The 141,457-nt window shown below is 53.0% G+C and overlaps 4 protein-coding genes across 10 annotated transcripts in view; 3 read left to right on the top strand and 1 right to left on the bottom strand.

Annotated features, from left to right (window-relative positions):
• Window positions 1-6,798: 6,798 nt before the first annotated feature.
• Window positions 6,799-29,402, top strand: ACY3 (aminoacylase 3). Of its 7 annotated transcripts, none has more exons than XM_039517882.1 (8): window positions 6,799-6,868; window positions 11,149-11,261; window positions 11,877-12,128; window positions 14,231-14,426; window positions 14,509-14,602; window positions 27,689-27,796; window positions 28,185-28,294; window positions 29,173-29,402. In XM_039517882.1, exons 3-8 carry the CDS (start codon window positions 11,896-11,898, stop codon window positions 29,362-29,364), a joined length of 933 nt encoding a protein of 310 aa, XP_039373816.1. In that variant the 5' UTR covers window positions 6,799-6,868; window positions 11,149-11,261; window positions 11,877-11,895; the 3' UTR covers window positions 29,365-29,402. The 7 variants fall into 7 exon arrangements, with proteins under 7 accessions (XP_039373816.1, XP_039373815.1, XP_039373814.1 ...); XM_039517881.1 differs by lacking the exon at window positions 6,799-6,868 and adding an exon at window positions 6,989-7,051 and having other exon boundaries at window positions 11,149-11,265; XM_039517880.1 differs by lacking the exon at window positions 6,799-6,868 and adding an exon at window positions 6,995-7,051.
• Window positions 29,403-36,537: 7,135 nt separating this feature from the next.
• LOC120393390 (calcium-binding protein 4-like) lies at window positions 36,538-60,511 on the bottom strand. Its single transcript, XM_039517889.1, has 4 exons — window positions 60,474-60,511; window positions 37,872-38,055; window positions 37,595-37,736; window positions 36,538-36,566 (listed from the first exon to the last, which is right to left on the bottom strand). The coding sequence occupies exons 1-4, from the start codon at window positions 60,509-60,511 to the stop codon at window positions 36,538-36,540; spliced, it is 393 nt and encodes a 130-aa protein (XP_039373823.1).
• A 53,744-nt stretch (window positions 60,512-114,255) lies between these two features.
• LOC120393444 (probable G-protein coupled receptor 152) lies at window positions 114,256-118,096 on the top strand. The gene is made up of 2 exons (XM_039518003.1): window positions 114,256-114,336; window positions 115,384-118,096. Exon 2 carries the CDS (start codon window positions 115,431-115,433, stop codon window positions 116,385-116,387), a length of 957 nt encoding a protein of 318 aa, XP_039373937.1. The 5' UTR covers window positions 114,256-114,336; window positions 115,384-115,430; the 3' UTR covers window positions 116,388-118,096.
• Window positions 118,097-139,723: 21,627 nt separating this feature from the next.
• Window positions 139,724-141,457, top strand: part of LOC120393454 (probable G-protein coupled receptor 152) — a 9,990-nt gene continuing 8,256 nt past the window's right edge. The window contains exon 1 of the mRNA XM_039518022.1: window positions 139,724-139,798. The gene's annotated coding sequence lies outside the window, so the exon portion shown is untranslated. The remainder of the gene's footprint in view (window positions 139,799-141,457) is intronic.

A 141,457-nucleotide genomic window follows, 5' to 3' on the forward strand; every position in this document is an offset into this window, starting at 1 on the left:
GCGTTCTGCACGACTTAGGTTATGAGGCAAGCGATGTTGTTTTTCCACAATTTCTGCCTGTGCACGTCGGCGGAAGCATTCAATGTATAGGTCCAGACTGTCATTTCGACCCTCAGGAGGAGTCCATGTGGAGTTCTTCTTTTTGTGCTGTTGGTGGGAGGGTAACTGTGTATCAGTGCACTGTTCAGTGTTGTCCTGAAAGTATTCTTTGAGTCGGAGACGGCAAAGTAGGCTTCAGATCGCGCAGAACTGTATCATGTTGGTGGGGGTGGCAGGGCAAAAAGAGAGTCCCCGAGATAGGACAGACGTTTCTTCTGGGCTGAGTGTGTGGTTGGATAGATTGACGATATTGCTGGGTGGGTTAGGGGTACCACGGTTGTGGCCCCATGTGGCAGGTAGGAATTTAGACAGCTTACAGTCCTTTTTCCTTTGTAGAGAGGTGAAGTGAGTGATGTAGATCTCCTGTCTTATTTTAGTGAAGTCCGTTTGTATGGAAGTTTGGTTATTGATGAGAGTCTCCAGGTTGGAGAGCTCTTTTTTGATGTTTTCCTGTTTGCTGTATAGGAGGCTGATCAGGTGGTTCCTCAGTTTCTTTGATAGAGTATGGAATAATCTCTCACTGTGGTCTGTAAGCTGTAAGGACTGTAAGGACTGTAAGCTGTCTAAACTCCTACCTGCCACATGGGGCCACAACCGTGGTACCCCTAACCCACCCAGCAATATCGTCAATCTATCCAACCACACACTCTGTGGTCTGTAAGCTGTAAGGACTGTAAGGACTGTAAGCTGTCTAAACTCCTACCTGCCAGATGGGGCCACAACCGTGGTACCCCTAACAGTGCACTGATACACATATATAAACCTGCCCCTGGAAATTTCCACCACTTGCATCCGAAGAAGTGGGTATTCACCCACGAAAGCTCATGCTGCAAAACGTCTGTTAGTCTATAAGGTGCCACAGGATTCTTTGTTGCTTTTACAGATCCAGACTAACACGGCTACCCCTCTGATACTTTAAATTCACAGTGTTCTGTTAGCTTTTTTTAAATGGCTACAAATTGTACAACTGTTTCATCTTCCTTTTGGTCTCTTTTGTGGAACCTATATCTTTCAGCAATTACCAGTGGTTTTGGGGAGAAATGAGACCCCAGGATTTCCACAATGTCACTGTAAGATTTAGTCTCAGGCTTAACAGGGTGTAGTAAGCTGCGTAGCAGAGAGTAGGTTTTAGCCCCTACAACAGTTAAGAATATTGGCACCTTCTTCGCTTCTGTAATGTCATTTGCAATACCAAAAAGCTCAAAACGCTCAGTATACACATGCCACTGCTCTGTATTCTCATCAAAAGGCTCCAGGGGCCTGGTCAGAGTAGCCATGATTTTTAGTTTCACTTTCACAGTCAGTGCAAACTAGCAGCTTTTTTTCTTTGTTTGGTCTTTACCTTGACTTCTACTTCCTTCTGTTACTGGAGCAGCACCAGGATCCCACCCTCGTCGCCAGTGTTATATCCTTGGGGCAGCCGGTTTAGGAAGAAATCACTTGAGGCCAGAGAGCAGACAGCTAACCAAAACCTCCATTTTATTTACAGAGACAGAGAGCTCACTCAGCCAGTTGAAACCGGCTGAGCTATCCCTTAATAGTCTAACTCAGTTGCCATAGTAACAAAACCCATGACAACCAAATACACAACAATAAGATTTTTAAAATGTTTAAGAAGCTTCATTTAAAATTAAATTAAAATGCAGAGCCCCCCGGACCGGCCACATCTGGAGCATTGCGTCCAGTTGTGGGCCCCCCACTACAGAAAACATGTGGACAAATTGGAAAGAATCCAGCTGAGGGCAACGAAAATGAGCAGGGGGCTGGGGCATATGCCTTACAAGGAGAGGCTGAGGGAACTGAGCTTGTTTAGTCTGAAGAAGCAAAGAGTGAGGGGGAATTTGATAGCCTTCAACTACCTCAAGGGGCTAGGCTGTTCTTAGTGGTACCAGATGACAGAACAAGGAGCAATGGTCTCAAGTTGCTGTGTGGGAGGTTTAGGTTGGATCTAGGTTGGAACTATTTCACTAAGAGGGTGGTGAAGCACTGGAATAGGTTACCTCAGGAGTTGGTGGAATCTCCATCCTTAGAGGTTTCTAAGGTCCAGCGTGACAAAGCCCTAGCTGAGATGATTTAGTTGGGGTTGGTCCTGCTTTGAGCAGGTGGTTGGACTAAATGACCTTGTGAGGTCTCTTCCAACCCTAATCTTCTATGATTCTATGCCAGCCTTCATGGACTACAGAGGGAATTAATGAATGTTAGTATGGGTTGCATTGGAAAAGTTCATGATGCCAGGATTTTTCGCTGAGCAGTAATTTATATTCAGAGACAGGCTGGGACACTATTCCCACCAATGGGCTTTGTCATAACTGGACTTACTGGCCCCACAGTTATTCTGGGGGACCCAGTGTACCCTGTTTTGCCTTATGAACAGAGCCGGCTCCAAGCACCAGCACAGCAAGCTGGCGCTTCAGGGGGCCCATGGAAGGGGGCAACACGTCCATGTCTTTGGCGGCAATTCGGCGGTGGGTCTCTCAGTCCCTCTTGGAGGGAAGGACCGGACGTCGAATTGCCGCCGAAGAATGAAGCGGCGTGGGAGAGCAGCCACCAAAGTGCCGCCAGTCACGGCTTTTTTTTTTTTTCTCTTCGCCGCTTGGGGCGGCAAAAAAGCTGGAGCCGGCCCTGCTTATGAACCCTGATATCAGAGGCCCTGGCAGATTACACTCTCAGCTGGTGCAGAATGATTGTTGAATGTGCTTTTGGCGGTGTGAAATCCCTTTGGAGATGTCTACAAACCCCTTGCCAGGTAGGCCCACTGCCATTACCACACTAAACCACCAGTAAGAACACAACATTATCAAAAGAAAAGGTGCATGAACCAGTGCAAACAGTGAAACCATGCACAAGACAGACACTGTCTACCATTGCCTGGCCCCTGCCTCCCCCTGCCCCTTCCTCTTCCCCTTCCTTCCCCATTTGCCATGATCCTGGGTCAGCTTTTCATATGGCTGGCTTTCTTCCCTGGGTCCTCCAGCTGATGAGCTAATTACCTCCTTAGCTCATCAGGCTCCCTACAGTTCTAAGTGATCTTCTACCCTGCCATACCCAATCAAGCCACCCAACTCCCTCCTACTCTAACCACACCTGGTGTCCTGGGTGATCTAAGTGACCAGCCACTGGCCTCCAGGCAGCTCTATTTGTAGCTGCTCACAGCCCCCTGTCCCTGTTGCAGGGCTGACCCTGCAAAACACACTACAGGGGTGGAAGCATAGAAGCATTGGGGATTGGTCCTGCTTTGAGCAGGGGGTGGGACTAGATGACCTCCTGAGGTCCCTTCCAACCCTGATATTCTATGCTTCTATGATTCTAAGCAGATACAATATACACGAATGGAGCCAAACTCGATTAGCTGAACCTCTGCATTATCTGAAGCCCTTCCTAGCCCCCTGGCATGAGTTACATGAGATAGTTCCCTCTGCTGCATGTAGCTCCTGCTGGGGGACAAGGAGAGGACTTGAATAATGGAGCAGAGACCAGCCAGGATTGCAAGGAGGAGGAGCCCTGGGCCATGGAGGAGGCCACCCTGCTGCTGAATGGCTCCTGCCACCTTGATTATCCAAACTCCCGATTATCTGAATAAAATCTGTGTCCGCCCTGCTATTCAGAGAATCGGCAGTGTACTGGAGACAGTACCATGGCCCTCACCCTGTGCTTTTCACCGGTTCATAGAATCATAGAATCATAGAATCTCAGGGTTGGAAGGGACCTCAGGAGGTCATCTAGTCCAACCCCCTGCTCAAAGCAGGACCAAACCCAACTAAATCATCCCAGCCAGGGCTTTGTCAAGCCTCACCTTAAAAACCTCTAAGGAAGGAGATTCCACCACCTCCCTAGGTAACCCATTCCAGTGTTTCACCACCCTACTAGTGAAAAAGTTTTTCCTAATGTCCAACCTAAACCTCCCCCTCTGCAACTTGAGACCATTACTCCTTGTTCTGTCATCTTCTACCACTGAGAACAGTCTAGATCCATCCTCTTTGGAACCCCCTTTCAGGTAGTTAAAAGCAGCTATCAAATCCCCCCTCATTCTTCTCTTCTGCAGTCTAAACAATCCCAGTTCCCTCAGCCTCTCCTCATAAGTCATGTGCTCCAGCCCCCTAATCATTTTTGTTGCCCTTCGTTGGACTCTCTCCAATTTATCCACATCCTTCTTGTAGTGTGGGGCCCAAAACTGGACCCAGTACTCCAAATGAGGCCTCACCAATGTCAAATAGAGGGGAATGATCACCTCCCTCGATCTGCTGGCAATGCCCCTACTTATACAGCCCAAAATGCCGTTAGCCTTCTTGGCAACAAGGGCACACTGTTGAATCATATCCAGCTTCTTGTCCACAGTAACCCCTAGACAGTGATGAGGTGCCAAAATATTAACAACCGGTTCCCTCCTCCTCACCCCATGAGGGGGTCATGCCCCCCCAGGGACTCCTGCCCCATCCAACCCCCCCATGTTCCTTGACAGCCCCCCCCGGACCCGTGCCCTATCCACCCCCCTTCCCTGTCCCCTGACTGCCCCTTGCCACCCCATCCAACCCCTTCTCTCATTCCTGATGGCACCCCGGGACCCCTACACCCCATCCAGCCACCCCTTCTCTCTGTCCCCTGACTGTCCCTGGTATCCCTACCCCTAACTGCCCCCCACCACCCCATCCAACCCCTGCTCCTTCCTGACTGCCCCCGGGACCCTTACCCCCGTTCAATCCCCCTGTTCCCTGCCGTCTGACCGCTGACACTAATCCACCCCCCCAACTCCCCTGCCCTCTTCCAACACCCGCTCCCTCCCCCCTTACCACGCTGCCTGGAGGTGGGGGCCGAGCTGGGCTGGGGCTGGGATCAGAGCCACCCAGCCGACGTTGGTGCCGGACCCAGGGGCCGGGCAGGAGCTGCACCGGACCCGGGGGTCGGACCCAGGGGCTGGGCAGGAGCCGCGCTGCCCTGCCGGACGCGGGGGCTGGACCCGGGGGCCGGGCAGGAGACGCGCCACCCCGCCGACCCGGGGCCGGGCAGGAGATGCGCCGGACCCGGGGGCTGGGCAGGAGCCGCGCTGCCCTGCTGGACGCGGGGGCCAGGCAGGAGCCGCGCCGGACCCGGGGGCCAGACCCAGGGGCTGGGCAGGAGCCGCGCTGCCCTGCTGGACGCGGGGGCCAGGCAGGAGCCGCGCCGGACCCGGGGCCAGACCCAGGGGCTGGGCAGGAGCTGCGCTGCCCTGCCAGACGCGGGGGTCGGACCCGGGGGCCGGGCAGGAGCCGCGCCGCCCGGCCGGACCCGGACCCGGGGGCTGGGCAGGAGCCGTGCCGCCCCGCTGGACCCAGACCCAGGGGCCGGGCAGGAGCTGCGCCGTGCTGCCTGGCGAGGTCGCAGCTGGACCCGGGGGGCAGGAGCCCCGCCGCCCGGCCCCAGGGTCCGGCCGCAACCTCACCGGGTGGCACGGCGCCTGGAGCCCTCCTCCCACTGGCGCCCCCACCCCCTGGCCCCAGCTCACCTGGTGGAAGCCTTCTCAGTCCTCCCAGGCTTCCCGCGCGAACAGCTGATTCGCAGGAAGCTGGGGAGGGGGAGGAGAAGCCGGGGGGAGCTTCCGAAGAGGAGGCAGAGGCGGAGTAAGGTGAGCTGGGGCCGGGGGAAGGGCAGGGAGCTGCTAGAGCTTTAGTTAAATTTAAAAGCCCTTTTGGAACTAGTTGTTCCTCCAGGAACAACCGGTTCTAAAGGGGCTTCTAAATTTAACAACCGGTTCTCGCGAACCGGTGCGAACTGGCTGCAGCTCACCACTGCCCCTAGATCCTTTTCTGCAGAACTGCTTCCTACCCATTTGGTCCCTAGTCTGTAACAGTGAATGGGAAGTCAATGTCAATTTCCACCAGCCGAGGATCTGACCCTTTAAGTCTTTCTGCCACCTTAGCACCAAGGATAGTGGCTGTTTTGTGGCACTGCAGCCTGGGTAAGCTCACTCCCCGTGTGAGAGGAAGACAGCCCCAGTGCAGTCGCCAAAGTGGGTGACTGTGCCTCATCTTCCCAGGGAGCATGGAACAACACAACTCCAGAGGCTGGAATAGAGTGGGGGGGCTGCTCAAAGAAGAGCTGGAGAAAGGGTCCAGTCTACCCAAGGCTGGCTTCATTAGAGAGAACAAGCCCAACTCAGCCCACCTGTAGTGATTAACCACTGAGGTGGCTGGTTGACAGCTCATTGAGTAAGGAGCACCTGGGCCTGCAAAGCTACCAGAGTGCAGTTAAAAGAGAGTGGGCCCAGTGGGAGGGATTCCCCAATCATCCGGCCCGGCCACGATCGTATCCCCTGAGAGGAACCTGCCTGGTTTGTACCAACCCAGCGCCAGGGGCAGGGCTTGTGATTCCTGAAAGAGGGAGATGTGGGCTAACTGAGCCTTTATAGGGACCCTAAGGACAGGGCCGGCTCCAGGCACCAGCCGAGCAAGCTCGTGCTTGGGGCGGCAGATTGCAAGGGGCGGCATTTGCTGCTTCGGCCGCCCCTCAAGTTTTTTTCTTTTTTCTGTTTGGTTCGCTGCTCCGGCCGCCCTGTAGGGGGCAGCAGTGCAGAGGAGAGGCGCGCCCTGCTGGGAGCGGTGCCAGGTCTGTAGCAAGCACGGCAGGGCAGCCCGCCAACCCGAGCGGCGCGGAGCCCTCCTGGCAGGCAGCGTGGCAAGCACCCCGCTGAAGGAAGCCCTGGCTGCTCCCCTTCTCTCTCCCCCCCCCCCCGCTGCCCGGGGAACATCTGCAGGGCTAGGGGTCCCCTTGCACCCGCGCTCCAGCCGCCCTCCAGGTTTGTTAGTCCCCCCCCCCGACTTCACTGCTCCAGCCGCCCCGCAGGTTTGTTTGCCCCCCACACATACTTCGCTGCTCCGGCCGGGCTGCAGGTTTGTTTGTCGTCCCCCCCCACCTTCGCTGCTCCGGCCGCTTGCAGGTTTGTTTGTCGTCCCCCTTCGCTGCTCCGGCCGGGCTGCAGGTTTGTTTTTCCCCCTCCTTCGCTGCTCCGGCCGGCCCGCAGGTTTATATGTCCCCCGCTTCGCTGCTCCGGCCGGCCCGCAGGTTTATATGTCCCCCGCTTCGCTGCTCCGGCTGGCCCGCAGGTTTATATGTCCCCCGCTTCGCTGCTCCGGCCGGCCCACAGATTGTTTTTGCTTGGGGCGGCAAAAATGCCAGAGCTGGCCCTGCCTAAGGAAGAGGGGTTTAGACTCACTCCAATAGCTAATACGTCAGACCTCCCTCTGCTTGAGGTACTCTGCTGTAAGTAACTGATTGGTAGAATGGAGGGAGCTGAAGGCAATGCACCCTCAGGGCCACCAGGGGGCAGGCTGGAGGCCAGCACCGCAACAAGCACCTGACTGGGGAGCCGAGGCCATAGCAGTGGGTCTGGCTCTAGCCAACCCCCAGCTCCCATTAAGCTCCTGGGTGGAGTTTCCCTCTGGCCGTCTCCTGTTTTCCCTCCCCTGTTATAGCTGTACAGCAGCCCCTAAGGTCAGTGCCGTAACAAGGACAAGGCGAGTGAGGCATTTGCCTCCGGCGCACAAAGCCGAGGGGCGCAGAAAGTGGCGGAGGAAAAAAAAAGGCGATATTATAACCCAGTTCATCTCCCTCCGGCCCCACCTGCCGCCCACCCCCCGCACCTCCCCTGAGTGTCCCCCAGCCCCAACTTGCTCCTCCCCGCCTTCCTGGCCTGGAGCAGGGCGTCCCTGTCTCTCCCCTGCAGCTCCATGCTGCCTCCCTGCAGCAACTGCTGCTGCAGGGTCCTAGTGCCCCCCAAACTCGAATGCCAGGGCAGACTGACTCTGGGCCTACCCTTCCACCTCAGACCCTTCCCTTTTCTGGCGGGACCCTCCACCAGCACAGAGGGGCCCCCTGCCTGCAGTCACTGCTCCTGCCCCATGCTGGGCAAGGAGGCAGCCCCATCCCTCACCCCCAGTGAGGCTACAGTCAGGGGCAACAGCAGGAGAGGAGGCGCATGCAGAACCCCCCGGCACCCATCACAGGGGAGGTGAGGGAAATTCCTGTACCTGAGAGGGGCCCTAGGAGCACATGCAGTGACAGTGGTGGGGGTGAGTGTGCTGCTGGGGGGGCAGGAAAGGGGGAGCTCTTCCCCCAGAGCTTGGTGCTGCCAGCAGGGAAAGGGATGGGGGGAGTCCTCCCCTCTTGCCCCTGTCCCGGAGAAGCCTGCCTGCACCCCAAACTCATCCCCAGCCCTGCCCCACCCCAGAGCCCACACCCCAGTCAGAGATTTCACCCCCCCCACTGCACCCTCAACCCTCTGCCCAAGCCCCTCCAGCACCCCAAACACCTTATCCCCAGTCCCAGTCAGAGCCATCACCCCCCACACTCCTACTCTCGCCCTGAGCCCCTCCTACACCCCAAACCTCCCAGCCCTAGACAGAGCCCTCACCCCTACTCTTACCCTGAGCCCCTCCCACACTCCAGACCCCTCATCTGCAGCCACAACCCACAGCCCTCACCCCTGCACCCCATCCCTCTGCGCCCCTCCCATCCCCAAACTCCCTCCTAGAACCTGCACCCCCTCCCATTCCCAAACTCCCTCCCAGAGCCTGCACCTCAATCCCCTTCCCCAGCCTAGGGCCTACACCCCAGACCTCCTTCCTCACCCAACCTCCCTCCCGGAGCCTTTGGCGGGTAGGGGGGAGTGGAGTTTGGGGGGGCAGAGTTTGGGCAGGGGCGCGTTCTGGGCACCACCAAAATTTCTACAAATCTGCCACCCCTGATCCTGCCCTGCAGTCCTGAACTACCAGCATTCTCAGGACACATACTGATCCCTAGTGGCCACTGCTGATATCCCGCACCTCCCTCCTCTCTTAACCTGTGAGTCCCTCTCTGGATTGGAACTGGACTGGAACCAAAGGCCATCTTGGAAGCAACATTACCAGCCCAAGCAGTAAAAAATCATGAGTTAGACCCAAAATCTTAGGCTCTACTGCCGCCGCTTCATTCATCCTTTGGCGGCAATTCGGTAGCAGGCCCTTCCCTCTGAGAGGGACTGAGGGTCCTGCCACTGAATTGTCGCCAAAGAGCCGGCCCTGGGGGAGGGCGCAATTTTATATTCTTACCCCGGGCACAAAAATACCTAGTTACGGCTCTGCTTAAGGTCTTCCATGCCCTCAGGGCCAGAGGCAGCCTTGGGGCCCTTAGACCTGCTGCGTCATGCTTTCTCTGGGCAGCTGTAGCCCAGTTCCTGGCTGGCTTGTCCCCGCCGTCACAACCAGCTTAGTGCCACTCCCACTTTGGAAAGAAATCAGGATGGAGAGGCTATGGGTCAGGATGGTGGGCCTTCAGCAGAGCAGGGGGAGCCCAAGGCTGGGGTAGCAGGGGGGCTGTGAGTCAGGATTGAGGGGCATTGGCACAGCTGCAGGGGGCTGGGCTTGGATAGCGGGGGCGGGGTGGCTGCGGGTCGGGCCTAAGCTGCATTAGAAGAGCTGGTGTGGCGCTCCACCTGGAGTAGTGAGGGACAAGAGCGGATCAGCAAGGGGGCCAGTGGACAGTGGAGGGGCGGGGTAGGAGGCACTAGGGCAAGAATAGCAGGGGGCTGAAATCAAGGTTGCAGGGACTTCCTGTCTATTCTACCAGCTCCCACCACCACCAGCTGATAATTACACACACACACACACACACACACACACACACCCTCTCTCTCCCTGTGTGGGGCAGGCTGGGAGAGAATGTGGGGTGCAAGAGAGGCACTGAGAGATCTGGGCAGGCTTTAGCTAAGCCTCTGGGTGAGAGGGATAGCTCAGTGGTTTGAGCACTGGTCTGCTAACCCCAGGGTTGTGAGTTTAATCCTTGAGGGGGCCACCCAGGGATCTGGGGCAAAAATCAGTAATTAGTCCTGCTAGTGAAGGCAGGGGGCTAGACTCCATGACCTTTCTAAGGTCCCTTCCAGTTCTAGGAAATAGGTATATCTCCTATTATTATGTGGGGCCTGATCCTCAGTGGGTGTAAATGAGCACTGACTCCAGTGGAGCAATACAGATGTACACCTGCTAGGGCCCTGTCCCTTGGACCCTGGGATATAGAGGAATCCAGACAGTGCTCCCCACCCTTCCCAAGGCCTGGGGTTTGCCTTCATTTCCTGGGGACTGTACAGCCAACATCTGGGCCCCTGAGATGCCTGTGATCTGGGGATGGACCTCCCCACCAGCAGCAGAGGTGCAGCAGGTCTCCAGGCTGGAGGCCATGAGGGATGCCTCAGTGCAGAGGTCACTGCAAGCCTTGGGGTATAATTCATCCAAGTCCCAACAGCAGGAGGTAAATATTAAACACTGAGGGGCTCTGTGGCTTGCACCTTGAGCAGATTCTCACACCTGGGAGCCCTGAGGAGAGATTGTTATTGATGGCCCTCAACAGGCTGTGAACAGGATCGGAGCTGAGGGGTCTTTCTTAACATACACCCCCAGCCAGCAGGTGGGCTGGGACCTTTATCGGCTGCCTGAGAGGTGAGTGTTCAGCACTCCCAGGATATGCCTTTGGCTGGACCATTTCTAGCCTGTTTCACTCACTGTCACCTTGCCCCCACCTGGCAAAAAGAAGGGGATGCGCCATGGAATGGAGCCAACTGATCAGAGGAAAAGCCTTTGTACCCCACACCCAATCAGCCTGCACAACTCATTGCCACGAGGTATTGCTGGTGCTTAGCAAGATTTCTAATAAGGGCAGTCTTTTGGGAGGAAAACAAGACCATGCAGAGTTAGGATACATGTTCAAGGAATAAGCTAGGGTTATGTAAGGACTTTAAACCCTCATGCTTCAAGGCACAACCCTGCAGCCTCTAACGAGTAGGGGCTAAAATGACCTTTCTCTGGGGGGCTGGTGATCGCGCAACTGCAGCATTTCTTGCATGTGAAACAGCTGGGGCTGGCTATTATACGAATCAAGATGCTGGGCTAGATGAGGCATGGGTTGGATCCAGTCTGGCAGTTCCTCAGCCCTGTGCCCCCAGGGGAAGAAGGCACAGGAGGGAATGGTGGAGGGCCAGTCTCTGCCCTCAGTGCCTGAAAACTCCTCCCCATCCTTGTGGGCTTTTCTTTTTGGTGACCTTGACAGATTTGGCTTCCTGCCAGTGGCTTTTGTGTTCCTCTTATAACCCACTGGCCCCAGCATCCTGCTGAGGATTCTGTCCCCATCTGGATCGTCCTGAGGTTCTTCCACACCTGCCTGTGAGTAAGTGCGGCTGCCTGGGTATCACAGGGTGACTGGCCCTGGGCAGCAGGGAAGCCATCACAGGTGCCCACCCCACTCCCTCTTAAAGGGCCAATTGCCCTGTGTCATAGGTTCCAGCCTTTGGAGAGCCTGCTGTGGCAAGTGCACCTGCTGAAAGCCAGGAAGGCCGGCCCCAATGCCCCCGCCATGCGCTGTGAAGCCTGGCATGGGCACTTCCCCAGCAGATTCCCAAGAAGAGTAGGGCACCGTCCATTGTCTGAGTGAGGGGAAGCCCATGTAACGCCTACACCGCTGAAAGGAAGCCATTCCCAGAGGCGTGGAGACAGGGGTGGGTTCTGCACTCCTCTGGCTGAGGAAGCCCCAGTAGATACTGATGGGGGGAGATACCAGCAGCGGCTCCAGCTGGAGGGTGACTGTAGCAGGGGGCATCCCAGCTGGCTTCTGGGCATCAGTCCCCTACAGTTGCCCGGGTGGTGATGGGGGGGCAGCAACCCCACCACCACCACCAAAGGCCAGGCCAGTGGAGATGACATCAGAACAGCCACTGGATGGGGAAGATCCCATGTGGGCTCTGACCTGGGCAGCATTCTCTGTTCTTCCCCCTCCAACAGCAGCAGAGCAGCCGCAGAAATGGCAGCCTCTTGTCGTATCAAGCCCTTGAGCCGTGTGGCGGTGTGTGGAGGCACCCACGGTAATGAAATGTCAGGCATCTACCTGGCCAAGCACTGGCTGCGGGATCCCATGGAGCTGCAGCGTGGCAGCTTTACTGTCACGCCCTTCCTGGGCAACCCACGTGCCATTGAGAAGTGTGTGCGTTACGTGGGACGGGACCTGAACCGCACCTTCACCACCGAGTTCCTCAGGTGAGCTGCCCCAGCATGCACCGCTCTGCACTGATCCCCAGGGTGGTGGGAAGAGCTGTCACAGCATGCAGCGCTCTGCACTGGTCCCCAGGGGAGAGCTGTTCCAGGATGCAGCGCTCTGCACTGGTCCCCAGGGTGGTGGTGAGAGCTGTCCCACCATGCAGTGCTCTGCACTGGTCCCCGGGGCGGCGGGGAGAGCTGTCCCAGCATGATGCACTGTTTTGCACTGGTTCTCGGGGAGTGTCTGGGAAACTTATCCCATGATGCATCACTGTGGAGAGGCTTCCAGTGATGGGTAAGGTTTCCCATGATGCATCCTTCTGCATGAGTTCCCAGGGTTGGGATGAGTTATCCCAGCATTCAACACTCTGCACTGCTATCCCAGGGGGTGGTGGGAAGCCAAGGGATCTTCCATGAGCTGGGGCTTCGTAGTGCATGAGAAAGCACGGTGTGAGGTGACTGATCACATGCCCCTCATCAGTGGATAGGCTTCCCCTCACACTGCACCCCCCATGGAACCCCTCTTCACTCACACTACTCCCCCCACCCCCCGGGATCCTGCCCCAGAGGGATCCTCCACCCCTCACACTGACCCCCTGGAACCTTTCCCACACCATGATTGGGGCCAGAGCAGTACTAGGTATTTTTGCGCCCAAGGCAAGAATATAAAATTGCGCCCTCCCCCAGGGCCGGCTCTTCGGCAGCAATTCGGCAGCGGGTCCCTCAGTCCCTCTCAGAGGGAAGGGCCTGCCACTGGATTGCTGCTGAAGAATGAATGAAGCAGCGGCGGTAGAGCCTGTGATTTTGGGGGGTCTAACTCATGACTTTTAACTGCTTGGGCTGGTAATGTTGCTTCCAAGATGATCTTTGGTTCCAGTCCAGTTCCAATCCAGAGAGGGACTCACAGGTTAAGAGAGGAGGGAGGTGCTGGATATCAGCAGTGGCCACTAGGGATCAGCATGTGTCCTGAGAATGCTGGGAGTTCAGGTCTGCAGGGCAGGATCAGGAGTGGCAGGTTTGTAGAAATTTTGGTGGTGCCCAGAACGCGCCCCTGCCCAAACTCCACCCCCCCACCTGCCCAAGGCTCCGGGAGGGAGTTTGGGTGAGAGAGGAGGTCTGGGGTGTAGGCCCTAGGCTGGGGAAGGGGATTGAGGTTCAGGCTCTGGGAGGGGGGGTCAGGGCTCTGTCTGGGACTGGAGATGAGGTGTTTGGGGTGCTGGAGAGGCTCAGGCAGAGGATTGAGGGTGTGGTGGGGGAGTGAAAGCTCTGACTGGGGGTGTGGGCTCTGGGGTGGGGCAGGGCTGGGGATGAGTTTGGGGTGCAGGCAGGCTGCTCCGGAACAGGGGCCAGAGAGGAGGACTCCCCCCATCCCTTTCCCTGCTGGCAGCAGCGAGCACTGTGGGAGAAGCCCCCATTTCCTGCCTCCCAAAAGCACACTCACCCCCACCACTGTCACTGCATGTGCTCCTAGGGCCCCTCTCAGGTCCAGAAATCTCCCTCGCCTCCCCTGTGATGGGTGCCAGGGGGTGCTGTGTGCACTTCCTCTCCTGCTGTTGCCCCTGACTGTAGCCTCACTGGGGGTGAGGGATGGGGCTGCCTCCTTGCCCAGCATGGGGCAGGAGCAGTGACTGCAGGCAGGGGGACCCCCTATGCTGGTGGAGGGTCCCGCCGGAAAAGGGAAGGGTCTGAGGTGGAAGGGCAGGCCCAGAGTCAGTTTGCCCTGGCTGTTGAGATGGGGGCGCTAGGACCCTGCAGCAGCAGTTGCTGCAGGGAGGCAGCATGGAGCTGCAGGGGAGAGACAGGGACGCCCTGCTCCAGGGCCAGGAAGGCGGGGTGGAGCAAGTTGAGGCCGGGGGACACTCGGGGGAGGTGCAGGTGGGGCCGGGGGGTGGGGGGAGATGACTTGGGTTATAAATATCTCCGTTCTGCACTCCTCAGCTTTGTGCGCCTTGCCCTCATTACGGCACTGATTGGGGCCGCCAATGTGAGCTGGAGGGGAGCAGGCTCCCAGTGGCATTGGGGGAGGGTGAGCCCTACTTGGAGCGGTCCCCTGGTTCCAGGGGCCCTGGTGGCTCCATGTGACTCGTCTCTCCCTGTCCCAGCTCCGCAGAGGCAGAGGACGAGCCCTATGAGGTGGTCCTGGCTCGCGAGATCAACCAGACCTACGGCCCCAAGGGCTCGGCCCAGGCCTTTGACTTCATGTTCGACCTGCACAACACCACGGCCAGCATGGGCATCTGCCTTATCGTGGACTCAGAGGAGAGCCTGCTGCCCATGCACATGTGCCACTACATCCAGGTGAGCCAGCCCCCGATCTCTCCACTTGCCCTGCATTTGGCCAGGGTCCCCCATCCTAACCCCTCTCCTCTCTCTCCCCCAGATGCACTACACACGGAGCCCCTGTCCCATCTACCTGTACAAGTTGCCAGGCGAGGAGACTTACTCCATCAACTCGGTGGCCAAAGCCGGGCTAGGTAGGGAGCAGGCGCTGCCAGGGGGCAGGGAGAGCCCTGTGGAGTGAGTGAGTCTGTCCCAGGGCAGGGAATGGCATTGCTTGGCTACCCCCCAGAGCCCACCCTCCCATGCCCCTCTGGCACCAAGCACTGCTGCTCCCCACCACGTCCTTGATTATGTCACCTCCTCACCACCCCATCACCATTCCATCAGCTTCACGCCCCTTCCCTCTGTGCCCCATGTCCAGCACCCACTGCACCCTCAAGCCCCATCTCCCCATCCCCAAGTCCATCCCTCTATACCCAAATTCTGCCCCCACTACTAACCCCTGCCCTTTTCTCCCCAGCCCTCAAGCCCTGCCCCTTAGTTACTAACCCCCAAGCCTTCGCTCCCCCCATTCCCAGTGCCCTCTCTTCCCCTCATTTCCATGGCTCCCCATCTCCTTCTCCTGGGAGACACACCCCCTCCCACTGCTGCTCCCAGCTAAGCCCCACCCTGATCTCCTCCCTCATAGGGCACTGCCTGCCCCAGCTCTGAGACTGGCTCCTTAGGGGCTCCCATGGCGAATGGGGTGAATTGCAGGTGGCTCGACAGAGTGCAGTAATGCTGTGTGGGGCTCTATCACCCTCTAGTGTCCAGAACACAAATACAGGTTTCTGAGGCTGCTGCCTCCTGTAGCTCACACTGTAGTGGCTGTGATGGGTTGGATCACAGAAACTGCCCTGGGAGCTGCCACCCGATGTGCAAAGACTCCCCCTGCTCCTGTTTTCCCTGCCAGCTCAGGACTCCAGCACCCTGTCTTGCTGAGCCAGACACTCCCGTCTGCTCCAACACAGACCCAGGGTCTGAATTACTTGCCCCAAAGCTGCAGGTTTATCTGAAAACAGCTCACAGAAGTGTGCTTGTCTTTAGCACTCAGATGCCCAACTCCCAATGGGGTCTAAACCCAAATAAATCCATTTTACCCTGTATAAAGCTTATACAGGGTAAACTCATCAATTGTTCGCCCTCTATAACACTGATAGAGAGATATGCACAGCTGTTTGCTCCCCCAGCTATTAATACATACTCTGAGTTAATTAATAAGTAAAAAGTGATTTTATTAAATACAGAAAGTAGGATTTAAGTGGTTCCAAGTAGTAACAGACAGAACAAAGTAAGTTATCAAGCAAAATAAAATAAAATGCGCAAATCTATGTCTAATCAAACTAAATACAGATAAGATCATCACCAGTTCCAGAATGCTCCCGTTTACAGGCTAATCTCCTTTTAGCCTGGGTCCAGCAATCACTCCTATCCCTTGCAGTCACTGTCCTTTGTTCCAGTTTCCTTCCAGTATTCTGGGGGGTTGAGAGGCTCCTTCTTTAGCCAGCCAAAGACAAAATGGAGGGGTCTCCCAGGGGTTTAAATAGACTTTCTCTTGTAGGAGGAGACCCCCCTCCTCACCCTGTGTAGAATCCAGTCACAAAATGGAGATTTGGAATCACACGGGCAAGTCACATGCCCATGCATGACTCAGGACTTGCAGGTAGCAGCCATTACTCACATGCTGCCTTGAATGTCCTCGGGTAGACTTCTTATGTGGATTGGAGTCTTCCAAGCTCTTTTGTCTGTTAAGTGCTCCCTGATTGAGCACCTAATTTGCACATTCCTTTCCCAAGAAGTGACCAAATGTTCTAACTAAGTCTACTTAGAAATCAAGCAATTATACAGCCAATGTTCATAACTTTAAACACACAAATGGTGCCTGCATAAAACTAGGATGAACATAACCAGTAGATCATAACCTTTACATAGATATGTTACATGGCATATGTAGCAAAACCCTATACCAGTTATTTCATACATACATTTATGAGCACCCCCCCATAAAGCCTTATGGGGTACACTGTCATAGTGGCTTCTAGCTGTGACTATAGAGGCCAAGGGTTCAATCCCCATGCTGAGGATCATTGCATAGGTGCTCTGTCTGCAGATAGTAGCCATCCTTTCTCCAATCCTGCCTGGTTCATTGAATCCACATTCCTGCTGATGCACACAACCAGCTCACAAACTTACCATGCTCCATCTTAACCTTAATTAGTTATCACACTGCTTTTCTAAGCAAGAACATTTATTCCTAAGGTGAAAGCAGAACAGAGAAAACCTGCTAAAACAAAAGAATCTAAACCACTGCTAATAAGCTTCTCAGCAATCACCCTGACTCCTGCCATGGTTCTGCTCGGTGATCAGTCCTTCAGACTCCACCAATGGGTGTTTTTGTGCTCACCAGTTAATAATAGTGGGGGGCTCAGAACCAGCACCTCCATGAATTCATGTATCCCTCCTTCCTTCAGCTTGGCTCTCTGCTCTTGTCCTCATGTAACCGGTGATCAGCAGACAAAGTTCCCATCATCAGGACGAAGTTTCTGGCATAGCCCAGAGGAGTTACGTGTGCATCCTCCTCCCACTTGAGATTTCCTGGGGAATCACTTCACTTGAAAAGCCCAGTCTTGCCTGGCCCATTGCTCCAAGTAGTCCTTTGAAGTGCCGGCCTCAGTGTTCTCACCTGCCATGTAGGTGGGAAATGTCTTGGGATGGGGAACAGTGCCTTCTGGTGTGGCCAGCACCAAAAAGCAACACCAGCAAGCCACACATAAAATTCACTGACTGCAGAGGGGTGTGGCCAGCACCAGAAGGCACTGTTCCCCATCCCAAGACATTTCCCACCTACATGGCAGGTGAGAACACTGAGGCCTTCTTGAAAAGTTTAAAAGAACCTGCCATGGGTACAGCATCCCTGAAGACCAGTACAAGGACTGGTCAGGAAAGTGAACTTTTGCTGTCTATAACAATTATTCCATCCCCATGCTACTGGGGGAAGACTTGGCCAACCATGTGCAGCTGGCCAAGAGTGGGGGAGTGGTCACCTGCAGCCAGGCCGAACAAGCAGGCACTCCCATCCCTGTTCCTGAGCCATCCACCAGAACCCGGTCTGTGTTACCAAAGACCCAGACAGAGGTGGTGGAACCGGATCTCATGCCAACAACTACAGCAGCCATAGTACATCCAGTCCCAGGACCGGAACTGGAAAAGCAACCAGTGGCAGAACCAGCGCCAGCACTGACGCCAGCGCTTGCAACTCCACCGCCAGGGGGCGCCAACAGGCCTAAACTGGCAGAAGCAGCAGACAACTCTACCCAAGAGGCTCAGCCAGAGCCTCAAATATCACCTTGTGCACTAGCGGAGAGTGGTCCACAGTCAATGGAAACAACCTCATCACCTACATCGCTCCCAGAGGAACTGGTGTCTCCCGCCTCAAGGGAACAGTTCCAGACTGAGCAGGAAGCCGATGACAGCCTTAACAAAGCTTGGGCGGCGGCACGAAGCAACCCACCGCCTCTCAGCTCTTCTACCCAATTCCAGTTTGTTGTAAAACAAGGACTTTTATATAAGGACATTCTTTCTGGTGGACACCAGGAAGGCCAGCATCCTCAAAGACAGTTGGTAGTTCCAACTAAGTACTGGGACAAGCTCTTAAGCTTGGGCCCTGACATCCCAGTGGGCATTCTGGGGTCAACAAACCAAAGACAGGTTGGGGAAGTCCTTCCACTGGGAGGATGGGCAAGGACGTTGCCAAGTATGTCCGGTCAAATGCATACAAAGTGTTCTTCAGTGTCAAATATCTTGTTGTTTACATACTTAGTAGTATATGTAATAGTGCATGTGTTTTGTTTATCTGTTTATTTTACAGTTCTAGGAGGAAATCACCACCAGTAGTTCCCACTGTTGGCGATTTGGGGGGCGTGTCATAAACAGATAGTTAAGGGTTAAGGTCTGTTTTACCTGTAAAGGGTTAACATGCAGTACCTGGTGACCACTTGACCAAAGGACCAATCAGAGACGAGATTTTTTCAAATCTCTGTGGAGGGAAGCCTTTTGTCTGAGTGAGAACTGTTCTTGAATCTAACAGAGGACAGTCATGTCTCCAAGTTCTCCTGGAGTAGTTTCTACTAATTAATAGTGAGTATTAATTAGAAAGGCAAATTAGTCTTATGATTTGATTTCTATATTTGCAATTGTGTGTTTGCTAAAGGAAATGCTTTATTCCTGTTTGCTGATATTGCTTTTACTGAGAAAAGGGGGAGAGGGGATTCTCTCCAGAGATTGATAAGGTTATACCCTATGAGTGTCCAGCTTGGGCTCATAGAGATTCTGTATTTTTCTTTTTATTCTTTAATAAATTCTTTTCTTTTCTTTGGACTTGGTTAATTCCTTCCCTTGGGGAAATTCAGGGGAAGGGGAGGGGGAAGTGGACTGCTTCCCTGTGTGTAGAGATTCAAGGCGTTTGAATCCAGGCATTCTGTCTCCGGAGCAGGCTGGAGAGAGGGGGAGGGGGGAGGTTCCTCCTCTGTGAATTGATCTGTGTTCCCAAGGGGGGAAACAGGGTGTCCTGCCCACGGAATTGACCGGGTGGTGGCAGCCGAAGGGGAGACCTACCCTAGGATTTTGGGGTGGGGGGAAGACATGCGGGTCCTCACTTTGAAACCGCCCAGTTTCAAGTGAGGGTAGACTCTGACATGTCCCCCCCCTCTTGGCCAGCTGCACATGGTTGGCCAAGTCTGCCCCCAGTAGCATGGGGATGGAATAATTGTAATAGACAGCAAAAGTCCTCTTTCCTGACCAGTCCTTGTACTGGTCTTCAGGGATGCTGTACCCATGGCAGGTCCTTTTAACCTTTTTGAAGAAGGCCTTAGTGTCCTCACCTGCCATGTAGGTGGGAAATTTCTTGGGATGGGGAACAGTGCCTTCTGGTGCTGGCCACACCCCTCTGCAGTCAGTGAATTTTATGTGTGGCTTGCTGGTGTTGCTTTTTGGTGCTGGGCACACCCCTGTGCAGTCAGTGAACTAGTTTCCCCAATTCCTAACCCTTTCTATTCCCGAGAGACTGAATAGAAAAGAAACAAAACCTTTTCATTTGCAAATGTGTAGTTGCTGTTTGCTGATATACTGAGAAGACCAAAAAAACTGGTTTGTCCTGTTTCTAGCACTTGCTAAGTACCTCACAGTGGGGGTCCTTTCTAACAAGCCTCCTAGAAAACTTGCACCTCTTTCCTAGCTGTTTTTAAGCAGACAGAAAGAAAAAAAAAAAAAAAGGAGAAAAAAGAAAAGAAGAAGGAAAAAAATCCTTTTCTAACACAGCCTGTTAGAAACCTTATGCCTCAGCTAAACCCAGCTGCAAATCTGTTTCCAAAAAAACAATCTTCCTAATAAGCCCAGCTGACCGGCTGGTGCTACGTAGTACCTGCAGAAAAGTGTAGTAAATCCTCTCAGAGATTTGTATTCCCTGGCTCCAGAGGATTTGAAAAGACACAGGAAAAAAAATCTGGCTGGAGGGTTTCTGTCTCCCCCCCCAAACCTGTTTTCCCTGTTGGATGGGAATGTACTTTGTCGAGCACTTCCCCCCACCTTAGGAATCCTGAGTGATACCTGATATCACAAAGGAAGGACACACCTCTAGGGAAGAGTTTTTTTCCTCAGCATAGCCAGCAGAGAAAACAACTCCTCCTAACCCTGAAAACTGCTTGAAACTTGCCTTTTCCTCAAGCTGCCTGTCCAAGCAACAAGAACGAAAATCTGCTTTCAACAAAGCCTGCTGGAACTAAATTGCCTCCAGCCAACCTGGCTGAAACTGTAAACTGCCTCAGAGTGCCTCTGGTAGAAAAGCCTAGCCTCTCTCTCTGGGTCCGAAACACCACTGCCACCATGTCAGAGTCTACCCTCACTTGAAACTGGGCGGTTTCAAAGTGAGGACCCGCATGTCTTCCCCCCACCCCAAAATCCTAGGGTAGGTCTCCCCTTCGGCTGCCACCACCCGGTCAATTCCGTGGGCTGACACCCTGTTTCCCCTTGGGAACACAGATCAATTCACAGAGGAGGAACCTCCCCCCTCCCCCTCTCTCCAGCCTGCTCCGGAGACAGAATGCCTGGATTCAAACGCCTTGAATCTCTACACACAGGGAAGCAGTCCACTTCCCCCTCCCCTTCCCCTGAATTTCCCCAAGGGAAGGAATTAACCAAGTCCAAAGAAAAGAAAAGAATTTATTAAAGAATAAAAAGAAAAATACAGAATCTCTATGAGCCCAAGCTGGACACTCATAGGGTATAACCTTATCAATCTCTGGAGAGAATCCCCTCTCCCCCTTTTCTCAGTAAAAGCAATATCAGCAAACAGGAATAAAGCATTTCCTTTAGCAAACACACAATTGCAAATATAGAAATCAAATCATAAGACTAATTTGCCTTTCTAATTAATACTCACTATTAATTAGTAGAAACTACTCCAGGAGAACTTGGAGACATGACTGTCCTCTGTTAGATTCAAGAACAGTTCTCACTCAGACAAAAGGCTTCCCTCCACAGAGATTTGAAAAAATCTCGTCTCTGATTGGTCCTTTGGTCAAGTGGTCACCAGGTACTGCATGTTAACCCTTTACAGGTAAAACAGACCTTAACCCTTAACTATCTGTTTATGACACGCCCCCCAAATCGCCAACAGTGGGAACTACTGGTGGTGATTTCCTCCTAGAACTGTAAAATAAACAGATAAACAAAACACATGCACTATTACATATACTACTAAGTATGTAAACAACAAGATATTTGACACTGAAGAACACTTTGTATGCATTTGAGCGGACATACTTGGCAACGTCCTTGCCCATCCCCTCCCAGTGGAAGGAATGTTTTTAACCTGTTTTTGCTTTGTTTACCCCAGAATGCCCACTGGGATGTCAGGGCCCAAGCTTAAGAGCTTGTCCCAGTACTTAGTTGGAACTGCCAACTGTCTTTGAGGATGCTGGCCTCCCTGGTGTTCACCAGAAAGAATGTCCTTATATAAAAGTCCTTGTTTTACAACAAACTGGAATTGGGTAGAAGAGCTGAGAGGCGGTGGGTTGCTTCGTGCCGCCCAAGCTTTCTTAAGGCTGTCATCGGCTTCCTGCTCTGTCTGGAACTGTTCCCTTGAGGCGGGAGACATCAGTTCCTTTGGGAGCGATGTAGGTGATGAGGTTGTTTCCATTGACTGTGGACCGCTCTTCGCTGGTGCACAAGGTGATATTTCAGGCTCTGCCTGAGCCTCTTGGGTAGAGTTGTCTGCTGCTTCTGCCAGTTTAGGCCCGTTGGCGCCCCCTGGCGGTGAAGTTGCAAGCGCTGGCGTCAGTGCTGGCGCTGGTCTTGCCGCTGGTTGCTTTTCCAGTTCCGGTCCTGGGACTGGATGTACTATGGCTGCTGTAGTTGTTGGCATGGGATCCGGTTCCACCACCTCTGTCTGGGTCTCTGGTAACACAGACGGGGTCTTGGTGGATGGCTCAGGAACAGGGATGGGAGTGCCTGCTTGTTTGGCCTGGCCGCGGGTGACCACTCCCCCCCTCTTGGCCAGCTGCACATGGTTGGCCAAGTCTGCCCCCAGTAGCATGGGGATGGAATAATTGTAATAGACAGCAAAAGTCCTCTTTCCTGACCAGTCCTTGTACTGGTCTTCAGGGATGCTGTACCCATGGCAGGTCCTTTTAACCTTTTTGAAGAAGGCCTTAGTGTCCTCACCTGCCATGTAGGTGGGAAATTTCTTGGGATGGGGAACAGTGCCTTCTGGTGCTGGCCACACCCCTCTGCAGTCAGTGAATTTTATGTGTGGCTTGCTGGTGTTGCTTTTTGGTGCTGGGCACACCCCTGTGCAGTCAGTGAACTAGTTTCCCCAATTCCTAACCCTTTCTATTCCCGAGAGACTGAATAGAAAAGAAACAAAACCTTTTCATTTGCAAATGTGTAGTTGCTGTTTGCTGATATACTGAGAAGACCAAAAAAACTGGTTTGTCCTGTTTCTAGCACTTGCTAAGTACCTCACAGTGGGGGTCCTTTCTAACAAGCCTCCTAGAAAACTTGCACCTCTTTCCTAGCTGTTTTTAAGCAGACAGAAAGAAAAAAAAAAAAAAGGAGAAAAAAGAAAAGAAGAAGGAAAAAAATCCTTTTCTAACACAGCCTGTTAGAAACCTTATGCCTCAGCTAAACCCAGCTGCAAATCTGTTTCCAAAAAAACAATCTTCCTAATAAGCCCAGCTGACCGGCTGGTGCTACGTAGTACCTGCAGAAAAGTGTAGTAAATCCTCTCAGAGATTTGTATTCCCTGGCTCCAGAGGATTTGAAAAGACACAGGAAAAAAAATCTGGCTGGAGGGTTTCTGTCTCCCCCCCCAAACCTGTTTTCCCTGTTGGATGGGAATGTACTTTGTCGAGCACTTCCCCCCACCTTAGGAATCCTGAGTGATACCTGATATCACAAAGGAAGGACACACCTCTAGGGAAGAGTTTTTCCTCAGCATAGCCAGCAGAGAAAAAAACTCCTCCTAACCCTGAAAACTGCTTGAAACTTGCCTTTTCCTCAAGCTGCCTGTCCAAGCAACAAGAACGAAAATATGCTTCCAACAAAGCCTGCTGGAAACTAAATTGCCTCCAGCCAACCTGGCTGAAACTGTAAACTGCCTCAGAGTGCCTCTGGTAGAAAAGCCTAGCCTCTCTCTCTGGGTCCGAAACACCACTGCCACCATGTCAGAGTCTACCCTCACTTGAAACTGGGCGGTTTCAAAGTGAGGACCCGCATGTCTTCCCCCCACCCCAAAATCCTAGGGTAGGTCTCCCCTTCGGCTGCCACCACCCGGTCAATTCCGTGGGCCGGGACACCCCTGTTTCCCCCCTTGGGAACACAGATCAATTCACAGAGGAGGAACCTCCCCCCTCCCCCTCTCTCCAGCCTGCTCCGGAGACAGAATGCCTGGATTCAAACGCCTTGAATCTCTACACACAGGGAAGCAGTCCACTTCCCCCTCCCCTTCCCCTGAATTTCCCCAAGGGAAGGAATTAACCAAGTCCAAAGAAAAGAAAAGAATTTATTAAAGAATAAAAAGAAAAATACAGAATCTCTATGAGCCCAAGCTGGACACTCATAGGGTATAACCTTATCAATCTCTGGAGAGAATCCCCTCTCCCCCTTTTCTCAGTAAAAGCAATATCAGCAAACAGGAATAAAGCATTTCCTTTAGCAAACACACAATTGCAAATATAGAAATCAAATCATAAGACTAATTTGCCTTTCTAATTAATACTCACTATTAATTAGTAGAAACTACTCCAGGAGAACTTGGAGACATGACTGTCCTCTGTTAGATTCAAGAACAGTTCTCACTCAGACAAAAGGCTTCCCTCCACAGAGATTTGAAAAAATCTCGTCTCTGATTGGTCCTTTGGTCAAGTGGTCACCAGGTACTGCATGTTAACCCTTTACAGGTAAAACAGACCTTAACCCTTAACTATCTGTTTATGACACGCCCCCCAAATCGCCAACAGTGGGAACTACTGGTGGTGATTTCCTCCTAGAACTGTAAAATAAACAGATAAACAAAACACATGCACTATTACATATACTACTAAGTATGTAAACAACAAGATATTTGACACTGAAGAACACTTTGTATGCATTTGAGCGGACATACTTGGCAACGTCCTTGCCCATCCCCTCCCAGTGGAAGGAATGTTTTTAACCTGTTTTTGCTTTGTTTACCCCAGAATGCCCACTGGGATGTCAGGGCCCAAGCTTAAGAGCTTGTCCCAGTACTTAGTTGGAACTGCCAACTGTCTTTGAGGATGCTGGCCTCCCTGGTGTTCACCAGAAAGAATGTCCTTATATAAAAGTCCTTGTTTTACAACAAACTGGAATTGGGTAGAAGAGCTGAGAGGCGGTGGGTTGCTTCGTGCCGCCGCCCAAGCTTTCTTAAGGCTGTCATCGGCTTCCTGCTCTGTCTGGAACTGTTCCCTTGAGGCGGGAGACATCAGTTCCTTTGGGAGCGATGTAGGTGATGAGGTTGTTTCCATTGACTGTGGACCGCTCTTCGCTGGTGCACAAGGTGATATTTCAGGCTCTGCCTGAGCCTCTTGGGTAGAGTTGTCTGCTGCTTCTGCCAGTTTAGGCCCGTTGGCGCCCCCTGGCGGTGAAGTTGCAAGCGCTGGCGTCAGTGCTGGCGCTGGTCTTGCCGCTGGTTGCTTTTCCAGTTCCGGTCCTGGGACTGGATGTACTATGGCTGCTGTAGTTGTTGGCATGGGATCCGGTTCCACCACCTCTGTCTGGGTCTCTGGTAACACAGACGGGGTCTTGGTGGATGGCTCAGGAACAGGGATGGGAGTGCCTGCTTGTTTGGCCTGGCCGCGGGTGACCACTCCCCCCCTCTTGGCCAGCTGCACATGGTTGGCCAAGTCTGCCCCCAGTAGCATGGGGATGGAATAATTGTAATAGACAGCAAAAGTCCTCTTTCCTGACCAGTCCTTGTACTGGTCTTCAGGGATGCTGTACCCATGGCAGGTCCTTTTAACCTTTTTGAAGAAGGCCTTAGTGTCCTCACCTGCCATGTAGGTGGGAAATTTCTTGGGATGGGGAACAGTGCCTTCTGGTGCTGGCCACACCCCTCTGCAGTCAGTGAATTTTATGTGTGGCTTGCTGGTGTTGCTTTTTGGTGCTGGCCACACCCCTGTGCAGTCAGTGAACTAGTTTCCCCAATTCCTAACCCTTTCTATTCCCGAGAGACTGAATAGAAAAGAAACAAAACCTTTTCATTTGCAAATGTGTAGTTGCTGTTTGCTGATATACTGAGAAGACCAAAAAAACTGGTTTGTCCTGTTTCTAGCACTTGCTAAGTACCTCACAGTGGGGGTCCTTTCTAACAAGCCTCCTAGAAAAACTTGCACCTCTTTCCTAGCTGTTTTTAAGCAGACAGAAAGAAAAAAAAAAGGAGAAAAAAGAAAAGAAGGAGGAAAAAAATCCTTTTCTAACACAGCCTGTTAGAAACCTTATGCCTCAGCTAAACCCAGCTGAAAATCTGTTTCCAAAAAAACAATCTTCCTAATAAGCCCAGCTGACCGGCTGGTGCTACGTAGTACCTGCAGAAAAGTGTAGTAAATCCTCTCAGAGATTTGTATTCCCTGGCTCCAGAGGATTTGAAAAGACACAGGGAAAAAAAATCTGGCTGGAGGGTTTCTGTCTCCCCCCCCAAACCTGTTTTCCCTGTTGGATGGGAATGTACTTTGTCGAGCACTTCCCCCCACCTTAGGAATCCTGAGTGATACCTGATATCACAAAGGAAGGACACACCTCTAGGGAAGAGTTTTTTTCCTCAGCATAGCCAGCAGAGAAAACAACTCCTCCTAACCCTGAAAACTGCTTGAAACTTGCCTTTTCCTCAAGCTGCCTGTCCAAGCAACAAGAACGAAAATATGCTTCCAACAAAGCCTGCTGGAAACTAAATTGCCTCCAGCCAACCTGGCTGAAACTGTAAACTGCCTCAGAGTGCCTCTGGTAGAAAAGCCTAGCCTCTCTCTCTGGGTCCGAAACACCACTGCCACCATGTCAGAGTCTACCCTCACTTGAAACTGGGCGGTTTCAAAGTGAGGACCCGCATGTCTTCCCCCCACCCCAAAATCCTAGGGTAGGTCTCCCCTTCGGCTGCCACCACCCGGTCAATTCCGTGGGCCGGGACACCCCTGTTTCCCCCCTTGGGAACACAGATCAATTCACAGAGGAGGAACCTCCCCCCTCCCCCTCTCTCCAGCCTGCTCCGGAGACAGAATGCCTGGATTCAAACGCCTTGAATCTCTACACACAGGGAAGCAGTCCACTTCCCCCTCCCCTTCCCCTGAATTTCCCCAAGGGAAGGAATTAACCAAGTCCAAAGAAAAGAAAAGAATTTATTAAAGAATAAAAAGAAAAATACAGAATCTCTATGAGCCCAAGCTGGACACTCATAGGGTATAACCTTATCAATCTCTGGAGAGAATCCCCTCTCCCCCTTTTCTCAGTAAAAGCAATATCAGCAAACAGGAATAAAGCATTTCCTTTAGCAAACACACAATTGCAAATATAGAAATCAAATCATAAGACTAATTTGCCTTTCTAATTAATACTCACTATTAATTAGTAGAAACTACTCCAGGAGAACTTGGAGACATGACTGTCCTCTGTTAGATTCAAGAACAGTTCTCACTCAGACAAAAGGCTTCCCTCCACAGAGATTTGAAAAAATCTCGTCTCTGATTGGTCCTTTGGTCAAGTGGTCACCAGGTACTGCATGTTAACCCTTTACAGGTAAAACACACTTTAACCCTTAACTATCTGTTTATGACAATCCTCCTCCCACTTGAGATTTCCTGGGGAATCACTTCACTTGAAAAGCCCAGTCTTGCCTGGCCCATTGCTCCAAGTAGTCCTTTGAAGTGCCTAATGTGTCCCAGGGTTTACATTAGTCCCGCCCTGCCAAGAGACGTTCCGTGCCATCCCCCAATAAAACACAGACATCTGTATTTTCAATACAAGCAACGCCTAAGGTGCTTAAACATATCAAATTAAGTCAAACTTCCTTGAATGAAGTTTTGTCCAGGATATTGTGGGGAATTTGCCCTACACAGACCCTCACCCCACTGGGAGGCTCGTCCGGACCCTCATTGCTCTGATGGGTAGAACCCACCTTTCATTTCCAGCCTGCGTTTATTCATGGCTGGGTGATCCCCCTTCATTCTTGTGCTGACGCTGCCCCTTTAGGTTCTCTAGCTCACCCCCCGCCCTGGTGTTTGACCCCCGAAGTGGTTAAAGTTTTCCTAACCCCTGGGATTGAGCCGGGCGTAGTGCACCGGGCTAACACTCTCCTGTTCAGGTGCCTTCAGAGAGAGATGAGTTCAAGGTCACGCCTGAGGTTGGTGGCAGAGGCAGGGATGGACCCCATGGCTTCTGCATCCCCATCCAGAGCCTTTTTCACTGTCCCATGCATGGGAGTGTCTTGAGAGCAGTGAGGGCCAGGTGTGTGAGGTAGGGGTTGGGGGTGGGTGGGATGAAAGGACAGAGGTGGTATTTCAGCAGGCACCTGGGGCATAGCTGTGATTGAGGGAGGTGGTGGGTGCTGGGCAGGGCCCCAGGGGTAGCAATGGGCATTGGGGCATGTTCGGGGGACTCCTTGCAGCATGCTCTCAGGAGGCGCGCTGGAGAGGGCACAGTAACAGAGCCGTAACCGAGTCCTTGTGGCCTCCCTGCAGCGCTGGAGCTGGGGCCACAGCCCCAGCAGGTGGTGAGAGCTGACCTGTTCACTCAGATGAGAGACCTCATAGCTTGCGCATTGGACTTCATTGAACTCTTTAACAAGGGTGAGTTATCCCAGAGGGGGCATGAGCTATCCCGTCAGGCATCACCCTGGAGATGAATTGAGCTATCCCATCATGCATTGCTCTGCAGTGGCCTCAGGGATAGGTGAGGCTAGGGTGACCAGACAGCAAGTGTGAAAAATCAGGATGGGGGTGGGGGTAAGAGGCTTCTATATAAGAAAAAGCCTCTTATATTGGGACTGTCCCTATAAAATCGGGACATCTGGTCACCCTAGGTGAGGATCTCCTCCCATATCAGTACTTTGAGGGGGTCACCTTCCTCTCTAGCCACAGTGGTGGGAGCCTGTTATTAACTGGGGTGGGGTGGGAAGGACAGGGCAGCTTTCCTATGCAGTGCCCCCCCCCATTCTGAGCCCCCTTTGCCCCATAGGCACAGTGTTCCCTGCCTTTGAGATCGACGCGTACAAGATCACCGGGTGCATGGACTATCCCCGCTACCCAGATGGGGAGATCTCAGCAATGGTGCATCCCAAGCTGCAGGTGGGTGTGGGCTGGGAATAGGGTGGTCCCAGCCCCTGCATTGTTGTTCTCTCTGGGATGCAGAGATCACAGCTGTAGCTCCAGCATGCCCGCAAAGCCAGCCTGGCAATGACAAGGACTGACTCACCGGCCCGGATTCTCCCCCAGCCCTTCTCTGAGCTCAGAGCAGAGCAAGGGGGGGTGGCTTTAAACCACCTCTGTGCCCTGAATTGTGGACTGTGCGCCTGGCCCCTGGTGTGGGTTAAAGCAGCCCAAGGGCTGCTGTGAGCTACCCTCTGCTCTCCATGGTCCCAGGGAGCAGAGAATAGCCAGAGCATAATGCACCCCTTCCCCCATCCCAGTCTATCCCATAGTGGGGGCTGGAAGCAGGGCTCTTACATCAGCTCTAGAGCAGCCGGGATACCTCTGCTCCTGTTTCTTCTACTGAGCGGCACAAAGGGGCCTTAGTGCAACTGAGGCCTGGACCCCAAAGGCTCCGCCATGGCAAGGCAGTGCCAGAGTTAGCCCCCGAGCTCAGCGGGGTGAAGCTGGGTTTACTCTGGGGCACGAGGTGAGTGGAGTTGATTCCATGATCTTGGTTATGCAGCCCTTGGGCTCAAGGGAGCTGTAGACTGTAGCTATACAGCACCAGGCTGGGTGACATTGGACAGCCAGGAGATGAGTTGAGGTGGGCTTAGTTCACAAGGCACTGTGACCTGCATGGGGTCTTGCCACATGTCTAATAAAATGTTTGGTTACCAGAAGGTAATTCCAGGACAGTGAGGATCCTGGCCTCAACCAGCAGGGGGCGCTGTAGGGAGCAGGGCAAGAGCACTGGCTGTGGGGGGAGCTCCCAGCTACTCCAGCCCCAGCCTATCACCAAGCTGTTCCACCCTTAGGATAAGAATTTCCTTCCCTTGAACCCCAGGGACCCAATCTTCCAGACCTTCAGCGGGGAGGAGATCCTCTACGAGGGCAACACCACCATCTACCCGGCCTTCATCAACGAGGCTGCCTACTATGAGAAGAAGGTGGCCTTTGCCATGATGGAGGAGCACACGTTCTCCATCCCTGGCCTGCAGAGAGAATGAGCCTGGGGCCAGGTGGGCCATGGGCTAAGAGGGAATAAACAGACTGAATGGATATGATGGTGTGTGCCATGAGGGACGGGATGGGGGTTACCAGGCGAACATCACCCTTGTGTTGTGATGGAGGGGCTGGGCTGGGTGTTGACTGCACCATCTGGTCGCACCACCTATTATCCAGGTTCCCCGATACTTCCCAGTGCAAGACTCTTTGTTTTTTCTTTCTTATAACTTTGAAAAACTTTAACCGTTCAGGCTGAAACGGCAGGTCTGGTGTCTGCCTCAGGCAGACATTTTTTGGGAATGTTTCATCCATTCGGCCTTTTCCCAAGAACGAGGCTAGGGCAAAAGCCATTGTTTTGCCAAGTTAATTTATACAACAGTTTCTTTGCAATGCTCTAGTGCCTCCAAGCAGCAGGGTGGCTTGGAGGAAGGGATGTGCCTTTTGCTGTCCCCATCGAAATCCACCCACATTTGGCCAAGTTATAAGTCTTTGGAGAATCTGAGTTTGCACATACTCAGTAGAGCCATTTTAATTCCCTGAAGATTCTGCTTCACCCCATCCCAGCTCCTAGAATGGATTAGAGTGCCCATGGGCCTGCCCTACCGGGTGACTGAGCACGCTCCAGCCTGGGGCTGCAGGAGCTGAGCCCAATTTTCACTGCAATTGTTGTTGCTCCTGTCTGCTGTGGTGCCAGGCACCAGCACACAGAGCAGGGCACCTGTCCCTCCTGTGTACTCAGTGACCCCCTCAGGTGGTGTGGGGGAGGTGCGACCTGAGTCGACTGCAGTCGCAGGAGCAATGCAGGAGTGAGAACAGGCGCAGCGTGGGAGAGTGAAGAGGCAGGATCTGTCTGGGAGGAGGCTGTGGGGGAGGAAGTTGGGCAGGATCCAATGAAGTGGGATGGGGGCTGGAGCCAGGGAAGTGATGGGGTGGGGAAACAGGGCTAAAGGTGGGGGTGGGAGGTGTGGTGAGTCCCATCAGGCATGCCATGGCCTGGCTAAGAACTGGGCGATCATGGAGGCCGGTTCCAACCTGCTGAGGGGAAGCAGAAGAGGCTCAGGGTAGCATGGGATGGGTCTGCCACAAGCAGGACTTATCCACCCCCCCACCCACACAGGGGATCCAGTCCATTGTTTTCTTCTTCTCGTGAGGGGCCAGGGCAATAACCAGGATTGTTAACACCCCCAAAAAAATCATGGCCTTGATCCCAAGTGCCCCCTGCTGCCACCAGTGGGCCAGCTCCAGCGGCTCCCCTGCCTTCACGGGGGATTGATTGTTCAGCATGGCTCTGCCACCTGGGGCATAGCCTGGCTTCCTGCGCAGCCCTGAGCCTGAGTGGTGGAGCCCCCTTTAGATGCAGGTTTTTGCCCCCTGCCAGGAGCAGGTGCAGCTGGGGCCGAGAGCAGGGAATGGGGCCCACTTTGGGCTCAGCTGTTCCACACCCAGCCCTGGGGTTTAGCTTTAACCAGCCCCGCAGGATGCATAGAAGCTGCAGGTGGCTTCAGCCAAAGGCCAGAGTTAAACATTAGCCCTGCAGACTGCTCCGGCCTGGGGCTGCCGCGTCTGCCTGCTGGCTCCCCTGGGGAGCATGAGACGAATGGCCCTTGCTCAGTGCTCCAGGGGCGGCGCCAGCCTCTTCCTGGTGTGGGGCTGAGGTGGGCTAGACAGAAAAGCAGGGGCTCTGCCTCCCTCACCATTAGGCCCCACCCCTCTCTGTGGCCCCACCCCCTGCTACTTCACAAAAGGTTTCACCTCCTCTTTCCCCACCCCAGATCCCACTCCCTGGCCAGGTTAGAGGCTGGAAGCCGGAGCCAGGTAGTTTGGGGCGCTGGCTACTCGCAGCCAGTAGGAGCTGCCTGGGCAGGGGGACTCAGCTCTGGGGCCAGCAGAGCCCTCAGGGGGCAGCGACCACAAGGGGTGGGGCCCAGGAGCCCCAACCACAGTGGGTTAGGCCAGGCTGCTGTGGGGAGCTCCGGACTCTCCACCGGCCCTGGGCAGTGTACCCCAGCACACAGGGCCAGGGGCTGCTCTCGGGCACGCCGGCTCCCCTGCACAGGCTTATTCCTGCGCTGCTGCTGGAGCTGGGTGCCCAGCCAGCAGCCACTGCTCTCTCCGCTCTGCCTTCAGAGCTGGGCAGCCAGAGAGCAGCAGCTGCTACAGGGGGCTATGGTGGTGGTGTGCTGTGAGGGGCGGGAATGCAAATTTTGCAGTGACTATAGCTCCAGCAAGTCCCCTCCCCTGCTGCAGACACTGTTGGACACATAAACTTGTGGAGCAGCCACTGGAGGGAGACAGAGACCAGTACAGCAGTAACCTGGAGGATCATAAACTCATCCCCATCATTGCTTTATCTTCCTGGGGCTGGACAGGAGCTGGGGACCTGCAGGAGAAAGGCCCTGGGTCCCATTCCCTGCTCCCCTGAGCCAGACAGTTCCACCCCCTGGGAGCACATTGGATCCAGCACCCCCAAAAGAAGAAAGACACCATAATCCCACTTCCCACCCCCCAGCCAGCCAGCCAGCCCCCTACCCTCCGGGGCTGGGTCAGAACACAAGAACGGCTAGACTCGATCAGAGCCGGTGCAGCTAGCCCAGTGTCCTGCCTCGGACAGTGGCTAACACCAGATGCATGAGTTTAGTAGCCACAGCACTTACCACGATCACTGTCTCTGCAGTCCCAGACACATTCACCTCTCCCTCCCACCTCTCCTAGCTCCTTTATTCATAGGAACGAGATGTCTCCTTCTACTAAACCTCAAAGAAGGGGAGCCATGTGGACTCCTCCCCCCAGCCAGAAGGGGTGCTGCAGGGTTACAGGGATATAGCAAATTGAGACAGAAAAACATTCCATCCCCCTATGAAAAAAATCCTATCTCTGCCTTCCCAGGAATCTGGCCTTGCTTTCTATAAGCAAGAGATAAACGACAAGCATGTGGCAATACCTCCATCCTAGAACCACCCCAGTATGTGAAGAATCTGGCGGGAAACAGGTTTGTTTCTATTTATTCTATTGAGCTGAAGTTTGGATGCAAACTGGCAGCAAATATTTCACCATGATGAAAAAGAGCTGGTCTTCACAAGCTTGAGCCTAATTTATCCATAGCTGCTGTCAAGCCCCATGACTGAGCTGTCCCCTAGTATCTCTGGCCACCCTCTGAGTAGGGGCCTGTATCGTAGGCAACGGCCTCCTGTCTACTGCACACATAACAGGGGCTTTTTCCAGTCTTGCATAGTGTCACAGAGTGTGGGGGAGTCAGAGCTCTGCACCCCCCACTTCCTGTGATTCACCAGGACTCTCAGCCAGCCAGTAAAACAGAAGGTTTATTAGATGACAGGAACACAGTCCCAAGCAGGGCTTGTAGGTACAACCAGGACCCCTCAGCCAGGTCCCTCTTGGGGGCAAGGATCAAGTCTAAGATCCCAGACTTGGGGTTCCCTGCCTCTTCCCAGCCAGCCCAAAATTGAAAACAAAAAAACCCTCCAGCAGGCTCTCTCCCCCTCTCCCTTTGTCCAGTTTCCCGGGCAAAGGTGTTGACTCTCCCCACCCCCGTTCCTGGCTAAGGTTACAGGCTCAGGTACTGTCCCTCACCTAAAGTCATCCCCTGCTCTCCCATCCCCCATGCAGACAGTATAAGCGACAAGCATGTGGCAATACCTCCATCCTAGAACCACCCCAGTATGTGAAGAATCTGGCGGGAAACAGGTTTGTTTCTATTTATTCTATTGAGCTGAAGTTTGGATGCAAACTGGCAGCAAATATTTCACCATGATGAAAAAGAGCTGGTCTTCACAAGCTTGAGCCTAATTTATCCATAGCTGCTGTCAAGCCCCATGACTGAGCTGTCCCCTAGTATCTCTGGCCACCCTCTGAGTAGGGGCCTGTATCGTAGGCAACGGCCTCCTGTCTACTGCACACATAACAGGGGCTTTTTCCAGTCTTGCATAGTGTCACAGAGTGTGGGGGAGTCAGAGCTCTGCACCCCCCACTTCCTGTGATTCACCAGGACTCTCAGCCAGCCAGTAAAACAGAAGGTTTATTAGATGACAGGAACACAGTCCCAAGCAGGGCTTGTAGGTACAACCAGGACCCCTCAGCCAGGTCCCTCTTGGGGGCAAGGATCAAGTCTAAGATCCCAGACTTGGGGTTCCCTGCCTCTTCCCAGCCAGCCCAAAATTGAAAACAAAAAAACCCTCCAGCAGGCTCTCTCCCCCTCTCCCTTTGTCCAGTTTCCCGGGCAAAGGTGTTGACTCTCCCCACCCCCGTTCCTGGCTAAGGTTACAGGCTCAGGTACTGTCCCTCACCTAAAGTCATCCCCTGCTCTCCCATCCCCCATGCAGACAGTCCCAGTAAAACTAAACGAAATTCCCAGGTCAATCCGCCCCGCTCCCTGTTGCGTCACACATAGGAATCACATATTGTGCAGTATTCCTCAATGTTTGCCCTGTTCAGGGTGGGAGAAGCCTGACCCCACCAGCATGGGCGCCAACTTATATGGGCTCCTGGGGCTAAAGCCCCAGGAATATTCAAAGTGAGGGGCTCTGCAGCCAGGATGGCTGACCCATGGAGGAATGTGGGTTCCCTCCCCTCATCTTTCCCTGGAAGAAGACAGGGAGGAGGTAGCAGCTGGACCCAGTTTCAAACCCAAAGGTTCTGGAGTGACCAAAGGGCTGGGGGCCGCATGAAATCTTCCCATGTGCACCCTGCTCATGTCATCAAACAGACCAGCCCGAAGGGAGGACGTGAAACTGCTCTGCCCTGTGCTGTGAAAACTGTACGCTTGGTTAGAAACTGTGCTGTACGCATCTCACAAGCACCAGGTAGAATTGCCACCGTGGAAATGGGCACTATGCTGGGGTGTCTTCGAATAACCATGGTGGACTCGAACCTCCCAGGTCAGTGGATAAAGCAGCCCTGCTCAGTTCGGCCCCCGAGGGAGAAGAGCCGTGACAAAGTGGGAATCTTCTGTAATATTTTTATGAATCTTGTGTGCCTCGGTTTCCCTCTGTACTCTGCATTGGTAGCCAGTTTGGGAGTGGAGAGTTAAATCTGCTCTTGCAGGGCAGTGTGGGGCAAGAGAGGGGGTGTATGTGAGAGACCTTTCTGACTGGGCCCCAATGAATAGGGTCATCAGGGAACTGGTTGAAACTGACCCAGCTCAAGAAAGGGTCCTGAGGGACAATGGGAAGCCCTAAGGACTGGACACTGGACAGCAGGCAGGACTGTGAATTCTGCATGGCCTTGCCTGGAGCCAAAGGATTGGGAGGTGACCAGTGGAGGACCAAGAGTAGGCTTCTGGAAGAATTGGCCCGACTAAGGATGCCAGAGAGAGACAGTGCCTGAGATGGAATCCACTATAGCGAGGCAGGTGGGTTGCTTGGGCTTGGCCAGAGGGATTGTGCTTTAACCTTCCTTTCTCTGGGCTACCCTCAAGACTTGGAAAGCCGTGTGCCAAGGGACTAACCAACCCTTCTGTGGTTGGAAAAGCTGCCCTGTGTCACTGCAGACACCGGCTGGGGTGCATCAGAGTTACACATCCCTAAGAGGACGTCTGGCTCAGTTGGCCTCACTGGCCAGAGCTCACCACATGAGGCAGGAAGACTGGAGCCCAGAGGCAAGTGAGGTTGTGTGGCTGGCCCTGGAGGAAGAGTGGGACCCCCCTGGGGGCCTGGTCCACTGAGCAGAGTCCCCCAAAGCATTGGTTCCCAACGTTTTTCTCTGCCGTGGCACACCTTGATACCATCATGTGACTCCTGTAACGTCAAGTTCATATGACCGTGGTGTAACATTGCATCTATCATAGGCCACTCTTAATTTTGACTCATGAATATTCAGGAACCAATCCAGAACAAGGCTAGTAGGGTTAAAATCAAAACAAACATGGCAGCTAGTGTTAGATCGCGATCTGTTGTTTGTGCCAGAATTAACATTTTCAGACAGTGAAAACTAACATTAAAGCTAAATATAAGAACTCTGGACATAAGCATGCCCAGTGGAGACAGCGACATACCCTTGAGAATAATGTTTGGAGATGACAAGCAATTAATAGTTAAGCATTTCTGCTCATTCCCAAAATAGTCTTCCCAAGTGCGTGTCACTTTCTCCACTGTTTTTAATGCGATATAATTACTTATAATGCTGTTCCAGGTCTGGCTCGTTCCAGCTATTACCCTAAGTCAAATGTAAATTTAAAACTTAGGCTTGAATTTTATGTCTTTTTTTATGTGCATCATCATCAAAGGCTCATTGCAGCACACTGCATTCATCAGGGCACGTCCATCTGTGTTTACTTTTTCTCTCTTAGCCTCACTTTGGGGAATGGAATGTGACCTGTGCATAGTATTTGAAAGAGGCCTCGTCCGGGGAGCAAATGTACAGACTGCCATCCAGCTCCAACGCTCGTTAGAATACAAGGGAAGGTTTTTTGTTCTCACATGTAGTTTTTCAAAAAATTCCACAGCCCAGCTGCCAGCACAGCAGTGTGCCATGGCACACCGGTCAGGAAACACTGCTCCAAGGGATTGTGGAAAAGCCAGGGTGTAACGCCGATCCTGTAGATCCGTGACAGAGGACAAATGGAAACAGCACCACTGTTAATGCTCTGTCACCGCCAGGCATTTTAGCAGAGCCATTCAGTGAACAAGGGGATGGGGTGGAGCTGGAGTAGTGAAGAGTTGGGTGGTCTCCCCCACTCCAATCTAGCCACTGGTGGGGAGGGGGGATTTCCCTGACTTGGGGCAGGAGCAGGAAGGTGGGCACCTAGGGCAGCTCATGGGCTAGGCTGGAGGCGGAGACCAGCACAGCACAGCAGCAAAGGCGAGCTGCGGGGACAGTCTGATTGGGAGTGAGGGGAGATTATCTGGGATCCCAGCTGGGAAGCAGGACCTGGCCTAGTCAGAGCCTTAGCAGCCCCCAATGGGGTTGCCAACTGGGCATTCAGGCCCTGCCCTCTGGCAACGCACTGTGAGGGAGAGGGGCCAGCAGAGGGGCAGGAAGACCCAGAGGGAGGGGTCTTCTTAGAAAGGCCCATAAGGGAGTCACGAGGGAACTTCCTGCTGACGAAGAAGGGGGGTCACCAGCTGTCAAGAAGCGGGGATCCACTTGGAGCTGCTCTGTCGCCCTGGAGGCTGGAACGGCGACAGTGATGGGGGGTGAGGACCCTCCTCCCCCAGGCCTTGTTAGCGGGAGGACAACATCATCACAAACTCTGAGAGAGACATAACGTGGGATCTGGAGTGAGCGAATACCAGTGCCTCCCTCTGCACATCCGGCACAACACAGCCTGACTGCACTGTCCTGTGCTGCCCCCCACTGCATCCCACTTCTCCACCCCCTGGACTGTACCCCCAGCCACGGCTCCCTCTACCAGGCTTCAGGATGCTGCAGCCCACCCCAAGCAAGTGGAGCTTCCGCAGCAGGGGGCAAGGGGCTGCAGGGGGGCTGTGGAGAGCAGGGCGAGGGCTTGGAGCAGCCAAAGGGCAGGAATCATGTCCCCGGGAGGCAGGATGCTGGGGGGAGATTGTCCCCTCCACCCCCCAGCCATCACTGCCCCTCCTCTCATCTGCCCCTCCCCAGTCCTAGCTCTGGCTCCCTCCTCTGCTCCAGCCAATCCCACAGCAGGTAGCTCTGCCCCAGGCACCACCCACCCCACCCCTGTGAAAAAACAGCCCTCCTGGGGCTGCAGAAAGTGGGGCTGAGCCTCACCTTGTTCTGGAGGGGGTGGGGGGGTGGCTCTTTAGCCCAGGGCCCTAGACCCTATAGCTCTGGGTTAAGGGCCCAGCACACAACTAAACACAAGAGGGAGAGCACAGACAGGACTGGGGGCGGGGGGTTGTCATGGGAAGACACTGGCAGGGAGCTGGGCTGGCTCTACCACTTTTGCCACCCCCAGCAAAAAAAAGCTGCTCGGACTGCCGAAGCAAAAAAAAACAAAACAAAAAAAAAAACACCACTCGAACTGTGCCACCTCAAGAATGGACAGAATGCCGCCCCAGGCATGTGCTTCCTCCGCTGGTGCCTTGAGCCAGCCCTGGCAGGGAGAGAAGGGGGGAGGTCTCTGCAAGGATGAGTCCTTGCTGCGGGGGCAGAGGAGGTATCCCCAAGAATCAGTGTGGAGGGAGGTGGGGGGGTCTCTGGCACCAGTGGGTGGGAGGCAGGTTCCCAAAGGCCAGTGCAGTCAGTGGGGGGAGGGGAGTCCCTGGAGTCAATGTGTGGGGGCTGCAGAGCATCTCTCACCGTCAAAGTCCACATGGCCGTCCCCATTGAGGTTAACATCGCGCAGGATCTCCTCCAGCAGCGGGATCTGCTCCCCCAGCAGGGCCAGGAGGGCGTCCTTCAGCTCTGTGCTGCTGATCTCCCCGTCCCCGTTCCTGTCCAACTGGGGGGCAGGGGGGGGGAGGAAGAGAATGGGGTGAGTGTGGAATGGCCCGGCTGGATGGGTGCCAGCCACATCCTCGCCCTGCTCCCCCTCCCCCCTGAGCCCATGTTCCCCCTTCTTCCTACACCCCCATACCTCACGGAAGGCAATCTTGAGCTCACGCACCCCCACCATGTGGGCTGTCTCCTCACGCAGCTTCGGCCCCATCATCTCCACAAAGTCCTCAAAGTCCACATGCCCACCCACTGCGGGAGAGACACGGAGATCAGTGCCCAGCCCCCACAATGGAAGTCGAGTGAGGGGAGGGGGGTCTCTGGTGCTGGAGCAGGTCCCATGGGGGTAGCAGTGTGAGGGGAGGGGGGTGCCCAAGGTGAGTGCCTGGGCTCCCAACCATGCTTCTTTTTCCCCAGAGGTAAACCAGGCTCCCCCCTTTACACTGGGCTTCAGCCCCTCCCTTTGCAGTTTGCACTCGCCGGATGCTGTAGCTTGCACATAATCATGAGTGAGATCGGCTGCTTCTTTGATAGAATCCAGAGGCTTATCCCAAATGGCTTGCCTGATCTCCTCAGAACAACATGCTCAGGAACTGTTCCTGGGTGAAGAGGTCAAACAACTGGTCCTAATTCTCTGCCCCTGTCCCCTTGGCCCATTTTCTCATCAAATCCCACTATTTATACACACATTCCCTATAACTCATCTTGTCATTTGTTCTGAGGCCTCACCATTTCATCTAAATGCTTCAGGAGTAATTCACATCCTTTGCAATGCACCTTTTTAAATTCATCATATTTCAAAGCTTGGTCAATTGGCATCTCATTAAATACATCCAATGCTTTACCGGAGAGCTTAGTAATCAACATTGCGTTGTTCTTCTGCTCTGGACCTTTATGGACTTCACAGAGCCTTTTGAAAGTAGTAAGGAATTCCTTAATACGGTCTACTCCTCTGTATGCAGGGCACAGCTTATCCCAGCTGGGTATCCCTTGGGGAGAGAGAGCACCTGTGGGTTGGGGGAATCTGTCCACGCCTTTCCTGCTCTTTCAGCTCCATTGCTCATTGGTGGGCAGCCGCTTCCAGTTCCAGGGCCCACTGATGTGCTTCTTTGGCTCTTCGCTCCACTTCCCATTTTGGGTATTCACACTTGCTCTCTCATTGTTCAGCTTCCCATTCTGGTGTCCTCGTGCTGCTTGCTCAGCATCTCTTGTCAGAGCTTCTTCCTCCTTTTCCAGGCTAGCCAGCTCTTCTTTGCCGTTGTTTCACTGTCACTCATTTGAAACTTCCTTTGTTCTATTTCCACACCCAAAATAAACAGAAAATAATCAAACTGTAACCATTCTTTGATTTGTACTTGGGCATCACTTACAACTATTTTTCAAAAAAAATGGCCAAACAGACCAATGGTCCATCTAGCCCAGTATCCTGTCTGCCAACAGAGGCCAATGCCAGGTGCCCTGGAGGGAATGAACAGAACAGGGCAATTATCCAGTGAGCCATCCCCTGTCATCCAGTCCCAGCTTTTGGCAGTCAGAGGCTAGGGACACCCAGCGCATTGGGTTGCACCTTTGCCCATCCTGGCTAATAGCCATTGATGGACCTATCCTCCATGAACTTATCTAGTTCTTTTTTGAACCCTAGTATAGTTTGGCCTTCACAACATCCTCTGGCAAAGAGTTCCACAGGTTGATTGTGCATTGTGTGCAGAAATACTTTCTTTTGTTTGTTCTAAACCTGCTGCCTCAGTTTTGGGGTGGAATGACCAGAACTGCACACAGTAGTCAAGATGTGGGCACACCATGGATTTTACCAGTGCTTGAAGTACAAACCCCAGTCAGATAGCAAGCTGTGTGTGTAAATCTTGTTTGACTACACCAGTGTGATGCTTGGGGGTTCAACCCAGATCAGTAAGGGGTTTTGTCACCGCCTGCCCTATAACCCTGTTGTGCAGCTTTGAATAAGAGCCCTAACACCAGCAATGGGTATTACCAGGGCCTCCGGCACATCATCTCCCAGGGCCCTCTTCCCCACAGCACTCTCCCTTATGGAGTTCAGGGGGTGGGGCCCTGGAACAAGGAGGGGGCGGGATTTCTCTTAGGACCCACATCCCCAGACTGGTGATTAATGAGGTGCAGGAGCAGATTTACCATGAAACATGGGGCCACCAGTGACAGGGGGGCTCCCAAAATGCAGGACAAATCTCATCTGACAACCTGCCCCCAAGTCCCAGCCAGCAGCGCAGCAAGGTTCAGGCAGGCAGGCTGCCTGCATGCCACTCCTGGAAGTGGCCAGTTGCTGGCATGTCTCTGCACGCCCCTGGTCGGGGGAGGTGGCTCTGTGCGCTGCCCCTGTGCCAGGCAGCAGATGGAGACCCACTGCCCCCCTCTTCCCAAGAGGCATGCAGAGACATGCCAGTAGCAGGGCTAAGGCAGCTCACTGCCCGCTCTGCCTTCCTCCCTCCCTCCACGCTGCGCCACTCCCAGAAACTGCCGGCATGTCCCTGCGACTCCTGGGGGGGGCGTGTCTTCACACGCTGCCCCCGCCCCAAGTGCCAGCTCCGCAGCTCCCATTGGCCAGGAACTGTGGCCAATGGGAGATGCAGGGGCAGTGCCTGCAGGCAACAGCACGTGGCAACCCCCGGCCCCTTCTTTCTAGGAGTCGCTGCCAGAGGGGTGTGTGTGCTGGTCACTTTGGGAGCCACGCAGCCTGAGGTAAGCGCCATCCCCTTGCCCCCTCCCACACCCCAACCCCCTGCCCCAGCCCAGATCCCCACCCAGCACCCAAACTTCCTCCCAGGGCCTGACCCCTCACTCCTCTTGCATCCAAATCCCCTGCCCCAGCCTAGAGCTCACACTCTTCACCCCCTTCCACACCCTAACTCCCTACCCCAGCCCAGAACCCCACCCAGCACCCAAACTCCCTCCCAGAGCCTGACCCCCAAACCCAACCCTCTACCCCAGCCCAGAGCCCCACCCAGCACCCAAACTCCCTCCCAGAGCCTGACCCCCACATTCCCTACTGAACCCCAACCCCCTGCCCCAATCAAGATACCTCACTTTATTTTCATTTACTTCCCATTACTTATAATTGTGGAAGTAGGGAAAGAATTAACAAGGATTTGAAGGGGATTTTAATGCATGTCAGTCAGTTAGCAAGAGTCAGGCCACACTGTAACCCTAATGACGTGAGACTTGCAGAAGCGAGGATGGTGTGAGGCGAGAGGGAAAGAACTGTGTAAAAAGTTATTACGACCTTGCAACTGATAACCAAATATGCAGACTGGCGTTTCCTAGAAGTGAGAAAAATAAGATAGCAGGATGGCTTATGTATAAACAAAATGCAGCTGTTGCTCATTATTGTCTGTATTATTGCTTGTTATTGTCTGTAACAAAGGTATAAATGCTTGCTGTAATTGTTTACCTGTTGAGAGACCTGTCCGGGACTGGGGCGACCCTGTGTCCTAGGGCACTCTCTCCCTCCATTGTAATTACTGGAGAAATAATAAAGTATTTGATTTTGCTGCACCCAAAGAAAAAGCGAGAACTGAGTTTTTCTCCGACATAATATAGGAGGATGAAGAAAAAAAGAATGAAAAACTGGGGAGGGGGGAGATAAAAGAGAATGTTCTTTTTCTTGGCTTGTTCCTGAGGGGTCCCCCAAAAATGAAGCTGTGCATAAGGCCCCACTAACTCTAAATCCGCCACTGATGAGGTGACACTCAGATGCAGCAAGGATGGGGCTGGGGGTGCTGGAGTACAGTGAGGTTCAGAGATCCTTATATATCCCATTGCTCCCCTCACCCCAGAGGAGACCCCAGAACTTGCCCTCTCCAGGGCCCATCCTCCCCTCTGCCTCGGCTGTCCTAGGAGACCAGCTAGTGGTTGCTGTGGTGGTGAGTTCTCATCCTCCCCTCCAGGGACCACACACCCAAAGCCCTGCACCCTCATGCCCAGGCTTGCTCTGCCCTGGCATCCTGTCCAGACCTCCCTGGGCGATGGGGCCAGCCCTGCAAGAGCCTCTCAGCTAGGGTAACTGTGCCCTTGGGGTTATGGCACTAGACTGGGCCTCAGGAGGCCTGGGTTCAAGCCCAGCTCAGCCAAAAACTCCCTGTGGGACCTTGGGCAGGTTCCTGTATCTCTCTAGGCCTCAGTTCTCCAGGTGCACGGGGGAGCCAGGGTTGCCATGGGTATGGGTAGTAGCACACTAGATCAGTGGTTCTCAAACTATTTACCATGGGGCCCACATATGCAGCTCCCTAGGTGTTATGTGGGCCACTCCCACACAACATATATACTACCTGTATGGCTGTGAGGATGTCACATGGGCTGTGGCTGTGTGCTGATTGGGCCACAAGCAGCCTGCGGGTTAAGAACCACTGCACTAGATACTACTATCAGCCTGGCCCTTCCAGTAGGGTAGGGCTCAGCCCAGCACTGCATATTGCACGTGGGTTCTAGCCAGCCTTGCAGTCTGCTCTGCTCTCATCATGCCCATGGATTCCTGGCTGGAGGCCCCAGAGGATTCTGGATCTGTGCTTATGGAATCCCTTACTCTGCAGATGCCAGATAAGGAGCTGCTTCTGTCACCTTACTATCTCGTGTGGCAGCTACCCTCTCTCCTGAGCTTAGCATATTCCCCTCTGAGCTACAGTGATAAGGGGAAACCACTAACAGATAGGGCCAGGGTGTTGTGGGGCTGCTTCCTCTTGCACATCTGATAAACCCCACTGGCACTTGTTCTAGGTGGCTGATAAGCTGATCACTGCCCCGGTGATCTGGCCTTAACAGATCTTGGCTTTTTCTGTTGAGCTGAATTTTTGACTGGGATAGGAGATGCCAGATAGGCTGGCTAGGGAGGGGGCCCAGGGGAGCCAACTCAGGTCACTCAGTTAGGGTGAACTGCAAAGAATGGTGCAGACAATCCCCAAAGCTGGTGGATATTCCAATACTTAGATTTACCAAACCAGCCCAAAACAGCTTCTATAATCTCACTGGTTACCCAGAAGCCAACAACATAGTTCCCTTAAATTAACCCAGCCTCAGGCCTCCACCTAGATACCCAAGTCAGATATGATGAGGATTTCTGAAAATCTTATACGTCATATAAAAAAAGCTCTACCAATCCCAAAGGATCGGACACATTACCTTCCAGGTTAATGAATATTCCAGATCTTACCCAAATACACACTTACAGCCAATTCTAATTAACTAAACTAAAATTTATTAAAAAAAGAAAAGAGAATGGTTAAAAGATCAGTATACATACAGACATGAGTACAATTCTTGAGATTCTGATTCATAGCAGAGATGACGAGCTTTGTAGCTGCAAAGAGTTTTTTTCAGAATTAGTCCGTAGGTTATAGTCCAATGTTTATAGTCAGGATGGTCCAGTCAGGACTGGGATCTCAGTCCTTGGGATTGGTAGAACTTTTTTACATGATGAATAAGATTTTCAGTAATCATCATCATATTTGACTTAGTTCTGTCTCATTATCTATTTCTTTCTTAACAGTTCCTAACAATCTGTTAGCTTTTTTTGATTACTGCTGAATGGCTTGATGGCTTGGGTGGTGTCAGCATCTACCCAGCCAAGGTCAGAGAAAAGCTGTAACCTTGGGAGTTTAATACAAGCCTGGAGTGGTCAGTGTTAATTTTTTGAATCCTTGCGGGCCCCCACCTTCTGCACTCAGAATGCCAGAGTGGGGAATCAGCCTTGACACCCCTCTTCCTCAGCAACAGTGAGCTTTTCTGGCAATGAGACCATGTGTCAGCGCCCAGACTGTCTGCTCTCCTGGCAAACTCCTCAAGAGGCTGCCAGTCCAAACCTTGCCTTGCTAGTAACAATCAGTCCACCCCAGTTCCTGCGTTCCCCAGGGATGTCTCCCTGCAGCGTCCAGTCCCTCTTGCAGGACACTCACTGAAACCGCTATGTTTTCTGCCTGTAGAGAGACAGAGCACACATCAGCCTCATAGGTTAGCTGGGGACTCACACCTACATTGGTACAACAACCCTGAGATGGTTTATGGGAAAATGAAGATTAAGTTAAAGAGCAGAGGGTTAAGTCAGGGGTTCCCACTCTGTGGGATGTGACACAGTCCTGGGAGGTCTGCCGGCAAGGGTGGATATGGGGAATGAGGCATGTAGGGGCATTGCCCCTCCTCCAAACTACCATGGCCCTTCAGCACAGCTCCAGGGCACACAGCCCTCTCCACCTGCCCTGCCTGACAGAGCCTGCCTGGAGACCATGTGTTGGGGGAGTTTGAGGGGAACGGCCTGGAAGAAAGGGATTTTACAGGGTGGGAAGCTGGGGTCGGGGGAGCAGCAGAGGTGCAGCTGGAAAGTTTCCTCCTCCCTTCCTCAGCATCTGGCTTGCAGGCAGAAGTGCCAGTAAGTGAGCCGCAGGGAGAGAGGGCCCATATCTGCCAATAGAATCATAGAATATCAGAGTTGGAAGGGACCTCAGGAGGTCATCTAGTCCAACCCCCTGCTCAAAGCAGGACCAATCCCCAGACAGATTTTTGCCCCACTCCCTAAATGGCGCCCTCAGGGATTGAACTCACAACCCTGGGTTTAGCAGGCCAATGCTCAAACCACTGAGCTATCCCTCCCCACAGTGGAGGGAAGGGCAGCATGAGGCAGCCAGCTTCAGCAGTGTCATTGAGCATGCTCAGTCCATGTGAGCATGCTCAGTATAAGCCAAGCAGCAAATGTGGTGGGGGGGAACGTGACCCCACATGCCCCCACATGTATCACCTTGCCTATTGCAGTTGTACCAGTGGATGTCAGGGAAATAATTTGGGGAGCCCTGCTTTTAGTGATACTACGCAAGAGAAAAAGACAGGGCATGGGGACCAAAAAAAAAATAAAAACCCCAAACAAACCCGCTTCCTAAGGTCCAAACCTTTGTTTTGGCCAGTCACAATCTTTGTCTAAGCAGTTTTCTTACTCACACCAGGTTGCCAGCATCTGTAGCCCCACAAGCTAATGGCTCCAACTTTCACAGGCTCTGAAGACACTTTACCCTATGCCCTGAAGTGATGGATAACTAGGGGGTCTCTCCCCTTCTTTTTCTAGTCCAGTAAACATTTTACAAGTATTCTTTGGAGGGTTTTCTCCCCTGTGTGTGTGTCTTCCTATGGATTTCCCATCCCCCTGCTGCCTCATATATAATTGGTGTCAAGTATCAGAGGGGTAGCCGTGTTAGTCTGGATCTGTAAAAGCAACAAAGAATCCTGTGGCACCTTATAGACTAACAGACATTCTGCAGCATGAGCTTTCGTGGGTGAATACCCACTTCTTCAGATGCAAGTGGTGGAAATTTCCAGGGGCAGGTTTATATATGCAAGCAAGAAGCAGGCTAGAGATAACGAGGTTAGTTCAATCAGGGAGGATGAGGCCCTGTTCTAGCAGTTGAGGTGTGAAAACCAAGGGAGGAGAAACTGGTTCTGTAATTGGCAAGCCATTCACAGTCTTTGTTTAATCCTGAGCTGATGGTGTCAAATTTGCAGATGAACTGGAGCTCAGCAGTTTCTCTTTGAAGTCTGGTCCTGAAGTTTTTTTGCTGCAGGATGGCCACCTTAAGATCTGCTATTGTGTGGCCAGGGAGGTTGAAGTGTTCTCCTACAGGTTTTTGTATATTGCCATTCCTAATATCTGATTTGTGTCCATTTATCCTTTTCCTTAGAGACTGTCCAGTTTGGCCGATGTACATAGCGGAGGGGCATTGCTGGCATATGATGGCATATATTACATTGGTGGACGTGCAGGTGAATGAACCGGTGATGGTGTGGCTGATCTGGTTAGGTCCTGTGATGGTGTTACTGGTGTAGATATGTGGGCAGAGTTGGCATCGAGGTTTGTTGCATGGGTTGGTTCCTGAGCTAGAGTTACTATGGTGCGGTGTGCAGTTACTGGTGAGAATATGCTTCAGGTTGGCAGGTTGTCTGTGGGCGAGGACTGGCCTGCCACCCAAGGCCTGTGAAAGTGTGGGATCATTCTCCAGGATGGGTTGTAGATCCCTGATGATGCGCTGGAGGGGTTTTAGCTGGGGACTGTATGTGATGGCCAGTGGAGTCCTGTTGGTTTCTTTCTTGGGTTTGTCTTGCAGTAGGAGGCTTCTGGGTACACGTCTGGCTCTGTTGATCTGTCTCCTTATTTCCTCGTGCGGGTACTGTAGTTTTGAGAATGCTTGGTGGAGATTTTGTAGGTGTTGGTCTCGGTCTGTGGGGTTAGAGCAGATGCGGTTGTACCTCAGTGCTTGGCTGTAGACAATGGATCTTGTGGTGTGCCCGGGATGGAAGCTGGAGGCATGAAGGTAGGCCTACCGACCGCTATGCCTCGATGCCAACTCTGCCCACATATCTACACCCATCTTTGTCATGTGGCTTGTGCATCCTTTGCCCCAGACACAAGCTAACTGCATTTAGGAATGGAAAAGTGTTTGCAGTTCCCTGTTCACAGGCATGTCCCCAGGGGCGGCTCTAGGAATTGTCGTGCCCCAAGCAGGGTGGCGTGCCACAGGGGGCGCTCTGGTGGTCGCCGGTCCCGCGGCTCCAGTGGACCTCCCGCAGACGTGCCTGCGGAGGGTCCGCTGGTCCCGTGGCTCCGGTGGACCTCCCGCAGGCACGTCTGCGGGAGGTCCACCGGAGCCGCGGGACCAGTGGACCCTCTGCAGGCATGCAGGCGGGAGGTCCACCGGAGCCGCCTGCCCCCTCCCACGGCACGCTGCCCCAAGCACACGCTTGGCGCACTGGGGTCTGAAGCCAGCCCTGCATGTCCCTACATGTTCTGCTGACTCATAGGCTTGATAGGACATCCAGTGGGCTGGATAGTGCTGATGCTAATCTGTCTGGGAGTGTCACCCAGATACACAGCACAAGTTTGAGATATCACATATTTGCAGTCATGATACAAAGATGATATATATTGTGACAAAGTTCCTCCTCTACCTTGGTGGGTCCTGCGCTTTTTGGCAGATTTGCTCACCTCAGAGATTTACCCTGTGGATCAGGAAACAGGCTAGAGACCTTCCCCTCTGGTAGAAACCACAGTCCAGGTCAATTCCTCCTGTGTTTGAGGTTGGAAGGCACCTGGGCCCACCCTCTACTCCAGGTTCCAGCCCAGGGTCCTGTAGACTGCAGCTGTCTATAGTGCCTCCTGGTACAGTTGTACAACAGCTACAACTCCCTAGGCTACTTCCCTATAGCCTCCTCCCAACACCTTCTTTGTCCTCACCACTGGACCTTCCTCCTGATGTCAGATAACGCTTATACTTCTCAGTCCTCCAGCACTATGCCTACTCACTCTCAGCTTCTCATGCCTCTTACTCCCAGCTCCTCTCACACACACTTCCCCTCCCCTGACTCTGTTTGGCCTGATTGGAGTGAGCCCTTTTATTAGCATGAGAGGGGCCTTAATTAGAGTCAGGTGCTTACCAGCCTCACCTGACTCTTAGAGGGTTAATTGGAGTCAGGTGTTCTCATTAGCCTGGAGCAGCCCCTGCTCTGGTCACTCAGGGAACAGAAACCTCTTTCTCCAGTGGCCAGAAGATCTCACTTTGACTTCTCTGCTGTAGAGGGTAGGAGGGAGAGGGCTGCTGCTGCTGCTGTTCCTGCTGGGTGCTGGGCCCTCACTGCTGCTGCTGCTGCTCCAGCTGCTCCCCTGGCTGGGCTAGACACCACCATTCACCCCCTTTCTCTGCTATCTGCTTGCTGGCTGGCTAGTAGATTCCCCCCACCTCAGTTGCTGCTGTTACTCCACCTATGGCCCTTGGGGGGGGAGCTGCTGGCCTGCTCCCCAGAGGAGGGGAGTGAGGGACCCCAGCTCCAGCCCTTGTTGCTGAGGATGCCACCACCACCATCTTCTGAGCAGGGTCCCTCCTGCCTGGCCACCAGACCACCACCTGGAGCTGCTGTGTTTGCTACTAGGGAGCTGCTGGAGCCCCGAGGAGGAGAAGGACAGTGCTGCCTGCTGCTGGAGGACCACATAGAGACTCTGAAGACTCTGTGGAGAGGGCACTTGAGGACTGAGTATTTTTTGGACTGTGCTCTTGTGGTGGGGGTTTGGACTGTGTCTGTTCGGACACCAGGGGTGTGGCGTGGAGCCTGCCCCCGGTCCATCCGTGTCCCCCTTTGCCCCCACCACCATCGTTACCTTATCCACCACCCCCGCTGGCTGTTTTCTCTCTACCTCAATCTCCTGCCTCTGGGACTGAGCTGCTCACCTGGCTTGCCATGCCCACTTCCACCATTTGGGCCTGCAGCAGCAGCCAGCTACAATTGACTTTTTGCACAAGTGCCCGTGGGCGCACCCCCCACCCCAACCCCCTTGGCCTGGCCCCCTCTCCTTTGCCACATTTGTCTGCCCCGCCCATTTCCCTCTGCGGCCCTGATTGTCCTGCCCCAGCCCTGCAGCTACCCCGTGGTCCCTCTGCCCCATTCCGAGCTCAACTTCTCCCCTCCCGCGATTCCCCAGCCCTGATTAGCCCCTCTCCTCGTGCACCCATGCCCCCTCCCATGTGCTTGTGCCCTTCCCCCATTTGAGTTTGTCCTTGTTCACTGCACCCCCTATGCTGTCAGCCCCTCGGATCCCCTAGTGCAACTAGAGGAGCCGGAATTCCCCTCTGGGTCGGTGACCCCAGGGTCCTTGATTGCTCCCCATGCCCCTTTAGCCTTCCCTTTCTGGCACCCTCCTCCCCTGCCTGCAGCCTAGCGGGGAGGGGTGTTGTGTATTTGGTTGTCATGGTTTTTGTTGCTATGGCAACTGAGTTAGATTATTATGGGTTAGCTCAACCGGTTTCGACCTGGTGTGTCGACACTGTGGCAAAAAGGGACACATTGAGTATGCCTGTAAACAAAAGAAAAAGAGGCCACTGTTTGTGGTGAGAGGTGACTACCCAGCCTTAATGGGTAGGTCTTGGCTTGGGAAGATTCAACTGAACTGGGCAGAAGTGCACCGGATGACTAAAGAAGAAACCAGTCTAACCCCTATTCTAAGGAAACATGCTGCTGTTTTTGGAGATGATTTGGGAAGTATGAAGGGAATCACTGTGACATTGAACATTAAACCTGACAGTCCACCAAAATATCTGAAAGCCCGAACTGTGCCATATGCCATCAGGCCAAAAGTTGAAGCAGACCTGGAGCGCCTAGTCACCAATGGAGTCCTAATACCAGTTACCCATAGCTCATGGGCCACTCCTATCGTTCCAATTGTGAAGAAAGATGGCTCTCTCTGGATTTGCGGTGATTTTAAAGTCACTGTCAACCCAGTGTTGTGTGCAGAGCAATACCCGCTTCCCCGCATCGATGACCTCTTCGCAGCCCTGGCTGGGGGACAAAAGTTCAGTAAGATTGATCTGAGTCAAGCATATTTACAGATGCACGTCGATGAAAAGTCCCAAGAGCTGTTGACTATTGTGACTCATAAGGGGCTTTATCGATACTGTCGCCTACCCTTCGGAATAACATCTGCTCCCGCCCTGTTCCAGAGGGCTATGGACCAGATCTTGTGTGGCTTGTCAGGAGTTCAGTGCTATCTGGATGATATCCTGGTCACTGGAAGAAATGAAGAGGATCACTTAAAGAATTTAGAGGCTACCCTACAAAGACTGGAAGAGTATGGCCTACGAGTTCGCAAAGACAAGTGTGAATTCTTCAAGCCCTCTGTTGAATATTTGGGACACATCATTGATTCTGCAGGTCTTCATAAGGCCCCTGCAAAAGTTAAAGCTATTGTGGAGGCTCCCCCACCTCGAAATGTAAGCCAGCTGCGCTCGTTTCTAGGACTCCTGAACTATTATGGAAAGTTCATCTCACAGTTAGCCACACTGCTAAAACCACTTCATGAGCTCCTTGGGCAGAACAAGGCCTGGAAGTGGACTGAAGCCTGTGATGTTGCGTTTAACAAAGCTAAGGATGCACTGCTAAATTCTGAAGTTCTAACGCACTTTGATCCATCCTTACCACTGCAATTGGCCTGCGATGCCTCCCCTTATGGAGTGGGAGCAGTCGTGTCACATATTATGCCTTCAGGAGAAGAGAGACCTATTGCTTTTGCTTCACGCACTCTAAGCAAAGCAGAAACTAACTACGCCCAAATCGAACGTGAGGCATTAGGAATTGTTTTTGGAATTCGGAAGTTTCATCAGTACCTGTTTGGGCGAAAATTTACTCTTCTCACAGACCATCGACCTTTGACATCAATTTTTGGACCCTACACAGGCATTCCCCCATTAGCTGCTAGTCGTATGCAACGTTGGGCATTGTTACTTTCAGCACACACATATGAAATCAAATATCGGAAATCCACTCTGCATGGCAATGCAGATGGCCTCTCAAGGTTGCCTTTGCCGGTCAAACACCGAGATAGTGCCCAAAAGGAAATCTTCTACTTTGAACAGGTAGAGAATACACCCATCACTGCTACTCAGATAAAGAAGGCAACTCGCGTTGACCCAGTATTGTCCCACGTTATGGACCTGGTGATGCATGGAAAATCTCGACAAACCTCTCCGGTCTCATCCGACCTTGCTCCCTACATGTCCAAGCGGACGGAGTTATCGGTCCAATCTGGTTGTTTGTTGTGGGGGAGACGTGTCATTATTCCACCACCACTGAGATCACAGATGTTAGAACAGTTACATTCCGGTCACTGTGGAATAGTGCGCATGAAGGAAATTGCACGAAGCTATTTTTGGTGGCCTGGACTGGACAGCGCTATTGAAGAGAAGGCAAAAGCTTGTATGTCATGTCAGGGTGTGAGGAATGCACCCCAGTGGGCACCCCTACACCCATGGGACTGGCCTGAAAACCCGTGGCAACGTATTCACGTTGACTTTGCTGGCCCCCTTGAAGGAAGCATGTTCTTGGTGGCAATAGATGCCCATTCTAAATGGCCAGAACTCTCTATAATGCAGTCCACTTCAGCAGAGAGTACTATCCAAAAACTACGAGGACTCTTTAGTCGTTTTGGTCTGCCAGAACAACTTGTGAGCGACAACGGACCGCAGTTCGTTTCTCAGGAGTTTCAAAATTTTATGAAGGCAAATGGGATACACCACATCACGTCAGCACCATATCATCTGTCCACCAACGGATTAGCTGAAAGATTTGTGCAGACAATGAAAAACGCTTTGAAATCAGCAAGGGGACAACACTCCATTCAAAAGCGTCTGGATACCTTTTTACTTTCCTACAGAAACACACCTCATGCTACGACCCACGCATCTCCGGCCTTTCTAATGATGGGATGACAGCTGCGCACTTGCTTTGATCTGCTGAAACCTTCTGAACCCCGACAAATTGTGCAACATCAGCAGCAATATCAAGTCATCAGACGGGCACCCAGAGCAAAAGACCGAACCTTTAGCCCAGGACAGCCAGTTTTGGCTCGGAATTATACTTCCAGAGCTAAATGGGTTCCGGCCACAGTCATCACTCAAACAGGACCTGTTTCCTATACAGTCCGGACTGCAGAGAATCTTACCTGGCGGCGACATGTAGATCAGCTGTTGCCAGGTCATGCCAGTCCTCAGGACCCATCTGCAGGTGAGGGGTCTGACTTCACCTCTTCTGGTGAGGGACCGAATCACGAGTCACCTGTTTCTGACTGTTCTCCTCCATTACTGCCGGCGGCTGAGATACCCCTTTGCCCAGCACGAGCTGATACCACCTCCTCACCTGTTCGTGCTGCGGACCCTGAACCCCTAGTGCTTTCGGGTGCAATAACACCAGAAGTTCGCCGTAATCCACCTAGAGACAGAAGGCCTCCTCATCGGCTGGATCTTTAGCTAGGGCGAACCCACGGTTATGGGGCAAAATAATCCCCAGGGTTTAGCCGGGAATGGAGGCAGTCTACCCTCCTTCTCTAGTCTAGTGTGTGTTTTATTTAGGGGATGTTCTTATTGGGGGGGAGGAATATGTTGTGTATTTGGTTGTCATGGTTTTTGTTGCTATGGCAACTGAGTTAGATTATTATGGGTTAGCTCAACCGGTTTCGACCGGCTGAGTGAGCTCTCTGTGTCTGTAAATAAAATGGAGGTTTTGGTTAGCTGCCTGCTCTCTGGCTTCAAGTGATTGCTTCCTACGCCTCCTCTCCTTCCCCTCTCCTCGCTGTTTGTCACCCTCCCCGCTCTCGTTATGGCGGGGGACGCGGCGGGGGAGACCCCTCACGATGCTCCCACCGCCCCTCCTCCAGAAACCCCCATGTCCATTCCCCAAGCCTCTACCTCGACCGCTGCTGCCGGTCTACCTGCCACTGCCCCCGCTGGGGCACCGGCAACGGCAAGTACCAGGGAGACGTCCGCTGCTGCCACGTCCCTCGCCCCTTCTGATTCGGGGGGAGCCCCCCCAGCCGGTGGGAAAGGTCGGGGTGGGAAGAAGGGTAAGGGCCCCACTAAAAAGACCAAGCCCTCCATGGCGGGGACTACGCCCGCTGCCGCAGCCCCGCTACTGGCCACGGCATCCCTCCCCGCTGTTCCCTCTACCAGCTCCGCAGGTGTCCCTCCCCCAGCCTCCAGGGCGTATGCCCAGGTGGTGGCAGCCCCCCCGCCTGCTGCTGCTCCTCCGACTGCCACTTCCGGTTCCATCTATAGCTGCCGGGGCCCCTTCCCCACCTTGACCCGGAAGCACGGCATCCGTTGCCTCCTGGTGCCCGCCTCGCCCCACGTGGAGACCTATGTGCGGGTGTTGGTGAGGGTAGTGGGGCCCACAGCCATTGTGGCGGCCTCCAAAATGTACGGGAGGGTAGTCTTCTTCCTGGCTTTGGAGGCTGTCGCCCAGGAGGCGGTGGAGACGGGTCTGGCGGTGGGGGGCGTGTTCGTCCCTCTGGAGCCATTGGAAGAGCTGGGGGTCTGCTTGATCCTGACCTCCGTCCCTCCCTTCCTGCCCAATGCCGCCCTGCTGCCCGCCCTTTCCGCCCTGGGGCGCCTTATCTTCGTCATCAGCCCTCTCCCATTGGGCTGCAAGGACCCCGCCCTCCGTCACGTCCTCTTGTTCCGCCGGCAAGTGCAGCTTCAACTGCCGCCGGTGGCGCGTGATGGAGAGGCACTCGAGGGGTCTTTTCTGGTCCCCTACCAGGGAGCCCGCTACCGGGTGCATTACTCGACGGGGGAGGCGCAGTGCTACCTCTGCCGGGCGACAGGGTACGTCCGGAGGGACTGCCCCTTGGCCCAGCACAGAGGAGCGTCCGGGACCCCTGAGCCCCGGCAAGGCACCGGCCTTGTCACCACCAGTGCCCCTGGCTGCCCGGCACCTGAAGCTGCCCCTCCTTCTTCTCGGTCCACCGCTGTGGAGGAGGGTGTGGCAGAGATAACGCTGGGCGTGGGAGAGGGCCCGCCCCAGAGAGCCTCCTCCCTCGTTCCTGTTGCCCCTCCATTGCCTCCCCGAGTCTCTGACCCATCACCCTTGCCCCCAGACCCGACCCCTGTTAGCCAGCCCCCGGATGATGCCATGGAGCGCTGGTCCTTAGTGCAGGGGAAGTGGGGCAAGCGGAAGGTTCGGGACCTGTTACATCTTTCAGATTCAAAGACCCCCCAGAAGAGCAGGAAGGGGGGCACCGATGACAAGCCTTCCGCCTTGCTCCCTGACAACACCCGTTTTGTGGTGCCGGCTGGGGATGCCGTGGCAGCACCGGACGGTGACGCTGCCCCTCCTCTGGGGTCCCTTCCCGAGGAAGCTCCCGAGGGAGCCCCTCTTGCCCCCTTGCCATCCGAAGCCCCCGCGAGCGCTGAGGTGGGCGTCACTTTGGGTGTTGGCGGGGAGGGCCCCGGGGTGGCGGACGGCGATCTCCCCTCCATCTACGAAGAGATCGAGGCCCTGGGTCTGACCCCGGTTACGCAGGGGGAGGAGGACCCTTTGCTAGCGGGCCTCGATCTGAGCGACCTCACCTCAGTCCCCCTGTCCCTGGGTTCCCTTCTCCTGGCTGCTGCTTCTGCTCCCGCCTCTGAGGGTCCCCTGGGGTCTTCCATCAGCCCAGCTGCGGGTGGCACCCCGCTGACGGCCGCCGAGCCCACTGGGGTGACGGCCGGTGCCCCGCTGCCCGGACCCAAATCCCAAGGGGTGTCCCTCTTTGGTGTGGGACAACCGACCTCCTTCCCAGACGGGGACCCCATTGCTGACCTTCCATCTCCGGATGCCGTGGCTGCCGCACCTGCCCTGGTGGCTGAGCCCGGCATAGTTGAGGGTCCCCTTCTCACTCCCACGATCCCTGAGCCTGACCGAGAGGGGCCACCTTCCTGCGACCCGATTACTGGGGCTCAGGATCCTGCTTCTGCCCCTCTCCCCGATTCTCTTCCTGATCCCACCCCTACTCCTGACTCCTGCCCTATCCCTGATGTCGGCCCCGTCCTTGTCTCCTCCACCTCCCATGACGCCATTGCTGCCCCTGGGGTAACCCCCCAGGGAGCGGCCTTAGTTGTTTTTCCCTGCCCTGACCCATCAGGGGCTGCTGTTCTCCTTCCGCCGCCCCCTGTTGAACCGGGGAGCGGGGCGGGCCGCGTGGCGTCAGCCCATCGGACGCCACGTCAAGGGTCTGCCCCCTGCCTGCCCACCTCGGTGGGCCATGGGGCTGTGACGGGGGCCCCGCTGGGGGATGGTCATCGGTCCGTTACCCCGCCCCCCCCATGCACTGAGGGAGGAGCTGCGGGAGTTCCTTGAGGACGCCCGTGGCTCCCGTAACAAGGTCCAACTTGCACTCCAGCGGTGGGGGGATTTCCATCTGATCCTCCGGGCCGCGAGGGCCCTCATGGGGGAGGGTAAGAGGACCGGGAAGCAGGCCACCGCGGCCTACCGGCGGGTCCGCCTCTTCCGTAACTCTCTACTCACCTACGGGGTTGGTCACGGATTGCTGCGCAGCCCGACGGAGGCCGTGGGCATATCTGCCGGCGAGGATCCTCCCCAGCCCTCCTCATGGCGCCGATCATCTTTGCCACTTTAAACACCCGGGGCTGTAGGATGGGTCTCCGCAGGAGCCAGGTGCTCTCCTTCCTTCGGGATGGGAGGTACTCTGTGGTTTTCCTGCAGGAGACCCATATGGATCCGGCCGCTGAAGCTAGCTGGCGGCTGGAGTGGGGGGACAGGGTCTACTTTAGCCACCTCTCGGTTCGCTCAGCTGGAGTGACGACCCTGTTCTCCCCGACCTATGGCCCGAGGTGCTGGGGGTCGCCGAGGCTGTGCCAGGCCGCCTGCTGCACCTCCGGGTCCGCATGGAGGGGTTTGTGGTTAATCTCGTCAACGTCTACACCCCAACATCGGGCCTGGAGAGGTTGCGTTTTTATCAGCAGGCGTCCGCCTTCCTCGGCTCCCTGGATCCTCGTGAGTGCCTGGTCCTGGGCGGGGACTTAAACACCACCCTCGAGGAATGGGACCGCTCAGGGACCGAGCACTGCCCGGCCGCCGCAGACATCCTCCAGGAGATCGTCGAACGCCACTCCCTGGTGGACGTCTGGCGCGACCACCACCCGGACAATGTCTCGACGTTCACCTTCACCCGGGTGGAGGTCCATCGGTCACGCCACTCCCGGCTGGACCGCATTTACCTGTCATGTTTCCACCTTTCCCGAGCCCACTCCTCCAGCGTTCGGCCGGCCCCCTTTTCAGATCACCACCTTGCCACAGCGATGGCCTCTCTCTGCGCGGAGAGGCCGGGGCCGGCCTATTGGCACTTTAATAATAGTTTGCTGGAGGACGCGGGCTTCGTGGCGTCCTTCTGGGAGTTCTGGCTGGCCTGGCGAGGGCAGAGGCACGCCTTTCTCTCGGCGCGGCGGTGGTGGGACCTGGGGAAGGTACACGCCCGGCTCTTCTGCCGTGACTACACCTGGGGCGCCAGCCGACGGAGGGATGCGGCGATAGGGCAGTTGGAAAGGGAGGTCTTGGAGCTGGAGAGGCATCTGGCTGCCAGCCCCGAGGATCCATCCCTCTGCGGAGCGTACCGGGAGAAGCGGGAGGAGCTCCGGGCCCTCGAAGACCATCGAGCCCGGGGTGCCTTTGTTCGATCCCACATTCACCTCCTTCGGGAGATGGATCACGGCTCCCGCTTCTTCTATGCCCTGGAGAAAAGGAGGGGGGCCAAAAAGCACGTCACCTGCCTCCTGGCAGAGGACGGCACCCCCCTCACGGATCCGGCGGAGATGTGCGGGAGGGCCAGGGCCTTCTACGCGACTCTTTTCTCCCCGGATCCAACCGATCCTAACACTTGCAAAGTGCTCTGGGATGGACTCCCGATGGTCAGCGTGGGCGACCGGGACCGGCTAGAGCTGCCTCTCACTCTGGCTGAGTTCTCAGAAGCCCTCCGTCGCATGCCCACCAATAAATCTCCGGGCATGGACGGGCTGACCGTGGAGTTCTACCGCGTGTTCTGGGACGTCCTCGGCCCAGACCTAGTCACCGTCTGGGCCGAGTCTTTGCGGGGCGGAGTCCCCCCTCTCTCATGCAGGCAAGCCGTGCTCGCCTTATTGCCGAAGAGGGGGGACCTCCGCGACTTACGGAATTGGCGTCCCGTCTCGCTCCTCAGCACGGACTACAATATCGTTGCGAAAGCCATCTCGATGCGGCTAGGGTCCGTGCTGGCGGACGTGGTCCACCCGGACCAGAACTACACCGTCCCGGGCCGCACGATCTTTGATAACCTGTATCTGGTCCGGAACCTTCTGGAACTAGGGTGTAGGGATGGTCTGTCATTCGCCCTCTTGTCCCTGGATCAGGAGAAGGCGTCTCCTGATCACTCTGCGAGCCTTTGGCTTCAGACCCCAGTTTGTGGGTTTTCTCCAGGTGCTGTACACTTCCACGGAGTGTCTGGTCAGGCTCAACTGGACCCTGACCGGACCGGTCAGCTTCGGGCGAGGAGTACGGCAGGGGTGTCCCCTCTCGGGTCAGCTGCACGCTCTGGCAATCGAACCCTTCCTCTGTCTCCTCCGTCGGAGGCTGACGGGGTTGGTGCTCTGGGAGCCAGAGCTGCGGCTGGTCCTGTCGGTGTATGCCGACGATGTGCTCCTCGTGGTCCAGGACCCAGGCGACTTGGCGCGGGTGGAGGCTTGCCAGGCTATTTACTCGGTGGCCTCCTCCACCCGGGTCAACTGGGTAAAGAGCTCTGGCCTGGTGGTCAGGGACGGGTGGCAGGCGAGCTCCCTCCCACCCGCGCTTCAGGCCATCCGGTGGAGTGCGGGTCCATTGCTCTATCTCGGCATTTACCTTTCTGCCACGCATCCGTCTCCGCCGGAGAACTGGCATGGTTTAGAGGGCAGGGTGAGGGCGCGGCTCCGGAAATGGACAGGACTACTCCGGTGCCTCTCTCTCCGGGGGAGGGCGCTGGTGCTGAATCAACTAGTCCTGTCCATGCTCTGGTACCAGCTCAACACCCTGGTCCCGGCCCCGGATTTCCTGGCCAACCGCCGGATGGCAGTTCTGGAGTTCTTTTGGCCAGGGATGCACTGGGTCTCTGCAGGGGTCCTTCACCTGCCCCTGGAGGAGCGGGGACAGGGCCTGAAGTGCCTGCGCACTCAGGTCCACGTCTTCCGCCTCCAGGCCCTGCAGAGACTCCTGTATGGTGCTGGTAGTCCGGCATGGAGAGCACTGGCGCACGCCTTCCTCCACCGCTTCCGAGGGCTCCGATATGACCGGCAGCTCTTTTATCTCCATCCGAGAGGTCTTCCGCGAGACGTCTCCGGGCTGCCAGTCTTCTATCAAGACCTCCTCTGGACCTGGAAGCTCTTTTCAACGACCAGGTCCGTGGCGGCCACCGTGGGGGTCGGTCTTCTCGTGGAGCCTCTGCTACACAACCCCCAGCTCCGTGTGCAGGTGGCGGAGTCCCCCGCGGTGCGCCAGAGGCTGGTCTTGGCAGGAGTCACCAGGGTCGGAGACCTCCTGGACTACGACCAGGGAGACTGGCTGGATCCCCTGACGCTTGCTCAGCACATGGGGCTCTCCAGCCCTCATACCCCCCCGGCACGTACTTCAGGAGGTGAAGGCCACTTTACTGCCTGCTGCTCGGGTTTACCTCAACCGGGTCCTGCGAGAGGGCACGCCCCGCCCACCTTCCACCCTGGGCCCCGTAGACCTTTTTATCGGGCCCCTGCCCCGTGGACCCAATCGACCCCCTTGCCCTTTCACGGCGAGCCAGCTGCCCGATCTGCAGCCAGTTCTGTTCCAGACCGCACCAAGAAAACATCTGTACACGCTCGTGCTCCACACTCTTCACTACCTCACCCTTGCGTCCCGCCCCAATACAAAATGGTGGGACCTCCTGCCACCTCTCGAGGGTGAGGCCAGCTTGTATTCTGCCCTGGTCCCAAGGCCCGCCGGGGATGTCAGTTGGTGGCTCCTTCACGGGGCCGTAAGCATGGGCGTGTACTTGGCACGGTTTATCCCTGTCCCCAACACCTACCCCTTTTGTGGCATGAAGGAGACCCTGGCAAACGTTTATTTAGAGTGTGCCAGGTTGCAGCCCCTGTTCCGGCTCCTCTTGGATCTCCTATTGTTTTTGGTTGCACTTTTCCCCTCACCTGTTCATCTATGCACTCCCCATCCGTGGCCCCACAAAGTCGCGGCATCTCCTTATCAACCTCCTCTTGGCCTTGGCCATCTATAAAACCAGGGAGAGGAGGTTGGCCGATGGGATTTCCTGCGACTGTGGGGCCTCCGTCCGTTCACGCATCCGGGCAGAGTTCCTCTGGGCGGCATCCACTGGCTCCCTTGACGCCTTCGAGGAGCAGTGGGCGTTGTCTGGGGTTCTCTGCTTGGTGTCCCCATCAGGTTCCCTTCATTTAGCCCTATGACCTCACTCCCAATCCTGTTTTTTACATTGGTTGTCCCATGTACTTAGTATCCCAGACCTGTGGATCCTCCCCTTAGGCTGGGGGGAGGTCCTTTAGCAGTGGGCAGGCTTCGCCCGCCCACTTCCTGGATACTAATAGGACTCCTCTGCTGTAGAGGGAAGGAGGGAGAGGGCTGCTGCTGCTGTTCCTGCTGGGCACTGGGCCCTTGCTACTGCTGCTGCCCCAGACACCACCACCCACCCCCTTTCTTTGCTACCTGCTTGCTGGCTGGCTGGCTAGTGAACCCCACACACACACACCCTCGGTTGCTGCTGTTACTCCAACTGTAGACCCTTGGGGGGGAGCTGCTGGCCTGCTCCCCAGAGGAGGGGAGTGCAAGACCCCAGCTCCAGCCCTTGTTGTAGAGGATACCACCACCACCACCACCACCTGAGCGGGGTCCCTCCTGCCTGGCCACCAGATTGCCACCTGGAGCTGCTGTGTTTGCTGCTGGGGAGCTGCTGGAGCCCTGAGGAGGTGAAGAAGAGGATCGCCTGCTGCTGGGGGAACGCACAGAGGCTCTGAAGACCACCGTGGAGGGGGCTCTTAAGGACTGAGTATTTTTCGAACTGTGCTCTTGTGGTGGGGGTTTGGACTGTGTTTGTGAGGACACTGGAGGTGTGGTGTGGAGCCTGCCCCCAGTCCATCTGTGTCCCCCTTCGCCCCCACCACCATTGTTGCCCCCTCCATCACCCCCGCTGGCTGTTTTCCATCTGCCTCGACCTCCTGCCTCTGGGACTGAGCTGCTCGCCTGGCTTGCCGCACCCACTTCCACCGTTTGGGCCTGCAGCAGCAGCCAGCCTAACATTGACTTTTTGCACAAGTGTTTGTGGGCGCACCCCCTGGACTGACCCCCTCTTCTTTGCAACAGCCCCCCCCAACTTTATCCCGTGCTACCTCTCCCGTTTGCCCCTGCAGCCTTTGCCCCTCCCCAACCTCAGCTCCGGTTTGTTTGTCTGTCCCACCCATTTCCCTCTGCAGCCCTGACTGTCCTGCCCCAGCCCTGAAGCCAGCTCCTTGGTCCCTCCGCCCCATTCCCAGTTTGATTCTTTTTCTCCTACCCCGTGGTTCCCCCAGCCCTGATCAGCCCCTCCCCTCGTGCACCCATGCCCCCTCCCACGTGCTTGTGCCTCTCCCCTGTTTAAGTTTACCCTTGTTCACTGCACTCCCTTATGCCGTTATTGCCCCCAATCCCCTAGTGCAGCTAGAGGAGCCAGAATTCCCCTCTGAGTCGGTGACTGACACCCTCCCCCCACCAGTCCTTGATAGCTCCCCACGCCCATTTAGCCCTCCCGTTCTGGCGCCCTCCTCCCCTGCCTGCAGCCTAGCGGGGAGGGGTAGTTGCCTCCTCTCCCTCCCCTCCCATCACTGTTTGTCCCCCTCCCCGCTCTCATTATGGCGGGGGACACAGCGGGGGAGACTCCTCACGATGCTCCCACTGTCCCTCCTCCACCTGCCCCCACGTCCATTCCTCAAGCCTCTACATCAACTGCCGCTGCTGGTCCACCTGCTACGGCCCCCGCTGGGGCGCCGGCAGCGGCGAGTACCGGGGAGACCTCCGCTGCTGCCACGTCCCTCGCCCCTTCTGATTCGGGGGGAGGCCCCGTGGCCGGCGGGAAAGGTCAGGGAAGAAAGAAGGGGAAGGGCCCCACTAAAAAATCTGGGCCCTCCATGGCAGGGGCTACATCCACTGCCACAGCCCCACAACCGGCCGCGGCATCCCTCCCTGCTGCTCCCTCCACCAGCTCTGTGGGTGCCCCTCCCCCAGCCCCCAGGGCATATGCCAGGTGGCGTCAGCCCCCCTGCCTGCCGCTACTCCTCCGGTCACCACTTCCACTACCATTTATAGTGGCTGGGGCCCCTTCCCGACCTTGACCAGGAAGCACGGCATCTGTTGCCTCCTGGTACCCTCCTCGCCCCACGTGGAGACCTACATGTGGGCGCTGGCAAGGGTGGTGGGGCCCATGGCCATCGTGGCGGCCTCCAAAATGTACGGAAGGGTAGTCTTCTTCCTAGCATCAGAGGCCATCGCCCAGGAGGCGGTAGAGATGGGCCTGGCAGTGGGGGGCGTGTTCATCCTCCTGGAGCCGTTGGAAGAGCTGGGGGTCCGCTTAATCCTGACCTCCGTACCTCCCTTCCTGCCCAATGCCGCCCTACTGACTGCCCTCTCTACCCTGGGGCGCCCTATCTCTGTACTCAGCCCTCTCCCGTTGGGCTGCAAAGACCCTGCCCTCCGTCACGTTCTCTCGTTCCGCCGGCAAGTGCAGCTTCAACTGCCGCTGGTGGTGCGTGATGGAGAGGCGCTCAAGGGGTCCTTCTTGGTCTCTGTACAAGAGTTCACATGGGCTCGACCCTCTCCGGGGTGGAGGGGAACCACGCCGGCTCACTACACCCTGATGGGTCAGGGGGATTAGTCCGGCCCGCGGTCTCCCTCGGTAGCCCTTGCGGGAGTTGGCTGAAATGTGGTTAGTCTGGGCCTGGCTCCGGCGGGCCAACAACCACTGAGTCAGGAGGCTCAGGCCCTCAGGCAGGGCTGAGCCATAACAAGAGTCACAGGGACCGGCCCTAGGTCAGGGCGGGGCAACAACCACTGAGTCAGAGGTGCTCAGGCCCTCAGGCACGGCTGAGCAGTAATGATAGGCTTTGGCCTCCTCAGTCCAGGGAGAGGGGGAGTCTGCCACCCAGGAGTTGGGTGACAGAGGGGACGCAGGCCCACCCCACTCCACTGCATCCCAGCCCGGGGCCCTAGCAGCGGCTGAAGATCCGCTGCTTAGTCAGTGGGGATCCTGGCTGCAACACACTGTCATAGGCTCTGGTAGTGCTGCAGCCAGATTGGGGTCGGCTGCCCCCAGGCCACTTCCACACTCTCCCTCGGGCCCTACCTGGGTCCTGGCGATGGCCTCTGCGGGTCCAGGAGCATGGGTTCGTCACGGCAGGGGTTGGATTGCAGGTCCGGCTGCTCCCCCGGATAGCGGGCGCAGGGTAGCTCCGGCTGCTCCCTTGGATAGTGGGCGCAGGGTAGCTCCGGTTGCTCCCCCGGATAGCGGGCACAGGGTAGCTCCGGCAGCCCTGGGCGGCCACCTCAGGCCGCAGGAGTTTCCCAGTCTCGGGCTCCCCTAGGGACATCTGCTCTCTCCGGCAGCTGGGCTCCTACTGAGCTCTGAGGGCTGGCCTTTATAGTTCCGGGTCGCCGCCTGACCCTTTGAGGGGCGGGCTCAGATCTCCCTAGCTCCGCCCACTCTGGCCTCCAAGTGGGCTCTTCCTCCTCCGGGGCAGAGGGGAGCCACACCGCCTCACTACACACACATACCCCCTCAAGTCTGGCTCCCGCTTGTCGGGGCCATGCTCTTCCATCCCTCCGAGGCGGGACATGAAGTCTGCGTTCACATGCTCCTTACCAGCCCTATGCTGGATGGTGAACGCATAGGGCTGTAAGGCCAGATACCATCACAATAGTCAATCATTATTATTTTTCATTTTGATCAACCATCGGAGGGGGGCATGGTCCGTGACTAGCATGAACGGAGCCCCAAGGAGGTAGTAGTGTAGGGCGTCACAGGCCCACTTCACGGCCAGTGCCTCTTTCTCAACCACGGCATAGTTCTTCTCCCGGGGAAATAATTTTCAGCTGAGGTATAGAACTGAGTGGTCCGCTCTCTCAACTTCTTGGGACAGGACGGCCCCCAGCCCCACCTCTGAGGCATCCATCTGGAGGATGAACCTCCAGTGGAAGTCCGGGCTGTATAGGACCGGCTTTTGGCAGAGGCACATCTGGAGTATCCGGAAGGCATCTTCACATTCTGGGGACCACCGTACCTGCCGGGGGCTGTTCTTTGTCAACAGTCCTGTTAAGGGCGCTGCAATGGAAGCAAACTGGGGGATGAACCGCCGATAGTACCCGACAAGCCCCAGGAACTGTCGCACGTGGCATTTCGTGGTAGGCGTCGAGCAGGCTGCCAGGGCTTGCACTTTCCCAACGAGGGGCTTCACTCGTCGTCCGCCGATAGTGTACCCTAGATATGTGGTCTCCTGCCATCCGATGCGGCATTTTTTTGGGTTGGCCGTCAGTCCTGCCTGTCGCAGGGACCTCAGGACGGCTGCTACCCATTCCAGGTGGTCTTCCCAGTGGCGGCTATAGACCACGACATCGTCCAGATAAGCTGCCGCATAGTCTCGGTGGGGCCGTAGTAGGCGATCCATTAGCCAATGGAACGTCGCCGCAGCCCCATGGAGGCCGAAAGGCATTTGCATAAACTGGTAGAATCCCGTCAGAGTGGCAAACGCCATCTTTTCCTTAGAGGCGTCATCAAGTGGAATCTGCCAGTACCCTTTACTGAGGTCAAGGGTGGTGATGAACCGGGCCTCCCCGAGGCGGTCCAGTAGCTCGTCCACGCGGGGCATAGGGTAGGCGTCGAACTGGGAGATGGCATTCACTCGCCGGAAGTCTATACAAAACCAGCGGGTGCCATCGGGCTTGGGTACCAAGACCACTGGGCTACGCCACTCACTCTGAGATGGCTCAATGACTCCTAAGGCCAGCATGGCCTGTACCTCTTCCTCCACCTCTTGGTACATCCAGTACGGCAGTGGCCGGGTCGTTTCCCGGATTAGCTTCCCCGGCTCGGTCTGGATAGAGTGATAGACCAGGGTCGTGTAGCCAGGTACGGCCGTGAAGGTTCCCTGGAAAGCCTGCAGGAGACTTTTAGCCTGCTTGCGCTGCTCTTCTGTGAGGGTGTCGCCGAGCAGGGGAGCAGTGAGGTCCTCTGTCTGGGGCGCATGGGGACCCAGTTCAGGCTCTGGCAAGTAAGGGTTAATCAGCAGGCCCTCCCGGTCTCGCCACAGCTTCAACAGATTCACGTGGTATCACTGGGTTTTCTTGCGCCGGTCAGGTTGGTGGAACTCGTAAGTGACGGGCCCAACCTTCCGAGCTACCTCGTAGGGTCCCTGCCAACGGGCCAGTAGCTTCGACTCGCTCGAGGGCAGGAGGAGCAGGACCCGATCCCCGGGTTCAAAGTCAACGCATCTGTGCCTCCTGGTTATAAGTCTGTTCCTGCCTGTCCTGTGCAGCCTTTAAGTTTTCACAAGCCAGGGCCCCAGCCTCAGCAAAGTATTCCTGCAGTTGGAGGACATACTTCAGGAGTCCCTGGGTTGGAGAGGGGGACTGCTCCCAAGTTTCCTGCATTAAGTCCAACAGGCCCCGCGGACAGCGCCCATACAATAGCTCAAATGGGGAAAACTTGGTTGATGACTGGGGTACCTCACAGATGGCTAGCAGCAGGGTAGGGAGCAACTGGTCCCACTGGCGTAGCTCCTCCGGGGGCAACTTCCGCAACATCTCCTTGAGGGTCCGGTTGAACCATTCCACCAGCCCATCCGTCTGTGGGTGGTTGATGGAGGTGCGTAATTGTTTAACCCCCAGGAGCTCGCAGACCTGCCGTAACAACCTGGAGGTGAAATTGGTGCCTTGATCTGTTAAGATTTCTCGGGGCAGGCCCACCCGAACAAAGACCTTCACCAGTTCCCCGGTGATTGTCCGGGCGGTGGTGCTCCGCAATGGGATGGCCTCGGGTAAACGGGTGGCGTAGTCAACGATGACCAGGACATACTGGAACCCGGAAGTGCTTTTTGGGAGCGGGCCCACCAGGTCCATGGCCATTCGTTCAAAAGGCGTCTCTATTATAGGCATGGGGACCAGGAGTGCCTTGGGCACTTGCTGGGGAGCAGCTAACTGGCACTCTGGGCAGGAGCTACAATAGTTCCTCACCTCCTGGTGAATACTGGACCAGAAGAACCGTGTCAAGATCCGGGGCGAGGGTCTTCTCATGGCCCAGATGCCCAGCACCAGGATGTTATGTGCCAGCTTCATCACGGCTTGCCGGTGACACCGCGGTACCAGCAGCTGTGTTTGGGGTTCCTTTGTGCGGGAGTCACAGTCGATCCGGTAAAGACGGTCCCGGCGTTGTTCGAAGTGGGGCCACTGGGTTGCGCACTGGGGGTCGATGATTGTCCCATCGACTGCCGCGAGCTGTTCATAGGCCCAGCTAAGGGTAGTGTCCGCTCTCTGGTCACGGCAAAAATCAGTATGGAGGAGGGGTTCGACTGCGGGCTCCAGCAGGGGATTGTCAGTTTCTTCGGCCCCTGCTTCAGTTCCCGGGGTCCCGCATACCTCTTCCGGTAGGGCCTCCTGGCACTCTCCCTCCAGCGCCGGGGTCGACCGGGGGACCTCCTCAAAGGTGGGCCAGTCCCGCCCCAGGATCACCGGGTACGCCAGTCAAGGGGCTAAGCCGACAACGATCCGTCAGGTGACGTCAGCTACTGTCAATGGGACCCAAGCACTAGGGTAAGACTGGACATCCCCCTGGATACATTGCAGGTGGATTGTTCCCAGGCGGGGGTCTGTCTGGGGTCCCAGAGCCTGGCGAATGAGTGTCTGACCACAGCCAGAGTCGATCAAAGCCTGGGTGGCATGGTCCCCGACAACTACCGGGACCGTGATCTTGGGAGCCTGTGGTAGCCGAGCCCTGGTGTCCCCTGCACAGACCTGCCTGAAGCTGCAGTCCATTTTTGTGCAGTCCCACTGCAAGTGTCCGGACTTCCCACAATGGAAACAGGGTCCGAGTTCGGGGCGACCGCCCCGGGAGGGAACTCCACTCGGACTCCTAGGGGGACTCTGGGGGACCCTCCGGGGGACTCCTAGGGGGACTCCGGGTGACACTCGGCATGGGGGGCGCCGGTCCAGGCCGAGGGGAAGGATCTGGGCATCTGAACCGAGACCCTGGGCAGGCCTCCTGCCCATGGCCAAGGCTCCACGTCCCAGTCGGGGCGTCCCCTTTTCTTTCAGCGTTAGAGCGTTCAGGCCTGGGGTTTTGAGGCCGGAAGGTGGGCCCCATGGGCATTTCGGCCGCGAGAAAGTCCTCCAACAGCGAGACGGCTGCGGCTAATGTTGACGGCCGATGGCGGAGCACCCAGGACCATCCTCGGGCCGGTAGGGTGTGCACAAACTGTTCCAAGATGACCTGTTCCGTGACCTCCTCTGCTGTCCTCGTCTCTGGCTGTAGCCATCACCTACACGCCTTCTTCAGGGCATGGGCCACCAGCCGGAGTCGGATGCCTGAGGGGTACTTCTGGCTCCAGAAACGCTGCCGAAAAGTCTCTGGGCTGACATCTAAGGCATCCAAGATCGCGGCCTTTACTCAGCTATAATCCCTTGCCTCTTCTGTCGCCAGGCCCCGGTATGCCATCTGAGCAGTCCCTGTCAGGTATGGGGCCAAAAAGGTTGCCCACTGGTCCTGGGGCCACCCAGTGACCAGCGCCACTGTGACGGAGCGATTCTGGCGGGACCCAACTGAGAGTGCCAAATCAGGACCAATTGCTCAAACAGGGCAGTTACAGCCCTAGGCTGGGGTTTTTCCACCTCTAAGGCAAACCAAACCAGCCAGACAAAAGGACTTTGGTCTCACCCCACTGGCTAACCACAAGTCACACAAGCAATTTCCTTAGACACTCCAGTCTCCCAGTATCACCACCAGTCCCACTCGTCCTGGGGATGAATGGTTATGAAAACCAACACCCCAATAAAAGAAAAAGGTTCTCTCAATCCCAAAGGACCAAGCCCCAGACCCAGGTCAATATACACATCAGATCTTACCCACAAATCACGCTGTTGCCAATCCTTTAGAATCTAAAATCTAAAGGTTTATTTACAAAGGGAAAAAGGTAGAGAAGAGAGGTAGAATTGGTTAAATGGAATCAATTACATACAGTAATGGCAAAGTTCTTAGTTCAGGCTTGCAGCAAGGCTGGAGTAAACTGCAGGTTTAGATTAAGTCTCTGGAACATCCCCCGCTGGGATGGGTCAACAGTCCTTTGTGTCTAGCTTTAGTTTGTAGCAAATTCCCTCCAGAGGTCAGAAGCAGGATTGAAGACAAGATGGAGATGATGCATCAGCCTTATATATATGACTTGCATCTGAAGAAGTGGGTATTCACCCACGAAAGCTCATGCTGCAGAACGTCTGTTAGTCTATAAGGTGCCACAGGATTCTTTGTTGCTTTTTTTTACAGAGACAGACACAGCCTTATATAGACTTTTCCAGGTGTAAGAATCCCTTTGTCCTCACGGTGGAAACTTACAGCAAAAATATGGAGTCTGGAGTCACATGGGCCAGTCCCTGCATACTTTGCTGAGTCACAAGGCGTGTCTGCCTTCTCTCCATGGGTCAATTGTGTAGCTGATGGCCCTTTAATGGGCCATCAAGCCAGCTATGCCGGGCTAACATCAGCTTTGTCTGGGACACTTCCCAGAGGCAGAGCATAATACAAAATATAGACAGTATAGAGCCAATACTTATACTTAAACTACAAAATGATACACAGACATACAGACCGCATAATCATAACCAGCAACCCAGAACCTGGTCTTAGACACCTTATATGACCCCCTTTACTTAGGATTTGGTGCCACCACAGGACCTTGGTTGCAACCCATGTTCTATATGGTTCCCATTTATATCAATAACGTCACAGCCACCCATTCGAACGTTACCAAGAATGCCTCAGGGTCATCGTCAGGGTGCGGTGACCCAGCCCCGTCCCTTGGCTGCGGGTCTACGGGGTGTGGTAACGCTGTCACCAGCTGTTGCAGCTGGGCTCTGAGCTGCTGAATAAGCTGCTGCTGCTGGAGTTGGGAAGCATCCTGCTGTTGTTGATGTTGGAGCTGGGCAGCTGCCTGCTGCTGCTGTAGCTGGGCGGCCTGCTGCCACTCCTGACTCGCCGTCAGCAGCTTAAATAATCGCTCCATCTCCATGGTTCTTTGGGGGTGGATCCCCCCCTCTGGCTCCTTCTCACAGGGGTCATGGGATCAGAATGCCCCACTTCTGGCACCACGTATACAAGAGTTCACCAGGGCTCGACCCTCTCCGGGGCGGAGGGGAGCCACGCCGGCTCACTACACCCTGATGGGTCAGGGGGATTAGTCCGGCCCGCAGTCTCCCTCGGTAGCCCTTGCGGGAGTTGGCTGAAATGTGGTTAGTCTGGGCCTGGCTCCGGCGGGCCAACAACCACTGAGTCAGGAAGCTCAGGCCCTCAGGCAGGGCTGAGCCATAACAAGAGTCACAGGGACCGGCCCTAGGTCAGGGCGGGGCAACAACCACTGAGTCAGGAGGCTCAGGCCCTCAGGAAGGGCTGAGCAGTAATGATAGGCTTCGGCCTCCTCAGTCCAGGGACAGGGGGAGTCTGCCACCCAGGAGTTGGGTGGCAGTGAGGACGCAGCCCCCCCCCCCCCCACTCCACTGTGTCCCAGCCCGGGGCCTTAGCAGCGGCTGAAGATGCTGGCATTGGCCTCTGCAGGGTCCAGGCATTGGCCTCTGCAGGGTCCAGGAGCATGGGTTCATCGCAGCAGGGGTTGGATGGCAGGTCCGGCTGCTCCCCCGGATAGTGGGTGCAGGGTAGCTTCGGCAACTCCTCCGGATAGTGGGCACAGGGCAGCTCCAGCAACTCCCCCGGGTAGCGGGCGCAAGGCAGCTCTGGCAGCCCTGGGCGGCCACCTCAGGCCGCAGCAGTTTCCCAGTCTCGGGCCCCCCTAGGGACATCTGCTCTCTCCGGCGGCTGGGCTCCTACTGAGCTCTGAGGGCCGGCCTTTATAGTTCCGGGTTGCCGCCTGACCCTTTGAGGGGCGGGCTCAGATCTCCCTAGCTCCGCCCACTCTGGCCTCTGAGTGGGCTCTTCCTCCTCCGGGGTGGAGGGGAGCCACACTGCCTCACTACAGTCCCCTACCAGGGAGCCTGCTACCGGGTGCATTATTCTACACGAGAGGCCCAGTGCTACCTCTGCCGGGTGATGTAGCAGGGGAAGCGGGGCAAGCAGAAGGCTCAGGCCCCGTTCCATCATTCAGAGTCGGAGACCCCCCGGAAGAGCAGGAAGGGGGGCATGGATGCCGAGCCTTCCGCTTTGCCCCCTGACAACGCCCATTCGTTGGTGCCAGCTGGGGACAACGTGGCAGCACCAGAAGGTAATATCGCCCCTCCTCCGGAGTCCCTTCCTATGGAAGCCCCTAATGGAGCCCCTCTCGCCCCCTTACCATCTGATGCCCCTGCGAGCACCGAGGCGAGCATCGCTTCGGGCGCTGGCGGGGAGAACCCTGGGGTGGTGGAAGGTGATCTCCCCTCCATCTATGAGGAGATCGAGGCCTTGGGTCTAACCCCGGTCACCCAGGGGAAGGACGACCCTCTGCCAGCGGGCCTCGATCTGAGTGACCTCACCCCAGTTCCCCATTCCCCGTGTTCCCTTCCCCTAACTGCTGTTTCCGCTCCTGCCTCTGAGGATCCCCTGCAGTCTTCCATCTGCCAGGCCAGAGGTGGCAACCCCCTGATGGCCGCAGAGCCTATTCAGGTGACGGCCGGTGCTATGCTGCCGGGACCCGATTCCCCTGGGGTGTCCCTCTTAGGTGTGGGGCAACCGACCTCCTTCCCGGGTGGGGACCCCACTGACGACCATCCATCTCCAGATGCCGTGGCTGCCACACCAGCCATAGTAGCTGAGCCCGGCATTGTTAAGTGTCCCCTTCCCATTCCCCAGATTCCTGAGCCAGACCGAGAGGGGCCGCCTTCCAATGGCCTACGTACTGGGGCTCGGGATCCTGCCCAATTCTGTTCCTGATCCCTGCCCTGACCCTACTCCTGAACCCTGCCCTGTCTCTGATGCCAGCCCCGTCCTTATCCCCTCCACCTCCCATGATGCCATTGCTGCCCCTGGGGCTGACTCCTTCCCAAAGGATACCCCCATGGGAGCGGCCTTTGTATTTCCCTGTCCCAACCTACCAGGGGCTGCTGTTTTCCCTCTGGCGCCCCCTGTTGAACCAGGGAGCGGGGCAGGCAACGTGGTGTCAGCCCTTCGGACGCCACGTCGGGGGTCTGCCCCCTGCCTCCCCACTTCAGTGGGCAACGGGGCTGTGACGGGGGCCCCGCTGTGGGACAGTTGTGGATCTTTTACCCCGCCCCCTCATATGCTGAGAGAGGAGCTGCGGGAGTTCCCTGAGAACGTCCATGGCTCCCATAACAAGGTCCACCTTACTCTCCAGTGGTGGGGGGATTTCCATCAGATCCTCCGGGCCACGAGGGCCCTCATGGGGGAGGGTAAGAGGACCGGGAAGCAGGCCGCCGCGGCCTACCAGCGGGTCCGCCTCTTCCGTGACTCTCTACTCACCTATGGGGTAGGTCACGGATTGCTGCGCGGCCCGACGGAGGACGTGGGCGTGTCTGCTGGCGAGAATCCTCCCCAGCCCTCCTCATGGCACTGATCATCTTTGCAACATTAAACACCCCGGGCTGTAGGATGGGTCTCCGCAGGAGCCAGGTGCTCTCCTTCCTTCGGGGGGAGGGGGTACTCTGTGGTCTTCCTGCAGGAGACCCATACAGATCCGGCCGCTGAAGCTAGCTGGCGGCTGGAGTGGGGGGACAGGGTCTACTTTAGCCACTTCTCAGTTTGCACGGCTGGAGTGGCAACCCTGTTCTCCCCCGACCTATGGCCCGAGGTGCTGGGGGTCGCTGAGAAGCATGGAGGAGCTTGTGGTCAATCTTGTCAACATTTATGCCCTGACATTGGGCCCGGAGAGTTTGCATTTTTATCAGCAGGTGTCCGCCTTCCTTGGCTCCTTGGATCCTCGCGAGTGCCTGGTCCTGGGTGGGGACTTTAACACCACCCTCTTCCGTTGGGCTGCAAAGACCCCGCCCTCTGTCACGTCCTCTCGTTCCGCCGGCAAGTGCAGCTTCAACTGCCGCCAGCGGTGTGTGACAGAGAGGTGCTCAAGGGATCCTTTTTGGTCCCCTACCAGGGAGCTCGCTACTGGGTGCATTATTCTACGGGGGAAGCCTGATGCTACCGCTGCCGGGCGATGGGGCACGTCCGGAGGGACTGCCCCTTGGCCTGGCATGGAGGAGCATCCGGGACCCCCGAGCCCTGGCAAGGTGCCGGCCCTGTCATCGCCAACGCCCCTGGCTGCCCAGCACCCAAAGCTGCCCCTCCTCCTTCTCGGTCCATCACTGCTCCTGCTCGGGCTCAAGATGTACTCCCCCCAGCGCGCCCAGACGAGCGGGAGAACCCCGCCTCCACTGTCTGCGATCTGGCAGGGCCTGTGGAGGAGGGTGCGGCGAAGATATCACCGGGCGTGGGAGAGGGCCCACCCCAGGGAGACTCCTCCCTCCTTCATGCTGCATCACCATTGCCTCCCCAAGTCCCTGAGCCATCACTCTTCCCCCGACCCGAGCCCTGTTAGCCAGCCCCTAGATGATGCATGCAGGGCTGGTCCTTAGTGCAGGGGAAGTGGGGCAAGCGGAAGGATCAGGCCCCGTTCCATCCTTCAGATTCGGAGACCCCCCGGAAGAGCAGGAAGGGGGGCACCAATGCTGAGCCTTCTGCTTTGCCCCCTGACAACGCCCATTTGTTGGTGCCGGCTGGGGACAACGTGGCAGCACCGGAAGGTAACATCGCCCCTCCTCCGGAGTCCCTTCCTATGGAAGCCCCCAATGGAGCCCCTCTCGCCCCTTACCATCCGAAGTCCCTGCGAGCACCGAGGCGAATGTCGCTTCGGGTGCTGGAGGGGAGAACCCTGGGGTGGTGGAAGGTGATCTCCCCTCCATCTATGAGGAGATCGAGGCCCTGGGTCTGACCCCAGTCACCCAGGGGAAGGACGACCCTCTGCCAGCGGGCCTTGATCTGAGTGACTTCACCCCAGTTCCCCGTTCCCCGTGTTCCCTTCCCCTAACTGCTGCTTCTGCTCCCACCTCTGAGGATCCCTGGAGTCTTCCATCTGCCTGGCCGCAGGTGGCACCCCACTGACAGCGGCCAAGCCTATTCAGGTGACTGCCGGTGCCACGCTGTCAGGACACGATTCTCATGGGGTGTCCCTCTTAGCTGTGGAGCAACCGACCTCCTTCCCAGGCGGGGACCCAACTGACGACCATCCATCTCCAGATGCCATGGCTGCACACCAGCCATAGTGGCTGAGCCCGGAATCATTAAGGGTCCCCTTCCCATTCCTCAGATTCCTGAGCCAGACCGAGAGGGGCCGCCTTACAGCGGCCAACCTACTGGGGCTCGGGATCCTGCCTTTGCCCCACTCCCCAATTCTGTTCCTGATCCCTGCCCTGACCCTTCTCCTGAACCCTGCCCTGTCTCTGATGCCAGCCCCGTCCTTATCCCCTCCACCTTCCATGATGCCATTGCCGCACCTGGGGCTGACTCCTTCCCAAAGGATACCCCCCTGGGAGCGGCCTTTGTATTTCCCTGTCCCGACCCACCAGGGGCCTCTATTTTCTCTCCGCTGCCCCCTGTTGAACCGGGGAGTGGGGCAGGCAACGTGGCATCAGCCCATCGGACGCCATGTCAGGGGTCTGCCCCCTGCCTGCCCACCACGGTGAGCCATGGGGCTGTGACGGGGGCCCCGCTGGGGGAAAGTCGTAGATCAGTAACCCCACCCCCCCATACGCTGAAAGAGGAGTTGCGGGAGTTCCTTGAGGACGTCCGTGGCTCCCGTAATAAGGTCCAGCTTGCGCTCCAGCGGTGGGGGGATTTCCATCAGATCCTCCGGGCCGCGAGGGCCCTCATGGAGGAGGGTAAGAGGACTGGGAAGCAAGCCGCCACGGCCTACCAGCGGGTCCGCCTCTTCCGTGACTCTTTACTCACCTACGGGGTAGGTCATGGATTGCTACGCGGCCCGACGGAGGACGTGGACATGTCTGCTGGTGAGGATCCTCCCCAGCCCTCCTCATGGCACCGATCATCTTTGCAACATTAAACACCCGGGGCTGTAGGATGGGTCTCCGCAGGAGCCAGGTGCTCTCCTTCCTTCAGGAGGGGGGGTACTCTGGGGTCTTCCTGCAGGAGACCCATACGGATCCGGCCACTGAAGCTAGCTGGCGGCTGGAGTGGGGGGACAGGGTCTACTTTAGCCACCTCTTGGTTCACTTGGCTGGAGTGGCGACCCTGTTCTCCCTCGACCTACGGCCCGAGGTGCTGGGGGTCACCGAGGCTGTGCCGGGCCTCCTGCTGCATGTCCGGGTCCGCATGGAGGGGCTTGTGGTCAATCTCGTCAACGTTTATGCCCTGACATCTGGCCCGGAGAGGTTGCGTTTTTATCAGCAGGCATCTGCCTTCCTCAGCAGCTTGGTTCCTCGCAACTGCCTGGTCCTGGGCGGGCACTTTCACACCACCCTTGAGGAACGGGAGCGCTCGGGGATTGAGCAGTGCCCGGCCGCCGCGGACGTCCTCCGGGAGATCGTCGAACGTCACTCCCTGGTGGACGTCTGGCGCGACCACCACCCGGACGACATCTCAATGTTCACCTTCGTCCAGGTGGAGGCCCATCGGTCAGGCCACTCCTGGCTGGACCACATTTACCAGTCACGTCTCCACCTTTCAGGGGCCCACTCCTCCGGCATTCAGACGGCCCCTTTTCCAGATCACCACCTTGCCACCGTGATGGCCTCTCTCTGCGCAGAGAGGCCGGGGCCAGCCTATTGGCATTTTAATAATAGTTTGCTGGAGGATGCGGGCTTCGTGGCGTCCTTCCGGGAGTTCTGGCTGGCCTGGCGAGGGCAGATGGCGGTGGTGGGACCTGGGGAAAGTGTGCACCCGGCTCTTCTGCTGCGTCTGGCCGCCAGCCCCGAAGATCCATCCCTCTGCGGAGCATGCCGGGAGAAGCGGGAGGAGCTCTGGGCCCTCGAGGACCATCGAGCCCAGGGCGCCTTTGTTCGATCCCGCTCGCCTCCTTCAGGAGATGGATCGTGGCTCCCACTTCTTCTATGCCCTGGAGAAAAAGAGAGGGGGCCAAGAAACACGTCACCTGACTCCTGGTGGAGGAAGGCACCCCCCTCACGGATCCGGCGGAGATGTGCGGGAGGGCCAGGGCCTTCTACGTGACTCTTTTCTCTCCAGATCTGACCGATCCTAATGCTTGCAGAGTGCTCTGGGACGGACTCCCGATGATCAGCGTGGGCGAACGGGACCAGCTAGAGCTGCCTCTTACTCTGGCCGAGTTCTCGGAGGCCCTCCGTCGCATGCTCACCAATAAATCTCCGGGCATGGACGGGCTGACCGTGGAGTTCTACCGTGTGTTCTGGGACGCCCTTGGCCCAGACCTAGTCACCATCTGGGCCGAGTCCTTGCAGGGCGGGGTCCTCTATCTTTCGTGCAGATGAGCCGTGCTCGCCTTATTGCCGAAGAAGGGGGACCTCCGCGACTTACGGAATTGGTGTCCCGTCTTACTCCTCAGCATGGACTACAAAGTCATAGCAAAGGCCATCTCGCTGCAGCTAGGGTCCGTGCTGGTGGACGTGGTCCACTCAGACCAGACCTACACCATCCCTGGCTGCACCATCTCTGATAACCTATATCTGTTCTGGGATCTCCTGGAACTAGGGTGTAGGGATGGTCTGTCATTCGCCCTCTTGTCCCTGGATCAGGAGAAGGCGTTCAACAGGGTGGACCATGGGTATCTCCTGATCACTCTGCGAGAATTTGGCCCAGTTTGTGGGTTTTCTCCAGGTGCTGTACGCTTCCGCAGAGCATCTGGTCAGGCTCAACTGGACCCTGACTGAGCCGGGCGAGGAAGGTGTGTCCCCTCTCTGGCCAGCTGTACGCTCTGGTGATCGAGCCCTCGTCTGTCTCCTGTGTCGGAGGCTGATGGGGTTGGTGCTCCGAGTGCCAGAGCTGTGGCTGGTCCTGTCGGTGTACACCGACAATGTGCTCCTCGTGGTCCAGGACCCAGGCGACTTGGTGCGGGTGGAGGCTTGCCAGGCCATTTACTCGGCAGTCTCCTCCACCCGAGTCAACTGGGTCAAGAGCTCTGGCCTGGTGGTCGGGGACGAGTGGCAGGCGAGCTCCCTCCCACCTGCACTTCAGGCCATCCGGTGGAGTGCAAATCCGCTGCTCTATCTCCACATTTGCCTTTCTGCCACGCATCTGTCTCCGCAGGACTACTGGCACGGCTAAGAGGGCAGGGTGATGGAGTAGCTCCTTTATCTCCATCTGAGAGGTCTTCCGCAAAACCTCTCTGGGCTGCCGGTCTTCTACCAAGACCTCCTCCGGACCTGGAAGCTGTTTTCAACAACCAGGTCTGTGGCAGCAGTTGTGGGGGCTGATCTCCTCGCAGAGCCTCTTTGGGCTGCTGGTCTTCTACCAAGACTTCCTCCAGACCTGGAAGCTATTTTCAACAACCAGGTCTGTGGCAGCAGTTGTGGGGGCTGATCTCCTCGCAGAGCCCCTGCTACACATCCCCCAGCTCAGTGTGTAGGTGGCAGAGTCCCCCGCGGTGCACCAGAGGTTGGTCCTAGCAGAAGTCACCAGGGTCAGAGACCTCCTGGACTATGACCGGGGAGACTGGCTGGATCCCCTGATGCTCATTCAGTGCATAGGGCTCTCCAGACCTCGTACTCCCCAGCGCGTACTTCAGTAGGTGAAGGCCGCTTTGTCGCCCGCTGCTCGGGCCTATCTCGACCAGGTCCTGTGAAAGGGCACACCCCACCCACCCTCCACCCCAGGCCCTCCAGACCTTTTCATCAGGCCCCTGCCCCATGGACCCAACCGGCCCCCCCTCCCTTTCACTGTGAGCCCACTGCACAATTTGCAGCCGGTTCGGTTTCAAACCACGCCAAGGAAATATTTGTACACGCTCATGCTCCACACTCTTCACTTCCTCACCCTCGCGTCCCGCCCTGACACAATGTGGCGGGACCTCCTGCCATCTCTCAGGGGTGAGGAGCCCCAGTGGTCCAGCCTATACTCCACCCTGGTTCCGAGGCCAGCCGGGGATATCAGTTGGTGGCTCCTTCATGGGGCCATGAGCACGGGCGTGTACTTGGCGTGGTTTACCCCCGTCCCAGACACCTGCCCCTTCTGCTGCATGAGGGAGACCATGGCACACATTTACCCAGAGTGTGCCAGGTTACAGCCCCTATTCCAGCTCCTCTTAGATATATTATTACATTTTTGGTTGCACTTTTCCCCTCACTTGTTCATCTCTGCACTCCCCATCCGTGGCCCTACTAAGTCACGGGACCTCCTTGTCAACCTCCTCCTAGCTCTGGCCAAAATGTCCATCTACAAAACCAGGGAGAGGAGGTTGGCCGATGGGATTTCCTGCGACTATGGGGCCTATTTCCACTCCTCCATCTGTTCACGCATCCAGGCAGAGTTCCTCTGGGCAGTGTCCGCTGGCTCCCTTGACACCTTCAATGAGCAGTGGGCGCTCTCTAGGATTCTCTGCTTGGTGTCCCCGTCAGGTTCCCTTCGTTTAACCCTGTGACCTCACTCCCATTCCTGTTATTTCATTAGTTGTCCCCTGGAATTATTTGGTATCACAGAACTGTGGATCCTCCCCTTAGGCTAGGGGGAGGTCCTTTAGCAGTGAATGGGCTTTGCCCGCCCACTCCCTGGATACCAACAGGACTACTCTGCTGTTCCCAACTGGTCTGGGTCTGTCACAATATAAACAAGCGTATCATATTTAACAAATTCTACCTTTTCCACTGATCACTTACATCGCCTATCCAGTATAAGATTCATTGCAATTTTGTGATATTGGTATCGATAATATTATAAATGGTCACCCATATTCCATACAGTGTCACACAGACATCTCACAATTATATTAATCACCAGGGTGTCCCTGGCTTCCCTAAAAGACCTTACTCACTACACTTTTATAAGTACAATGATATTGTAGGCAACCAGTTGATTCAATTGCTTATTCTTTGAGGTTTAGATCCCCACTGGGGTGTATCGATCCTGATTGTCACTTATTGTCGTGATAGCTGGAGACAACAGAAGCCACCACCCAAGGCAATCAACCACCAGGCAAAGCCTGAACTGAATTAAGATGTGTGGTTGGAAGGGTTTCCCTGTCTCGATTGACGGCAAATGCAGGGGCTAAGAGATTGCTTGGCAAATTCTGTGAGAGGTTGTTGCCTGATTTAGGAAGTTAATAATATTAATTTGGCTAGTATGGGTTTTCGGCTTGCCAATCTGTTTGATCAGAAAATAATAAGGTTCCTGTCCTCGGGGGTATGACAGGAAGCTCACACTGAGACAGATATAGCCTTAAAGACTTTTAATTAAGATAAAGGACATAGTAATTAAATTGTAAAATAATCAGAGTTACAAAGTTACAATTGTATTACTGCTATTTAAAAGATACATGTTGTATTATATGTTACAAAGCTTTGATTAATATACTCACTCTTTCTTGATAACCTGGTGGTGAGAGACACAGGACCAGCCTCGCCTCTGGACGTTCAGGTTCCTTAACTCTTGAGTGAGAGGTGCAAAGCTTAGAAGAAGCTAGAGCTAAGAACTATCGAAGCTAACTTAGAGTTTACTTAACTAACTTAAACTTAAAACCCAATAAACAAAACTAAGAACAAAATCTTAGGGAAACTAAACTTTGCCTAGTCCCCTTGGAACTTAGAAAGCTCTAAGGAAAACAAGCAAAGCCTCTCTAGCAAGGCCCTCTTTTATAGGGCACAGGAGTTTGAACCCTCCTTTTATACCCAAACTTCATTGCTTACCCACAAAAATGTTAGGGTACACTAACTCCATAGGCTAGTATGTTTGTATGTATTGATGACATGTACATACATATTAATGATATAGAATATACACACATATGTTATTTTTGATTCCCGGTTCTTTCCTTGTGGTGTACCTGTTAAGTTTGAGGGTACAGACTTGGAACCCCCCATGCCATTCTACCATTATCTATTTATCTAGGTGAAAGGTCCCAGACGTGTGTGTGTTGACTTTGCTATCTGGGTGAAAGGTCCCAGACATAGATATGCTAACTTTGCCTTAGCTCAACATACAAGATGTGGCCTGTAGGTGCCTTGCATTACAGCTGAACTTACTTTAATATAAATCTATAAACCTATTACAATAAACTAAATACTTTAATTATAAGAAAATATATAGATATAGATATATGCAAGCAAGCAGGTTAATCCTATAGGCTACATGCCCCCCTTTGACAGGGTGGCTTGCAACAATGAACCCCATCACATACGTGCAGATGTAGGTGGTTAAGTATCTGTGGGGACAGTTTTAACGCCATTTTGCCTCGGTTGGGGTGGACGAAGGGTATTATAAAGATGGTATTCTGGACCCTGGCACATTTCTGGTGTGGGCACCATGTATACATATTTATTTTTCTCAACATTTGGTGCCCGTCTAGGTCTCAGCTTAGGCCTTTGGGATTTATACTGCAGGCATCCTAAAACACAGAAATTAATTATTTGCAATTCCTTGGATAAAAACCCATTATTTTAATCCAAAATTCTCCCCGGGAGTTGTTGCAGGCTCATTACCCTCATTTATTAACTGGGTAAGCTTGTTTGGCTTTGTCCATATCTTTAGTAATTTGTATGAGGTGGGTCTTCTTACGAGCCAATAATGACTTTAACTGTAACTGTAGTTGGGGAATGTAGACGAGAAAGGTGGGTGTACTTTGGATAGTTAAATCCTGATAGGCTGGGTCAGACTGGATAATGGTGATGTTTTCAAAAGTGGTATAGGGGAAATAGCTTGATTCCCTACCAAAGTAGGTTGCTTTGGAGTAAAACAAAAATTTGGTTCTGTCACAGGACACTCCAAGGGACATACTGGTACCTTTTCTGATTGCTAACCATGCAAAATTGGCTATTTCCAGCATAGGTCACCCTTTCCATCAGAGTCTTCCACTTGGTCAGCCTTATCAGGCATGATGATGATGAATTCTATCATTTTTTTCCCCTGCATTTCACACAGAACAGTGTCTGTCTCAAACATGTTACACCTACAGATATACTGAGGCCCTTTTTCAGAGCAACAGGCCATCTGTGGTACTTTTCACATCTGAGTTGGTGTGAGATAGACCACCAAGAGGGGGGAATTAATGCGTTCCCTATAGATGTTGTCTTTGAGGTGACCTATAGAATGGACAGCTACCAATTGTTTGTACACACATTTTTGTCTGGGTCAAATACTGGTAACAAGACTGTGAATGAGACATAGAAGGATAGTGCCATCCTACAATCTTTAGAAAGAGAACAACTGTCTCGGCTGGGGTGAGGTGTCACAGATACCATCTCTCTCATAGCATCCACTGATAAATGCTGGCATGAATCCAAACGTGAATCGTTTCTTTTCCAGCCTTTGAAAACATTTGAGACAGTACCTACCAACTTAACAGTTGCTCATCTTTAATTAAGTTAGGAACCTTTCCCAATCTTCAGGATCGTAATGTATCAGTGATTGCATTTACAATATATTCCCCATATCTTTGCATATCATCATCTTTTTTTCTAAATGTTGATCCCTGTGCTGATTATTGTTTAAAGCAATTAACTGATTAATTTTACGTTGGGTCTCATTAGATACTTGGGTTATATTATGCATATTATAAACAGTAAATCGCCCTTCCTGTGACAATCCCTTTATTTCCTGTAACATTGGATTGACCACTCGGTTGGCTTCCTCTTGTAACACATAATTTATGTTTGCGAATTTTCCAAATATCTACACGGTTCCAAATTGACACTCCTGAACCAAATAGTCCTGTTAGGGATCCTAAACTTCCAAGAAGATTCAAGCTACGCTTTCTCCTAGAGGTATGTGGTTTATGGATTTCATTATCCATTCCCAACAGAACAATATTTCGCAGTTGTTGTTGATAGGCTGCAATTCTATCCACAAGTTGTACTGAGGAAAAAAAGAAGCCACTTTGGTATGCTAACAATAGCTAAATTTTTCTAGATACCAATTAGACAACTTTAACACTACAGGAATAAGCATAAACCGAACTTGATTAATCACTTCATCTATTATGGGTGTTGTTGTGAGACCACTAGTAGGTTCTGGGTTTATCCTTGGACAAGTTACATCAATAGGTATTGGATTGTCATAATTGTAGTCAATAATTGGATTCCGAACCTTAAGTTTAAATGTTACATTTAGTATATATTTTTTGCTTCCTGATTTGCTTTGAAAAGCAGCTATAATGAGCACTTTATATTGTCCTTTATCCTTTATATATGGTTAACCTCCCCTCCGTTATTAGATTATTACAAATGGCTTTGTTTCTCCAAGTTCCATATTTCGCGTCTCAGGGCTTGGCTACACTGGAGAGTTGCAGCACTGGTGGTGGCTTTACAGCGCTGCAACTCACTCACCGTCCACACTTGCAAGGCACATACAGCGCTGTATCTCCCTGGCTACAGCGCTGACTGTACTCCACTTCTGCCTGGGGAATAACGACTACAGCGCTGGTGCTGCAGCGCTGGAGTGCCAGTGTAAACAGTGATTAATCTTACTACGCTGTAACTGACCTCCGGAATTTTCCCATAATGCTTTTAACTAAAGAACTCTCTTTGTTTTGTTATGATGCCTCTCTTTGTTTTGTTGTGAACTCGGGGCTCCCGGAGCTGCTTATCTAAAAAACAAACACAGCTACTGTTTGCTGTGAATGAGCCAGGCAGGGGGATGAATGTCCACAGCTAGTGTTTGCTTGAGGAGAGAAACAGCACAGCGAGGGGGGGAAGGGAGTCCGTCGGAGCAGCTGCTTATCTGGTCTGAAGGCTATTTGTATTTAAGAGTGTGGGGGAAGTGGTCGGAATTTGCAAGGCAGGGAGCTAACAGTGTCGGCTCCAAAAATCCACTCTCTCTCTCTCCTCCACACTCCCTGTCACACTCCACCCCACCCCCCCTCTTTTGAAAAGCACGTTGCAGCCACTTGAATGCTGGGATAGCTGCCCATAATGCACCACTCCCAACACCGCTGCAAATGCTGCAAATGTGGCCACACTGCAGCGCTGGTAGCTGTCAGTGTGGCCACACTCCAGCGCTTTCCCTACACAGCTGTATGAAGACAGCTTTAACACCCAGCGCTGCACACCTGCAAGTGTAGCCAAACCCTTAGGGAAGTTGAATTTGTTGGTGACAAGGTATAGGTTTTACCAGTGGCGTAGCCAGGTTCTAACATCGGGGGAGCGAACACATAAAATTACTAATTACATCCACTCCCTCCCACTTCCTGACCCCCCTCAGAACCCCCAACAACCCCCGCTCCTTGTCCCCTAACTGCCTCCTCCTGGGACCCCCACCCACCCTAACTGCCCCCCTAGGACTCTACCTCCTACCTGTCCCCTGACTGCCCTGACCCTTATCCACAGCCCTGCCCCCAGACAGACCGCCAGGACTCCCACACCTATCCAACCACTCCCCGCCCCCTGACAGGATGCCCCAATATACACCAAGACACATCCCATAATCCAAAGTGTGGGGGGGGCAAGGGACCACGCACAGATCCTGCCATTGAGGGTACATGAGTAGCTGCTTCTGCCCTAGCAGCTGGCTTTAGTGTTTAGCCAGAAGCCTTTGCGAGCAGGCCGAGGAATACTGCTATCAAATGACGCGCTTGATTTTAGAGTCTGATCCAAACAGACCTAGCAGAGAACACAACAATAATAGCGCTGCCTCTGCCATCCCAGCACAGAGCCCATAAACAAGAGAGGCAGAGACATGCTTAATACAGTGCATGGGGTGGGGAGGGAGTACAGACAAAGGGACAGGGCATGGAGAAAAACAGAGGGACGGAGAAAGTGAGGAAGAAGGAGAAGCCAGGAGGCTGTGTCTCTGGAGGGAAGGCCTGGGGGAGGGGCGTTCGGATGCAGCATGTTAATGAGACCCTTGCAAACACAAGGGGAAGAAGCAGGGGAGGGATTGCAGAGGACAGTGGGGCTACTCACTCAGTCTCCCCTGTGGGGCCTTGTGGCATTGGGTAGCAGGGCCCAAGAAATGAAAATCTCTTAACCACACAGAATTGTTAACTGCTCCCAACTCCTTTTGTGCCATGGCTGCAAGCTTAGAAGAGCTTAAGCTGTGAGATGCATAAACTGCCTCAATAAATATCTCTTGTGTGGTGCCTCAAGCAGGTTTGCAGTGTATGACCCAGATGAAAAGCCCAGCAGAGAGAGCTTACAACTTTCCCAGCTCTTTCAGCAGTGTTTTAGGCCTTTAAATCACTCAGGCTGCATCTTCCAAATAAAATGCATTAATAACACAGCTCAGGCAAGCAGGCTGGGTGCCGTGCAGGCTGCCTGGGCCAGCTGATAGTACTTCACACTGAAGGCTGCTTTTATAAGCTTGTGTTTTGCTGTTGGAAAGAGGCCCAGACTGCCTCCCATCTAACCCCCCCCCCCCGTGCTCCCTGACTGCCCCAGCCCCTCTCCACACCCCCAGAAAGTCCCCCCTGAAGCATCCAACCCTCCTCCTGCTCCCTGACTGGCCCCCAGGACTTCCCTTACCACCACGCAACTCCAGCCCCTGGCTGCCTCTGGAGCCAAAGTTGAACACGCTGCCAGCACACAGCCCCTCCCCCGCAGCGTGCTGAGGCGGACGGGGGGGGGGGTGTCTGGCTGCTGGAGGCCCAATGGGAGTGGCTCAATCAGGCCCAGGCGGCCAATCATCAGTGCCGCACTCTGCAAGTGGGGAGGGGAGAGGGGGAAATCCCGGACCTTTCTACCTTATTACAAATTCCTACTAAGGCATCACTTTGGGGGAATGTGCTCAGTGGGGGAGCGGCGCCCCCCCTCCCAGCTCTCCCCCTAGCTATGCTCCTGGGTTTTACATCCTCCCCTCTTTGAGTGGTCATCTAAGCACCAAATCTTTTTCCAGTCACTGGATGGCAACGAGATTACTCCAACCAATTGATATTCAAAGGTGACATCTTCCCCTCTAATTTCCTTAACCTGCTGGATAGGACTGTGGATACATTTTGGGTTGAGTATAATAGTCCATCCCTTTTGTGTCAGTATGTTCTGTTTTACATGCTCAGGCAACTGAGCACAACTGTGTCATCTAGTTTCATGGGGTTGTAACAGTTTAGTCCCAGATTTGTGATTTTGGCTCAGTCTTACTCTTAGAGCAATGATGGGGGGGTAGTAAATCAGAAATATCAATGTTCATTTTATGGCTGCAATTTGCAGGACTCCAACTGTTGCAATTCTGTTGGATTGCTGTTCACTTAAGTCCTGAGGAGGAAGTTGCTCCTGCGACCTAAATGATCAATACAGCTTTAACTGATTAGCATGGTAGATTCTGTCTCTATTACACTTGCCTTCTGTTATTCCAATCTTATACACTGCTGAACTGAGTTTATCGATGACCCAGAAGGGTCCAGCCCATCGGTTACACAGTTCATGGTCTGGTGCTTTATATGATAACAGCACTACTTGGTCTTTAACCTCCCAAGTATTCTCTCTCTGATTTTTTTTCAAAGTAAGCCTTTGCCTTTCATCTGGATTTCCCCAATTTAGCTGCTACCTGCAAGTGGACCTGATTTAAATGTTCTTGCAGATTCTGCAGGTAGGTATCCATTTTTATTTCCTCTAATTGAGTGCCACCCGTGTGCCAAATTAAGTGTTTCAGTAATCGCATTGTTCGGCCTGTTATTACTTTAAAGTGTGTTTTATTAGTAGATGCAGCCAGTGTTGCTCTCAATGCCATTAAAATTAAAGGCATGAGAGTGTCCCAGTTATGCCCATTGGCATCTACCAGTTTCCTCAACATTACTTTTATAGTCCGATTGGTTCATTCCACCATCCCAGATGACTGTGGTCTGTATGGGATGTGTAGTCTCTGCAGGACTCCCATTAATTTAAGGTAGTCCCTAAAGAACTGTCCAGTGAAGTGTGATTCCTGGTCCGATTTTAACTTTGCAGGGATCCCCCATCGAGAGAAGACTTACTCTACTAGGACCTTGGTGGTGGCTTTTGCAACATTGGCCTTAAGAGGAAATGCCTCTACCCACCTTGAAAAACGATCGACAGCCACTAACAGGCATTGGTTACCTCTTTGAGTCCTTGGCAAAGGACCTAAAAAATCAATCTGCAAAGCCATCCAAGGACCTTCATGCACCTGAGATTTTAATGATGCATTTCTTTTGGATGGAGTTGGATTGGCCTGAGCACATACCAGACAGTTATCACAATATTGTTGCACATTTATCCTAGGAAGTGGCCACCATTCCACAGATGCAAGATACTGGACAGTTTTGTCCAGTCCCTGGTGTCCTCCTGTAGGAGTGTCATGAACCATGTACATCTTTTCCCTCCGTAAGTGAGCTGGAACTACCCACACAGGGAAAGAACCTCCTGTATACATGAGAATTCCATCCACTACCTGCAAATGCTGCTCATATCTTCTGTACAAAGGATCCACTGTTAGCGACCCTTCTTCTGCCTTGGAAAGCTTTTGGATTACTTTTACTATGTCTTTATTTGATTTTTGCATTTCTTTTAAATGTGGTATGTCAGCCTGTACAACTTTAGTTGTGGCAATAGGGCATTTGGGTAGTAACAAAATATTTCTGATTTTTTTTTCCAGAATCCCCTGATTGGGCTCCTTTTGGGGCTAATTTATCAGCCTTCCCATTTTTTGTAGCATAGGGTTCTAATTTCCAGTGAGCTTTTATTTTTTTAACTTTAATTGGCCACCCAGGGACAGTGATTGTTACTGCTAACCAGTGGATGTATTTCACCAGCGATGCATACCTAATAGGTGAGCCATTAGAAGATGTGAACCTATTGTCTCCCAACATGGTAGAAACTCTGTAAGAGAATTGCATACCCATGCGGAGTCTGAAAACAGACAGATACTTTGGTATGTGGTAGTGATGGAGAACTTCACACAGTACTCCAATTCACAAGCCACTGCTGCTAAATCAGCATATTGAGCTGAATGTGAAATGCATGAATATCCCTTTTCCCAAGGCTCTCCTTTCTCCTCAGAAGGAACTGCATAGACTCCAAACGCGATATAAGGTTTGTCTTGATGGTAATAACTAGAACAGTCAACAAAGAAATGATACCTCTTAACAAAATCTATCTCCTGGATCAATGGTCGGAAAAGCTTTTGTTTTTCCTCCCCCCTTAGATCCAATTGATCAAGATTGGGACACACATGTGGTTCCCTTGGTACAGTAGGGCAGTTGGTAACAAAGATAATGTCCTAAAAGGTTTTACTGCAATATCTTTTCCTTGTATCAGCAATGCCCTGTTGGCTCGGCAAGCATTTGAGACTTGCCCATCTTTTACCCTGTTGGACAGTAAGAACTGAAGGGGAGTGTGTGATGAGTGTAATATGATCAGGCTGAGGCCAATTAGAAAAGTGTTGTATGGCCCAACTGGTTGCCAATAGGTACTTTTCATAATTGTCATACTTAAGTTCAATTGATGACATTAAACGTGAGGCATAGGCCACAGGTCTGATTTTCCCATGTCTGTCTTGTGAAGCCACAGCCGCTAACGCATTAACACTCACCACTACCTCCAGATGATAGGGTGTCTCAGGATTTGGAGTGATCAACACTGGAGCCTTGACAATGGCCTGTTTCAGTTGGGATACTGCTTCCATGTGTTGCTCATTCCATTTCCATTGGACACTCTTCTTTAACAGTTGGTACAAGGGACCTGCAATAGAAGCAAAATTGGGAATGAAATCCCTATGGTAGCCAGTTAAACCCAAAAATAATTTTAAAGCCATTGGGTCCCGTGGTAAAGGCAATGTTTGGATTTCATCCACTTTCTGTTGCACTGGGGTTCTACCCCATTTTGTCAGGGTGAGGCCCAAGAAAGAGACACTGTTGGCCATTAGCTGTGCCTTGGCTGGATTGCATTTTAGCCGTGCTTCCTTTAGGATCTGCAGGAGCTCGTTAAGCCTTTCCAGATGCTCCTTCTTGGTCCGTGTTGTCAAACAAATGTCAGAAACAGAACAGTTGGTTTAGAAAATTGCGACAGTACCCACCTCATTTGCGCATGGAATAAAACTGGAGAATTTTTAAACTGGGGGTAAACGTGTCCATGAATATTGGACCCCCTGGAAACTAAATGCAAAACGGTACTGTGAAATGCGGGCCAATGGTAATGTCCAAAAGCTGTTACTGATGTCAAGGACAGTAAACCATGTGGCCTTTGGATCAAAGGACTTGATTACATCTGGCATCTTGGCCACTGTAGGGGCACAAGTGGGTGTGACTTGATTCAGGAATCTGTAATTAATCGTGAGATGCCAAGAACCATTTGGTTTCTTCACAGGCCAAATAGGGGAATTAGAAGTGAAAGTACATCTAGTAGTACTCCCTATGTCAATAAAGACTTGATAGTCTTTCCTGTGTATGGGTTTGCATGGTCTAGGTAAGGATATTGTTTTGGGGCTGATATATTTCCTCCTTCCACAACAATAGTGACTGCCATACATTCACAATCATGTTTGTGTTTAGCAAAGGCATCCGCATGCTTGCGAAGTAGAGCCTGTAACTCAGGTTGGGCTGTATGATTAGCCACTATTTTGTTCAAATCATACCACTCAGGTTCAGAGTCCTCCACTGGAGACACCATGCCACACTCAGGTATGATTACTTGTGAGTCATCCTTTGCCTGTTCTACAGTAAGACACAACTATTGGTTAACCAAATCAAGAACACATTCCTGTTTGTATAATAAATCAGTTTCCAACAGGCAATTCCTTGGGTTTGCTAATTTCATTAACGGAAAGGTATGAACCTTTCTTAGGTGACCTATCTGTACTTCAATAGGTTTAGAATGTGTGGTAACAACCTGATTGCTTGCAAAAGTTGAAAGTGTTTTTGTACGCCCTGATGACAGAGAAGAGGATCTAGGAGCCTTGGCATGGATAATCGCTGCTCCAGATTTTATAATAAAATTCCTGTGGCGGCCTCCTACCACTGCAGGTTCTGTGGGTCTCCCACTTGCATCCCTGCCTAAAGGGGCTATGATTACACTTGGGGTCGGTTGGCGTCATGCTGAGTAATTTGTAGAGTATGCAGACAAATAATCTACAGGTTCTCCTTCTCTCTCTTTGGAGGCAGCCAACTCTGGAGGAGGAGAGGCTGTCCATCGAAGAGAAGGAAATGGGTCTACGGAGGCCACCGGACGGTTTGAGGGTGCTGGGCCTTGGCCCTCCATCATTAGCTCATTCACGCGTGCTTAGAGTTTCCGGATATTCTGTTGTTGAGCTTTAAGTGTCTGCTGCACTATCTTAAACATTATTACAACTGAGTCCTCATCTCTGTGGGGAGGTGCTGACTTTGATCTCTGCAGGCGTGAACTGTTCTGGGCAGCATCTGAAAAGAAAGGAACACAGGCCCAAGCCCCTACATGGGGCCAAACGCATGACCCTGTCGAGGGGCACGCCCACTCGAAGGTCCAGATCTCATTTGTATGTTGATTCTTTGGGATCAAGAGAACCCTTTTTTTTTCTTTATTGGGGTATTGGTTTTCATAACCATTTGTCCCCATAACGAGTGGCACTGGGGATGATACTGGGAAACTGCAGTGTCTAAGGGGATTGCTTGTGTGACTTGTGGTTACCCAGTGGAGTCTTCTTTGTCTGTCTGGCTGGTTTGGTTTGCCTTAGAGGTGGAAAAACCCCAGCCTTGGGCTGTAACTGCCCTGTTTTAAGCAATTTGTCCTGAATTGGCACTCTCAGTTGGGTCCGGCCAGAACTGCATTGTTACAGTGGCGTAGTCAGAAATCAGATCTTACTGTTGCCAATCCTTTAGAATCTAAAATCTAAAGTTTTATTCATAAAAGGAAAAGATATATATGAGAGCTAGAATTGGTTAAATGGAATCAATTACATACAGTAATGGCAAAGTTCTTGGTTCAGGCTTGTAGCAGTGATAGAATAAACTGCAGGTTCAAATCAAGTCTCTGGAGTACATCCCCAGCTGGGATGGGTCATTCAGTCCTTGTGTAGAGCTTCCATTTGTAGCAAAGTCCCTCCAGAGGTAAGAAGCAGGATTGAAGACAAGATGGAGATGAGGCATCAGCCTTTTATAGTCTTTTCCAGGTGTAAGAACACCTCTTTGGTCTTACTGTGGAAAATTACAGCAAAATGGAGTCTGGAGTCACATGGGGAAGTTCCTGCATACTTTGCTGAGTTATAAGGCATATCTGCCTTCTCTCACTGGGTCAGTTGTATAGCTGATGGTCCTTAATGGGACATCAAGCAGGCTAGGCAGAGCTAACACCAACTTGTCTGGGATGTTACCAAGAAGCATAGCATAAGTTTGAAATACAGACAGGATATAGCCAATATTTATAACTTCAACTACAAAAATGACACATGCATACAGACAGCAGAATCATAACCAGCAACCTATAACCTGGTCTTAGATACCTCATTTGACCCCCTTTATACAAGATTTGGTGCTACTACAGGACTTTGGTTGCAACCATGTTCTATATGGTCCCAGATTATGTCAATAACGTCACATATGCCTGTTAACCTTTTCCTGTAAATGGGGAAGAGTTATTGACCACCAAACTAATGTATGGTGGCTCATATGTTTCCTCTTTCATGTGACTGTGCCATGCTGCACTTAACCGCAGGTGAAACTGATGTGGGGACTCATTAGGTCTCTGCTTTAAGTTAGACAGGATGGCCACTCCAGCTTGCTGATTATGTTTCAATAGGGCTACTGTGTCTTTAAAAGATCTCTCTCCTACCCTAAACTCAGGTGGCAAACTACTCCATAATGCTTGATTTACTGTGAGTTGTAAGATTTTAATCCAATCTTCCCTTGGTAAACCAAACACTTTTGCTGTTTTTTGTACACGTTGTGCATGCATTGCAACCAAAGAATTCTCCATCATCCCTACTTGCTTAGCTACCAGATCTTCTAGTTCCTGAACAATCACTAAAGACACTCCCCCTTTACTATCAGAGACGGACACTAACAGAGGAGAGGATATTTCCTCCCCCTTTGCTCTGCTCATCTCATTCTTTACATCATTAGTCACCGCCTCTATGATGACACTCAACTCCACCTTTTGTCATGCTACCCTGGGACTTCCTTTTGCTATCTGCAGACTGCTAGTAGCTTCTGCACTGCTAACTTCCTCTTTTAACTCTCACAGAATTTACACAGGACCCTCGGGGGCATGATAGGAAGCTCACACTTAATCTCCAACTCCACTCCTAAAGATACTGTATTAGCTCTGACTACCAAAAGGAGGCCGCCAGACAACTCTCCAACACCAAATTCTACAGGCCACTTCCCTCAGATCCCACTGAGGAATACACTAAGGAACTGAACCATCTACTCAGGACACTCCCTACACTAACACCGGAACAATTCAACATACCCTTAGAGCCCCGACCAGGGCTATTCTATCTACTGCCCAAAATCCACAAACCTGGAAATCCTGGACGCCCCATCATCTCGGGCATTGGAACTCTCACTGAAGGACTGTCTGGATATGTGGACTCTCTACTCAGACCCTATGCCACCAGCACTCCCAGCTATCTCCGTGACACCACTGATTTCCTGAGGAAACTACAATGCATTGGTGACCTTCCAGAAAACACCATCCTGGCCACCATGGATGTAGAGGCTCTCTACACCAACATCCCACACGCTGATGGAATACAAGCTGTCAGGAACAGTATCCCTGATGATGCCACAGCACAACTGGTTGCTGAGCTCTGTGCCTTTATCCTCAGACACAACTATTTCAAATTTGATGACAATATATATCTCCAGATCAGTGGCACCGCTATGGGCACCCGCATGGCCCCACAATATGCCAATATTTTTATGGCTGACCTGGAACAACGCTTCCTCAGCTCCCGTCCACTCACGCCCCTTCTCTACCTACGCTACATTGATGACATCTTCATCATCTGGACCCATGGGAAGGAGACTCTGGAAAAATTCCACCACGATTTCAACAGCTTCCACCCCACCATCAACCTCAGCCTGGACCAATCTACACGGGAGGTCCACTTCCTAGACACTACGGTGCAAATAATTGATGGTCACATTAACACCACCCTATACCGAAAACCTACCGACCGCTATGCCTACCTTCATGCCTCCAGCTTCCATCCCGGGCACACCACAAGATCCATTGTCTACAGCCAAGCACTGAGGTACAACCGCATCTGCTCTAACCCCACAGACAGAGACCAACACCTACAAAATCTCCACCAAGCATTCTCAAAACTACAGTACCGCATACGAGGAAATAAGGAGACAGATCAACAGAGCCAGACGTGTACCCAGAAGCCTCCTACTGCAAGACAAACCCAAGAAAGAAACCAACAGGACTCCACTGGCCATCACATACAGTCCCCAGCTAAAACCCCTCCAGCGCATCATCAGGGATCTACAACCCATCCTGGAGAATGATCCCACACTTTCACAGGCCTTGGGTGGCAGGCCAGTCCTCGCCCACAGACAGCCTGCCAACCTGAAGCATATTCTCACCAGTAACTGCACACCGCACCATAGTAACTCTAGCTCAGGAACCAACCCATGCAACAAACCTCGATGCCAGCTCTGCCCACATATCTACACCAGCAACACCATCACAGGACCTAACCAGATCAGCCACACCATCACCGGTTCATTCACCTGCACGTCCACCAATGTAATATATGCCATCATATGCCAGCAATGCCCCTCTGCTATGTACATCGGCCAAACTGGACAGTCTCTCAGGAAAAGGATAAATGGACACAAATCAGATATTAGGAATGGCAATATACAAAAACCTGTAGGAGAACACTTCAACCTCCCTGGCCACACAATAGCAGATCTTAAGGTGGCCATCCTGCAGCAAAAAAACTTCAGGACCAGACTTCAAAGAGAAACTGCTGAGCTCCAGTTCATCTGCAAATTTGACACCATCAGCTCAGGATTAAACAAAGACTGTGAATGGCTTGCCAATTACAGAACCAGTTTCTCCTCCCTTGGTTTTCACACCTCAACTGCTAGAACAGGGCCTCATCCTCCCTGATTGAACTAACCTCGTTATCTCTAGCTTGCTTCTTGCTTGCATATATAAACCTGCCCCTGGAAATTTCCACCACTTGCATCCGAAGAAGTGGGTATTCACCCACGAAAGCTCATGCTGCAAAACGTCTGTTAGTCTATAAGGTGCCACAGGATTCTTTGTTGCTTTTACAGATCCAGACTAACACGGCTACCCCTCTGATACTTGTATTAGCTCTGGTCTACACTACGAGTTTAGGTCAAATTTAGCAGTGCTAGATCGATTTAACCCTTCACCCGTCCACATAATGAAGCCATTTTTGTCGACTTAAAGGCTCTTAAAATCGATTTCTGTACTCTTCCCCGACGACAGGATTAGCACTGAAATCAACCCTGCTGGGTCGAATTTGGGGTAGTGTGGACGCAATTTGACGGTATTGGCCTTTGGGAGCTATCCCAGAGTGCTCCATTGTGACCACTCTGGACAGCACTCTCAACTCAGATGCACTGGCCAGGTAGACAGGAAAAGCCCCGCAAACTTCTGAATTTCATTTCCTGTTTGGCAAGCGTCGCGAGCTGATCAGCACAGGTGACCATGGAGAGCTCATCAGCACAGGTGACCATGGAGTCCCAGAATCGCAAAAGAGCTCCAGCATGGACCAAACGGGAGGTACTGCATCTGATCGCTATATGGGGAGAAGAATCTGTGCTATCCAAACTCCGTTCCAAAAGACGAAATGCCGGAATATTTGAAAAAATCTCCAAGGGCATGAAGGACAGAGGTTATAACAGCGACCTGCTGCAGAGCCCCAGACATGCTGCTTCTATGATGAGCTGCATGCCATTCTAGGGGGTGCCCCTACAACTACCCCACCCCTGTGCTTCCTTCCTCCCCCACCCCTCCCAGGTTACCTTGGCAGTTATCCCCCCCCCCCATTTATGTGACAAATTAATAAAGAATGCATGAATTTGAAACAAGAATGACTTTATTGCCTCTGCTGTGCTCTTCTAACCACCCTGGTGTCTGGCTGTGCATAATAAGTGGCCAGATGATTTGCCTCAACCCCTCACCCCACCATAAATGTCTCCCCCTTACTCTCATAGTCTTATTGTGGAGCACACAGGAAGAAATAATAACTATGGGAATACTGGTTTCGCTGAGGTCTGAGTCAGTAAACTGCGCCTGTGAGCTTTTAAATGTCCAAAGGCACATTCTATCACCATTATGCACTTGCTCAGCCTATAGTTGAACTGTTCCTTATTACTGTCCAGGCTTCATGAGCCATGGGAGCAAGAGGTAGGCTGGGGTAGGCTTGACTGCACGGTGCTGCTGACTGGGAGAGCAGCCTGAGGTAGAAGCCTCCAGCTGGCATGATATTCCAGGCAGGACTGAATCTCCATTAGACGAAACTTAAAGAAGAGAATGACCTGGAGTCATTCCCATTTTTGTCCAGGCGCCCCCAACTGACCTCACCGAGGCTGGCCAGGAGCACCCATGTCTGCCTAGATGCCCCCAACCAACCTAAACGAGGTCGGCCAGGAGCACCCATGGGATGACGACGACAGCTAGCAGTCATATTGCACTGTCTGCTGTCGGCAAGGCAAGAGGATGCTGATGTGTAGCACTGCAGTACCGCGTCTGCCAGCAGCACCCAGGAGACATACGGTGACAGTGAGCTGAGCGGGCTCCATGCTTGCTGTGGTATGTCATCTGCATGGGTAACCCAGGAAAAAAGGCAAGAAACAATTTTTTGCCATTGCTTTCACGGAGGGAGGGAAGGAGAGGGCCTGACGACATGTACCCAGAACCACACGCAACAACGTTTTTGCCCCATCAGGCATTTGGAGGTCAACCCAGACATCCAATGGGCACCAGAGACTGCGGGAACTGTGAGATAGCTACTACAGTGCAACACTCCAAAAGTCGACACTAGCCTCGGTTCTGTGGATGCACACCACTGACTTAATGCGCTTCGTGAGGACACACACAATCGACTTCATCAAATAGATTTCTAAAAAAATTGACTTCTATTAAATCAACCTAATTTCATAGTGTAGACATAACCTTAGTCTGAACTAACTTTTTTGCCCTACTTCTAGTAATTGGCCCTGCAGGTTTCTCTATTTCCATTGGTTCCACCATGCCAGTAGAGATGGGAACCGATTCTTTGTCTTTCTCTAACAAATCTTCTATCTTTTCCAACTTTTTTATTCTTTCCAACAGCCGACCATGGTCTGATTTATAGCCGTCCAGCGATTTTAAGCTGACATCCACTCACTTCTGCCAGCAACACTCCTGCTTCCTGTATCTGGAGGATAAAGTAGGACCTACTTGAAGTGTCTGCAGCAAGAGCCAGGCAGGGGTTAGGATGGAGTGAGCTGATCGAGAGGTCTCTTTCCTCTGTTAGGACCTGCCAAACAGCTGGGTGAAACTGAGGCAGGTGGATCAGAGGTGCAGCCTGGGAGAGTTGAGGGGACTGAAATAAGGTAGCTCAAACCGTACAAGTTCTGAGTTATTGCGCCCTCTTGGCGGCAATTAATATATAGATCTATCAAGTTCCCCACCAGCACTAGTGTGGGTCATTGGACCCGATGCTACTGCTAATATCTCATCGGTACTATTAGTTATAACTTCAACCTTTAACAAAGCCCCTTAAGCCCGTGTATCACTTTAAATAATAACACTATTAATCTTTATCTTGTAAGATTAAATTTAAAACCTCTAAGCTAAAACTCTAAGTCAAACCACAGTACATAACAGGAAATACTGGGAACACTGCCAAGAAGAAGTCACAAGAAATCAGGTTTCTGTCTTCTTAAGAATGAGTGAGTAAGACACAGCTCTCTAACTCTAACTCTTTACTAATGCCTCAGATGAGATTCTCAGGGATCTAAAGATGCCTGGAATCCCTGAAAATCCCTGTCACACACTCCCCGAGTCTCCTTGGCTGCCTCACCAGTCTCTTGCCTGATTAGGAGGTTAATAATATTAATTTGGATAGTATGGATTTTAGGCTCGCCAAACTGTTTGATCAGAAGATAATAAGGTTCTTGTCCCAAATCCAGCTTCACAGACTTTACAAAAGACTCTCAGAGCCATGACAGGAAGCTCACACTGAGACAGATATAGCCTTAAAGACTTTTTATTAAGATAAAAGACATAGTAATTAAATAGTAAAATAATCAGAGTTACAAAGTTACAATTGTATTACTGCTATTTAAAAGATACATGTGGTATTATATGCTACAAAGCTTTGATTAATATACTCAGACCCTTTCTTGATAACCTGGTGGTGAGAGACACAGGACCAGCCTCGCCTCCGGACGTTCAGGTTCCTTAATTCTTGAGTGAGAGGTGCAAAGCTTAGAAGAAGCTAGAGCTAAGAACTATCGAAGCTAACTTAGGCCTGGTCTACACTACGCGTTTAAACCAAATTTAGCAGCATTAAATCGATTTAACCCTGCACCTGTCCACACAATGAGGCCCTTTATATCGATATAAAGGGCTCTTTAAACCGATTTCTGTACTCCTCCCCGATGAGAGGAGTAGCGCTGAAATCGGTATTGCCATGTCAGATTAGGGTTAGTGTGGACGCAAATCGACGGTATTGGCCTCCGGGCGGTATCCCACAGTGCAACATTGTGACCGCTCTGGAAAGCAATCTGAACTTGGATGCACTGGCCAGGCAGACAGGAAAAGCCCCGCGAACTTTTGAATTTCATTTCCTGTTTGCCCAGCGTGGAGCTCTGATCAGCACGGGTGGCGATGCAGTCCCAAATCCAAAAAGAGCTCCAGCATGGACCGTACAGGAGATACTGGATCTGATCACTGTATCGGGTGACAAATCTGTTCTATCAGAGCTCCGTTACAGAAGACGAAATGACAAAGCATTTGAAAAAATCTCCAGGCTATGATAGACAGAGGCCACAACAGGGACTCAGCACAGTGCTGCGTGACAAGCATAATGGAAAGCCAAAGAATCAATTGGATGCTCATGGAAGGAGGGAGTGGGGACTGAGGACTCCAGCTATCCCACAGTCCCCGCAGTCTCCGAAAAGCATTTGCATTCTTGGCTGAGCTCCAAATGCCTGAAGGGTCGAAAACATTTTCCGGGGTGTTTCAGGGTGTATGTCGTCAATTTACACCCTTCCCCCCGCCAAAAGAAAAGGGAAAAAAATCGTTTCTTGCCTTTTTTCAATGTCACCCTATGTCTACTGCATGCTGCTGGTAGACGGGGTGCTGCAGCGCTGAACACCAGCACCCCTTTTCGGTGGCAGAGGGTACAATATGACTGCTATCCATCATCATCATCAGCCCGTGAGTGCTCCTGGCCGGCCTCGGTGAGGTCGGCCGGGGGCGCCTGGGTAAAAATAGGAATGACTCCCGGTCATTCCCGGCAGATGGTACAAAAGGATTGGTAACTGTCCTCATCATAGCAACTGGAGGCTGCCTCCCCCTCATTTTATCTCACTAAAAGTCAGTGTTTCTTATTCCTGCATTCTTTATTACTTCATCACACAAATGGGGGGGGGGACACTACCATGGTAGCCCAGGAGGGTTGGGGGAGGAGGGAAGCAACGGGTGGGGTTGTTGCAGGGGCACCCCCTAGAATGGCATGCAGCTCATCATTTCTGCGGGATCTCTAGGGCTCTGACCCGGAGCAGCTGTGCTCTTTGGTTCTCTAGTACACTTGCCCCATATTCTAGGCAGGACTGACTCTATTTTTAGACAAAACATAAAGAAGGGAATGACTTAGGGAGTCATTCCCATTTTTGTCCATGTGCCCCCGGCTGACCTCAGCAAGGCCAACCAGGAGCACCCTTGACAGCAGCAGACGGTACAAAAGGATTGATAACCATCATTGCCAATTTCCAAATGCAAATGGTGCAAAATGACTGATAACCATCATCTCATTGCCAATTTATAATGGCAGACAGTGCAATAGGGATGGTAATTGTCTCTGCTACCTTGCAAAGGCTGCAGTGTAGCACTGCAGTACCGCCTCTGTCAGCAGCATCCAGTACACATACGGTGACAGTGACAAAAGGCAAAACAGGCTCCATGGTTGCCATGCTATGGCGTCTGCCAGGGCAATCCAGGTGAAAAAGGGCGCAAAATGATTGTCTGCCGTTGCTTTCACGGAGGAAGGATTGAGTGACGACATTTACCCAGAATCACCCGCGACACTGTTTTTGCCCCATCATGCATTGGGATCTCAACCCAGAATTCCAATGGGCGGGGGAGACTGCGGGAACTATGGGATAGCTACGGGATAGCTACCCACAGTGCAACGCTCCGGAAATCGACGCTAGCCTCGGTACATGGACGCACACCGCCGAATTAATGTGCTTAGTGTGGCCGCGTGCACTTGACTTTATACAATCTGTTTTACAAAACTGGTTTATGTAAAATCAGAATAATCCCGTAGTGTAGACATACCCTTAGAGTTTACTTAACTAACTTAACTTAAAATTAAAATTAAAACCTAATAAACCTAAGAACAAAATCTTAGGGAAACTAAGCTTTGCTAAGCTTTCTAAGTCCCCTTGGAACTTAGAAAGCTCTAAGGGCTTGTCTACACTACAGGACTATTTCGAATCTACTTAAGTCGAATTTGTGGATTCGACCTTAATAAGTCGAATTTGTGTATCCATACTAAATACACAAATTCGAACTTCTGAGTCCACATTCACAGGGCCAGCTTCGACTTTGGAAGCGGTGCACTGTGGGAAGCTATCCCACAGTTCCCGCACTCCCCGCTGCCCATTGGAATTGTGGGATTTCCCCCCAATGCATGCTGGGGGGAAAAATGTGTCGTCATTGAACCGTCAATCCCGCCTCCCTCTCTTCCTTGGAAAGCGGCGGAAATCTGTTCGCGCCCTTCTCTGGTCGGTTACAGCGCGGGACGCCACAGCACTGCGAGCATGGAGCCGCTGCGATCATCGCTGCACTTATGGCCGTTGTCAACTCCTCGCACGTTATCGCCCACCTCTTCCACAGTCAGATGCTGAGAAACCGGGCGAGGAGGCTCCGCAGCACGGTGAGGAGAGTGGCGCAGACCTCTCACAAAGCAGGGTACGCCGGGCAGTGGAGATCATGGTGGCAATGGGTCAAGTTCATGGTGTGGAACGGCGATTCTGGGCCCGGGAAACAAGCACAGACTGGTGGGACCGCATAGTGCTGCAGGTCTGGGATGACACAGAGTGGCTGCGAAACTTCAGGATGCGTAAGGACACTTTCCTTGAACTGTGTGACTTGCTGTCCCCTGCCCTGAAGCGCCAGGACACAAGGATGCGAGCAGCCCTGACTGTGCAGAAGCGAGTGGCCATAGCCCTCTGGAAACTTGCCACGCCAGACAGCTACCGGTCAGTAGCGAACCACTTTGGCGTGGGCAAATCTACCGTGGGGATTGCTGTCATTCAAGTAGCCCACGCAATCGTTGAGCAACTGCTCTCAAAGGTAGTGACTGTCGGAAATGTCCAGGCCATCATAGATGGCTTCGCGCGATGGGATTCCCAAACTGCGGTGGGGCTATAGATGGGACTCACATCCCTATCCTGGCACCAGCCCACCAGGCCAGCGAGTACATTAACCGAAAGGGCTACTTTTCAATGGTGCTGCAAGCTGTGGTGGACCATAGGGGACGTTTTACCAACATCAACGTCGGGTGGGCGGGCAAGGTTCATGACGCGCGTGTGTTCAGGAACTCTGGTCTGTTTAGACGCCTCCAGGCAGGCACTTTCTTCCCGGACCACAAAATAACGGTTGGGGATGTGCAGATGCCTACAGTGATCCTCGGGACCCGGCCTACCCGCTAATGCCCTGGCTCATGAAGCCCTATACAGGCGCCTTGGACACTGAAAAGGAACTCTTCAACTACCGGCTGAGCAAGTGCAGAATGGTGGTGGAGTGTGCTTTGGACGTCTCAAGGGAGATGGCGGACCTTACTGACTCGCTCGGACATCAGCGAAAGAATATCCCGTAGTTATTGCTGCTTGCTGTGTGCTCCACAATCTCTGTGAGAGCAAGGGCGAGACCTTTTTGGCCGCTTGGGAGGTTGAGGCAAATCGCCTGGCTGCTGTTTACGATCAGCCAGACACCCGTGCTGAGAGAATATCCCAGCGGGAAGCGATATGCATCAGGGAGGCTTTGAAAGCGAGTTTCCTCGCAGAGCAGGGTAACCTGTGACTGTCCACTTGATTTTAAGAGAGCCTGATCATAAACCAAGTTTTCCCCACTTCCAAAGGACGTTTTAAAACTAAGGACATGTTTTAGTAATTAATAATAAATCTTTCGTTGACTTTTCATTTCTGTTTCTTGGTTGAAACATGGAAGCATTCTGTGCTGGTTAAGGTGTGCACTGATGGGTGGGTTTGCAGGAAGGGGCGAGGGGTGCCGTCCTTGGATAGGGGTTACCATGACGGCTGTGGGTTTGGGCGTTGGAAGGGGTGAGGGGTGTGGGGGAAGGGTGAGTATCTGCCCCTGGATGAGGTCTATTTTTGGGGATCGGGGCACCGGGGAGGATCGTGACTACGGTCCAAATGCATGTGAAGGGAAGCCTGCCTTTACATTCTGGGATGTCAGGCACCAGGACCCTGCACAAGCATACACCTCAAGGAAAGACCCGGGGCAGCATACACCACACAGACTGTCCCTGGTGCCTAGTGACTGCAGTCTGTGTGTGCCCTGCAGTTGACCCTGCAGCCAAGTCTGTAGCATGGCACTGTGGGCTATGCAGTGACATTACAATTACCCCACAGAACAACAGAAAGTCTTCTGACACCAGAAACGTGACGAAACAGTCAGTAACACCAAACCGCTTTTAATAATGTAATACACAGTGGGGTTTGAACTTGGAGTTGGGACTGGTTGATGCTGTAAAGAAAGAGCTTGTACAAATTTACAGCGCGACAGTTGTCTCTAACATTATCGGTGTGCTGCGGTGCAGGGACAGTTCTCACGGCCCCTACCGCCCCTCCGTCTTGTCACTTTGGGTGAGGGGGGGACAGGACTTCTTGGCGTTGGAGGCGGTTGCAGATGCACTGCAGGGGCTCTCTCCTCCTGACTGCGGTCTTGCAGAACATCTACAAGGCGCCGGGCGTGTCCGTTTGCTCCCTCATTAGACCAAGCAGCGTTTGAGTCGCCTGCTGGTCTTCCTGCCGCCACCTATCCTCCCGTTCCAGGTGTGTGCGATGCTGCTGACACAGGCTCTCCTCGACTGTCTCTGCTCTGCCGCCTCCGCTCTGGAGCTGGCCATCAGTTCCTGGAACATGTCGTCCCTTGTCTTTTTCTTTCTGCGTCTAATCCGAGCCAGCCTCTGCAGGGGATGGCGGGCAGTCCGGGAAGGAGCCAAGCTGTGTGATGTGAAAAAGTAGGTGATTTCCTTGAACACATACATGTTTGCCAACAGTAAACACAGTCTAGTCAGTTTCAGTGAACAAGACCAAAGAGGGAACCAAGTCTCAGGAGATCTCAGAACTAGTCCGAGATTTCGGAATACGCTCTCATTGGCGGCGCCATTGCACTGGAGAGCGCACAAGCGAGGAGAGACAGCTGCATCCCTCTTGCACAAAGTCCTGGTAAGCCTTACAGTACAGAGTGCTTATCAGTTAGTGCTTAGCTGTGCTCTCCTGCTGGAGGCAATGTGCAAAGCAGAAAAGATGAGCGTTATGCGGCATCTCCCGCCAGTGAACGCGAAAGACCCCTGTATGCTTTTCCTCTGAGGCCTGCCACAAGTGGCTGTTAAGCGAGGGTCATTCTTATGCAAAGTAAAACTCTGTTAAGCGAGGGTCATTCTTATGCAAAGTAAAACTCTGTTAAGCGAGGGTCATTCTTATGCAAAGTAAAACTCTGTTAAGCGAGGGTCATTCTTATGCAAAGTAAAAGTCTACCATGCACAATAGTAACAGTACACTAATTCCACTAATTAGATGCAGCACTTCCACAACGACATCACCCTGAGGCGTGTCAGGCGCACACAGAGAGAGCGGATGTTAATAGAAGCCCTGCACAGACCAGGACCCTACGCTGCCATGCTCGTAGAGGCGATGGTCCCCCTCTACCTGAGGATGGCATGGCGCGGAAGAGTGTGCTTCAACGGAGCACCCAATAAAGCACCTCTCCCAAGAAACCTCTTGCTGAGGCTTTTCCAGCTGCTCTCTGAGAGCTTTTTTGAAATATCCCCAGAGGACTATTGCTCCATTGCTGTTTGTGTAGACCTGCTGTTTGTTTAGTTTCATATTTAAAAATGTTTATATAGTATTTCTATTTTTTATATAAATCCCTGTTTCTTAAAAATATAAATGTTTCCCTGTTTGTAGCACTTACCGCCTGATCCTGAGTCCTGGTTAACGGGCGGGGACGGTTGGTAGGGGATCTCTGTGAGGGTGATGAAGAGATCCTGGCTGTCAGGGAAAGCGGGAGTGGGTTCGATGTCGCCTGCGCCGTCCTCTAAAGACCCTTCCTCATCTTCCCCATCGGCGAACAGGGAGGGGGAACTGTCCCGGTACACTATTCCGTCCTCGGAGTCCACCGTCACTGGTGGGGCACTGGTGGCAGACCCACCTAGAATGGCATGCAGTGCCTCGTAGAAGCGGCATGTCTGGGGCTGGGCTCCGGGCGTCCGTTTGCCGCTCTGACTTTCTGATACCCTTGTCTTAGGTCCTTCACTTTCACGCGGCACTGCATCGCATCCCGGCTGTATCCTTTGTCTTTCATGGCTTTAGAGACCTTCTCGAAGGTCTTCGCGTTCCGCTTGTTGGAGCGCAGCTGCGAGAGCACAGACTCCTCGCCCCACACAGCGATCAGATCCTGGACTTCCCGGTCAGTCCATGCTGGGGACCTCTTTCTAGTCTGGGATTGCCCGGACTCCTCTGCTGGAGAGCTCTGCATCGTTGCAGGTGCTGCGGAGCTCGCCCCGATGTGCAACCAGAACGTCAGATTCAAACCGCCCAGACAGGAAAATGAATTCAAATTTTCGCGGGTCATTTCCTGTGTGGCTGGCCAGAGAATCCAAGCTCGGACTGCTGTCCAGAGCGTCAACAGAGTGGTGCACTGTGGGATAGCTCCCGGAGCTGCTAAGTTCGATTAGCATCCACACCAAGCCTAATTCGAGCTAGCAAGTGCGAATTTAGCGTTACTCCACCTGCCGGGGTGGAGTACCAAATTCGAACTAAAGAGCCCTCTAGTTCGAATTAAATGGCTTCCTGGTGTGGACGGTTGAGCGGTTAGTTCGAATTAACGCTGATAAATTCGAATTAAAGTCCTAGTGTAGACCAGGCCTAAGGAAAACAAGCAAAGCCTCTCTAGCAAGGCCCTCTTTTATAGGGCACAGGAGTTTGAACCCTCCTTTTATGCCCAAACTTCATTGCTTACCCACAAAAATGTTAGGGTACACTAACTCCATAGGCTAGTATGTTTGTATGTATTGATGACATGTACATACGTATTAATGATATAGAATATACACACATATGTTATTTTTGATTCCCGGTTCTTTCCTTGTGGTGTACCTGTTAAGTCTGAGGGTACAGACTTGGAACCCCCCATGCCATTCTACCATTATCTATTTATCTAGGTGAAAGGTCCCAGACATATGTGTGTGTGTGTGTTGACTTTGCTATCTGGGTGAAAGGTCCCAGACATAGATATGCTAACTTTGCCTTAGCTCAACATACAGGATATGATATGTAGGTCCCTTGCATTACAGCCAAACCTACTTTAATATAAATCTGTAAACCTATTACAATAAACCATATACTTAAACTATAAGAAAATATTTTATATATATATATATATGCAAGCAAGCAGGTTAATCCTATAGGCTACAAGGCAGGAAGGCAGCAGACAGCAAGGGCAGGAGTTGTGAGCATGGCCGCGAGAAGCTGAGCTCCTTGGGACACAGGACTGGCTGGAGATTCAGGCTTCGGGATTTCTGAGCAAGGAAACAGTCAGCTGCTGATTGTTCCGGTTGGTGCAGCAGCACAGGACTGTGTGGGAGAATTCAGTAAATAAACAGGACTGCAAGGAAATACAGTTGGAAATAACCCAGCAAGGCCCCAAATACTCGGGGGTGGAGCAAACTCTGGGACAAACCTGGTCTCATTGCACTGCTGTCCCCTCACCTGCAGCAGCGTTTCTAACAGGCACTAATTGAGGATCCTGTGGGCTGAGCTTCCCTTTGATTGCTCAGTTACCAAACCCACCCGATCCCCTCCCACACACACACACCAGGATCTGATTCTCAGAAATGCTCTCTCTTCCTTTAACCCAAACCCACATTTTCCTCCCCAAAATAACCCTATCTCAGCCTGCCTCTCTCTATCACTCGTTGCTGAGCAACACATGTTTTTTCTCCTCCTTTTCTCCTTCTGCTCTCAGCCCACAACTCAGATCAGCGTGCTCCCTGGGCCAGGGCCAGCTCCCTTGTTTAACCCCACACTGATCACCCGGAGCCAATCCCTGACAGCTGATCAAAACCTCCTGCCCCAATTTTGCCCTAGGCTTTGTAGCTGGGCAGCGTTTGCAGCCGTGGTTTCCCAGTCTCGCTGGTCGGCAGTTTTCTTTAACCACATACCTGCTAGGGTGGCAAATCTTAACTCACCTCCCTCAGGACCCCCAAAGGAGAGGAGAGGAAAGGAGCAGGCGGCAGACCGGCAGCACCTCCAGGACCCATCTGAGTTCAGTCCCATCCCATCCCTCCCTTCCCCCATGCTGGGTGCTGTACAACCATCCTGTGAGACAGCCACTGCCCCAAAGAGCTTACAGTCTAAACAGACTAGTCAGAAACAGGGCGGGAGAGGAAAATGAGGTGCAGGGCTGGGAAGTGACTTGATCCTAGTTACCCAGTAGGCCATGGGCAGAGCAGGTCTCCTGGCTCCCAGTCCAGTGCTCTATCCACTAGGCGACACTGCCTCTTAACTCATGTTATTCCCCAACTCTCCCAGACAAGGCACTTGGTCCCAACAGCCTGTCCCTGCAGACACACTCCTAACCCCGTGAATTCCCCACCCCGGGATGGCAGGTGCCCTGTCGCTGTCCATAGGGGCCATCCTTGGGCTTTCACTTACAGAGTCTGCAGCCATGGGTGAAGCTAGCTGGACATGTGAGCACAGGATCCCAGGCTGGACGTCAGCTCTTCCCAACCCAATTGGGCCCAGGGGGCCTGAGACTTGGGGGTGGGGCCTGGAGGTGGGCTGCGGCAAGCGCTAGCTGGACTGCCACAGTGTTAGATGGTATCTGCCTCCCCTCCCCACTGGCTCACACCATGTGCCTCCACCCCACACCCCTCCCCTGCTGCTTCCTCCCTTGCCACCGATATAAATCAGCGTCCTGCTCCTGCTGGCTTTCCTCCTTCTCCAGTGACCGGGCAGCAATTGGACACCAGGTGGGGGCTCACTCCATCCTAACCCCTGCCTGACTCTCGCTGCAGACACTTCAGGTAGGTCCTACTTTATCCCCCCTTCCCGTGGGTGACCTCCCAGCCTTTGGTGGCAGGTTGCAGGGGGGATTGAGACTCACACTTCGTTAATGGCACTAATTAGCTGGCACCGGACCCTGCCTGGCTGGCTCTGCAGCCTTGTCCTGCTCTGACAAGTCATGACCAGGGAGCATGTGACTGATGCCCAGGTGGCCCATGGTCTCCATCTCAGGGACAGACGGTACAATTTGGCATTGGTGGGCACTGTGCCAACATGGGGGAGGGAATATCTTCTCCCAGCCTCAGAGTCAGGTCTTGGGGAGATCCCTGACCCAGGAGACAAGTTCTGCTGGGTCTCAGCCTGTTGGTGCCAGTCTGGGCAGAGGGGCACTGGGGGTAGAGCCCAAGCCGCAGTGCCATGAGCTGCATGTCATGGCAATATCCATGCCCACCAGGCTGCGGCTGTGTGCCGTGACAGTCAGAGGGAGCCGTCCCTTCCCTCCTTCCGCTCTAGGCAAAGTCTCTCTCTCCCTGCCACTCCATCCCTACCCTCTCCTGTCCTGTCCGTTTCCCCCAGGGGCAGATCACCGCTCCCTGGGGGCAGTTATGGGGCCTGAATCCCAATGGGGTGACCCTGGAACAGGGCAGGCAGGCAGCACGGGGGGAACAATGACCAGCGTGGGTGCGGGGATGGATAGCAGCCACCTTCCTGGGCAGACCCTCTGCTGAGCTGGCCCGCTTTCCCAGAATAGGGGATCAGTAGTGCCTGGGTTCCTGATTGCCCCCCTGCAGGGGTATCAGGGAGGTGCTAGGGGGTCATTAACCCCACTAGCTTCCATGGGGCGGCTCTGATGGGGCATAGGGTGAGGCTTCTGGGGCATGTTCTTTGAGCCAGGGGTGGTGAGCAGATGACAAAACTCGGTCCCTGTGCCTGGCACAGATGGGCCCTGCACCCAGATGGAGTGAGCAGGCACTGAGTAGCTGAACAGGGCTGGTGCAAGGATATTTTGCGCCCTAGGCGAAACTTCCACCTTGCGCCCCACCCCTTCCCCTCTCCCTCTCCTCCCCTCTCCCTGGAACATTGCTTATTATAAACTTTCAAAAATGAATAGAGTGGAGTCACATCTTATGTCGCTACCAGCCTGGGGTTCCAGTCACTCAGCCGGCAGCCGGCTGAGCGGGCTGGCGGCCGGGACCCTGACTCAGGGCCGCCCAGAGGGGGGGGCAAAGGGGGCAATTTGCCCCGGGCCCCGGGCTCCGCAGGGGCCCCCAAGAGAAGAGCGGAGGCTCCCGCCTCCACCCCTCTCCTGGAGCCTCAGCGCATCAAGCGCCGAGTCTCCGGCCGAGCCCCGCCCCGATCCGAGCCGCGTGGTGAGGGGGCGGGGCTGGGAGCTCCAACGGGGCCTGAGCCCCGCCCTGCTCAGAGCGGCATGGGGAGGAGGCGAGGCAGCTGCCTCCACTCGGCGTGGAGCTCACAGCCCCGCCCCCTCCCCACGTGGCTCTGAGCGGGACGGAGCTCAGGCCCCGCCGGAGACGCGCTCGGGTAAGAGGCTGAGGCTGGGGCCGGGGCCGGGAAGCGGGACCCGCCGCCGCCGAAGCGCAGCCCGGTCTTCGGCGGCGGGGGGCCCCTTCTGTTCCGGAACCCGCCTCCGAAGTGCCCCGAAGGCCCCCCCCCCCGCCACCGAATTACCTCCGGAGACCGGGCTGTGCTTCGGCGGCGGGTCCCGCTTCGGCGGTAATTCGGCGGTGGGGGGCTCCCGCCGCGGGTCTTCGGGGCACTTTGGTGGAACGGAAGGGCCCCCCGCCGCCGAAGACCCCGGGCCCCCGGAATTCTCTGGGCGGCCCTGCCCTGACTGGCAGGAGCCAGTGGACAGAACCCCAGACCGGAACCCCAGGCCAACTGCCAGGAACTGGTGGATGGAATCCCAGACCGGCAGCGAGCTGAGCAACTGAGCAATTGGTACCACTGCCGGTCTGGGGTCCCAGCAGCCAGCCCCGCTCAGCCTGCTGACAGTCTGGGGTTCCATTCACCCTGGCTGAGCAGGGCCGGTGGCTGGGACCCCGGCTGGCAGGAGCTGGCGGACGGAACCCCAGATCTGCAGTGGGCTCAGCAATGGCTGGGACCCACAGCCTGCCATTAAAAAAAAATTGGCTCACATGCCACCTCTAGTGGTGTATACTGTTTGTACTGTACTTTATGGTAATTTTCACTATACGCGATTTTCCTCTTACACGCTGACCTTAAAACCTAACCCCTGTGTAAGCTGTGACTCCACTGTAATGTAAAAAAAAGTTTTGGTGCCCCCAAAACTTGGCGCCCTAGGCAGCCGCCTAGTTCGCCTACTGGTTACACCGGCCCTGTAGCCAGGGCTGGCGCCCTCAGCAGCAGCTGTCATGCCAATCAGACCTGCCCCACCCCCTCTCTGGGAGAAGCAGGATGGGCTGAGAGCAGATGCAGGGAGAGCGGACCCAGATGCAGACCAAGGGAAAGGCACAGTGGCTGGATGGAGAGAGGGTGAGATGTTGGAGGGGAGGAGGAGAAGCCCCATCCCAACGCCTCCTGCTCTGGCTCAGGAAGGCGGCTCCCGCCCCGAGATGGGGAACCCCTGCAAGCCATCCCTTGGCACCTCTCCACCCAGGACCTTGTTTATCCTGCTGCTGCAGTCCTCCCACCCACAGGAGACCTCATTCAGCACGGGGGCAGGGCAGCTCCTGCTCTCCAGAGGGGGAAACTAATGCACAGTGCTCATCTGGCCCATCAGCAGCAGAGCTGGGGATAGGACCCAGGAGTCCTGACCACACCCTCCCCTCACTCCTTACACCACTGCTCGCTCACTGTTAGGGGCTAGGTCTCTCTGTTCTCCATACCCTGGGCACCCCCTCACTGGGCCAACAGTCCCTGATTGGCAGGTTTATGCTGCCCCGCAATGGGAGGGACAGAGTGGGTCAGAGCCACTCTGTGCTGTCCAGCTGGGAGCTAGTTAGAGCAGCCCTGAGGCTGGCACAGCCTGGCAGACCTAGGGCAGGTCTCAGATCAGAGCCCCGCTGTGCCAGGGGCTGCACAGGGTAAGAGACAGTCCCTTCCACAAAGAGCTCATGGTTTAACTAGACAAAGGACGGCTCATCATTCCCTATGGTTGCCTGTGGGAGAGGCAGACATTGAAGCCAGATCTCCTGGGTCCCATTCCAGTGCATCAGCCGCAAGCCCAGCTGCCCCCGTCACGCTGTCTGGAATGGCTCATGAGACTGTGAGTGCCAACCTCAGGGCAGGCTGTCAAACACAGGGCAGACACTCCAAACTGGTGGAGTATCTATCATTAGATTTCACCAACCAAGTTCCAAACGTAATCTCCTGGATCACTATACCAGTGTTCCCCCAGAGTCATAGACAGTCTCTCAGACGCTCCACTCTATCTTGTCACCCAGACAAACTGGACTTAGTGATAAATGGTCACTTACACCAAAAATCACAGGTTACTCCCAGTCCCAAAAGACCAGTCACTTACTCCAGATCAATTGGTACCCTAGATCTTACACCAAAGACAACGCTCTGCAATAAACTATCTAAAGGTTTATCAATTAGAAAAGAGAAATAAGGAAGTTATATACAGGTTAAAGCAAAGAAGATGTAAGCAGAGTCTGAATGAACTCTCCCCTGACATCTAGTGGTGAGCTGTGGAAAAAGACTTCAGAATCTGATCTTGTTTGCATGGACACACCCACCCTGCCTAGGCGCTCAGCATGATGGGATTGCTTCCCCAAATGATCACATGACACTGGTGTTGGATCCTCAGTCTCCTTGTTATTGGGGCAGGAGTAATAAAGCGTTGTTATCCTTGTTGTGTGAACTGAGGGCAGCAGAACTGTACCAGGCATATCCTGATGGAGGGACTCACTCTCAAATTAAATAGCATTTGCTAGGCAAGGGACATCGATTCCAAAAGCTAGGGAGTTGAAAGAGTAGGGATAAGAATGGGGGTGCCTTTTTGGGTTGTTTAGTCTAATGGTCCTAGTTCTGTGATTTCAAGTTCTTATTTGAACCTAGATTTGTTGGGGTTTTTTTTGTGATAGTATAAGAAAAATGAGGTGTTTTAGTTTTTAAGTGTTAGATCTGTTTTGAGATATTGTCTCTATTGCACAAGTTTCTTCAGTATCCACTAGCAGTGAGGCTCCCTCATTAGCAGCTGAAATTACTGAGAGTTGTGTTGGGGGGGGGGAGGTCAAGATATCTTGGCAAGTGGCCAGCAGGATGATGGGTGAATATCTGCATGTAAGGTGCCTTCTTCTGTTTCCCCACCACACACACATATAGGTAGGGAGAGGAACTCTGTGATGAATCTCTGGACTCAAGGGGCTCCACTGGCTAAGGACAGCAACTGTGAGTGGGGTACAGAGAAGGGATGGGTTGCTGGACATAAGAACCTCAGGACACTGACCAACTTACTTGGGGGTGGGTTGTTTGTGTTTATGAACCCTAGTTGTGGTGTTTTCCCAAATTAATGCTGAGTTATTTCCGCCCTATTAAAAGTTTTTGCTACACTCAGACTCTGTGCTTGTGAGAGGGGAAGTATTGCCTCTTAGGCCTGGTCTACACTACACGTTTATACCGAATTTAGCAGCGTTAAACCGATTTAACCCTGCACCCATCCACACAACAAAGCCCTTTATATCGATATAAAGGGCTCCTAAAACTGATTTCTGTACTCCTTCCCGACGAGGGGAATAGCGCTGAAATCGGTATTGCCATGTCGGATTAGGGTTAGTGTGGCCACAATTCGACGGTATTGGCCTCTGGGCGTTATCCCGCAGTGCACCATTGTGACCGCTCTGGAAAGCCATCTGAACTGGCCAGGTAGACAGGAAAAGCCTCGCAAACTTTTGAATTTCATTTCCTGTTTGGCCAGCGTGGAGAGCTCACCAGCACAGGTGACCACGCAGAGCTCATCAGCACAGGTAACAATGCAGTCTCCTGAGAATCAAAAAAGAGCTCCAGCATGGAATGCATGGGAGATACTGGATCTGATCGCTGTATGGGGAGAGGATTCCATGCTAACAGAACTCCGTTCCAAAAGACGAAATGAAAAAACATTTGAAAAAGTTTCCAAGGCCATGATGCAGAGGGACCACACCAGGGACTCAGTACAGTGCCATGTGAAAGTTAAGGAGCTCAGACAAGCCTACCAGAAAACCAAAGAAGCAAACGGAAGGTCCGTGGCAGGGCCGAAAACATGCCGCTTCTACACTGAGCTGCATGCAATTCTAGGGGGGTCCTCCACCACTACCCCACCCCTGTCCGTGGATTCCGAGGTGGGGGTGGTAATCTCAGCCATGCCTGAGGATTCTGCGGATGGGGAATATGAGGAGGAGGAGGACAAGCTTGCAGAGAGCACACAGCACTCCGTTCTCCCCAACAGCCAGGAGCTTTTTCTCACCCTGACGGAATTACCCTCCCAGCCCTCCCAAGCCACTATCCCAGACAATGAAGCCATGGAAGGGACCTCTGGTGATTATTTATATCTTTGTAAATATAAAACATGGTTTAAAAGCAAGCATTTTTTAATGATTAATTTGCCCTGAGGACTTGGGATGCATTCGCAGCCAGTAAAGTTACTGGAAAAGTCTGTTAACATGTCTGGGGATGGAGCGGAAATCCTCCAGGGACATCTCCATAAAGCTCTCCTGGAGGTACTCCAACAGCCTTTGCAGAAGGTTTCTGGGCAGGGCAGCCTTATTCCGTCCTCCATGGTAGGACACTTGACCACGCCATGCATGTAGCAAGTAATCTGGTATCATTGCATGACAAAGCCTAGCTGCGTGTTTGCTGGCATTCAAGCAACATCCGTTCTTTATCTCGCTGTGTTATCCTCAGGAGAGTGATATCGTTCATGGTAACCTGGTTGAAATTCAGGAATTTAATTAAGGGGACAGAGATGGTTGGGCTGTTTGCCTGTGGCTTAAAAGAAATCTTTCCCTGCATTTAGCCAAGCAGGGCGGGAGGGGTGATTGGCGCTGAGCTTTTTCGTGTTTGGCTAGCTGGGATCTTCCCTGCTACCAGCCACGCGGTGGGGGAAGGGTGGCTAGCAGCGATCTCCCATGATACCAGCCACACGGTGGGGGAAGAGGTAAAGCAATCATCCCAGAGAATTGGATGGGGGCGGTTCTGGTGCTGCATGTTAACAGGAAAGAAGCAGCACTCAATGGGCTTTGCTTGCTATTTGGGAAAGGAGGGTGCTGGATATATGAAGGCTGCAGAAGCCGAAAGACAATGGCTTACCATGGCCGCATGCAAGCCGAATTCTGATGCCCAGACCTGCGTCTGTGATCTCTAACACCAATATTAAGATGCAAAATGCGACCTTGTAGTGAGATCACATGTGCTATGTAAGGTGAATAGTGTTGTTCACCATGAAAGAGTATAACCATTGTTCTGTAAAATGTATCTTTTTAAATACTTCTCTCCCTTTTTTCCCTCCCTCCTGCAGCTGCAAATTTTTCAAGTCTTCCTCCTCCATCTCGAAGGCTATCTCAGATAAGGCGGCAGAAAAAAAAGACGCGAGACAAAATGTTCTCGGAAATCATGGAAGTGACCCACAATGAAAGAGCTCATCTGAATGAGTGGAAGGACGTGGTATCAAAGTACAGGAAAGATGCCAGTGACCGTGAGGACAGGAGGGACTAACGTGAGGATAGGAGGTACGAACGTGAGGAGAGGAGAGACGCTTTAGATGAGAGGTGGCGGCAGGAGGATCTGAGGTGTTCGGGATGCAACTCTGGGGCTGCTGCGTGATCAAACGGACATGCTCCAGTGTCTGGTGGAGCTTCAGGAATGGCAGCAGGATCACAGAGTGCCACTGCAGACCCTGTATAACCACCCTCTCTTCTCACCATGTTCCTTAGCCTCCTCACCCACCAGACAACTAAGAATGCATGGGGGGAGGCTCCGTGCACCCGCCCATTCACCCCAGTGGATAGCCCAACCAAAAGACTGCCATTATTTTGAAATTGTTTTAGTGGCCTTTTCCTTCCCTCCTATCCTCCTCCCAAACCCCACCTGGACTACCTTGTCAGTTCTCGCCCTCTTTTTATAATTAATTAATAAAGAATACATGATTTTGAAACGAGAGTTATTTTATTTCCTTAGGAAGCAAGCGGTAATCGAAGGGGGAGGGTGGGTGGCTTATAGGGAATGAGTTAATCAAGGGGGAGGGGGGTTTCATCAAGGAGAAACAAACACAACAGTCACACCGTACCCTGGCCCGTGATGAAACTGGTTTTCAAAGCTTCTCTGATGCACACCACTTCCTGGTGTGTTCTTCTAATCGCCCTGGTGTCTGGCTGCGCGTAATCAGCAGCCAGGTGATTTGCCTCAGCCTCCCACCCCACCATAAAGGTCTCCCCCTTACTCTCACAGAGATTGTGGAGCACACAGCAAGCAGCAATAACAATGGGGACATTGGTTTGGCTGAGGTCTGAGCGAGTCAGTAATGTGCGCCAGCGTGCCTTTAAACGGCCAAATGCACATTCTACCACTATTCTGCACTTGCTCAGCCTATAGTTGAACAACTCCTGACTACTGTCCAGGCTGCCTGTGTATGGCTTCATGAGCCATGGCATCAAGGGGTAGGCTGAGTCACCCAGGATAACTACAGGCATTTCAACATCCCCAACTGTTAATTTCTGGTCTGGGAAGTAATTCCCTTGCTGCAGCCGTTTAAACAGAGTAGTGTTCCTGAAGACGCGAGCGTCATGAACCCTTCCCGGCCATCCCACATGGATGTTGGTGAAACGTCCCTTGTGATCCACCAGTGCTTGCAGCACCATGGAAAAGTACCCCTTGCGGTTTATGTACTGGGTGCCCTGGTGCTCCGGTGCCAAGATAGGGATATGGGTTCCATCTATCGCCCCACCACAGTTAGGGAATCCCATTGCAGCAAAGCCATCCACTATGACCTGCACATTTCCCAGAGTCACAACCTTTCGTAGCAGCAGCTTAATGATTGCTTTGGCTACTTGCATCACAGCAGCCCCCACAGTAGATTTGCCCACTCCAAATTGATTCCCGACTGACCGGTAGCTGTCTGGCGTTGCAAGCTTCCAGAGGGCTATTGCCACTCACTTCTCAACTGTGAGGGCTGCTCTCATCTTGGTATTCTGGCGTTTCAGGGCAGGGGAAAGCAAGTCACAAAGTTCCATGAAAGTGCCCTTATGCATGCGAAAGTTTCGCAGCACTGGGAATCGTCCCACACCTGCAACACTATGTGGTCCCACCAGTCTGTGCTTGTTTCCTGGGCCCAAAATCGGCGTTCAATGGGTAGAACCTGCCCCATTACCAGCATGATCTCCAAAGCGCAGGGGCCCGCGGTTTGAGAGAATTCTGTGTCCATGTCCTCATTACTCTCATTGCCGCGCTGCCGTAGCCGCCTCCTCCTCGACTGATTTTGCAGGTCCTGGTTCAACATTGACTGCACGAGAATGCGCGAGGTGTTTACAATGTCCATGATTGCTGTCTTGAGCTGAGCAGGGTCTATGCTTGCCGTTGTGACATTATTGATATAAACTGGGACCATATAGAACATGGTTTGCAACCAAGGTCCTGTAGTGGCACCAAAACTTAGGTAAAGGGGGTCATATAAGGTGTCTAAGACCAGGTTATGGGTTGCTGGTTGTGATTATGCTGTCTATATGTATGTATCATTTTGTAGTTGAAGTTATAAGTACTGGCTCTATACTGTCTGTATTTTGTATTTGTGCTCTGCTTCTGGGTGACACCGCAGACAAGTTGGTGTTAGCTCTGCCTAGCCTGCTTGATGGCTCATTAATGACCATCAGCTACACAATTGACCCATGAAGAGAAGGCAGACACACCTTGTGACTCAGCAAAGTATGCAGGGACTTGCCCATGTGACTCCAGACTTCATTTTGCTGTAATTTTCCACAGTAAGGACAAAGAGATTCTTACACCTGGAAAAGCTTATATAAGGCTGATGCCTCATCTCCATCTGGTCTTCAATCCTGCTTCTTACCTCTGGAGGGACTTTGCTATAAACTGAAGCTCTGAACAAAGGACTGATGACCCATCCCAGCGGGGGATGTACTCCAGAGACTTGATTTAAACCTGCAGTTTACTCCATCACTACTACAAGCCTGAACTAAGAGCTTTGCCATTACTGTATGTAATTGATTCCATTTAACCAATTCTAGCTCTCATCTCTACCTTTTTCCCTTTATGAATAAACCTTTAGATTTTAGGTTCTAAAGGACTGGCAACAGCGTGATTTGTGGGTAAGATCTGATTTGTATATTGACCTGGGTCTGGGGCTTGATTCTTTGGAATCGAGAGAACCTTTTTCTTTTATTGGGGTGTTGGTTTTCATAACCATTCATCCCCAGGACAAGTGGCACTGGTGGTGATACTGGGAGACTGGAGTGTCTAAGGAAATTGCTTGTGTGACTTGTGGTTAGCCAATGGGATGAAACCGAAGTCCTTTTTGTCTGGCTGGTTTGGTTTGCCTTAGAGATGGAAAAACCCCAGCCTACGGCTGTAACTGCCCTGTTTGAGCAATTGGTCCTGAATTGGCACTCTCAGTTGGGTCCCGCCAGAACCGCATCGTCACAGCCGTGCTATGGTGTCTGCACAGTTCACCCAGGGAAAAAGGCGCGAAACAGTTGTCTGCTACTTGCACGGAGGGAGGGGTGAGGCTGTACCCAGAACCACCCGCGACAATGTTTTTTGCCCCATCAGGCACTGGGATCTCAACCCAGAATTCCAATGGGCGGGGGAGACTGCGGGAACTATGGGATAGCTACAGGATAGCTACCCACAGTGCAACGCTCCAGAAATCGACACTAGCCTTGGTACATGGACACACACCGCCGAATTAATGTGCTTAGTGGGGCCGCGTGCACTCGACTTTATACAATCTGTTTTAAAAAAGCGGTTTCTGTAAAATCAGAATACTCCTGTAGTGTAGACATACCCTTAGAGGCACCTGGGAGGTGGTGTGTAATTGTCCCAGGTCACTGGGTGTGGTCTCGACCCACTTTTGTGTTGTATTGTTGAAAAAGAAGCCCTAGATACTGAACTCTGCCCTTGTTGCTGATGGCTCCACCTGGCAGAAGGGTTACCCAAACATGTACACACCAATGAGTTACCATCTAAATCCTAAGAGTGACAGAGTTGTTGAGAGCTGTCATTTCAACGGGTCTTTCAGGGCAGATCCAGGAGGCAGCCCAGGGGATCTCTGGCTTCAGAGTTAAAAAAACAAAAAAGAAGATGGAAAATTTTCCTGTGGCTTAATTTTGTCCATTCAGCTTCCAAGCCCACATGACCAGCTTCCTGACACATAGCATTTCCCAGGTCTGACAGGGCCATTAATTAATCATTTGTATTGCGAGGGTCCATGATTCCCCATATGGAGGCACGGAAGGGGTGGGGCATGAGAACGATTCCCAGGCCTGAGTTCACAAGCTCCGACCAAACATTTTCAAAGTTATAAACTAAAACTTACATATTTTCCCGTAGCATGGAGTGCCGCCATGGCAAGTGAGATGAATGTAGGCAGAGACTGACAAGCATTTCACAGAGTCTAAACACTAAGTCTATTCTTGTAAAACTAATCCCTGTTTTGAGCAAAACTACTGTACAGGTGTGACCTGATCTGGGCTCCAGCTGCAAGGGTGTCAGTTCTTCGCTAACATCAGCAGCCTGGGCAAGAGCTGGCATCTGGCCTGCCAGGGTCACACCTGCTGGCATTTCTATGTCACAACCGGTGTCTGCAGCAGTGGAGAGGAGGGGCTGTTCTTGGCGTGTGGTGAGGAGGGGACAGACACCCCGTGAGGCTGCAGGTTCTGGGCCCTCATGGTTTCATGGATCCATAGATTGGAAAGGCAAAAGGGGGTGCTGTGATCATTCAGTCCAACACCCTCTTCCCACCCCCTGGTGACACAGCCTAGGAGCGTCCCACACAACAGACCCAGAACTCCATGGCAAATGCCCCAGCCTCTCCATGGGATCCGGGAGTTCTTCCCCTCCCCATTGTCCACAGCCCTGTTGCTTCCAGGCAGCTCATCAGGGGCAGCCTGCCAAGGCTCAGCTCATGAGGCACATTCTGATCCGACCAAGGGACGGGAAATCTTAGCTGATAGCAGAAGCAGTGGCATGAGGCCATGACCAGCACAGATTAGCCTGCCTTGCCCCACCACAGCCTGGGAAAGGACACCTCCCCGCCCAATGGAGACGAGAGCTAGAGAGCTCCAGTGAGGTCTTCCCCCACTGTTGGGATACAAGGCCTCTGAGGGGCTCAGATTAGACAGATCAGTCACTGCCTCGGAGAGAAATACCTTGATCGGCTGCCAGGCAGGCTGGGCAGGCATGAGTCTGTCTAAGTGTGGAAGGAGGCACGAAAGAGAAACTGAGTCTTCAAACTATGATCTGCACACGGTGAGACCCAGGGTTCCATATGTCCAGTGGCAGGGAGTTCCACAGGACCCATTCACAGTGACGTCATCCTACGGGACCATGGCAGTATGTATGGGCATCTCTCCGGGATCCCTGGAGGTACATATCCTGTGAGGGTTAGGGTGATGCATTTGCAGCAATCTGTATGGCTGTACAGTCAGTTAGCTGTGCTACAGCTGGAATCTTTTCACATCTGCTCCCAGCCAAAATAAGCCAGACTGCAATGGCTGGATCCCTCCAGACAGGTCCATGTCCCTAGGACAGGGCGACCTCTGCTGGCCAGGGAGCATTTTGAGACAACATGGCTATTTGAGTACCATAACAAGTGGGGTGGCAATGCAGCCCAGTGGATCGGGATTCAGGGACCCATCTCTGCCCCCAAATCAGTGGGTGATCTCGAGTAACTCGTTTCCCACCTCTCTGTGCCTCAGTTTCCTCTCTCAAACTAACTCTCTATGGGTTGTTGTTTAGACTGAGAGTTTTTAAGGGCAGGGACTGTCCGTCTGAACATACCTGGTTCGGTCTGGTGCAGATCTCAGCTGGGGTGTTAGCACAATGCCATTGACAAGGTAAATGTTAATTCCTAATTCTGACAGCTATCTTGTAGGGGCCCCAAAGGGGTGGCAAACCGGCTAATCCCACAGGCATCAGAGTGAAAAGGGTGGTGCTTTTGGATGGAAACCCCTGTGGTGCCAAAGCTATGCAGGATCCATGACCAGAGCAGCTGGCTGCATCAAAGCAGCTGGGAATAGAACTCAGGACTACTGACTTCCCCCATCCCCAACACCTCCCTTCTCAGGATATGTGCCAGCCTCTCCCTGACAGTGAGTTGGGGAAAAGTCCCCCTGGAGACAAGGGTCTGATTACTATTCCTAGCACTTGGAGAGCCTGCGATAGACAGGCCCTCCTGCAAAGTGCTGTCAAGGTATATAGACTCAGAGTGAGGAAGGGAAACTGAGGCACCAGGGGAACGTTACTTGCTTAAGGTGGCCCAGGCCAGTGGCACAACTAGGTCTCCACCTGCTGATCTAGACACTGGACCACGCTTCCCCTGCAGGAGATGAAGCTGGCAGTGCCCATGTTCTAGGGGCAATAGTTGGGAGAGAAGCCCAGTCCTGATTCCTGCCATGTCCTTTCCATTGGCAGGTTGGCCCGCCTGGTGCAGCCCTCGCTGAGACTGGTGGGAGCGGTGGATGGAGCCATATAACACCTCACACTCCAACTGGACGCAACCCTTTATACCGGCATCATGGCGGCCAGCTGTCCTGATCACCACGCTGGCCATCGGGCTGCCAGCCAACGCCTTCATCATCTGGCTGACAGGGTGGCGGCTGCGGCGCCGGGGCCTGTCCGTCTTCATCCTAAGCCTGGCCACCTCTGACTTCCTCTTCCTCTCCACCATGGTCATGCAGATCATAGAGACTCTGCTGAATGAAACCTGGGTGCTGGGCACTGCCATGTGCCGCCTGCACTACTTCCTCTACGACTTGAGCTACCACTGCAGCCTCTTCCTGCTGGCTGCCCTCAGCGTGGACCGCTGCCTGCTGGTGCTGCTGCCCCTCTGGTACCGCTGCCACCGCCCACTGTGGCTCTCCAGCTACATCTGCTTGGGGGCCTGGCTGGTGGCCGCCCTGCTCACCATCAAGGGCTTCGTCTTCGCCGACGTCGTCCTGTATCCAAACAGGATGCTCGTCTGCTCTAGTGACCGGGGAGAGTACGAGTGGCCCCTGCTCCTCCTGGAGGTGCTGGTGGAGGGACTCTTCCCCTTCGTCGTCATGGTGACCACCCATGCCGCCACCTTGTCCCGCACCTTCCGGCGCCACACCCGGCCCCCCAGCAAGTTCTACCACATCGTGGCCGCCACCCTGTCAGCCTATGTGCTGCTCAACCTCCCCTTCCAGATCGTCCAGCTGCTCTTCCTGGTCTCCTGGAAGCACAAGAGGTTCAATTATCGCATCTTCCCCTTCATGGTCTACTTTGGCTACCTGATCAACCTCAACAGCAGCATCAACCCTCTTATCTACATCTTCTTCGGCTCCAGCATCTGCACGGGCTGCGGCTGCCACACAACCTCCTCCCTTGCCATGGCCTTCAACGAGGAGCAAGGGAGGAGCCCTGGGAACATGCCCAGCACGTCCTTCTCAGCCTAGCCTTGCCAACAAGACCCTGCTCTCCTCTCCCTCCATGGCTCAGCCTCTGCTCTGGCACAGCTCCAGTTACCAGTCGAGTGATCACTGGCTCCCCTCACAGGGCCTGGCCACAATGCGGGGGAGGGATCTGTGCACAACTGTAGGTTCACTAGTGCAAAGATGTGTGTAAATCGGTGCAAGGTGGGGTTTGGTCAGGAGCAACCAGCTCCCGGAAGCTACTAGGAGAAGTCATACCAGTGCCAAGGCCCAGTTTGCCCCCTTTCCCCAGCCTAGACAAGCTCCAACGGGGACAGATCCTCAGCAGATGCAAAGCAGGCCCAGCTCCACACAGGTCAATGGCCCAGGAACACCTGGCCCTAGGCAAGGCAATGTAAACACTGACATGGCTGCATCTGCCAACCCACAGGTGCCAGGAGACACTGCAGTGAAGGGGACTCTGCCCCTTTGGGCCTATTTGTGCTTAGCAATCTTGCCTTTAGGTGTGGCTCCAAGGTCACTGTGTTCTAATACAATGGCTGTTCTGCACACTACAGCCAGATACCCAGCGCTGAGGGTACAGGTGCCCCCCAACTCTGTCCCCCTGAGCCCCTGCAGCCTGACCGTTCTGACCTGCTGAAAGCAGGCCCAGGCTCCTCTTAGCACACATGACTATGACACAGGAGCTGCAGCCCAAGTGTATGTTGGCGGGGGGCTGCATCAGAACCACGCACCCGAAGGGTCAGAATTAAGGCCACGGGGCTGTCCTGGGGATCCCCACCTTCCCACACCCACCAGGGCACAGGTACTGCTCCCCCCACCACTCCATGGGGGCAGGACACACCAAAGAGGGCCACACCCCATGGCTCCTCACCACACACACAGAGCTCCCCCCAGTTGCCCCAGCAGGGTGTCCAGTGTGTGGGCCTGGCTGCCCACCAGCACCTCCTGCTAGGGACTCAGAGCCACCTTTGCCCCCACCAGGCGGGAGTGGGGTAAGAGAGGTGCCCTGGAGATGCGCTGAGCTCATGTCAGCCCAGGGGCTCCCAGGTGAATGACCGCAGGTAGGGGCATGGGGGATCAAGGGGAGAAGGGTTCCCCCTGCTGAGCAATCTCAGCCACACTGACACTGGGCTAGGGGGCTGAGAGCTGCATCACAAGTTGTTGGAGGGGGAAGTGATTTTCTACTACCCCCAGCTGGGGACTGGCCCACATTTCCAAGGAACTGCCCAATTGCATGGCAAAAGGGGATCCATCGGGGGCCTTGGGATCCAGACCCCAGTTAGTCTGGATCTGCCAGTGACCCCAGTAGGACGAGACAGGAGCTGCAAATTCATTCCAGGAGTGAAGAATGAGGAAGCAGGACAACAGCCCCTCTTTCCCACACAGGCCATTGGCAGGAGTGATTGAACCCGTGACCTTGGGAGCTAAAACCATAAACCTCAACTGCTTGAGCTAACCTCCCCACTCTGGGAGGAGAAGGGTTGCTACTAACAGTAATTTTCCCTCTGCTGATACTCACCACTTCTTGTCAACTGTTTGAAATGGGACACCTTGATTGCATTGGCCTCATTAGCATTACAAAAGTAATTCCCTTCTCCCCCTTGGTAGTCACCCCTTCTTGTCAACTGTTGAGAATAGGCCATTTCCACCTTAATTGAACTGGCTTGTTAACACTGACTTCCCCTCCCCCGCTTGGTAAGGCAACTTCCATCTTTTCATGTGCTATTATATTCTGCTTACTGTATTTTTCACTTCATGCATCTGATGAAGTGGGTTTTAGCCCACGAAAGCTTATACCCAAATAAATTTGTTAGTCTCTAAGATGCCACAAGGACTCCTCGTTGTTTTTGCTGAGACAGACTAACACAGCTGCCCCTCTGAAACCTGCCCCCTGCTCTGTTAGCACAGGTGGAGCAGGCCCAGCAAGCTGTAGCTAAGGCCCAGGCACCCCAGCAAGAGTAGAGCACTATGCAGAACGGGCCTGAGTCACAACAGCTCCCCACAGTCCGATTTCGCTCCCCTCCTTGGGGGCACATTCTGCCCCCTGCATCCCACAGGCCACCAGTCGCCTCCTACAGTCACAGTTGCTGCAGCTTCACGTCCCCATCTGAGGGCTCCTTTTACCCAGTGGTGCCAAGCTAGGGTGGGGACCCCATCTGTGTGTGTCCTCCTGGGCTGTAAGCAGGGGTGAAAGTAGAAATAGGGACTTACCGGCACAGGGCTGGGCTGGGGCTGGCTCTGGCCCCTGGATGGGGTGGGGCCTCAGGCGGAAGGGGCAGGGATGGGGGGTCAGAGCCCGCCCCAACCCAGCCCCGTGCCGGTAAGTCCCTATTTCTACTATTTCTACCTATTTCTAAGTGCCCTCCCCCTCCTCCGCCGGGGTAGCAGCGGCAGCCAGGGGCTCCGGCAGCAGTTTAAAGGGCGCAGGGCTCGGCCGCCACTACCGCCCTGGGCCCTTTAAACCACTGCCGGAGCCCCCGACTGCCACTGCTACCTCAGGGCTCTGGCAGTAGGGCTCCAGTGGCTATTTAAAGGGCCCAGGACTCCCCTGCTTCTACCACCCCGGCCCTTTAAATAGCCCCTGGATCCTTGGGGTAGTAGCGGCGGGGCTCCGGCAGCTATTTAAAGGGCCCAGGGCAGTAGAGGCAGTGGGAGCCTTGGCCATTTAAATAACCCCCGGAGCCCTGTTGCCGCTACTCCAGAGCTCCAGCAACAGGGTTCTGGTGGCAATTTAAAGGGTCTGGGGCTCCAGCCACTGCTGGGAGCCCCAGGCCCTTTAAATTGCTACTTTGGGAAGCCAGGCCACCCCGGTACGGCGCACTGGCTCTTGCCGGTACGCCGTTCCGGGGCGTAACGGCTTACTTTCACCTCTGGCTGCAAGGAGACTGTGATCGTCCATTGCATTTGCTGTACTGCCATGTCCAGCACCAGTGGATTTGGTGGCTATGTGGCTCGGAGTGACTGGTACAGATGCTGCTTTGCCACCTGCTGCAACCCATATGCTAGTAAGCTTTTGCTCTGTTCTAAGGCCGCTGCACCAATCCAGCTAGGGAGGGGGTAGTGTTAAAGCTGCTGTCACCCCCAGGGAGGAGGGATCACATGCCAGTCATGAGAGGGACATCCTGTGTTTGACAGCCCACAGCGGGTCTGTCCCCTGTTAGCCCAGGCTCCGCGAGGGGTGCTAGACCTGTGGATATCCCATCAGGCATCACCCTCGAGATGAATTGAGCTATCCCATCATGCATTGCTCTGCATCATGGCCCTCCTCCCATATCAGTACTTTGAGGGGGTCGCCTTCCTCTCCAGCCACAGTGGTGGGAGCCGTCCTAAGCAGTGTCCCTCCCCCCCAATTCTGAGCCCCCTGCTGCCCCCTTTGCCCCATAGGCACGGTGTTCCCTGCCTTTGAGGTCGAAGCATACAAGATCACCAGGCACATGGACTATCCCCGCTACCCTGAGGGGGAGATCTCGGCTATGGTGCATCCCAAGCTGCAAGTGGGCGTGGGCTGGGAATAGGGTGGTCCCAGCCCCTGCATTGTTGTTCTCTCTGGGAGGCAGAGCTCACAGCTGTAGCTCCAGCATGCCCGCAAAGCCAGCCTGGCAATGACAAGGACTGACTCACCAGCCAAGATTCTCCCCCAGCCCTTCTCTGAGCTCAGGGCACAGCAAGGGGGGGTGGCTTTAAACCAGCATTGTGGGCTGTGCGCTTGGCCCCTGGTGTGGGTTAAAGCAGCCCAGGGGGCTGGGAGCAGGGCTCTTACACCAGCTCTAGAGCAGCTGGGACATCTCTGCTTCTGTTTCTTCTACTGAGCGGCACAAAGGGGCCTTAGTGCTACTGGACCCCAAAGGCTCCGCCATGGCAAGGCAGTGCCAGAGTTAGCCCCCGAGCTCAGCAGGGTGAAGATGGGTTTACTCTGGGGCACGGGGTGAGTGGAGTTGATTCCATGATCTTGGTTATGCAGCCCTCGGGCTCAAGGGAGCTGTAGACTGTAGCAATACAACACCAGGCTGGATGACACTGGACAGCCAGGAGATGAGTTGAGGTGGGCTTAGTTCACTAGGCACTGTGACCTGCATGGGGTCTTGCCACATGTCTAATAAAATGTTTGGTTACCAGAAGGTAATTCCAGAACAGCTGAGTGGTGAACAGCGGAGGCTAACAGAGAGAGTTTGCCTGGGATCTGTCCAAGAGGAGGTGCGCTAAGTGCTGCATTAGGGGGGCTGTGTTGGTGAGTATCTGAGGCCTGGTCTACACTAGGAGGTTATGTCGAATTTAGCAGTGTTAAATCGAATTAACCCTGCACCCGTCCACACAACGAAGCTATTTAGTTCGACATACAGGTCTCTTTAGTTCGATTTCTGTACTCCTCCCCGACGAGGGGAGTAGCGCTAAATTCGACATGGCCATGTCGATTTAGGGTAGGTGTGGATGGAATTCGACGGTAATAGCTCTGGGAGCTATCCCACAGTGCACCACTCTGTTGACGCTCTGGACAGCAGTCCGAGCTTGGATGCTCTGACCAGCCACACAGGAAATGCCCCAGGAAAATTTGAATTCCTTTTCCTGTCTGGCCAGTTTGAATCTCATTTCCTGTTTGGACATTGTGGCGAGCTCAGCAGCACTGGCAACGATGCAGAGCTTTCCAGCAGAGGTGTCCATGCAATCTCAGAATAGAAAGAGGGCCCCAGCATGGACTGACTGGGAAGTTTTGGATCTGATCGCTGTGTGGGGCGATGAGTCTGTGCTTTCGGAGCTGCGCTCCAAAAAACGGAATGCAAAGATCTACAAGAAGATCTCCAAAGCCATGACAGAGAGAGGATACAGCCGGGATACAATGCAGTGCCGCGTGAAAATCAAGGACCTGAGACAAGGCTACCAGAAGATCAAAGCGGCAAACGGACGCTCCGGATCCCAGCCCCAGACATGCCGCTTCTACGAGGCACTGCATTCTATTCTAGGTGCGGCTGCCACCACTACCCCACCACTGACCGTGGACTCTGACGATGGGATAGTGTCCACAGCCAGTTCCTCGGAGATGTTCGCGGACGGGGAAGATGAGGAAGGAGATGAGGAGGACGAGGCAGTCGACAGCGCTTACAACGCTGATTTCCCCGACAGCCAGGATCTCTTCATCACCCTCATGGAGATCCCCTACCAACCCTCCCCAGCCATTAACCCGGACCCTGAATCAGGGGAAGGATCAGTCAGTAAGTGCTTTAAACATGTAAACATTTATTTTTAACAGAACAGGAATATTAACTATGTGAAAAGAAGGTCAATATGTACGGGGATAGAACAGAAATCCTCATGGGAGATCTCCACGAAGCTCTCCTGGAGGTAATTGAAAAGCCTCTGCATGAGGTTCCTGGGGAGAGCGGCCTTATTGCGTCCTCCGTGGTAGCACACTTTTCCTCGCCAGTCTATCAACAGGTACTCAGGTATCATTGCCTTGACAAGCATGGCGGCATAGGGCCCTGGTTTTTGCAGGCTTTCACGCAGCATGCGGTCTTTATCAGCGTCACTGATCCTCATCAGGGTGATCTCGCCCATGGTGGCCTGCTTTGAATTAGGGGAATGTTAGTATTGGGACTGCTTGCCTGTTCCTTTACATAACTGTAACTGGCGGTTTACAGCCACGTGGTGGAGGCGGGACAGGGGCAGCATACAGGGATCTTTCCCGGGGACAGCCGCGAGGGGGTGGGACAGGCTAGGAGCATTGCTTTGACCGTGAAAGGAGGGCACTGCTATAAATTAAGTTTTAAGCAGCCAAAAGTCTACGGCTTACCATGTCTGCCTGCTACACGAATTCTGCTGTCCTGCCCCACTTGTCTGATCTCCACTCCAAGACCCCAGGCACTGAATGCGAAGGCCGAAAATTCGAACTTGTCCTGAGTGCGCATGAGATAGGTGCTGTGCATGGTCTTGTTCACAGAGACAGACTAGACTATGTTCATTGTTCGCAAAAATGTATCTTTGTAAGGAATTCACTCCCTTTTTCCCATCACACAGCTGCGACTGTCTCCCGACCTACCCTGGCATCCCCCTCACAGAGGCTGGCGCAGATTAGGCGGCGAAAGAAAAGGACAAGGGACGAGATGTTCTCAGAACTTATGGGCTGCTCCCGAGCCGAGGCGGCCCAGCAGACCCAATGGAGGGAGAACATGTCTCAGTACCAGCGCTCACACAGCGAACGGGAGGACAGGTGGCGGCAGGAAGACCAGCAGGCGACTCAAACGCTGCTTGGACTAATGAGGGAGCAAACGGACACTCTCTGGCGCCTTGTGGATGTTCTTCAGGACCGGAGGCAGGAAGACAGAGCCACACTGCAGTCTATCTCTAACCGCCCTCCCCCGCCACAAAGTCCCAAACCCCCCTCACCCAAAGTACCAAGAAGGAGGGGCGGCAGGGGCTGTGAAAACTGTCACTCCACCCCTGCAGAGTGCTCAATTACAAAAAGGCTGTCATTCCCAAAATTTTGATAAGTCTTTTCCTTCCCGCCTCACCCAAGCCCCTGTCCCAGTTTCATCCCCTAACTGTCTAGTTGATAATAAAAAATACTTTTCTGTTAATTACTGTTTCCGTCCTGTTCTTTTAGAGGAGACTGTGTTTGAAGGGGGGGAAGGGGGTTGGTAATTGGACAGGACAGTCACCTTTACCAGGGTACAGACGCGGGGGCAGGTTCAGCAGCAGGTCACACACACAGTGCAGTCACTAGGCATGCTGGTCAGTCTAGGAGGTGATTTTCTTGTTCTGTGAGGGGGGGTGCTATGTGACTTTGTGGCGGGGGAGGGTGGTTAGAGATCTTATGCAGCGGTCCTTATCCTGGATCACAGAGCCATGCAGCAGGGGATCTGTAACCGTCCTCCCCCGCCACAAAGTCACATAGCCCCCACACACAGAGTCCCGAAAAGGAGGGGTGGCAGGCTCCATTGAAACAACCAGTCCGCTACTGCGTACCACTCTAGGAGCAGGAGCCTGTCATTCTTCGAGTTTAGAAGCGGTCTTTACATCACTACACACCCTACCCACCACAGTCTGCGTCCCATTTTCAACCCTTTACCGCGAAATCAGTATTAAAGAAAACGGTGTTAATTAACAAAGTTCCATGTATTTTATTTTTAAGCATGCGTTGGAAGGGGGGGAACAGGGTGAATGGGGTATGTAACTGCAGAGGATAGTCAACATTAGCTGGGTAAAGAAACGGGGGCAGGTTCAGCTTCTCTGTAAACAAACTTAATAGTCACAGCTCACTGAGGAACCTAGCTTTCAAAGCCTCCCGGATGCACATTGCTTCCCGCTGGGCTCTTCTAATCGCACGGCTGTCTGGCTGGGCGTAATCAGCAGCCAGGCTATCTGCCTCAACCTCCCATCCCACCATAAAGGTCTCCCCCTTGCTCTCACAGAGATTGTGGAGCACACAGCAAGCTGCAATAACAATGGGGATATTGGTTTCGCTGAGATCTGAGCGAGTCAGTAAGCTTCTCCATCTCCCCTTGAGACGTCCAAAATCACACTGCACCACCATTCTGCACTTGCTCAGCTGGTAGTTGAAGAGTTCTTTGTCACTGTCCAGGGCGCCTGTATAGGGCTTAATGAGCCAGGGCATTAGCGGGTAGGCTGGGTCCCCGAGGATCACTATAGGCATCTCCACATCCCCAACAGTTATTTTGTGGTCCGGGAAGAAAATACCTTCCTGCAGGCGTCTAAACAGACCAGAGTTCCTGATAACACGCGCGTCATGAACCTTGCCCGGCCTTCGGACGTTGATGTTGGTAAAACGTCCCCTATGGTCCACCAGTGCTTGCAGCACCATTGAAAAGTAGCCCTTTTGGTTAATATACTGGCTGGCCTGGTGGTCCGGTCCCAGGATAGGGATGTGAGTTCCATCTATAGCCCCACTGCAGTTTGGGAATCCCATCGCGGCGAAGCCATCTATGATGACCTGAACGCTTCCCAAGGTCACTACCTTTGAGCGCAGTAGCTCAACGATTGCGTTGGCTACTTGCATCACAGCAACCCCCACGGTAGATTTGCCCACACCAAAGTGGTTTGCTACTGACCGGTAGCTGTCTGGCGTTGCAAGTTTCCAGAGGGCTATGGCCAGTCGCTTCTGCACAGTCAGGGCTGCTCGCATCCGGGTGTCCTTGCGCTTCAGGGCAGGGGACAGCAAGTCACACAGTTCAAGGAAAGTACCCTTACGCATCCTAAAGTTTCGCAGCCACTGTGATTCATCCCAGCCCTGCAGCACTATGCAGTCCCACCAGTCCGAGCTTGTTTCCCGGGCCCAGAATCACCGTTCCACAGCATGAACATGACCCATTGCCACCATGATGTCCACGGCATGGGGTCCCGTGCTTTGTGAGAGGTCTGTGCCACTCTCAGACTTCATGTCCTCACCGCGCTGCCGTAGCCTCCTCACCCGATTTCTCAGCATCTGACTGTGAAAAAGGTGGACGATAAGGTGCGAGGAGTTGACAACAGCCATAACTGCAGCGATGATCGCAGCGGGCTCCATGCTCGCAGTGCTGTGGCGTCCGCGCTGTCACTCACCAGAAAAGTGCGCGAACTGATTGCCCACCAGTGCTTTCAGGGAGGGAGGGCGGGAGTGACGGTTGAATGACGACAGTTACCCAAAACCACCCTCGACACATTTTTTCCCCCAGCAGGCATTGGGGGCTCAACCCAGAATTCCAATGGGCAGCCCACAGTGCACCGCTTCCAATGTCGACGCTTGCCCCGTTAGTGTGGACTCACAAAGTTGAATTACTGTCCTTAGTGTGGATAGACACGTTCGACTTTGTAATATCGGTTTCACAAATTCGATTTAAGTAGAATCAAACTACTCTGGTAATGTAGACATACCCTGAGTGTCTGTTGCAGGAGACAGTTTGTCAGTTTGTCAGTTTGACCGTGTGCTTGATTGTTTGATTGTTTGTTTGAAAAGTGTGTATTGGGCATGCTTTGTTCCAGGTGGGCCTTGAGTGGGCCTGACTGTTATAAAAAGGCAGCCAGCAGCGAACCAGCTGAGTGGTGAACAGCGGAGGCTAACAGAGGGAGTTTGCCTGGGAGTTCGCCTGGGAAGAGCCTACTGAGGCTTTCATCTCGCGGGCTTCTGTGAGTTGCTGCAACAGCTGAGGAAGCTCCTAGAAGGAAGAAATAATGGAAGGTGAGCGTTCAGCTGTTGTAACCTGCACAGGTTGTGCCATGTTTGTCTTTCTTCCACAGGACAGAAGCGACTTTGTCTGTATAAAGTGCAAGCTGGTCTCCATATTGGAAGAGAAAGTTCGAGGTCTGGAGCAACAAGTATCGACCCTGCGTTGCATAAGAGAAAATGAAGATTTCCTGGACAGATGTCAGGATATGCTTCTACAGGCACAACGTCTTGAAGAATCGGAGCAGGCTGTGCAGAGGGGAGAGAGGGACGGTGAAGAAATTTGGCAGCATGCGACCTCAAGAAGAAGAAAGAGGAGTGTCCATTTACCAGCAATGGAGATACAGATGAGCAAGAGTTTTCATGTTCTTTCCACAGGTACTAATGTGGAGAGTGGACTAGATGGTACATTTGAGAGAAGGGAGCAGAAGGAGACTCCTCCGACTGGAAGGCACGAGATGCACTGTCCTAGGGATGGGGGTTCCACGACCACCGCTCCCAAGAGGAGGAGGAGGGTGGTGGTGGTTGGGGACTCCCTCCTCAGGGGGACTGAGTCATCTATCTGCCGCCCTGACCGAGAAAACCGAGAGGTGTGCTGCTTGCCAGGAGCTAGGATTCACGATGTGACGGAGAGACTGCCGAGACTCATCAAGCCCTCGAATCGCTACCCCTTCCTGCTTCTCCACATGGGCACCAATGATACTGCCAAGAATGACCTTGAGTGGATCACTGCAGACTACGTGGCTCTGGGAAGAAGGATAAAGGAGTTTGAGGCGCAAGTGGTGTTCTCGTCCATCCTCCCTGTGCAGGGAAAAGGCCTGGGTAGGCATCGTCGAATTGTGGAAGTCAGTGAATGGCTACAAGGTGGTGTCGGAGAGAAGGCTTTGGATTATTCAGCCATGGGATAGTGTTCCAAGAAGGAGGAGTGCTAGGCAGAGACAGGCTCCACCTAACCAAGAAAGGGAAGAGCATCTTTGCAAGCAGGCTGGCTAACCTAGTGAGGAGGGCTTTAAATTAGGTTCACCGGGGGAAGGAGACCAAAGCCCTGAGGTAAGTGGAGAAATGGGATACCAGGAGGAAGCACGAGCAGGACAGTGCAAGGCGGGAGGACTCCTGTCTCAGACTGAGAAATAGGGACAATCAGCGAGTTATCTTAAGTGCCTCTACACAAATGCAAGAAGCCTGGGAAACAAGCAGGGAGAACTGGAAGTCCTGTCACAGACAAGGAACTATGATGTGACTGGAATAACAGAGACTTGGTGGGATAACTCACATGACTGGAGTACTGTCATGGATGGATATAAACTGTTCAGGAAGGACAGGCAGGGCAGAAAAGGTGGGGGAGTTGCATTGTATGTAAGAGAGCAGTATGACTGCTCAGAGCTCCAGTATGAAACTGCAGAAAAACCTGAGAGTCTCTGGATTAAGTTTAGAAGTGTGAGCAACAAGGGTGATGTCATGGTGGGAGTCTGCTATTGACCACCAGACCAGGGGGATGAGGTGGACAAGGCTTTCTTCCGGCAACTAGCAGAAGTTACTAGTTCTCATGGGAGACTTTAATCACCCTGCTATCTGCTGGGAGAGAAATACAGCGGTGCACAGACAATCCAGGAAGTTTTTGGAAAGTGTAGGGGACAATTTCCTGGTCCAAGTGCTGGAGGAACCAAGTAGGGGCAGAGCTCTTCTTGATCTGCTGCTCACAAACAGAGAAGAGTTAGTAGGGGAAGCAAAAGTAGATGGGAACCTGGGAGGCAGTGACCATGAGATGGTCGAGTTCAGGATCCTGACACAAGGAAGAAAGGAGAGCAGCAGAATATGGATCCTGGACTTCAGAAAAGCAGACTTTGACTCCCTCAGGGAACTGATGGGCAGGATCTCCTGGGAAAATAACATGAGGGGGAAAGGAGTCCAGGAGAGCTGGCTGTATTTTAAAGAATCCTTATTGAGGTTGCAGGAAAAAACCATCCCAATGTGTAGAAAGAATAGTAAATGTGGCAGGCGACCAGCTTGGTTTAACAATGAAATCCTTGCTGATCTTAAACGCAAAAAAAGAAACTTACATAAAGTGGAAGCTTGGACAAATGACCAGGGAGGAGTATAAAAATATTGCTCAGGCATGCAGGAGTGAAATCAGGAAGGCCAAATCACACTTGGAGTTGCAGCTAGCAAGAGATGTTAAGGGTAACAAGAAGGGTTTCTTCAGGTATGTTAGCAGCAAGAAGAAAGTCAAGGAAAGTGTGGGCCCCTTACTGAATGAGGGAGGCAACCTAGTGACAGAGGATGTGGAAAAAGCTAATGTACTCAATGATTTTTTTGCCTCTGTCTTCACAAACAAGCTCAGCTCCCAGACTGCTGCACTGGGCAGCATAGTATGGGGAGAGGGTGACCAGCCCTCTGTGGAAAAAGAAGTGGTTTCGAACTATTTAGAAAAACTGGATGAGCAAAAGTCCATGGGGCCGGATGCGCTGCATCCGAGGGAGCTAAAGGAGTTGGCGGATGTGATTGCAGAGCCATTGGCCATTATCTTTGAAAACTCATGGTGAACGGGGGAGGTCCCGGATGACTGGGAAAAGGCTAATGTAGTGCCCATCTTTAAAACAGGGAAGAAGGAGGATTCGGGGAACTACAGGCCAGTCAGCCTCACCTCAGTCCCTAGAAATATCATGGAGCAGGTCTTCAAGGAATCAATTCTGAAGCACTTAGATGAGAGGAAAATGATCAGGAACAGTCAGCATGGATTCACCAAGGGCAAGTCATGCCTGACTAACCTAATTGCCTTCTATGAGGAGATAAATGGGTCTGTGGATGAGGGGAAAGCAGTGGATGTGTTATTCCTTGACTTTAGCAAAGCTTTTGATACGGTCTCCCATAGTATTCTTGCCAGCAAGTTAAAGAAGTATGGGCTGGATGAATGGACTATAAGGTGGATAGAAAGCTGTCTAGATCATCGGGCTCAATGGGTAGTGATCAACGGCTCCATGTCTAGTTGGCAGCCGGTTCCAAGCGAAGTCCCCCAAGGGTCGGTCCTGGGGCCAGTTTTGTTCAATATCTTCATTAATGATCTTGAGGATGGCATGGACTGCACTCTCAGCAAGTTTGCAGATGACACTAAACTGGGAGAAGTGGTAGATACGCTGGAGAGTAGGAATAGGATACAGAGGGACCTAGACAAATTAAAGGATTTGGCCAAAAGAAACTTGATGAGGTTCAACAAGGACAAGTGCAGAGTCCTGCACTTAGGACAGAAGAATCCCATTCACTGCTACAGACTAGGGACCAATTGGCTAGGCAGCAGTTCTGCAGAAAAGGACCTAGGGGTTACGGTGGATGAGAAGCTGGATATGAATCAACAGTGTGCCCTTGTTGCGAAGAAGGCTAATGGCATTTTGGGCTGTATAAGTAGGGGCATTGCCAGCAGCTTGGGGGATGTGATCATTCCCCTCTATTCAACATTGGTGAGGCCTCATCTGGAGTACTGTGTCCAGTTTTGGGCCCCACACTACAAGAAGGATGTGGAAAAATTGGAAAGAATCCAGCAGAGGGCAACAAAAATGACTAGGGGGCTGGAGCACATGACTTATGAGGAGAGGCTGAGGGAACTGGGATTGTTTAGTCTGCAGAAGAGAAGAATGAGGGGGGATTTGATAGCTGCTTTCAACTACCTGAAAGGGGGTTCCAAAGAGGATGGATCTAAACTGTTCTCAGTGGTACCAGATGACAGAACAAGGAGTAATGGTCTCAAGTTGCAGTGGGGGAGGTCTATGTTGGATATTAGGAAAACCTTTTTCACTAGGAGGGTGGTGAAGCACTGGAATGGGTTACCTAGGGAGGTGGTGGAATCTGCTATTTCTGGACTTTAGCAAAGCTTTTGATACAGTCTCCCACAGTATTCTTACCAGCAAGTTAAAGAAGTATGGGCTGGATGAATGGACGGTAAGGTGGATAGAAAACTGGCTAGATGGTCGGGCTCAACGGGTAGTGATCCATGGTTCCATGTCTAGTTGGCAGCCGGTATCAAGTGGAGTGCCCCAAGGGTCGGTGCTGGGGCTGGTTTTGTTCAATATCTTCATTAATGATCTGGAGGATGGTGTGGACTGCACCCTTAGCAAGTTTGCAGATGACACTAAACTGGGAGGAGTGATTGATACGCTGGAGGGTAGGGATAGGATACAGAGGGACCTAGACAAATTAGAGGATTGGGCCAAAAGAAATCTGATGAGGTTCAACAAGGACAAGTGCAGAGTCCTGCACTTAGGACGGAAGAATCCCATGCACTGCTACAGACTAGGGACCGAATGGCTGGGCAGCAGTTCTGCAGAAAAGGACCTAGGGGTTACGGTGGACGAAAAGCTGAATATGAGTCAACAGTGTGCCCTTGTTGCCAAGAAGGCTAATGACATTTTGGGTTGTATAAGTAGGGGCATTGCCAGCAGCTTGGGGGACGTGATCATTCCCCTCTATTCAACATTGGTGAGGCCTCATCTGGAGTACTGTGTCCAGTTTTGGGCCCCACACTACAAGAAGGATGTGGAAAAATTGGAAAGAATCCAGCAGAGGGCAACAAAAATGACTAGGGGGCTGGAGCACATGACTTATGAGGAGAGGCTGAGGGAACTGGGATTGTTTAGTCTGCAGAAGAGAAGAATGAGGGGGGATTTGATAGCTGCTTTCAACTACCTGAAAGGGGGTTCCAAAGAGGATGGATCTAAACTGTTCTCAGTGGTACCAGATGACAGAACAAGGAGTAATGGTCTCAAGTTGCAGTGGGGGAGGTCTATGTTGGATATTAGGAAAACCTTTTCACTAGGAGGGTGGTGAAGCACTGGAATGGGTTACCTAGGAGGTGGTGGAATCTGCTATTTCTGGACTTTAGCAAAGCTTTTGATACAGTCTCCCACAGTATTCTTACCAGCAAGTTAAAGAAGTATGGGCTGGATGAATGGACGGTAAGGTGGATAGAAAACTGGCTAGATGGTCGGGCTCAACGGGTAGTGATCCATGGTTCCATGTCTAGTTGGCAGCCGGTATCAAGTGGAGTGCCCCAAGGGTCGGTGCTGGGGCTGGTTTTGTTCAATATCTTCATTAATGATCTGGAGGATGGTGTGGACTGCACCCTTAGCAAGTTTGCAGATGACACTAAACTGGGAGGAGTGATTGATACGCTGGAGGGTAGGGATAGGATACAGAGGGACCTAGACAAATTAGAGGATTGGGCCAAAAGAAATCTGATGAGGTTCAACAAGGACAAGTGCAGAGTCCTGCACTTAGGACGGAAGAATCCCATGCACTGCTACAGACTAGGGACCGAATGGCTGGGCAGCAGTTCTGCAGAAAAGGACCTAGGGGTTACGGTGGACGAAAAGCTGAATATGAGTCAACAGTGTGCCCTTGTTGCCAAGAAGGCTAATGACATTTTGGGTTGTATAAGTAGGGGCATTGCCAGCAGCTTGGGGGACGTGATCATTCCCCTCTATTCAACATTGGTGAGGCCTCATCTGGAGTACTGTGTCCAGTTTTGGGCCCCACACTACAAGAAGGATGTGGAAAAATTGGAAAGAATCCAGCAGAGGGCAACAAAAATGACTAGGGGGCTGGAGCACATGACTTATGAGGAGAGGCTGAGGGAACTGGGATTGTTTAGTCTGCAGAAGAGAAGAATGAGGGGGGATTTGATAGCTGCTTTCAACTACCTGAAAGGGGGTTCCAAAGAGGATGGATCTAAACTGTTCTCAGTGGTACCAGATGACAGAACAAGGAGTAATGGTCTCAAGTTGCAGTGGGGGAGGTCTATGTTGGATATTAGGAAAACCTTTTTCACTAGGAGGGTGGTGAAGCACTGGAATGGGTTACCTAGGGAGGTGGTGGAATCTGCTATTTCTGGACTTTAGCAAAGCTTTTGATACAGTCTCCCACAGTATTCTTACCAGCAAGTTAAAGAAGTATGGGCTGGATGAATGGACGGTAAGGTGGATAGAAAACTGGCTAGATGGTCGGGCTCAACGGGTAGTGATCCATGGTTCCATGTCTAGTTGGCAGCCGGTATCAAGTGGAGTGCCCCAAGGGTCGGTGCTGGGGCTGGTTTTGTTCAATATCTTCATTAATGATCTGGAGGATGGTGTGGACTGCACCCTTAGCAAGTTTGCAGATGACACTAAACTGGGAGGAGTGATTGATACGCTGGAGGGTAGGGATAGGATACAGAGGGACCTAGACAAATTAGAGGATTGGGCCAAAAGAAATCTGATGAGGTTCAACAAGGACAAGTGCAGAGTCCTGCACTTAGGACGGAAGAATCCCATGCACTGCTACAGACTAGGGACCGAATGGCTGGGCAGCAGTTCTGCAGAAAAGGACCTAGGGGTTACGGTGGACGAAAAGCTGAATATGAGTCAACAGTGTGCCCTTGTTGCCAAGAAGGCTAATGACATTTTGGGTTGTATAAGTAGGGGCATTTCCAGCAGATCGAGGGATGTGATCATTCCCCTCTATTCAGCACTGGTGAGGCCTCATTTGGAGTACTGTGTCCAGTTTTGGGCCCCACACTACAAGAAGGATGTGGATAAATTGGAGAGAGTCCAGCGGAGGGCAACAAAAATGATTAGGGGGCTGGAGCACATGACTTACGAGGAGTGGCTGAGGGAACTGGGATTGTTTAGTCTGCAGAAGAGAAGAATGAGGGGGGATTTGATAGCTGCTTTCAACTACCTGAAAGGGGGTTCCAAAGAGGATGGATCTAAACTGTTCTCAGTAGTAGAAGAGGACAGAACAAGGAGTAATGGTCTCAAGTTGCAGAGGGGGAGGTTTAGGTTGGACATTAGGAAAAACTTTTTCACTAGTAGAGTGGTGAAGCACTGGAATGGGTTACCTAGGGAGGTGGTGGAATCTCCTTCCTTAGAGGTTTTTAAGGTCAGGCTTGACAAAGCCCTGGCTGGGATGATTTTGTTGGGTTTGGTCCTGCTTTGAGCAGGGGGCTGGACTAGATGACCTCCTGAGGTCCCTTCCAACCCTGAGATTCTATGCTTCCATGATTATATGACAGTGAGGATCCTGGCCTCAACCAGAAGGGGACGCTGTAGGCAGCAGTGCAAGAGCGCTGGCTGTCGGGGGAGCTCCCGGCTACTCCAGCCCCAGCCTATCACCAAGCTGTTCCACCATTAGGATAAGGATTTCCTCCCCTTGAAACCCAGGGACCCAATCTTCCAGACCTTCAGCGGGGAGGAGATCCTGTACGAGGGCAACACCACCATATACCCGGCCTTCATCAAAGAGGCTGCCTACTATGAGAAGGAGGTGGCCTTTGCCAAGATGGAGAAGCACACGTTCTCCATCCCCGGCCTGCAGAGAGAATGAGCCTGGGGCCAGGTGGGCCATGGGCTAAGAGGGAATAAACAGACTGAATGGATATGATGGTGTGTGCCATGAGGGACGGGATGGGGGTTACCAGGCGGACATCACCCTTGTGTTGTGATGGAGGGGCTGGGCTGGATGTTGACTGCACCATCTGGTAGCACCACCTATTATCCAGGTTCCTCGACACTTCCCAGTGCAAGACTCTTTGTTTTTTCTTTCTTATAACTCTGAAAAACTTTAACCGTTCAGGCTGAAACTTTCCAGGCAGGCCTGGTGTCTGCCTCAGGCAAACATTTTTTGGGAACGTTTCAGCCAATCAGCCTTTTCCCAAGAACGAGGCTAGGGCAAAAGCCATTGTTTTGCCAGGTTAATTTATACAACAGTTTCTTTGCAATGCTCTAGTGCCTCCAAGCAGCAGGGTGGCTTGGAGGAAGGGATGTGCCTTTTGCTGTCCCCATCGAAATCCACCCACATTTGGCCAAGTTATAAGTCTTTGGAGAATCTGAGTTTGCACATGCTCAGTAGAGCCTTTTTAATTCCCTGAAGATTCTGCTTCACCCCATCCCAGCTCCTAGAATGGATTAGAGTGCCCATGGGCCTGCCCTACCGGGTGACTGAGCACGCTCCAGCCTGGGGCTGCAGGAGCTGAGCCCAATTTTCACTGCAATTGTTGCTCCTGTCTGCTGTGGTGCCAGGCACCAGCACACAGAGCAGGGCACCTGTCTCTCCTGTGTACTCAGTGACCCCTTCGCGTGGTGTGGGGGAGGTGCGACCTGAGTCGACTGCAGACGCAGGAGCAATCCAGGAGTGAGAACAGGTGCAGCGTGGGAGAGTGAAGAGGCAGGATCTGTCTGGGAGGAGGCTGTGGGGGAGGAAGGTGGGCAGGATCCAATGAAGTGGGATGGGGGCTGGAGCCAGGGAAGTGATGGGGTGGGGAAACAGAGCTAAAGGTGGGGGTGGGAGGTGTGGTGAGTCCCATCAGGCATGCCATGGCCTGGCTCAGAACTGGGCGATCATGGAGGCCGGTTCCAACCTGCTGAGGGGAAGCAGAAGAGGCTCAGTAGCATGGGACGGGTCTGCCACAAGCAGGACTTACCCCCCCACACACACACACACAGGGGATCCAGTCCATTGTTTTCTTCTTTGGGGTCAGGGCAATAACCAGGCTCGTTAACACCCCCCAAAAAAAATCATGGCCTTGACCCCGAGTGTCTCCTGCTGCCACCAGTGGGCCAGCTCCAGCGGCTGCTCCTGCCTTCACGGGAGATTGCTCAGCATGGCTCTGCCACCCGGGGCATAGCCTGGCTCAGCTGCTCCACACCCAGCCCTGGGGTTTAACTTTAACCAGCCCCACAGGAGGCAGAGAAGCTGCAGGTGGCTTCAGCCAAAGGCCAGAGTTAAACATTAGCCCTGCAGACTGCTCCGGCCTGGGGCTGCCCCGTCTTCCTGCTGGCTCCCCTGGGGAGCGCGGTGTGAATGGCCCTTGCTCAGTGCTTCGCAGGTAGTGTCTGCCAGCTGGAGACCAGGGGTGGCTCCAACCTCTTCCTGGTGTGGGGCTGAGGTGGGCTAGACAGAAAAGGGGGGACTATAGCTCCAACAAGTCCCGCCCCCTCAGCGCTGCCGCTGCTGGAGACACTGTTGGACACATAAACCACCAGGGGCTGGCCACCTTTCAGCAGTGGTGTGCCGAGTCTTCATTTATTCACTCTAATTTAAGGTTTCGCGTGCCAGTAATACATTTTAACATTTTTCCAAGGTCTCTTTCTATACGTCTATAATATATAACTAAACTATTGTTGTATGTAAAGTAAATAAGGTTTTTAAAATGTTTAAGAAGCTTCATTTAAAATTAAATTAAAATGTAGAGTCCTCCCCACCCCCGGACCCGTGGCCAGGACCCAGGCAGTGTGAGTGCCACTGAAAATCAGCTCGCGTGCCGCCTTTGGCGTGCATGCCATAGGTTGCCTACCCCTGCACTGGAGGGAGACAGAGACCAGCACAGCGGTAACCTGGAGATTGGTAAACTCATCCCCATCATTGCTTTATCTTCCTGGGGCTGGACGGGAGCTGGGAACCTGGAGGAGAAAGGCCCCGGGTCCCATTCCCTGCTCCCCTGAGTCAGACAGTTCCACCCTGTAACGGGGGTGAGACTCACGGCTGTGGCTCCTCCTGCTGTCGTCCTAGGAATTAGCTCATTCACAGCCTTGGAGTGTCCTCTGCAGGCCCTTGTCTCATCTTGCAGCTGGGTCCCCGTGTCCTTCCCGGACCCCGGTGCCCCTTTCCATTGGGGTGCTGCCCCTCGCAGTACCCCCACAGTCTTGGTGGGTCTCCCCTCCCCAGGGAACCCCTATTCCCCTATCCCCACTTTGCCTCAGTCTTGGCTACTGCCAGTCCCCATCTAGCCCCCACTCACTGGGGCCGACTGGAATATAATTGCCACTTATCGTTGGCAAGGAGGGTCTGGGCCTGCTGCCTCTGCCTACCCGTGGGCTGCCCTCTGCAACCCAGGGCCGGTGCAAGCACTAGGCAAACTAGGCTGCTGCCTAGGGCACCGAGATATGGGGGGCGACAAAAGGCGGTGCCTAAAAATAGGACCAGATAGCAATCAAGACACAGGCTGCAGATCACAGACTGTAGGGAGGATGTAGATAAGAACCAAGCTCCCAATGAATTGCTCTCCTGCCATTTAGACAGCCAGCGATTAGGGAAGTCCTTTGATTAGATCACAGACTATAGGGAGGTGATAAGAATCACACTCCCAATTAATTGCTCTCCGAAGCTACATTTGGATCAATCAGAGAGCTATACCCTTGAAAAAGTACTGGAAGAAGCAAAGACTTCAATCCAGAAGTTGACTAATGAAGGCATTTATATTGAATCCTTAAGTGAAGAGGACAAGAAGTGTTTGTTAAGACACAGACTTGATTCTTAAAAATCTACAACAGTGACTTCTAGATTCTACTCAACCTCTACGTAGCTTTTACAGACCACCCCGCTGGTCTGGGGAAAGAGGCAACTTCCTAGGTTTACAGCCCCTCAGTTAGCTAGTTATCTCCAACTTTGGATCGGACCAATCAGATGCTATTCTACAGCTGTGTCATAGAATACATTTTCCTGAACCAATCCTATAGTCCCAAGATTTTTAAACAAGAGCCATCTCCCTCCCCCACCTTTAACTGCCTTATTCTTATCTAAAAAAACAGACCCCAAGCATCTTTTCCGCCCTTTTACATAGCGGTTAAAACCATAAGCCCTTAGTAACAAACAATTTTTAAAAGTTTTCCCCTATGTAGTTTCCCGTCCATGTAGCCCTTTTACATAGATGCTTTAATAAAGGTTAAAACCATAAGCCCTTAGTAACAAACAATTTTTAAAAGTTTTCCCCTATGTTTTAGACTAAGATTGGTTATTTTTTAGTGAGGACAATTTGAAACTGCAGCAAAGCCCATCTTAGCAATAACGGTATCTGTGAGTCAGTGGATCACAGATAAGAAGGCTGCTTCTTCCCCAACTTTTTAACAAATAGAGGTGGAAGTTATATTAAGTTTTGTAAAGGAATAAACACTTTAAAAAACAAGACTATATGAAGACAGAGCCCTTTATTTAACATTTTTACATGTGTTTTGATTTAAAAAAAAGAGCATGCAGAAACACCCCAGATTTAAAACTACAGGACCTTAGTAACAGCTAGTTTATATTCCCCTTATTCTGTAATCCAATGGATCACAGAGAAGTTTATTTTCTTCCCCACTTTTTAACAAATCCATTGGAAAGTTATATTGAGCTTTAATTTTCTTAGGATTTTTAGATTTAAGTATGAATTTTTCTATTTCATTATCAGAATGTCTTTGTTTTTAAATGTTTGTAACCTGTTTGCTGAGACAGAGGTACAAGCTCTGTGTTTGTTTTGGGTCCATAGATTTTATTAAAATAATACATCACAGACTGGAACTGTGGCTTTCTCTACATTTTAAAAATAGATAAGACTAATTAGGCTAACCAGTTATGCATGCACTATAGTCTGCCTTAGCAATGCTCTAGGGGTCACCCCTTCAGTTTGCTTGTTTTTTCACACAGACGTCTTTCCTAACTTTTTTAATGCTGTTAACGTTTTAACAAATGGTGAGATTGCATTGACAGACACTTTGTGAAAGTTATAACAAGTATTTTATTCCATTTTCTGATTGTAAAAGACAAAAACCATCGCTCTGTGACTGCATGAAGCTCAGAGATAGCCTATCTGAAGAACACCCCATCCCTTGACTTTCCCCCCATACTTTTAGCACTTGCAAAATATGCAGTGTTTCATTATATAAAGGTTTTATAAACATTTAACATGAAAATACAGATTTGACTGAGATGTAACATAACACAGCCTTTTTTAAGGATATTTTGTATGCAGTGAGGCCTATTTGAAGCATTATGTTTGTTTAACATAAGAACATAAGAACATAAGAACACAAGAATGGCCGTACCGGGTCAGACCAAAGGTCCATCTAGCCCAGTATCTGTCTAGCGACAGTGGCCAATGCCAGGTGCCCCAGAGGGAGTGAACCTAACAGGCAATGATCAAGTGATCTCTCTCCTCCCATCCATCTCCATCCTCTGACAAACAGAGGCTAGGGATGCCATTCCTTACCCATCGTGGCTAATAGCCAGTGGTGAACTGGAGCAGGTTCCCACAGGTTCCCAAGAACCAGTTGCTAAAATTAGACGTCCATGGAGAACCGGTTGTTAAAGGGCCGGAGGGTGGGCAAAGAACTCTGGTCTGTGGGCCGGACCATCCTGTTGCTCCCAGGATTCCCAGCTGGGGAGGCTGAGGGTCCCCCGGCCCTTCCTCCGCTTCCCCCCAGCTGCAGCGTGGCCAGCCGCCAGCACCAGCTGGGCAGCTCAGCTGAGCTCTGGAGTCATCCTGCTGCCATTTTTTGAATGGCCCAGCAAGGTGGGGGGGGGGGGCTGCTGCAAGCTCCAGGGCTGGCCAGAGGGGAGGGGAGGGGGCAAGTGGGACAATTGGCCCAGGCCCTGCAGGGCCTCCCGCCCCACAACGATCTCTCCCTGGCCCCTCCCCCGCTCCCCCCCCCTTAAATCAGAACTTTTTATAGGGAACCGGTTGTTAAGATTTTGGCAGCTCATCACTGCATTTTATGGACTTAACCACCATGAATTTATTCAGTTCTCTTTTAAACGCTGTTATAGTCCTAGCCTTCACAACCTCCTCAGGTAAGGAGTTCCACAAGTTGACTGTGCGCTGCGTGAAGAAGAACTTCCTTTTATTTGTTTTAAACTTGCTGCCTATTAATTTCATTTGGTGACCCCTAGTTCTTGTATTATAGGAATAAGTAAATAACTTTTCCTTATCCACTTTCTCCGCATCACTCATGATTTTATATACCTCTATCATATCCCCCCTTAGTCTCCTGTTTTCCAAGCTGAAGAGTCCTAGCCTCTTTAATCTTTCCTCATATGGGACCCTCTCCAAACCCCTAATCATTTTAGTTGCCCTTTTCTGAACCTTTTCTAGTGCCAGTATATCTTTTTTGAGGTGAGGAGACCACATCTGTACACACTATTCGAGATGTGGGCATACCATGGATTTATATAAGGGCAATAATATATTCTCAGTCTTATTCTCTATCCCCTTTTTAACGATTCCTAACATCCAGTTTGCTTTTTTGACCACCTCTGCAAACTGCGTGGACATCTTCAGAGAACTGTCCACGATGACTCCAAGATCTTTTTCCTGATTCGTTGTAGCTAAATTAGCCCCCATCATATTGTATGTATAGTTGAGGTTATTTTTTCCAATGTGCATTACTTTACATTTATCCACATTAAATTTCATTTGCCATTTTGTAGCCCAATCACTTAGTTTTGTGAGATCTTTTTGAAGTTCTTCACAGTCTGCTTTGGTCTTAACTATCTTGAGCAGTTTAGTATCATCTGCAAACTTTGCCTCCTCACTGTTTACCCCTTTCTCCAAGTCATTTATGTTTGTTTGTTTAAAAGTTTAATATGAAAAAACAGCTTTTTTTACATAAGCTATTTTTTCTTGTGTTTTTTTGTATAAATCCAAACTTTAAAGAACAGTCTTGTTAACATTTTTGTTGTTGTTTTGTGAATTAAAACACATACGTAAATTCCCCTAAATTGCCAGTTTTCATATTCTTACCCAGTTGCTGTTTTGGTACTTTAAAAACATTATTTTTAAAAGGATAGTCTAGTATCTTAAGCCTTTTTAATTCACTAAACTTCTACAAAATATCCCTAAGCGTGGCCCTGCTTCGTTACAGCTCAGTCAATACTGCCTTTTCATGTTAAACTTAAAAAAACCAAACAAACGTAATGCTTCAAATACCTGTGGTTTTAAACCTGGGGTGTTTCTGCATGCTCTATTTTATTGAAACACACCTGCAAATAAAGGGATGTGTATTCATATAGGTTTGTCTTTTAAAGTGTTTATTCCTTTACAAAACTTAATATAACTTTCACCTCTATTTGTTAAAAAGCTGAGGAAGAAGCAGCCTTCTTATCTCTGATCCACTGACTCACAGACACTGTTTTTGCTAAGAGGGGCTTTGCTGCAGTTTCAAATTGTCCTCACTAAAAATAACCGATCTTAGTCTAAAACATAGGGGGAAACTTTTAAAAATTGTTTGTTACTAAGGGCTTATGGTTTTAGCCTTTATTAAAGCACCTATGTAAAAGGATGCTTGGAGTCTGTTTTTTTAGATAAGAATAAGGCAGTTAAAAGTGGGGGAGGGAGATGGCTCTTGTTTAAAAATCTTGGGACTATAGGATTGGTTCAGGAAAATATATTCTATGATGCAGCTGTAGAACAGCATCTGATTGGTCTGATCCAAAGTTAGCGATAACTAGCCTGAGGGGCTGTGAACATGGGAAGTTGTTTCCTTCCCTGGGAACAGATGTAAGGGTAAGATCTCTCTCTCTTTCTGACTCAACCACATGCTGTTTATCTTTGCCCTTTGCAAAGGGGCTTTCTTTTCCCTTTTCTTGCCCTGTTCTCTCTTTTAACTTATTTTTATATGTTTCTCTTTTATTTAACTCTTTTTAAATGCTCTTTTCTTAACCTATCCTTTTATGTAATAGTTTAAACGCTTTTCAGGGAGCATGTGACTGATGCCCAGGTGGCCCTTTCCATGGTGCGCATGCAGGCATGGGCGGCAGGTTATATATTTGTGTGGGGCTCGGGCCCCACCAATATTCAGGGCTGGGCGCCCTGCTCCAGCAATAGTTGGAGCTGGGTCTCTTCCCACCCCCACCCCCCCAGTCCTGCCTGGATTGGCCCCAGCCACCGCAGGTCTCCCCCCGCCACCACGACCCTGCCTGGAGCAGGTCCCAGCCCCCACCTGCCACCCCCCCTCCGCGTGTTCCCCCCCCCCCCGCCGCGTTGTGTTGCGTCCCTGCCTGACAGAACGCAGCGCGCCTCCCGGAGGGCTCCCAGCAGAGTTGCTGTCTGCTGCCGCAGGGTCCTAGTGCCTGCCCCCCACCAGTACTGGCAAGGCAGGCTGCCCTTACCCTGAGCCTCTCCAACCCCAAACCCTCAGCCCCAGCCAGAGCCCTCATTCCCCCCGCACCCTAATCCTCAGCCCCAGCCAGAGCCCTCATCCCCCCACACCCTAATCCTCTGCCCCAGCCCTGAGCACCCCCACATCATGAACCCCTCATTCCCCTGCACCCTAATCCTCAGCCCCAGCCAGAGCCCTCATCCCCCTGCACCCTAATCCTCAGCCCCAGCCAGAGCCCTCATCCCCTCACACCCTAATCCTCTGCCCCAGCCCTGAGCGCCCCCACATCATGAACCCCTCATCCCCCCGCACCCTAATCCTCTGCCCCAGCCCTGAGCGCCCCCACATCATGAACCCCTCATCCACAGCCCTCACCCACAGCCCAACCCTCTTCCCTAGCCCTGAGCCCCCTCCTGCATCATGTACCCCTCATCCTCAGCCCCACAGTCCTCACCCTGCACTCCCTCCTATCCCCAAACTCCCTCCCCCTTCCCACACACCCCTTCCCAACCCCAAACTCCATCCCAAAGCCTGCACCCTTCACCTCCTCCTGCACACCCACCCCCTGCCCCAGCCCAGAGCCTGCACCCAGCACCCTTCCTGCACCCTAATCCCCAGCCCAGGATCTGCACCCCAGACCTCCCCCGCCGAGCCCCCTCCCAGAGCCTTAGGCAGGTGGGGGCGGAGTTGGGGGGGGCGGAGTTGGGGGCGGGTTCTGGGCCCCACCAAAATTTTTACAAACTTGCCACCCATGCATGCAGGAGTGAAATCAGGAAGGCCAAATCACACTTGGAGTTTCAGCTAGCAAGAGATGTTAAGAGTAACAAGAAGGGTTTCTTCAGGTATGTTAGCAACAAGAAGAAAGTCAAGGAAAGTGTGGGTCCCTTACTGAATGAGGGAGGCAACCTAGTGACAGAGGATGTGGAAAAAAGCTAATGTACTCAGTGATTTTTTTGCCTCTGTCTTCACAAACAAGCTCAGCTCCTAGACTGCTGCATTGGGCAGCACAGTATGGGGAGAAGATGACCAGCCCTCTGTGGAGAAAGAAGAGGTTCAGGATTATA

Source organism: Mauremys reevesii, unplaced genomic scaffold (genome assembly GCF_016161935.1).
Source record: "Mauremys reevesii isolate NIE-2019 unplaced genomic scaffold, ASM1616193v1 Contig2, whole genome shotgun sequence".
In the NCBI taxonomy this organism is placed as follows: Eukaryota; Metazoa; Chordata; order Testudines; family Geoemydidae; genus Mauremys; species Mauremys reevesii.

Excerpts from the sequence above, each read along its gene's own strand:
- LOC120393390 (XM_039517889.1), bottom strand. The coding sequence starts at position 60,511 with ATGGCCATGGGCCCCACCACCCTTGCCAGCGCCCACAT. Across the intron at positions 38,056-60,473 it reads ACCCTTGCCAGCGCCCACAT|CACCAGAGACCCCCCTCCCC; the intron begins GTAGGTCTCCAC and ends GACCTGCTCCAG. Across the intron at positions 36,567-37,594 it reads CGGCCATGTGGACTTTGACG|AGTTTGTGATGATGTTGTCC; the intron begins GTGAGAGATGCT and ends TGTCTCTCTCAG.
- LOC120393444 (XM_039518003.1), top strand. The coding sequence starts at position 115,431 with ATGGAGCCATATAACACCTCACACTCCAACTGGACGCAACCCTTTATA.
- ACY3 (XM_039517876.1), top strand. The coding sequence starts at position 7,372 with ATGCACCCTCAGGGCCACCAGGGGGCAGGCTGGAGGCCAGCACCGCAA. Across the intron at positions 14,427-14,508 it reads ACATGTGCCACTACATCCAG|ATGCACTACACACGGAGCCC; the intron begins GTGAGCCAGCCC and ends TCTCTCCCCCAG. Across the intron at positions 14,603-27,688 it reads GGTGGCCAAAGCCGGGCTAG|CGCTGGAGCTGGGGCCACAG; the intron begins GTAGGGAGCAGG and ends GCCTCCCTGCAG.